The sequence below is a fragment of the Quercus suber genome, unplaced genomic scaffold, assembly GCF_002906115.3.
Source record: "Quercus suber isolate HL8 unplaced genomic scaffold, Cork oak 2.0 scaffold_273, whole genome shotgun sequence".
NCBI lineage: Eukaryota > Viridiplantae > Streptophyta > Magnoliopsida > Fagales > Fagaceae > Quercus > Quercus suber.
This window is the reverse complement of record NW_027069729.1, coordinates 800,256-944,434: the sequence shown is the minus strand read 5'-3', so window position 1 is coordinate 944,434 and position 144,179 is coordinate 800,256. Positions and strand designations below refer to the sequence as shown.

The 144,179-nt window shown below is 36.6% G+C and overlaps 11 protein-coding genes and 2 non-coding genes across 20 annotated transcripts; 10 read left to right on the top strand and 3 right to left on the bottom strand.

Annotated features, from left to right (window-relative positions):
- Positions 1-300: 300 nt before the first annotated feature.
- Positions 301-10,817, bottom strand: LOC111997428 (protein disulfide isomerase-like 1-6). Its single transcript, XM_024029517.2, has 12 exons — positions 10,061-10,817; positions 9,638-9,767; positions 6,374-6,539; positions 5,968-6,086; positions 3,668-3,748; positions 3,489-3,578; positions 3,296-3,367; positions 3,138-3,206; positions 2,333-2,413; positions 1,918-2,052; positions 844-897; positions 301-758 (listed from the first exon to the last, which is right to left on the bottom strand). The coding sequence occupies exons 1-12, from the start codon at positions 10,582-10,584 to the stop codon at positions 663-665; spliced, it is 1,617 nt and encodes a 538-aa protein (XP_023885285.1). The 5' UTR covers positions 10,585-10,817; the 3' UTR covers positions 301-662.
- Positions 10,818-37,004: 26,187 nt separating this feature from the next.
- LOC112010097 (furostanol glycoside 26-O-beta-glucosidase) lies at positions 37,005-40,989 on the top strand. 2 transcript variants are annotated; one of them, XM_024042439.2, is made up of 12 exons: positions 37,005-37,354; positions 37,625-37,735; positions 38,131-38,206; positions 38,452-38,529; positions 38,635-38,722; positions 38,826-39,045; positions 39,184-39,299; positions 39,387-39,607; positions 39,816-39,847; positions 40,039-40,144; positions 40,381-40,489; positions 40,671-40,989. In XM_024042439.2, exons 1-11 carry the CDS (start codon positions 37,061-37,063, stop codon positions 40,440-40,442), a joined length of 1,404 nt encoding a protein of 467 aa, XP_023898207.2. In that variant the 5' UTR covers positions 37,005-37,060; the 3' UTR covers positions 40,443-40,489; positions 40,671-40,989. The 2 variants fall into 2 exon arrangements, with proteins under 2 accessions (XP_023898207.2, XP_065637711.1); XM_065781639.1 differs by lacking the exons at positions 39,816-39,847; positions 40,381-40,489; positions 40,671-40,989 and having other exon boundaries at positions 40,039-40,124.
- A 350-nt stretch (positions 40,990-41,339) lies between these two features.
- LOC112035533 (O-fucosyltransferase 37) lies at positions 41,340-44,114 on the bottom strand. Its single transcript, XM_065781619.1, is given in 7 exon segments — positions 41,340-41,693; positions 42,126-42,384; positions 42,479-42,762; positions 42,857-42,946; positions 43,337-43,574; positions 43,777-43,962; positions 44,104-44,114. Coding segments are annotated over 7 exon segments (1,299 nt in total). The 3' UTR covers positions 41,340-41,462.
- Positions 44,115-46,962: 2,848 nt separating this feature from the next.
- Positions 46,963-55,946, top strand: LOC112022838 (probable aspartyl aminopeptidase). Of its 2 annotated transcripts, none has more exons than XM_065781634.1 (11): positions 46,963-47,095; positions 47,289-47,424; positions 50,519-50,597; positions 50,719-50,921; positions 51,063-51,132; positions 51,548-51,670; positions 51,921-52,076; positions 53,107-53,280; positions 55,087-55,161; positions 55,244-55,384; positions 55,582-55,946. In XM_065781634.1, the coding sequence occupies exons 1-11, from the start codon at positions 47,014-47,016 to the stop codon at positions 55,801-55,803; spliced, it is 1,461 nt and encodes a 486-aa protein (XP_065637706.1). In that variant the 5' UTR covers positions 46,963-47,013; the 3' UTR covers positions 55,804-55,946. The 2 variants fall into 2 exon arrangements, with proteins under 2 accessions (XP_065637706.1, XP_023911234.2); XM_024055466.2 differs by lacking the exons at positions 46,963-47,095; positions 47,289-47,424 and adding exons at positions 49,401-49,579; positions 49,808-49,943.
- A 1,040-nt stretch (positions 55,947-56,986) lies between these two features.
- On the top strand, positions 56,987-57,103 carry LOC112022839 (U5 spliceosomal RNA). The gene has a single exon (XR_002883978.1). It is a non-coding gene; the product is annotated as a U5 spliceosomal RNA (small nuclear RNA).
- Positions 57,104-59,041: 1,938 nt separating this feature from the next.
- Positions 59,042-59,158, top strand: LOC112022840 (U5 spliceosomal RNA). Its single transcript, XR_002883979.1, has one exon. It is a non-coding gene; the product is annotated as a U5 spliceosomal RNA (small nuclear RNA).
- Positions 59,159-68,950: 9,792 nt separating this feature from the next.
- On the top strand, positions 68,951-70,296 carry LOC112025907 (putative F-box protein At1g53370). Its single transcript, XM_024058585.2, has one exon. It carries the CDS (start codon positions 68,981-68,983, stop codon positions 70,208-70,210), a length of 1,230 nt encoding a protein of 409 aa, XP_023914353.2. The 5' UTR covers positions 68,951-68,980; the 3' UTR covers positions 70,211-70,296.
- A 5,409-nt stretch (positions 70,297-75,705) lies between these two features.
- LOC112025908 (uncharacterized) lies at positions 75,706-80,209 on the top strand. The gene is made up of 4 exons (XM_024058586.1): positions 75,706-76,722; positions 76,866-78,869; positions 78,966-79,131; positions 79,923-80,209. The coding sequence occupies exons 1-4, from the start codon at positions 75,706-75,708 to the stop codon at positions 80,207-80,209; spliced, it is 3,474 nt and encodes a 1,157-aa protein (XP_023914354.1).
- Positions 80,210-82,638: 2,429 nt separating this feature from the next.
- Positions 82,639-83,718, top strand: LOC112010078 (uncharacterized). The gene has a single exon (XM_024042419.1). It carries the CDS (start codon positions 82,639-82,641, stop codon positions 83,716-83,718), a length of 1,080 nt encoding a protein of 359 aa, XP_023898187.1.
- A 105-nt stretch (positions 83,719-83,823) lies between these two features.
- LOC112010077 (uncharacterized) lies at positions 83,824-84,483 on the top strand. Its single transcript, XM_024042418.1, has one exon. It carries the CDS (start codon positions 83,824-83,826, stop codon positions 84,481-84,483), a length of 660 nt encoding a protein of 219 aa, XP_023898186.1.
- Positions 84,484-89,983: 5,500 nt separating this feature from the next.
- LOC112010076 (putative F-box protein At5g15660) lies at positions 89,984-90,922 on the top strand. The gene has a single exon (XM_024042417.1). The coding sequence runs from the start codon at positions 89,984-89,986 to the stop codon at positions 90,920-90,922; it is 939 nt and encodes a 312-aa protein (XP_023898185.1).
- Positions 90,923-116,701: 25,779 nt separating this feature from the next.
- LOC112035549 (uncharacterized) lies at positions 116,702-120,906 on the bottom strand. 6 transcript variants are annotated; one of them, XR_010632234.1, is made up of 7 exons: positions 120,724-120,900; positions 120,430-120,467; positions 119,448-119,515; positions 119,235-119,362; positions 118,445-118,503; positions 118,201-118,280; positions 116,702-117,195 (listed from the first exon to the last, which is right to left on the bottom strand). XR_010632234.1 is itself a non-coding variant. In XM_065781632.1 (7 exons), the coding sequence occupies exons 2-6, from the start codon at positions 120,492-120,494 to the stop codon at positions 118,268-118,270; spliced, it is 342 nt and encodes a 113-aa protein (XP_065637704.1). In that variant the 5' UTR covers positions 120,724-120,906; the 3' UTR covers positions 116,702-117,195; positions 118,201-118,267. The 6 variants fall into 6 exon arrangements, 2 of the variants coding, with proteins under 2 accessions (XP_065637704.1, XP_065637705.1); XM_065781632.1 differs by having other exon boundaries at positions 118,445-118,512; positions 120,430-120,494; positions 120,724-120,906; XM_065781633.1 differs by having other exon boundaries at positions 120,430-120,494; positions 120,724-120,903.
- Positions 120,907-132,882: 11,976 nt separating this feature from the next.
- On the top strand, positions 132,883-136,371 carry LOC112000326 (D-amino-acid transaminase, chloroplastic). The gene is made up of 5 exons (XM_024032428.2): positions 132,883-133,211; positions 133,323-133,384; positions 134,489-134,664; positions 134,822-135,495; positions 135,706-136,371. The coding sequence occupies exons 1-5, from the start codon at positions 133,175-133,177 to the stop codon at positions 135,801-135,803; spliced, it is 1,047 nt and encodes a 348-aa protein (XP_023888196.1). The 5' UTR covers positions 132,883-133,174; the 3' UTR covers positions 135,804-136,371.
- The last annotated feature ends 7,808 nt before the right edge of the window (positions 136,372-144,179 follow it).

Sequence of the window (144,179 nt, the reverse complement as noted above, 5' to 3'; positions counted from 1 at the left end):
TGGTACCAGATCTAAAACCAAGAGTAAAATGGTCAGCATATAAACGTTACCATTTTGATCTTCATCCTTTTCTCCCATGCTATCTTAGTATTATACAGGAGAAAAAGAAGGCATTGGGAAGCAGTAGTTTCAATATAAAAATTTGTACTCCTATAGCTATTCAGGTGTTTTTATGCCCCAAAACGTTATTCAATGTTTACAAAGGCTGACAGGGGCTTCAAGGTGTCCTGTGTCCTGAGACACTTCAAGGCATTATATGTCCCTTTCAATATCCATTCGTCTATAAAATTTTCATATAAATTGCTTATCAAAGGTCTCTTTTGATACTTCAGTTATCCATTAACTTTCAATAGAGTTACATAATCAAATGAAATGAAACTTTAGCTAAACTAATCTCAGTCATCTTGACAATATCACTGTCACAAATAACAAAACAAAACCCCTTAACTTAGTGTCTACAGTCTACTTTGGTAGGAAGAAAGACATGTTTTTATATATATTTTGCTACTATGGAAGAACCTTGACCAACAATGCACATATTGATGCCAAAAGAATGTTTATTCTTCCTTGATTGAGTGCTATTTTTTTCTCTCGGGATTCTATTGGCTAAAACTAATCCTGTATCATTTTCTTTAGGGTTTATATTCAGTCGCTATATTTTTCTACAATTCATCTTTCTTGACATGATCATTGGCTTTCAAGTGTTTGTTGATAGATGCTGCCAACTCCTTCAAACCGGATTTTGTAGATAGCTTAATCTGCAAGCATAGTAAATTTTTCCATCAATTAGCTGGAATACAAAAGTCAAAATAAATATATACAGATATGCCATGAAATAATTACCGGATTTGCTTTATCATTTGCTGGGTATAAGAAGAGTGCTGGATATTCATCTACCTGCAATATCGAACAAAAAAAAAGGTACACTCATCAGATCATTATTCCATCTCACAACTTTAATAAAAGCTATAAGGCCAAAAGTGTTCCTCATTAATGAGCTTCCAACATTCTAAATTACAGGGAAACCTGAACTATGTTTATTCTAATCTTAATATGAATTTTTTTATTGGTAATTACAGATGCATATAATGGATTTTGAATTCAAGACCTCACCCTCCACCTTATTCTTATAAGAAAGGAAATGCCATCTCATTAACAATGATAAATACTCAGGGAGAGACAATCAAAACAGATTACAATGCTCAAACATATCTAAAAGAGAAAAACAAGGAGGAGAATGAAAGGCAAGAGAAAAAATAAAGGAACTCCTTTTTCCCCCCTGCAATGCATTTTAATGAGATCTATTACAATAATTCACTAATAATTCTTCCACTTGCACATGCAAAGGGAATTAGGTAAAGAGACTCCTTTCTTTCCATTTCTTTACCTCTTTTAGATTCCCTTCATTTTTTTATTTATTGTTTTTAAATTTTTTGTTGCGATAGTTTAGTTTTGCCCATCCTTGAACACTGACCAAGAAATCATCATGCTACCAGAAAGCTAAAAGGTCAGAACCTGATTCCTTTTAGATTACAGCCTAACAGGGCTTTAAATTAATTCCTTATGCTTTCAAACTGCTTGATTATGAGGGATGAATTCACACCTTCAAAAGATATGGGAAAGAAAATAAAAAACTAATCAAATTTCCTTTTAATATCACCCTTAATAGATATCCTTATGCTATCAAACTACTTGATTATGAGGGATGAATTCACACCTTCAGAAGATATGGGAAACAGAGCATAAAAAACTAATCAAATTTCCTTTTAATGTCATATCACCCCTAACAGGAATCTAGGTCCTTTTTATTCAACCAGTTGAAAAGCAAGGTTTCCCCACAAAGACTGACTTTTTGAAGGTAATGCATGCTCAACATAGTAACAAAATTGCAATGATGCAACTTTTCATAGCACTTACCTGCAGTTTTGGGTGTTCATTAGTGGAAGCATCTATCCTTGCAAAGACCAGATTATCCAAGCCTTTGAAGTGCTTAGCCAACTTTTCAACATGCTTGCTAGTGGTTTCACAGCTGATGCACCATGGTGTATGTACCTGTTTTCCAACAGTCAATATAAGGTCCTTTGAGGAGACAATTGAACTCTTTTTTTTTTTTTTTTTTTTTTGGATAGGTAAAAAAAATTAAAAAAATTAGTTCACAAAATTCTGAAACCATAGGGCTGCTAAAGGAACGATGGTTTGGTGTGTTGGGAATGTATTACCAAGAAAATGCTCACTATGATCACATATTTCATATTTCAACTTCCATCAACATAACAGTGCTTAGATGTCAGGAGCAAAGGTAAAATGGATGGAAGGCACAAAAGTATCAAACCTCCAGAAGAACATTCTTGGGACTGCTCAAAACCAAATCATCAAATGTCTTTCCTACAATGATTTGGATGCTTGCCTCTATCTGCAATTCTCGCAATAGAAAACATATTTAGAAGATTACAGTGATTTGTAAACATAAAATAAAAATTTGAAAGATTATAAACATAGAATAAAATAAAAAACAAACATTTTCTATATATTTTGGTTCATACTTGTCTTAGAAAATTAATCAAGTCCATCATATTATGCTTATGCATTGGACTGAAAATGAACCTATACACATTTGATAGCATTTTTATGAGTTTATGTTTGTGCATTTAACAACATATTATACAGTGAGAACTAAAGTATAAAACTAAATGTTCTAAGCTATTTTCTTAAGAACAGAATATTCCTCCATATCGGTTTAAAAGAAAGTTCCTCCAACCCTCTACCTAGCAGCTCAAATAAGTTGCAATGTGAACTTTTAATCACATGACCTATTGAATAGTCATGCAATTTGTTTAGATTATTTAATGAGTCATGTAATTAAAAGACGTGTAAATGGTCTTACGAACCACCATATAATGGGTTGGAGGAGATTCATCCGACTTGATTTGGAGGAAAACTTTATCCTTTTCTTAATTACTTTTAAGATGTCACCAAATTGCACTAATTGGCTGAGGAGCTATTATTCCTGAATTTTCTAACAAAGAAAAACTAAGAAGGATGCTCCAAGCTACAATCACAGTTGCAAAAAATCTTTTTTTTTTTTTTTAAACTCACATTATTCTTATCCAAAGTTAGGGGGGAAAAAAACCACTCACATTATCTGGTATTGGCTGTGACTTGAAATATGGAGAAAGAGTTCCATCCAGAAGCCTTGTGCAGAACTCCTACAAAAAGCCAATTCAGAAAATCATTATAGTTATTCAAGATATATGTCCAAAGGAAATTTTAAATTGGAAAAAGAAAGTTATATTACTTCTATGTTAATTGGGGTCAGGTCTGACTGTAACAAAAACTTTGAGCTGATTTTGTTATCAAATGCAGTCACCTATGGAACAAGAAGAAAACAATACCATCAGTTTATAGCTTCACCAAAATATTTTTCAAAAAAGAAAAGCTTATAGGAACAAAATAGCAGTAAATTTTAGTTTGCTAATTGGAAAACTGACCACAGTGTTCTTTGCTTCTTCAAGCCCAAATAAAGTTAAGAAAGGCTTTGCAAGGTTCTCATCTGTAATGTCTACATATAAGAACATCATCTGCATTCACAAGATTATGTTAGGATAATCACGCCAGCAGAAGATTCCTAATTGCTATAATGGCTTCAAATGTAGGTCAAAGAAGTTACTTTAGACTTGAACTTCCTTGCAACTTCTTGAAGAGGCTCAAGAAGATTCTTAAATTCATCAACCTCTGCAAAGACAATGACCTGGCCAATAATGAAAACAACTCATTAATAAATTTACCTTATAAGCAATTCTGGTGTAGTGGCATGTATAATTTGTAATTAGCATTAAGCTTCACCAAGGATATAATGCTTTACAGGAAAGAAATACAAACTACTGATATAAAAGGTAACAACTAATTGCATCTTGAAAAATAGAATAGTAGACATATATATGAGTGCAGGAGGAACCAGGTTCCATATATTCATTAAAAAGTTATGCATATAGGTTTTGATCAAGGGTCCAAACAATCATGCTTGCAGGCTCAAACTTGCATTAGAATATAGGCAAGTTGCTTTATAATTCAAGGTTCAGCAACTCAGAATTAAGAGAGATTAAAACAAACAATTTAGCGCAACAAATTTCCTATATTTGTTCTCCTGAATTCTTAAGTACATAAGAAACAATACTAAGAAAGGTCATATATATCCATTCCTTTTCCTAATATACATATATATAAAATCTAATAAGCATGCTTCCTGGAGCTAATTGACTTTTTAGTAAAACAGAGGTGAACTGTACATTTTACAGCATCAATGTTAGAAACTCTCCTGTAATTTAGGTCAGCAACAGAATTTTGTGATGCATCTGGCTGGGTATATTGAATTTTCAATCAAGATGAAAGAAATTAAAATGGAAGGAGCCCTGCCCCATCGAGACAAAGAATAGCCAAAGAGACAAAGAACTATGATGAAGCAGCAATGCGTGAATTATTGAAGGTGTAGAGCAAGAAGGCCTAATGAAACAATTAGAAAAGCATGACAGCATTCTGGCTCTACATAGAGCTTAATGGAAGAAATGGGTAGCCCATTGTTGGGATAAGGCCCATTTTGGTGCTAAATTAAAAACTTTGAAAAAGGATTGATGTAAATTGCATTTGGCTTCTGGGATCTACAACAGTAAAACATAATCCTTTTTTTTTTTTCTTGATAAGTTTTGCCCTGAGGGTGGGGGGGATGGGAGAGGGAAATTTAAACTAGTGACCCCCACTCCATGAGGTGTGGTCCCTAGCCAATTGTGCTACCCTTGAGGTTAAACATAAACCATTTGAGCCTACTTTATGACTTATTTTCTTTGCCACTTAGCTCCTGTAAATAAATAGATGGAATGATGGATGTCAAATTACATATCAGTCATTAGAAAATCAACTTTTAATTGGCAGGAAAAAGGGGTTAAAACAGTCCATAATTTAGAATGTCACATTTGAGCTGGCCCTTAAAAATCCTAAAAGTTAAATTAAGAGTTTAACCCAATTTTACTCAGTAGTTTTTTTTTTTTTTTCAAGTAAAATTTCAACAAGCACAATTTTACTCAGTACTTTATGACTGGTAAATATGCATGTTTACAAAATCAAGTCCACAATGCACCCTAACAAAGCAAGAAAAATTAGGAGGCATAGCTTCTAGCCAAGGCTGAAGCTATAACACACTAGATCTTTATCAAATTAAGAGTTTCATCTAATTTTACTCGGTAGTTTATGAATAGTAAATAGGAATTTTTACAAAATCAAGTCCACAATACACTCTAACAAAGGAATAAATATTGGGAGTCATGGCATCTAGCCAAGGCCTAAATTGCAACACAATAGATCTTTGTCAACACCTTCTAATAGGCATCCCAAAATTAATAGACAACTTTGAAAATTATAGATATCCAAAAGTAACCACCGCACACCCTTGGTGTGATGGTCACTCTACAAGTATAAGTACTTTTGGGGTGTGGGGGCAGAGGCCGGGGTTCAAGTCTTCAAAAAAGAGCTTTCACACACGTATACACTTAGATTAGATTAAAGTAGAATTTCTATCTTGTATCAAAAAAAGAAAAAAAAAAAAAAAAAAAAAAGATATCCAAAGGTACCACATTAGCTTAATTTCAGGAGAATCATTTCATCTTCTATAAGTTCTTTATTCCCCATTACATCATTATCAATAGCTTATTTTAGTAAGTGGCTATCATAGGTAAAATCCTCTATTCAGCCTTGTTAGGTGTGAGGTCTACAATACCTCTTCATAACAGTACTTTTATGCAGATTGGAAGAACAGTACATGCAGGGCTTTCCACCTCCATACATTACTCATAATCTTTTCAATATCACAATTATCAACCTCATAGTATTAAACTTAAAAGGAAATGGAGGAAATATATACAATATTGAAAACAAATCAAGAAACAGGGAAAGTTTAGTAAAGGAAATATCAGCAACCTGAAGTTGGACAGGACTGGAGTAAACTCTGGCAGAATTTAGCTCAGTCAGTTTGGTAACCAACGGCAACTTGTTGTAGTCCAAGAACTGTAATATTTTGTCCATTTTGAAGGTCCCTTCTGCAAATCCAAACAAATTCATCACTTATTCCCTCAGTAAATTATGGCCAACTTGTGTGATTTTCAGGAAACATGTAAGAACCAAAGCATTAGACAAATTTTAAGTGTCAGAGTACATCAAGAAATGTCAACCCCTATTGAATAATTGAAAGCTGAGCATCACAAAGGAGAAATTTCAAAATTAACATATACACATTTTTTTCTTTTATAAATAAAATGTCACTAATTAGTCTTTCTAGGAAAACAGCAGGAGTAGCAGATTTATTATCACCAAATCAGATACTCACCATATGGAGTGTATCTTTCTGGCTCACTTTTAACAATCCCAAGGAAATGGTTAGTATCTTTGATATCTGGGAAAAGAACTGTGGCAACATCAATGTTGCTTGTTTCAACAAACTGGATTTCGTTGTCAGATATTGCTGCTTTAACAAATTCATCATAATCAGGTCCCTGTGAATATCTCTTATTATGTCAGTCATGACTTATAAGAAAACTTATCCACAAAAATATAAATAAATAAATAAGAAAACCTTCTATTTCTTGTATTAATGAAACTTTGCATGCAATTACTAATAAATGAAAAAATTGTGATAATTTGATAAAATGTACTATATTCTACGACTCTTGATTTTTGATTTCTTACACTGTATCACTATTAACAAATTCTTGACTGTCTACAAAGCTCAATTCAACTCAATCCAACTAAGCTTAATTCCAATCAATTTAGGGTTATCTTTATGAATCCTTCTTCAACTAATCAATGTCAACTACACACATCCCTTTCCACCATCCTCTCTTTCTAAAATCATATTCTCTGTTACCTACCTAGTCCCTATATGAATCCTTTACTAGATCCACTTATGTTATTTTAGGCCTCCCCTACATTTTAGATTTTACTACTTCTCCTTGAATCAAATCACTCTTCCTCATGCAGCTAATCAGTATCCGTGCATTACTAAATTATCTTAAGTGGCTCTCACTCATCTTTTCCTTATGCCCCAAAGTTTCCACTTATTCACCCACAGTGCTTAGAAACTATTAGCAATAAGAAAATCTTGACTGCTACTCATATATGTATATATTTGATAGGTAATCAATTTAACTGCTATTGATATACCAATTGCTTGTTGATTAGGTGTGACCTAGCTGTTTGATCCTACCACCACAATTTTTTTTTTTTTTTTTGATAAGTAATAAAGATTTATTTATATCAAAAAAAAAAAAAAAAAGAGAGACACCCAAGTACACAAGGAGTATACAAGGGTGTAATGTATCAAATACAAAAATTACATAAATCAAGTAAATCCAAAATTGAAGAAAAAGGTTGGTTTCTCCTCACTGAGAACCAATCCAATAAGGTTTTGAAAAATAGAAGCTTGAGATCAGGCATAGAACGCTCATTGTCTTCAAAACACCTACTATTTCTTTCCTTCCAAATACACCACATCAAACAATGAGGAACAACCATCCATATATCTCCATTAAGATGGCGACCAAATCGACCTTGCCAACAAGCAAGAAGCTTAACAACAGACATTGGCATAACCCAACAAACTCCAAATAAACCAAAAACCATATCCCACAACTCCAGAGCAACCGAACAATCAAGGAATAGATGGTCAATAGTTTCACTATTACACTTGCACATATAACACCAATCCAAAATGCATACCTTCCTTCTCCTTAAATTGTCAATTGTCAAACATTTCCCCAAGGCAGCAGTCCATACAAAGAAAGTCACTCTAGAAGGAATCTTCCACTTCCAAATGCTTTTCCAATGGAAAAACTGCTCACTATGGCCAACTAGAAGATGGTAGTACGCACTAACCATAAACCCCTTACTCCTACAAGGTAGCCAACATCTCTTATCCTCCCCAATCCCCCTTACAGGAGTGCTATAAATGGTATTTATGAAGCTCCAGAAAGCTTCCAATTCCTGATTATGTACATCCCTACAAAAATGTATCTCCTAATGAAGGACTCCATTGGTGTACCTCATTAGATCAGCCACACTCGCCTCTTTGTTTTGACAAATCCTATAGATTTCAAGATAGCAATCTGCAAGAGATGTTCCACACCATCGATCTAGCCAAAACTGCACTTTTGATCCATCTCCAATTTCATACAAAATATACCGAGATAAAGAGGGCCATCCCCTTCTAATATTTTTCCACAAACTAACTCCATATGGACCAGAGAATGAGCTAGAACATCAACCAGCCCAATCACAACCATACTTCACCTCTATCACTTGTTGCCATAGAGCATCCCTTTCTTGCCCAAATCTCCATAACCACTTCCCTAATAAAGCTACATTAAAGGTTCTCAAGTTCCTAATCCCCAAACCACCTAAAGAAAGTGGAGTACAAACCGTAGTCCAATTAACAAGATGAAATTTGGGCTCATCACCTAGGCCACCCCATAGAAAGTCCCGTTGAAGTCTTGCAATTCGGTTGGCCACTGAAGCAGGAATAAACTCAAAAGAATGAAACAAGTGGTCCAGCAAACCAAGATGATTCTTGGTGAAATGCTAGGCAATGCCATAACTGCTCTGCCCCTAAAGCATTGTCAATCTTTCACGGAGGCCATGGTTGCATATGCTTATATGCTTACATTATTACACATACATATATTTAACTAAGCCATTCTGCACTATTTGTCTCTATAATTGGATTTTACATATTATGTACATAAAATAAAATCTTACTCCCCAACTCAATGCTGGTTAAAGACAATTTCAACTATAATATTTAAAGGTCAATTATGAATAATTTATTGAACTCAGTTCCTTTCCAATTCCCTGTTACAATGCCTGTACTTACATGAAAGTATATCAAATTCAAGAAACAAACTGCTAACCTAGTGAAGAGATACATTCATAATAAATGAAAGAACAATCAGACATATGAGACCTATTGAACAGGTTGCCATTGCTTTGAGCAGACAAAATAGGGGAAAAAAGAGAGAGTGATTTTGATGAAAGAGAGTTTGCAATTCTAATTGGTTCTTCTAGTCATGTAATAAATTTTCCTCAATGAGTTGTCACAATATATCAATTATTTTTCAGTTTATGCTTGCACATTCCATTGTAGTCACTGGTCATATCACTTCCAATCCCTAAGTTTCAATGGTTGTAGGAGATATTCAAAAGAAGACCTAGCTATTAGCGAACATAGTCTAAAGACAACAAGTGCTATTAACAAGTGAAAGGACTCAGAATCACCAAGTGTCATTTAACAAAAATAGATAAGAGAAAACCAGATCTCGGAGGTAGAGAACCAACTTGTTTTGAGCATTGCTTCTCAAGTTTCCAATAGTTTCATTCATGAACCATGAAATATAGTTAGACCATTATAGTAAAAAGATTGATACAAAACCTTTTTAACACACAGTAATGTTTCCCTTTTAACATGATACTGGTCACAAGAACATATATACCATCAAGGCAAGAACATGGCATAAATTATATAGATAATATATTCATGGTTTGATATTTTTATTTCATCATCTTTCTAGTAAAATTCTTAAAATGATTCAAATTCACATACCTCAAATTTCTCAAACAGGCCAATAACAAATGTGTGGTACTTTTTAAGAAATTCGTCTGCCTCTGCCACTGAGCTTATTCTAATAAGAGGTACACCAGTTTTTTTCCTTGCCCAAATCACTATTTCTTCCCTGAATAAAAATTAACCCCACAAACACATTAAAACATACATATGCTTTGACACGATACAAAAATTCATTCAAAACAAATTGTTAAACTATAGCATAGACCATTATGACAGCACCATCAAGGAAAAGCTATTTGATTTAAGTTGAATAGGTAAGACCACAAGAAACCAAATACAACATGAATGAATCATAAGTTTATAGAACAAACCATCCTATGCAGGACATAATAATGAATGAGAATTATGAAACTGTGTTGATCTAATAATTATAGTTTGACAAGGAGAGTAGCTACTCACGCTGAAAGTCCACCAGTGTACGCTTGAGAAGTACCATTGACAAACAGAAGTAAAGTAGGAAACCCTTTGATCCCAAGAGTGGAGGCCGCCTTCGTATGCCGGTCGGCATCAAGCTTAGCCATCAAAAGAGGACTCCCCAATTCCTTGAGTGAAGTTGCAGCCTCAGCAAACTGAGGCATAAGCTCAGCACTCCTTGCACACCAAGGTGCATAACCCAGAATCAGCACAAACTCATTCCCATCAATGGCTCTCTTAGTATTATCATTGTTAAGCTCAAGAACAATCCTCTGGGCTTTGGTCAAAACCTCAGCCTCAGATGACCTCACACTGTGTGACCCTTCTTCTTGTTCTTGTCTCTCTTCCTCTTCATCCAATGCTATTAGTTCCTCAAGACCCTCCAAATCTTCTTCATCGTTTGCATTTGGGGTGGGGTCAGAAGCCTTGATGGTGATGAGAAAACTCAGAAACAGGACAAGAATGAGGGTGAAAAAGATGAATCTTGAAGTGGGTTTTCTTGTAAACATGGTGATTGTGAAAGCTATATATGAATGTTGGGTTTTTTGAGATTTGAGGTGGGAATTCTGGATGAGATCTGTGTTAGGACATGAAGGTTTATTGAGAAGCTATATATGAATCTCAGGAAGATCTTACTGTTAGAAGAGATAGATAGGTTTGGTCAAGTAGGAAATAAGAACTGAGATAAACGTGCAGTCGTGCAGACAAAAGGGCTTGTTTTCTTTTTCATTTCGGTCCTCCTCTTCCTCCTCCTCTTTCTTTTTCTTTTTTCTTTTTTTATTATTATTATTTTTTTCCGTTCTAGGTTCTAGCAATGTTATCCCACTCGTACGCAACAAATTTTGTTTCATTTTTCACAATAATTTTATTTGCAAGCTTCCCCTAATTCTTAACTTTTTATTTGAAATCACCACTAATATTATTTTTTATTTATCATAAAGTAAATTTAGTAAACTGTAATAAATATTGTAATGGCAACCAGGAGCTTGGCTCAGCTGGTAAGAATCAAATACTTTGTCTAACCCACTTAAGTTTAAGTCTCACTGCTAACAAGAGTTTGACGGTGGACAACTACACAGATTGACCCATGGGTTTTAACCTTAGCACCCTGCCCGGGAGTTAACGTAATCTAACTAACCCTTATTTTTTTTGCTACCAAGAAAATAAATTAAAAACAAACATTGTAATGTAATAATTATTATAATGATTTTGCTATTCGTAGTTTGGTTACTTTTTTTATTACGGGAATAGTAATTCCAATAGCTATTCATTAAAATTACGAATACATATTCCTCTCTAAAAGTGTTGTAGCTTGTAATAGCTATATAATTGTAGTAACTTCTAAAATTAATATATTTATAAATAAACAAACTTTCTATATGTAAATAACAATTATGAAAATAAAAAATAACTAATATCTCTTTCAAATTTCACATATATATATATATATATGTTATTTTTAGAAAATATAATTGTATGAGTAAGATATTTCCTAAAATATATCTTAAATTTGATTCTAATGTTACAATTCACAACCAAATGTTTATAACATCAGTTTACAACTACAAAGGTTAGGCCTTCTTGAAATTGTACTTTAGTTAGTAATGTATTATAAATCTGGTTTAAAACACTAATATTACTATTTTCATGTTTATTCTAATAAGTATTAATATTTACTAAAAAGAAATAGGGATATTTATCTCACATTAATTATGTATGTCTAGTGTCCGCTGTTTATAACCCTAGTTATAACCCTAGTCTATAACTATAAATGTTAGACCCTTTTGTAACTATACTCTGGTTAGTAATGTATTATAAACCCAGTTTATAATACTAATATTACTATTTTTGTATTTGTTCTAATAAGTATTACTGTTTACTCCAAAAAAAAAAAAAAAAAAGGGATGTCTATCCCACATTGGTTGTGTGTGTCTAGTATCCGCTATTTATAACCCCAGTCTACAACTACAAAGGTTAGGTCATTTTATAGTTGCACTCTGATTAGTAATGTATTATAAACCCAGTTTAAAACATTAATATTACTGTTTTCGTGTGTGTTCAAATAAGTATTACTGTTTACTTAAAAAAAATAGAGATGTTTATCCCACATTGGTTGTATTTATCCCACATTAGTTGTGTATGTTCAGTGTCCGCTATTTATAACCTCAGTCTACAACTACAAAAGTTAGACCATTTTGTAGTTGTACTTATGGTTAGTAATGTATTATAAACCAGGTTTAAAACACTAATATTATTATTTTCGTACACGTTCTAATTAGTATTACTATTTACTAAAAAAAAAAAATAGGGATGTTTATCCCACATTGGTTGTATATGTCCAGTGTCCGCTATTTATAAACCTAGTCTGCAACTACAAAAGTTAGACCATTTTGCAGTTGTACTTCTGGTTAGTAATGTATTATAAACTTGGTTTAAAACACTAATATTATTATTTTCATACGCGTTCTAATTAGTATTACTATTTACTAAAAAAAAATAGGGATATTTATCCCACATTGGTTGTGTATGTCCAGTGTCCGCTATTTATAACCCCAGTCTATAACTATAAAAGTTAGACCTTTTTGTAGTTGTACTTCTGGTTAGTAATGTATTATAAACCCGGTTTAAAACACTAATATTATTATTTTCGTACGCATTCTAATTAGTATTACTATTTACTAAAAAAAAAAATGGGATGTTTATCCCACATTAGTTGTGTTTATCTCACACTGGTTGTGTATCCAGTGTCCGCTATTTATAACCCCAGTCTACAACTACAAAAGTTAAACCATTTTGTAGTTGTACTTATGGTTAGTGTAGGGTCTGTTTTCTTGTAGCCTAAGCCAAAAAGAGATTGGTTATAGGCCCAACGAATCCAGAACAATAAATTTGTAGAGAGTGGGTTGAAGGTTTAGGCGCCGACTGACGTCTTAGAAGCCTGATCATCTTTTTCTTTTATTGAAGAAACACTTGGAACAATTTACAACTAGGAGGTGCTGCTTGGCCCATGGCCGAGGAGGCTTTTTTCCTCTCTTTCTCAAAAAACCCCCCCTTCACTACATTTTGCTTGTCTCTCTTATATACTACTCTCTTCCTCTTCCTGTTGATCGTTCATTGGCCTCTCCTCTGGCCGCTTGTCCCATCAGAGGTCGTATCTGTGCTCAAGTGGTTCACCCTGATCGATGTAGCCCTGCCCGGGGGTTGCTTCCCCATTAATGCGGCTAGAAGGGTTAGGTGAACGTATTAAGTGCTGAGGTGACAACTGGCTCTAGGTCTGTCCCCCCTCCCCTATAGTTATCCTTAGTATGCCGAGGACGAGGAGATCCTCGGCGCGGATTCAAAGAAGGGTTTGCTCCCCAAATTGGCCTTGGGTAGTCATCCCTCCTCGGACTGGACCATTTGGGCCTGGCTTGGAGTGGACCATGGCTGTACGATTTCCTGGCCCCACAGTTAGTAATGTATTATAAACCCTGTTTAAAACACTAATATTATTATTTTCGTACGCGTTCTAATTAGTATTACTATTTACTAAAAAAAAAATAGGGATGTTTATCCTACATTGATTGTGTGTGTCTAGTATTCGCTGTTTATAATCCCAATTTACAACTACAAAAGTTATGCCATTGTTTACCAAAAAAAAAAAAAACGGATGTTTATCCCACATTGGTTGTGTGTGTCTAGTATCTGTTGTGTATAACCTCAGTCTACAACTACAAAGGTAGGCTATTTTGTAGTTGTACTCGGATTAATAATGTATTATAAACCGGTTTAAAACACTAATATTACTTCTTTCGTGTGTTTCGTGCGTGTTCTAATAAGTATTAAAATTTACTAAAAAAAAAAAAAATAGCGATGTTTATCCCACATTGGTTGTATGTGTCTAGTGTCCGCTGTTTATAATCTCAGTCTACAACTACAAAAGAGTCTAATGTATTATAAATTTGGTTAAAAACACTAATATTACTATTTTTGTGTGCGTTTTAATAAGTATTACTGTTTACTCAAAAAAAAAATTTACAACCAAATTTATGAATAGGTTTAATTATTCCATTACAACAAATTTTATTCATAGTAATAAAGATTACCACTCATGTCATAATCCTTATTCAGTGTATCAAACGTGTCCTAACAATATGCCACATCAACTGGGTGTGAAATTTTGTCAATTTGTGTGTGTGTGTGTGTGTGTAGACTTCCTCTTTTCTTTCAAGTTATTGTACTTATATTCCTTTACATATGCTAAGCATATAAATTTTGGGCAAGGCTTTTAAGTCCAATGCATTAGTGCATTGAACACAACACGATACTGGTCCATATTGTGTTAGGTCCACCTAAGCTTAACCCATAAAATTTTCCCAATCTTTTCAACATGGTTGAACTGGTAAATGTGTTTGAAATAATATCACTTTTATTTAAGTGATAATACTATCACTAACATTAATTTTATTAGCACAAATCATAAAATAATAATAAAATGACTCTGACAATGTTGTGAAAAAAATTTTAAAAAAAAATTGAGTTTTCACACTTATTTATTCAATTTTAGTTATTTTTTGTATTATTAATAATTTAGTAACACTTTAGTAATTACTAGTCAGTAATTATAATATAATATGATTTTAATTTCTCTTTATTTTTTGTCAAAGTATTAAATTTGATAATAATAATAATATTTATTAATAAGCGTTTATTATGATAGTATGTATATGAAATTCTATATATTAATATTATGTTTAACAAGAAAAAAAAAACCATATTTTAGGATTAGACATTTATTATGATTTTTTTTAGAAATAGACACACACACAAAGGAGAGGGAAAAGGCACACCACAAACTCCACTCAAAAGACATAGTAAGAGAGTGTATTGTATGGAGTATAACTTATTTCACATTCCCTTAAACGTTACCATGGTTTTTTTAGTGAAATTTGTTGTATGCTTTTGTATTAGAACCTCTCTCTCTCTCTCTCTCTCTCTCTCTCTCTCTCTCTCATGTGTCTGTGTTTGTTTCTCAAAAAAATAATGGGTGATTGCCCATTAAGGGATGGGCAATTTATCTATGGATACCCAGACCCAAAACTCGATTATCACTAATACTCAATTCTCACCCAAATTTCTTACCTATGAATAGCCATACCCGTAGGGATGACAATTTTTCTCCGCCCTGTTTAACTCGCCTCTCCCCGCTTTGCCCCGTGCGGGTTTTCCTCGCTCCGCGAAGATGGTGGGGTAGGGATGGGGCAAGATTATACCCTCGCACCACAGGGTGGGGCGAGGATAGGTTTAAACTTTTTAAACTCACCCCACCCTGCCTCACCCCTCCCTGTCCCTGCCCCACCCTGCATTGCTTAGGGTTATAATTGTAAATTTTTCATACCCTACTGTGGGGGGGAAAGGCCCAAAGCTACTCAATGGGCCTGGAACCCACTGATTAAGGGCCATAGTGTCTCCGAGAATTAATAGATGGTTGGGGCGGCCTACCTAAAGCAGGAAGCCCTGAAGCAGAGGGGGAGTGTCGTCCGAGGAGGCCACCATTTGTCTGAGGATGTCTTTCTCCTCGGCTATGATGAGCTTTGATCAAACGAATGTGTGAAAAGTCCGACTAACCTCCCCAATGATCCCAACGGTGATGATGGACTCTAGGTGGATCCGAAAATTATCAGAACTAGAAAATATCTGAAGGAAAGGCTAGTACCACCGCATTTAATACGCTGCAACAGCTTTTCTGACCGCATTTATGTGGAGAAGACCCCTGAACAGTGCAACCTCAGTTATCGCCACTCACAAAGAACTAAAGTAGACACACGACATGACATGCACTCGAGTGGACGCGTGGATGAAGAACAAGTGGACGATGGAGATTATAGGAAGGGATGTCATATAAAGAAGAAGGGTCCCTAATAATAAGGGGGAGAAAAGGAGAAAAAGGGAGAGAGAAAAGCTTTACTGTAGCTCTGAGCATTGTAATCACTGTTTATTCAATAAAACACCTCTTCGGACATTCATTCATGGAGTTATTCGATCTTTAGCTCACGTTAGCATTGTTGCATGTGACCTAGCTGACTGTTCTGTGCTTCATAACCAGCCCAGCTCTTTTGCCCACTCTCTACAAATTCATTGTTCTGGGTTCGTTGGGCCCGCAACCCATATCCTTTGGGCTTGGGTGACCGAAACTGACTCTACAATTGGCGCCGTCTATAGGAAGAGCTTGCGCAGGTGTGGAGACAACAGTAGGCGATGGCGGAACACGGAGAACAAGAAGCGGAGTCTAGGGCGCCTCAGCAGGAGGACCCTTTCCTTAACCTAGAGCAAAGGCAGGACCACGAGGGTAGCGTGCACACCGTACCCCTTGGTCAGAGCCAGTCACATGGCGAAAGCCACATGTCCCATGCAGAGAAGAACCGAGATTTGCAGCGGGAGGTTGAAAAACTAAAAAGGGAATTACGCTATGCAAAGAGGAAACGGGCTCCCTCGTATTCTGATGAGGACCCTGATGATGAGCCGGACGTCACTTATCAACCCAAATCCAAGACACCGGCCAGCGAGACCTATACCTACGAACAGGAATCTCCTTACAAGGGGCAACGCGGAAGTCCATCACGCGGAGACGTCGGAAGCGACGCCATGAGCAAGGCTCTAAACCAGATTTCCAGGTCACCCTTCACGTGCAGGATCGAAGAGGCTAGACTTCCTAGGCGCTTTAACCAACCAGCGTTCACCATCTACAATGGCAAAACAAACCCCGTGGAACGCGTGAGTCATTTTAACCAGAGGATGGCTGTCTACTCCAAGGACGAAGCGCTGATGTGTAAGGTTTTCCCCTTCAGCCTTGGGCTAGTCGCCATGAGGTGGTTCGATGGGCTAAGCCCAAATTCCATCAGCTCATTCAAAGAGCTCACCCAAGCATTTGGTTTGCGATTTGTTACATGCCGAAGAGTAGCCCGACCTCTGTCCTCTCTGCTGTCCTTGACCATGAAGGAAGGAGAATCTCTGAAGGTGTACTCGGATAGATATTGGGAAATGTTAAACGATATGGAGGGCAATTTTGACGCGATGGCCTTGGAAACGTTTAAGCTCGGCTTCCCTACCGACCACGGTTTAAGGACATCCCTGTCTGGTAAGCCCGTTACTAGCATTCGCCAGCTAATGGACCGTATTGAAAAGTACAAAATAGTTGAAGAAGACCAACAACAAGGGAAGGGCAAGGAGAAGGTTATCCCCTTGGAAAGGAGGGATTTCAGGTCAGATCGATACACCAGCAGCAAGCCGAGGAGAGACTTTCCTGTGCAGTCAAGAACAGCCAATCCCCAGACCGTCAACACCGTATTCAGAGACCCAGTCCACCAAGTTTTGGCAAAGGTCAAGAACGAGCCATTTTTCAAGTGGCCGAACAAGATGGCAGGGAATCCTGACAGACGTAACCGCAATCTCTACTGCTAATACCACCAGGATCATGGACACACAACTGAGGGCTGCAGGGATTTGTGGATTCATCTGGAACAACTAGTCAACGAGGGGAAATTGCGACATCTCCTGCATCATACTAGCGGCCGAGGAGGTCCGACGGGTGCGGACTCCTGGAGGGACGACACTCTGAAACCCTTTCTGGGAACTATCAACGTTATCTTTGCGGCCCCAGGGAGAACAGGATCCTGGCCGTCCAAGGTCCTGTCTGTGGATCGGTTACCAACGGGGGAATCTGGCCAGGGTCCGAAGAAATGCAAGCTTGATGAACAACTGGTTTTAGGCTTCTCGGACGCCGACAAAGTGGGTACTGTCCAGCCTCATGATGATGCGTTGGTCGTCACCCTTAGAATTGGGGGGTACGATGTGAAACGGGTGATGGTTGACCAACGAAGCGCTGCGGAGATAATGTACCCTGATCTCTATTGGGGGCTGAACCTTAAACCAAGTGACCTAACACCATATCATTCTTCGCTGATCAGTTTTGAAGGAAGAGTTGTTACCCCGAAGGGCCAAGTACGACTGCCTGTGCAGACTGGCTTAGAGGTGGTGGAGGTGGATTTCATAGTCGTAGACGTCTTCTCACCCTACACGGCGATTGTAGCCAGACCTTGGCTTCATGCGCTGGGGGCGGTTTCTTCCACCTTGCATCAAAAAATCAAGTATCCTTCTGAAGACCGAGTTTGCGAAGTCTGGGGGGATCAATCCGTAGCGAGACAATGCTTGGTGGCTGCCATTCAACACGAGCCTGGGGCTGGGTCATCAACTAGGGATTTATAGCAACCAAAGCACCGATCATCGCCCATTGAAGATCCGATCCATGCCGCGGGGTGCGAAGATTTGACGAAAGTCATCATTGGGGATGATCCCGAGAATGCAAGGATACCTAAGCCAAGCTAAGCGCTTGCAGTCAGAGTTCGAGTCTTTCAGCCTGTTGCACATTCCTAGGAGTGGCAATTCGCACGCCGACTCTTTAGCCACTCTAGCCACCTCTTCGGCACAAGATTTGTCGAGAGTTATCCTCGTCAAGGACCTGCATGAGCCTACCGAAACGGAAAAAGGAACGCTCTAAGTACATCAGGTCAGGGCTGGACCCAGTTGGATGGACCCGCTGGTTAAGTTTCTGAAGGAACACATCCTGCCCGAAGAGAAGGGAGAAGCCGATAAGATTCGGAGGAAGGCAGCCAGGTTCTGGTTGTCCGAGGATCAGAAGCTATACAAACGCTCCTACTCAGGGCCGTACTTGTTGTGCGTACATCCCGAAAGGGCCGAGCTGTTATTAGAGGAACTGCATGAAGGAATCTGTGGAAGCCACACCGGAGGAAGATCCTTGGCTCACCGAGCAATCACTCAGGGTTATTGGTGGCCGAACATGCAAAAGGAAGCCCTGGATTATGCCAAGAAATGCGACCAGTGTCAGCAGTTTGCTCCACATATACATCAACCAGGGGGGACTCTTAACCCGCTATCCAGCCCATGGCCTTTTGCCCAATGGGGCTTGGATATCGTGGGACCATTCCCTAAGGCTGCAGGAAACAAGAAATATCTGCTAGTCAGCACTGATTACTTCACCAAATGTGTCGAAGCAGAGCCTCTTGCGAATATCCGAGACGTAGACGTGCAAAAGTTTGTGTGGAAGAATATAGTTACTCGATTCGCATTCCCATATGCTCTTATCTCGGACAACGGCCTGCAGTTCGATAGCAAAGCATTTAGGAGCTATTGTAGCGAGCTGGGGATCATAAATAGGTACTCCACCCTCGCTTATCCCCAGGGTAATGGCCAGGCAGAAGCTATCAACAAGGTCATTGTGAATGGCTTAAAAAAGAGGTTGGACGACGCGAAGGGTAAATGGGTGGAAGAATTACCACATGTGCTTTGGGCTTACAGAACCACTCCACGCAGGTCTACCGGAGAGACCCCCTTCTCAATGACATACGGGGTCTGCAACTTGGCCTGTCTGAGCGGCCGCTTCTGGGGCATGGCTCTGGGATTCAGCCGGAATCTCCTCTTCGTCCAACCCCTGACCTTTGTCTTTGGCTGGCTCAACTGGCAGAAGAGCCTTTCCTGGCGCATTAGGGGCAGAAGGGGAAGCCCCACCGACTGGACTTGGCTCTGGGGCCTCCAACAGCTGGGGGGCAGAAGGAGAGTCAGCCTCTAGGAGTGCTCAGATATCTGGATGGTAGTATATGCTCCCAGGTGACCTCAAGGTAGAGTCCGAAGGGACCCCCGCGGCATCCAGTGCCTGAAGCTAGGTTACGTCGCAGTAGTCACGAGCAACCGAAGCAAATTGCTCCGTGAGCTCCTTTCCAGTCTCGTCCACTCCTAACTGATATGCCGCTTTTCTCTCGGCTTCGACTGACTCCTTGGCCAGTTGAACTGCCTGCTCAGCGGCTTGGGCGTCCTCCCTGGCTTTTTGAAGTTCAGCCCTAAGATCCTCCACCAGCTCCCTTGCGGTTGCCAGGTTGATTTTCGACGCACGCAGCTGCTTGCACTGCTCTTCGGCCTGGGTCTCGGCGGTTTGGAGGCCGGCCTTGTTGTTGTCCCTCTCACGGGTCACAGTCTTAAGCTGCTCGGACAGGCCAGCATAGTCATCCTTCAGCTGGCCGAGAACCCTCTCAACCTCGAACTGAGACTGGACTGCCACTTGGGCCTCGAGGTGGAACTTTATGTTCCACTCCTCAGCCACGTAGATTTGCTGGGTAATCTGCACGACGACATGTTTAACTCAAAGTAAGTGGGGGTCAGAGCGAACCAAAAACGAAACTCAAGTTAAGGGGGTAAGTTCATTTACCATGGCCATATCCCTCTTAAGGGACAAGAAGAGCTCCTGCTGATTGAAGCGCCTGTAGGACTCCATATCGTGGGACAGGAGGAGTGGCTGCTGCAGGGCCTCAGCTACATACCCAGCTCTTCCCCCAGCATAATTCCTAAGGGAAGTGTCCCAGAGAATGGGGGCACCATCCAGCTCAAGTCTCGGGCACCACGTGCGAGGTCCTCCTCGGCGTACATCGGCCCCGGGAACCTCGTCTCGGCTTTCAGTGGAAGCGGCCCTTTTTCCTCGGTCCCTCACCGTCCTCTGCTGCTTACTCACCTTTGAAGGCATCCCTACCTCCCTCTCTTCCAGCTCGTGGGGCTTCTTCCTCTGTGGGTCTGGTGTGGGCCTTGAGCTGTGTTCAGGAGCCTTGGGAGGCACTGGTGGCGGGACCTCTATTGGATGAGAGGTCCCCGGGCCTTTTTGCTCGGCCTTTCGGCCCTTATTCTTCATCATAAGCTTCAGGTCCACCATCTCCTCGTTCGAAGAGTCGTCGGGGAGTGCAGTTACTAAAAGCGGCTAGACACTGGAATGCCTGTCACCTCCTTCCTCGGCCTCCGAGACCTCTACCGCTTGATTTGCCCCTGAAGCTTCTACTCCAAAGTGGAACTTATCTATCTGCTCTTCTAGCGAGGAGGTGGAGGAACCAACCCTTTCGCCCTCAACCTCTGGTCCAAGTTGAGCTTGTTGTAGTGGCTGGACGAGATGGGGTACACCCTCAGGGTTCGGATGTGGTGCTGGTGGAAGGTCGTGTGGAGCCAAAGAGCCTCTGGATGAAACGTCGATGCGGTTAAGGCGTTCGTCTCCCTGGACTATCGCGTTGCCGACCGGTTGAAGGTCTTTTCGCTTCGCCGTGTACCCTAGGATGAGAGGAGCTGATCGAAGTTGTCCGTCCTCACTCACAAAGATCTCGGACTGCAGCAAATAGTTGAGCGCGGCGAAGTTGGTAAGACTGAGCCAAGGAGATATGTTTCTTCTATCTGTTACAAGTCGCAGCAAAACGTTGTTAGAAATTGAAAAGTGGCGATACAGGAAGAGTCAAAACTGTTAAAAAACGGCGATCCTGAGTCTATGGTTAGTGTGCCTAGGTCTAATGTGTCCCAGCTGGCTTCCCTGCTCTGGTCAGACAGTGAGGGCCATCATACCACGCGCCGGAGATGATCACGTAGTCGTCTTTCATCCCTTTGTTGGTTTTGGGAAGGCAAGAAATGAGCCTAACAATGTCGGACCGGGACTTCAAATAGTATCCCGCCCCTTGCTGGCTGTGGAACTCATACATATGCACCACGTCGTGCCAAGTGAGCCCCAGTCCTAGGAGGCGGTTGAGATCCTCAATGGCTCCTAAGATCCTAAACATGTTAGGCGCGCACTGCCAAGGGGTGATCCTATGGTTTATAAGATAATTAGTGGTGATAGGGCCCATAGGAATCGTCATCCCTCCTTCGAGGAATGCGATGAGAGGGATCACAACCTCCCCCGTTTCCCGATCGGTTAGTATTTTCTCTAGAGGGCAGTACTTCACGCCCACATTAGGAGGTATGCGGTACGTGGCCCTAAACTTCTCCAACTGGGCAGGGCTGTCTACCAAATACTCTAGTTTACCCATCGCTCAAACTGAAAAATGGACGGCCGAAGAGAAAGTCGAAGGATTGAGATTGCGAAAACTTACAGGAACTAAGCTAGGGATTGACCCCCGAGCTCGCAGAAGGATTCCTGAGGATTCTGAGAAGAGGCAAGATCAGCGGTTGGAAGAGCTCTGAGCATTTGTGTGCTTCTGGGCTGGTCTGAAAGTTGCAAAGTGAGAGGAAATGTCCACAGCCGAGCGAGGTCAAACGAAGAGGCAAAAGTTATTTCTCCCAAATCTCAATGAAAAACCCCGTCCGTTGGATCAATAGCCCACCGTTAGATGCGATGGACAGGGCGCCCCCTGTCGCACTTAACGCAGCGCTTCGGGAATCAGGAAAACAACGGCATTTATGATGGAACGCGCGCACCTATGCCCACACGCGTGCCAAGCTGAACTTTTGTCCATTTTCAAGTTTTTATCGCGTAGCAAATCAAAATCCCATTTTTTCCCTTCGGATGCGAAGGAAAAATTAAGATTTTTAGGGGCTATTGTGGGGGGGAAAGGCCCAAAGCTACTCAATGGGCCCAGAACCCACTGATTAAGGGCCATGGTGTCTCCGAGAATTAATAGATGGTTGGGGCGGCCCACCTAAAGCAGGAAGCCCTGAAGCATAGGGGGAGTGTCGTCCGAGGAGGCCACCATTTGTTCGAGGATGTCTTTCTCCTCGGCTATGATGAGCTTTGATCAAACGAATGTGTGAAAAGTCCAACTAACCTCCCCAACGATCCCAACGATGATGATGGACTCTGGGTGGATCCGAAAATGATCAGAACTAGAAAATATCTGAAGGAAAGGCTAGTACCACCACATTTAATACGCTGCAACAGCTTTTCTAGCCGCATTTATGTGGAGAAGACCCCTGAACAGTGCAACCTCAGCTACCACCACTCACAAAGAACTAAAGTAGACACATGACATGACATGCACTCGAGTGGATGCGTGGATGAAGAACAAGTGGACGATGGAGATTATAGGAAGGGATGCTATATAAAGAAGAAGGGTCCCTGATAATAAGGGGGAGAAAAGGAGAAAAAGGGAGAGAGAAAAGCTTTACTGTAGCTCTGAGCATTGTAATCACTGTTTATTCAATAAAACACCTCTTCGGACATTCATTCATGGAGTTATCCGATCTTTAGTTCACGTTATCATTGTTGCATGTGACCTAGCTGACTATTCTGTACTTCATAACCAGCCCAGCTCTTTCGCCCACTTTCTACAAATTCATTGTTCTGGGTTCGTTGGGCCCGCAACCCATATCCTTTGGGCTTGGGTGACCGAAACTGACCCTACACCTACTATTTAAACAAACATATCAATATTGGCTTATTTTATTTTACCCAATGTGGTTCTCTGCCTTTATTTTGTTATGTGTTATGTGTTATACTATGAGATTTTTTATTTTTTATTTTTTATTTTTATGTTTGTCTTGTTAAACACTTAGATATATTATTCAATTTTTTCTAAAAATTGATTTGATTTGATGGGATAAATTTAGTTGTAATTTCAAGTATATTTTTATTAATGAAATAGGTTTCATTAAAAAAATTGTACTAATTGTAGGGCAAATTAACAAAAAGTAGAGTTTTACGGGGTAGGGTGGGGCTTCGCGAGGCCCCAAGGGGTGAGGATGGGGTGGAAAGGCTTTCCCAGTCATGCGGGGCGGGGCGGGGATAAGGCAAGACAAAACCATGTGGGGTGAGGACGAAAACCCCATCCTTCGGCCCTGCCTCGCCCCGTTACCATCCCTACATACCCATACCCAACCCAAGCCCAATTTATTTATTTATTTTTTTGCACAACACTTAAAAAAATGAGGAAATACACAAACCACTTATCACTTCATTGTTTTTGGTTACTTTTTAATTATAAAAGTCTTCAACCCCATCTCTTGTCGAATAAAACACTCATGCTTTTTTGTTTTTGTTCTAATAATTAAAATATCAAATACATTTTTTTTAATCTCTAAGCTATAAACAACAATTCTAATTGAAGTGTCAAACAAACTAATTTAAACTTTCTAATTTTTTTTTTTTAAATTTTAGAAAGGGTGCTAGAATTTTATTTAATGAAAGGCCAATTCGGCTTGAATTACAGCGGAGAGGTGTGGAGGAACATCCTCCATCCACACCGATAACTCACTAACATGTCTCACATGTCTAGCAATATTGTGAGCTACACTATTACCCTCTCTTTTTACATGACTAAACTCCACGGATTCAAACTGGTTTGCTAACCTTTTTGCATTGTCTACCAAGTGTCAGTAGTATGCCAGCAATGATCCCTCACACTTTAGGGCATCTATAGTGTTCTTGGAATCCCTCTTGAGGACAATAGGTGAGAGACCGAAATCTAGAGCCAACTTGAGTGCTCTCTTAGCTACAATCACTTCCACAACAGTAACTGAGTAGGGCAAAGTGATTTTCTTATCCATGGATGTTACGACCTGACCCTTATCATTTCGGGTTACAACTCCCACAACCACAAAATTTTGTTCTCGCAAAATAGCACCATCAAAGTTCACCTTCAGGATCGGGCATTGAGGTGGTTTCCAGTCGGGGCGGGGCGGGGATGGGGCAAGACAAAATCATACGGGGTGAGGACGAAAACCCCATCCTTCGGCCCCGCCTCGCCCCATTACCATCCCTACATACCCATACCCAACCCAAGCCCAATTTATTTATTTATTTTTTTGCACAACACTTTAAAAAATGAGGAAATACACAAACCACTTATCACTTCATTGTTTTTAGTTACTTTTTAATTATAAAAGTCTTCAACCCCATCTCTTGTCGAATAAAACACTCATGCTTTTTTTGTTTTTGTTCTAATAATTAAAATATCAAATACATTTTTTTTAATCTCTAAGCTATAAACAACAATTCTAATTGAAGTGTCAAACAAACTAATTTAAACTTTCTAATTTTTTTTTTTAAATTTTAGAAAGGGTGCTATAATTTTATTTAATGAAAGGCCAATTCGGCTTGAATTACAGCGGAGAGGTGTGAAGGAACATCCTCCATCCACACCGATAACTCACTAACATGTCTCGCATGTCTAGCAATATTGTGAGCTACACTATTACCCTCTCTTTTTACATGACTAAACTCCACGGATTCAAACTGGTTTGCTAACCTCTTTGCATTGTCTACCAAGTGTCAGTAGTATGCCAGCAATGATCCCTCACACTTTAGGGCATCTATAGTGTTCTTGGAATCCCTCTTGAGGACAATAGGTGAGAGACCGAAATCTAGAGCCAACTTGAGTGCTCTCTTAGCTACAATCACTTCCACAACAGTAACTGAGTAGGGCAAAGTGATTTTCTTATCCATGGATGTTACGACCTGACCCTTATCATTTCGGGTTACAACTCCCACAACCACAAAATTTTGTTCTCGCAAAATAGCACCATCAAAGTTCACCTTCAGGATCGGGCATTGAGGTGGTTTCCAGATGGTGCGGTGTGAAGGCTGATTAGACTGATCCGGCTCATTACCCCTAATTGCTGTTGTTGAGAGTTTTTCCTTGTTTGGAATATTGATCGCATTAAATACTTGCCATTGGGATTGCTGGGAATTAGAGTTAATAGGAGCAATAATTGGTGAGTTGTCATGCATGGGTAATGTTGCTTCAATATCACTTATTTTTGTTGCCAACGTACCACTCTTTGCTGCATTTTATAGGAAGGTTGACATGCACATACAAAATCAATTAGTGACTAACAGGAGAATGATGTAATATGTTCTTATTTAACATATTCTCTCATAAATTCTTGAGAAATTTTTGTGAGCAAATTATGTAAATTTAGCATTTTATGGGAAGTAATGATACTAATGGCATCAATACTTTCCCTACAAGTGAAAGTCAAGATCATGATATAAGAGATTTGACTTTACAAAGAATGAATAAGTAGTAATAATACTTTCCATACATGTGAAAATCAAATTTATATTATAATCACAGACAAAAATTCAATTAAGCAAAAGATATCTATGTAAATATGTAACTAGTAAGACATAAATTTAATGAGTATTTTTTGGTTATTTAATTTATTAGAATGAGATGAAGGTCCATTAAAATTTCTCATGACATTTGACTCCGTCTTTTTAATTTCCAAATTATAGTTTTGGTAAAATAATAAATATTGATTTTATATTCTTTAAATCTTTTTATTTTTATTTTTATTTATCTTTCAATCACTACGTTTTTGCTGCACATTTATGTATGTATAAAGGCTACGAAAACATGTAATATAAATAATATTTAATGGTGTTTGAAATGTTATTAATTGATTTGTTTTCTTATTTATTTGACTATTAAATCAAATGGATAGTAAATAGTCTATAACAATAAGTATAGTTTAATTACGGTAACTGATTATAATATAATCATTAACCTAATAAAGGAATTTAAAAGTAATTATTGATAACATCTTTTATGGGAAGAGTTTTTATTTTTTATTTTTTTATTTTATTTATTTATTTTTTTTTAAGATTTTGGTTTCACTATAAGAGAGGGGAAACAAGTTTATTATTATTTATTTTTATTTTAAAAAAATTTTTTTTTTTTTTTTAAGATTTTGGTTTCACTATAAGAGAGGGGAAACAAGTTTATTATTATTTATTTTTATTTAAAAAAAAATGCAGGTTTAGTCAGGTAATACCCATACTCGATTCCAAAAAGTTTTGGTAAGAGAGGGATACCTATACCCAATACCCAATCCGCTACCCAATGAGTTTGATCATCCTTAATTGTCTTATATAAGGACTAAATTTGATTATTTAGCCCAATAGATGGATGGACTTAGGCCTAAAAAGCCCAAAATAATGAATTCATAGAGAATGGGTTGAAAAATTGGGCTTTAATGAATTAGTCAACAAATAAGGTAGATCTTGATGACAAGAGAATAAAGATAGACAAGTTTAAACTTAAGAAAATCGTCCTTGGCAAAGCTCGAGGAAATTGGTTCTTTTGTATTGATTCTCAAGTTGGATTACAAGTTTTGTTCTAGATTGCTACAGTGTTTTTCTATCTTTTTTCCGATCTCTCTTTCTTCAGGGGTTTCTTACATTATGTATCTCCCCTTGATTGATCTTGGCATTCTATTTGTTGATCATCCAAACTATTACTTGAGTGCTTGTCTCATTGGATACCCTTTCTGGTCCTTTGTGAGTTGGGGTAGCCAAGGCAGTACTATTCAGGGGTCTTCTCTACATAAATGCAGCCATAAAGTTAGTTGCAGAACATTCAATGCAGTGACAGCAGTTTTTCTTTAGATATTTCTGAGCTTCCATCCCCCTTGTACGTTCATAATGCATGTCCCTATCAATGGAATTTCTTGGAAGGTTATTTTGAATGATAGGATATACATTTGATCTGTGCTTTGTTTATCCAATGAGATACTCCTCCTCGGACCATCTTCCCCCACCTTTCCGTTTGCAACTTACTCACGGGACTCTAAGCTTAACACCTTTACAACTATTTATTCGTCCTCGGACCAATCAACGTCCTCAGCCAAGCCCAAGGCCCAATATTTTTGGGCCCTAATTCCTAAATCTTATATTGCTTAAAAGAATATGTTGTGTGTAGTATAACTTGCCCCACTCTCTCTTAAAAGTTACAGTAACTTTTAAATGGAGTTTGTGGTGTGTCTTTATTTTAGAACTTAGAACCCCTTTCCCTTTTCCTTATTTATGTGTGTTTGTTTCTAAAAAAGAGAATGGGTAATTGTTCCAAATTGTTTAAGGGAATGTATTTTGTGTAATATAAATATAACTTGTCCCACCCTCTTTTAAAAGTTATTATGATTTTTTTATATGGAATTATATATTTTAGCATTTGAAGAAAATATGATTTACCAAAGATTATAACACAATATAATATGAATTTTTTTACCAATTTATTTTACTGTAAAAATATTAAATATGATAAATATAATCTATATATATATATATATTGTGGGGCCAGGAAATCGTATAGCCACGACCCACTCCAAGCCAGGCCCAAATGGCCCAGTCCGAGGAGGGATGACTATCCAAGGCCAATTTGGGGAGCAAACCCTTCTTTGGATCCGCGCCGAGGATCCCCTCGTCCTCGGCATACTAAGGATAACTATAGGGGAGGGGGGACAGACCCAGAGCCAGTTGTCACCTCAGCACTTTATACGTTCACCTAACCCTTCTGGCCGCATTAATGGGGATGCAACCCTCGGGCAGGGCTACATCGATCAGGGTGAACCACTTGAGCACAGATACGACCTCTGATGGGACAGGCGGCCAGAGGAGAGGCCAATGAACGATCAACAGGAAGAGGAAGAAAGTAGTATATAAGAGAGACAAGCAAAATGTAGTGAAGGGGGGTTTTTTTGAGAAAGAGAGGAAAAAAGCCTCCTCGGCCATGGACCGAGCAGCACCTCCTAGTTGTAAATTGTTCCAAGTGTTTCTTCAATAAAAGAAAAAGATGATCAGGCTTCTAAGACGCCGGTCGGCGCCTAAACCTTCAACCCACTCTCTACAAATTTATTGTTCTGGGTTCGTTGGGCCTATAACCAATCTCTTTTGGGCTTAGGCTACAAGAAAACAGACCCTACACTTGGCGCTGTCTGTGGGGAGGATTAGTGCGCCAGCCGGCACAACAGGCGATGGTTTTAAATAATCATTCTATGGAAGATTGATGGTGATCGAAAAAAAAAAAAATTCGAGACAGATGATTCAACAGCAAAGAAAGAGAGCTCGATATTATTTCATAAAAAAGAAAAGTTACAGATTACAATCAGAGGCTCAGGCAGGCGTGTTTCACAACTATTCCTACCAGCTAGTTCTACAATCAGAGGCTTAGGTGGACCCTACAATTTCCTAAAACTAGCTAGAGGGAAGTGTCAACCCTGCTTTTATTGGCATCAAGAGAATGGGAGAACTTGACACTAAAAGCAGGGAAGGGGGAGGGCCAGCTTGTTTCAAGGCTACCAACAACTCCTTTCTAGGAGCGGCGGAGCTTGAACAAAGTGAGGAGCAGATGCAGGCGCACCGGGACACCCTCCCTCATGATGTTCCCTCCATTCTCTCTAGCCCTCACGAGCGTTGGCCGTTGGAGACGGCAACACTCGGGCACCGGCCATGACGTGAATTCACACATCCCCTCCGTCGGGGGTGCGCTCCGAGGAGAGACATTAGATACTCTAACGACACTTCGCCGAGCCACCATGCATGGCACCATCGGGGTTACGCCTAAACTCTGCTGCACCGGGAGCCTAGTGGGGGCTGCAGCCACAACGGCTCTTGGCACGGATGTCCTCACACCCGCCCAAAGCCACCCCATATCTACTGACTCCAGTCACAATTCCGGCGAGGTTATTGAAGGGGCTGGGGGAGTTGAAGAGGTGTGTTCTTTCTATTTGTGTTGGGGGGTTCATGGTGTGTGAAGAAACCTTCCCCCCGAAGAGTCTTATATAGGGGATGAATATTGGTGAGAATTAATTCACGCAGAATTCAAAAAGAGAGTTGTCAACAGTGCTAGTTATGAGGCCACCAAATTCCAAGGGGACCGTAGATCGTTGGATTCGTGTTAATTCACGAGAACATTAATGAGGGCGCGTCTTGCGCACCGAAAAGTCAAGTGCGGAACACGAACGGCCAAGGGACGCTTCGTAAGTAAGGGAAATGGGGGCTCGAGCTGGAGGCGAGATCAACGCCACGTGTAAGATCAAAATCCGGCTCAAGGAAGAATCATCTCCAGTAGAGCGATCCGAAGACAAACCCCTGCTTACAGAGAAATGAAAGCGTTAGACAGAACCAAGGCACTGCATGGTCCTCGGACTCAGGCCTATGGGGAAACTACTCGCTCCTCTATGCCTGGGTACTAGACAGAACCAAGGTATTGCATGGTCCTCGGACTCAAACCTATGGGGAAACTAGATACTTATAGAGAAATGAAAGCGTTAGACAGAACCAAGGCATTGCATGGTCCTCGGACTCAGGCCTATGGTTAAACTACTCGCTCCTCTACACCTGAGTACTAGACAGAACCAAGGTATTGCATGGTCCTCGGACTCAAACCTGTGGGGAAACTAGATACTTACAGATAAATGAAAGCGTTAGACAGAACCAAGGCACTGCATGGTCCTCGAACTCAGGCCTATGGGGAAACTACTCGCTCCTCTACACCTGGGTACTAGACAGAACCAAGGTATTGCATGGTCCTCGGACTCAAACCTATGGGGAAACTAGATACTTACAGAGAAATGAAAGCGTTAGACAGAACCAAGGCACTGCATGGTCCTCGGACTCAGGCCTATGGGGAAACTACTCGCTCCTCTATACCTGGGTACTAGACAGAACCAAGGTATTGCATGGTCCTCGGACTCAAACCTATGGGGAAACTAGATACTTACAGAGAAATGAAAGCGTTAGACAGAACCAAGGCACTGCATGGTCCTCGGACTCAGGCCTATGGGGAAACTACTCGCTCCTCTATACCTGGGTACTAGACAGAACCAAGGTATTGCATGGTCCTCGGACTCAAACCTATGGGGAAACTAGATACTTACAGAGAAATGAAAGCGTTAGACAGAACCAAGGCACTGCATGGTCCTCGGACTCAGGCCTATGGGGAAACTACTCGCTCCTCTATACCTGGGTACTAGACAGAACCAAGGTATTGCATGGTCCTCGGACTCAAACCTATGGGGAAACTAGATACTTACAGAGAAATGAAAGCGTTAGACAGAACCAAGGCACTGCATGGTCCTCGGACTCAGGCCTATGGGGAAACTACTCGCTCCTCTATACCTGGGTACTAGACAGAACCAAGGTATTGCATGGTCCTCGGACTCAAACCTATGGGGAAACTAGATACTTACAGAGAAATGAAAGCGTTAGACAGAACCAAGGCACTGCATGGTCCTCGGACTCAGGCCTATGGGGAAACTACTCGCTCCTCTATACCTGGGTACTAGACAGAACCAAGGTATTGCATGGTCCTCGGACTCAAACCTATGGGGAAACTAGATACTTACAGAGAAATGAAAGCGTTAGACAGAACCAAGGCACTGCATGGTCCTCGGACTCAGGCCTATGGGGAAATTACTCGCTCCTCTATACTTGGGTACTAGACAGAACCAAGGTATTGCATGGTCCTCGGACTCAAACCTATGGGGAAACTAGATACTTATAGAGAAATGAAAGCGTTAGACAAAACCAAGGCACTGCATGGTCCTCGGACTCAGGCCTATGGGGAAACTACTCGCTCCTCTATACCTGGGTACTAGACAGAACCAAGATATTGCATGGTCCTCGGACTTAAACCTATGGGGAAACTAGATACTTACAGAGAAATCAAAGTGTTAGACAGAACCAAGGCACTGCATGGTCCTCAGACTCAGGCCTATGGGGAAACTAACCGCTCAATCAGACCATTGCGCCGAACAGAACAAGGGCGTCGCATGGCCTTCGAACTCAGGCCTACAGGGAGACCAACTACAAAACATCCCAAGTTAGGAGAGGACCAAGCCCCATAGGGCCCTTGGGGCGCGAGAGAGGTGCCCATGCATACGTTCTCTCTCCTTATCATTGTTACTAGCGCAACTGACCAACATGCAATTCCAGCTAAAGTCATACAGATCTAAGGAAGAAAGGAAAAGCAGGCAGCGTGTACACAAATGAGCAATTCAAGTAAAGGGAAATCATATTCGCATTACAACGATGAGTTCGTAAAAATTGCATAGCAGGGGCCACAGTACATAAAAGAGAAGTAGAACAAAATAAAATAACAACATGAAAGCAGGACGAGCCGAAACGCCAGGGAGCTTACTCCTCTTGCTCCGGTTGGACAGAGGCATCCCCTGACCCCTCCGAGCCCTGGCCTGAGGGGATAGTCTGCGGGGGTACGACGAGAGCAGCTACTTCCTCAGTGGTGGGGGCTGGATCATCGGAAGGGATCTCCACTATCTCTAGGGGTACCTCCTCACTCGAATGCTCCCTCAGTTCAGCTGCCCGCACTTCTTCAGTAATCTCCCCAACCTCAGGGTCCTCAGGGGCGGTCTCACGAATGGCAGGGGGATAATACACGTTCTTCGCCTTCCACAGGTCGGACGCAGCCTCCACCCCAGCTTGTTTGAGGGCCTCAGCCCAGACCTGGGAACAATATCGCCTACACACTCCCGGGACTTGAGCCTTGTAGTCGGCCTCTACTGCAGCCACCCCATCAGCGTAGGCTACGGCTTCGGCCTCTTCCTTGGCACGCTCGGCCATCTCCTTGCCATGATCAGCCTCGTCTTTGGCTCGCAGGGCCTGGTCCCTGGCCCACTCCGCTGCCCTCTGATTCCCCTCGGCCTTAGCCACGTCAGCCCGCAGGTCAGTAATCAGATCCCTCGCGATCCGCAATTGCTCCTCCGCCTCACGTAGGCACGTCGTCTGCTCCGTGGCCTGGGTCTGGGTGCCCTTAAGACCAGACAGCGCATTATTCTGCTCACTGGTCACCTCCTTCAGAGCCTGTCGAGCCTTGACGATGTCAGCTTCGGAATTTTTCAAAGTATTGGTGGCCTGGTATCGCCAGTCGCGCTTATTTTTAAGGACCTCCTTCTGGTCGTTTGCCGCCCCCTCCAACGCAAAGATAGCTTGGACGGCCTATCAAAATGACCAATGTGCGATGAGCCCCATAAAAGGAAAAGAGCGGGAAAAGAATCGAGTTTATAGCCCTTACCATCCCCACATATCGCTTAAGGCTGAGGAAGACCTGCTGGCTCGTCAATGAGTCAAGCTCAGCCATGTCCGCTGGAAGCAGCAAGCTCTTCTCCAATGCGTCTGCCATGTGCGTACCCTCACCCTCGTTGAAATCCCTAAGAGAGGCGTTATCCCTCAAGGCTCCCTGCGAAGCATCGGGGCTGGGAGCCAGGCGTCAGCCCCGGACGAGGTGGTGTCGGCGACCTGCCTATCCGGACTCCTTCCGCCTATCTTAAGCTGCTTGGATGGCCGCAGAGCAGTGTCCTCCTCCTGTGAGGACACCGTCCTATCCCCCACGATCCTTTTACCCTTATCCTTCTTCTTCTTAGGACCAGCAGGCACAGACCTAGAGGGCGAGCGCGTCTGAGAAGGAGAAGGAGGAAGCTTTTGCCGAGCAGAAGTCGACTTAGCCTTCGAAGGAGGAGTATGAGTTTTCTGTTAGGACTCCCCCGGCTGGCCCTCAAGCAGGTCCAACAACTTGGTGGTGGGTTTCCTCTTGTAACCCATTGACGGCCGAGGAGGGGTTTCTGAAACAAGGAGGTCTGCTTCACTCAAATTGGGATCACCCAAGTCCCCGGGAGGATCCTCGAACTGATCAAGATGAGTGAAAACTTCAAACACGTCCCCTTACCCCTCTGGAGCTCCCTCGGCAGCCTCAGCAAACAGTTGGGAAGAGGAGGGGACGACTAATGTGACAGTTTCTTGGTCGGAGGGCCCCTCGGGGAATGAAAATCCATCCTCGGTCACAGTAATCCTCTGGAGCTGAGGATCGTTGGCGAGGATGACGTGCTTCGGAACCGGGAACGATTTCTGGGTAGGTGTATAACCCAAAATTATGTGGGCGGCCCTAACCTGGTTGTCGTCCTCGTTTATGTACACCGGTGCCCTCAACATCTTTTGCAAGTCTTCCCGGTTGATCAGATGATAGTGACGCTGGAAGGCATGCGGGTCTGCAAACGGAAAGTACCAGGACGTTAGTAAAAAAGAAAGGGGGGTGAAGAAAAGAGACGAGAGCTTGAAACCCTATCTGTCTCCCACTGCCCCACCTGGTGTGCCCTCTGTTGTTGGTCAGTGAAGGCCATCATGCCACTCCCCCGACACAATGAGGAAATCCTCATAGAACCCCTTGCTGGACTCGGGGAGGCACTGAATGAGCCGCACCCTGTCATCCCTCGTTTTCAGGTAATACGAATGGCCCTTAAGAAGCTGAAGATTGTAACACCAGTTCACGTCATGGTGGGTCAACCTCAGCCCCATCTTCTCGTTCAGGGCGTCCACACAGTCTAGAATCCTAAAGACATTTATCCCACACTGGGTGGGGGCCAGCCGAAAGTGCATGAGGTAATCCCTCATCACCGGCTCCATGGGGATCGTCATCCCCCCTTCAAGGAAGGCGACTACGGGAATTACCACCTCGCCTTCCTGCCTGTATATGCACCACTCCCTATCCTCACAATGTCTCAGATTCACATTGCCGGGAATTTTATAGTCGGTGATGAATTTCTTCATCGCCTCCTCAGTATCAACGTATTTCTTAAACCTACCCATCCCAGTAGACGCCTAAAAGAACTAAGAAAGAACAGGCGAAGCAGAAAAAAGGGTAACGAGAAAGAGGGGCCAAAGAGAGAGTGACTTACAGGAAAGAGAAAGGGCTCCTCGGACAGGCTTTTGTGCTGGAGGTGCTAGTAAGGGGGTGTCTGAACTCGGGAAGGGCGCACAAATATCCTCGATTACAAATGAGGAACAGGAAGAAGCGGTTCGTACGGGTATTTATACCCCAGATCGAGGAGCCATGCGGGTTTTCCCGCTCATGAATGCCAGACGAATCTCCACCGTTGGATGGATAACTCCTCCTTGGACGTGGGGAGCACAGAGCCGCCTGGATTTAATGATGAACACGTTACGTGCTCCGAAGCGTCAGCGACGTGCCCTTGGCAGGTGAATGGGCCCCAGCACTAACGAGGGGTGGGGGGGGAATGAGGCCGAGGATGTCAAAATCCTCCTCCCCGCCCAAGGATGCGTGCAGCAAGATTTTGAGGGGCTATTGTAGGGTCAGGAAATCGTACAGCCACGGCCCACTCCAAGCCAGGCCCAAATGGCCCAGTCCGAGGAGGGATGACTACCCAAGGCCAATTTGGGGAGCAAACCCTTCTTTGGATCCGCGCCGAGGATCCCCTTGTCCTTGGCATACTAAGGATAACTATAGGGGAGGGGGGATAGACCCAGAGCCAGTTGTCACCTCAGCACTTAATACGTTCACCTAACCATTCTGACCGCATTAATGGGGATGCAACCCCCGGGCAGGGCTACATCGATCAGGGTGAACCACTTGAGCACGGATACGACCTCTGATGGGATAGGCGGCCAGAGGAGAGGCCAATGAACGATCAACAGGAAGAGGAAGAGAGTAGTATATAAGAGAGACAAGCAAAATGTAGTAGGGGGGGTCTTTTTGAGTGAAAGGGGGAAAAAAGCCTCCTCGGCCATGGGCCGAGGAGCATCCCCTAGTTAGAAATTGTTCCAAGTGTTTCTTTAATAAGAAAAGGAGGATGTTCATGCTTCTAAGACGCCGGTTAGCGCCTAAACCTTCAACTCACTCTCTACAAATTTATTGTTCTGGGTTCGTTGGGCCTATAGCCAATCTCTTTTGGGCTTAGGCTACAAGAAAACAGACCCTACACTAGTTAATCTCCCTCTCTCTCTCTTTGTGCAAATAGAACTTAATTAAAAAAAAAAAATGTTTAATCTAAGTTTAGAGAAAAATTTAGTCTGGCTGGTGATCAAATGCTCTAAGCTCATGGATTTCAAGTTATTTTAAGACTATAACCTTTATTATGCCATTTTTTACAACTATTTTATATGGTAGATTGTAACTAATTATTTATCACTTTTTTATGAATCCATCATTCATAATCAGCTATATTAAATAATTATAAAAATAAGTGGGAAATAGAGGCTCACTTTCTGTGGATCTCACTTCAATGCAAGAAAAAAGGTAAGTTATGTTGGGCTCCAATCTCCATGTTGTACATATATAGTCTTACAGACAATATAATTGAACCATGGAAGGTGGTGAAGCTTTAAAAAATTAACATTTTTCGCAACATATGATTCTTTCTAATATTTCCTGCCTGCAGGCTGCAGAGAATAAATGATAACAGATAAACTCAAAATCTTTTAAATCTTTTTCTATTTCCATCAGTTTGAAAGCGTACGCTATTGACTGACTCAGAATCTTATCTATCTCTTTTTTTAGTGGATATTATCTGATCTCATTTTCAGTGCATTATCGTTTTGTGTTCATTAAGAAAATGACACAGAATCCCTTGCAGTTTGTTTGTAATATAACTAAACTATTCAACCAAAGAGAAAAGGAAAGGAACACCAAGAAAATCATGCCATTTATGAGGATGAGGCCAGAAATAGTAATTGGCCATGTTGGTAAAATGGTTTGAAGTACATTATACTTATATTGACCAAGGACCAGTGGAAATATTGCATGCTGAAATTGATCAATGACTATAGTGAAATTGCAAAGCCACATGGGTGTTCCAATATGTCTCAATTAAGCCGTGAATATCATTAAAAAAAAAATCAAAAATCATAGTAAAACTTTAGGAAGTCATAAATAATCAAAACATGTATCTCTTATTTTGCAACAAAAAACTTTATCAATTGAGTTAAGTGAAGTCAAGGGAATCAATTTCTTACCAACCATTTCAGTTTGACTAGTAGAACAAAATATTTTGGTACCAATATACCGTTTCAAAGTAATTGCTATTTGTATAACTTCCATACATAATAAATACTATATATTTGAATTTATCAACTTATAATTTAAAATCCACATATTTTATAAGCCTAATATATATTAGCCTAAGTTCTAATGTATTATTAGTTTAAATAACATTTTTTTTTGTTCCGGCCTGATCGATGCCAGTATTGTGTTGACTTCCTTGACTGAAATCACATATTTCGTCTCGTGCCACTAAACTTACACCTCATATACTTTTGTCTTAGACTTAACCTAAAACGTATAAATTCGAAAGCATCTCTTTAAATTTCTAATTTGGTGCTAACTCTAGTTTTAACAAACTAGTGTAGCGTGGTGCCTGTATTCAAGCCACGTTTCAACAGATTATAATTGTATGATTATTTTTTCTAGTTGTATGTTGCCGACTTAGGATAGGGGTCACCTGGGCGGTGCAGACATTAAATAATCACGAAAGCTCTCTCTCTGAAAATACATTAATAGTCATGCACTTCACTATAAATAGTGACCACTTCAGGTCTAAGTTATATAAACTAGCATTTGTATCTCTCTATAGCTCTTTTCATTTGTGACCATCTTTGCAAGCCATCATATGGCTCTTCTTGATCATGTTTCTCTTAGAAGTGTATCATGTCCTCAGTCCTTTCACTTCACTAGTGAAAACAATGTCTTTGTCACATTGCCAGTTAGAGTGCCTTCTTTTAGGAAGGGCTACCACCATTCCACTGTGAAGTGCTTGAAGGGAGAGATCAAGCTTCCTACTCCTTTAAAGGATAAACAAAATGGTCATGATTGCAAACCTTCAACCATTTCAGGACCCCAAGTTGTGAAAAGAATAGATTTCCCTTTTGATTTCACGATTGGAGCCTCCACTTCTGCTCTTCAGGTCTCTCTCTCCCTAGCTCTATGCATACAAGCATGCATCATACATGCATATAAATATATTAATGTGTGTTTATATGTGCATGTGCATGTATAAATATACGTGACAATAAATGTGATTAACGTCATATCAACAAGATATATAATAAATAAATTTCTTTTTAAGTACTTATTTGTGTAGTGTTAAAACCTATGTAATAAACTTTATAGTAATCCTGTAATGTATAAATATTATAATTCTCTCTTTTTAAGGGTATGGTTTGCTTTGGTGCAGACTGAAGGAGCAGGTGATGAAGGAGGTAGAGGGCCAAGCACTTGGGATCGGTTTATACAAGATGGAGTTGGAGAAAGGGACATAGCTGTGGATTCATACAACCGATACAAAGTATGTGTATAAGCCACAGTAGTTGCAATCACTAGCAAAAGTACTATTCAAGAGATTGGAGTGAAAATTATTTTGAAACGATTTGAAGTGTTAGATCAACTGCAAGTCTGTAACACAATATCCAAGGGTAACTTCATTTATACATGTAACTGATAAGTATAAAAAGATGTAGGATGTATAATGTGATAGACCACTCTTCTAATAGTTGTTCAGTCTAAAAAATTATGGCACTATATATACCACCAAATTGGATCTAATTAAGAATAAACTAGTTTTGCATACTTCAATTGCCAATTGTGGCACCACTGGATTGTCATCTGTCACATTCAAAGTTTGTAACTATGGGATGGATTAATTTACTAGGCAAGATTATAGATGGCTGTTCTTTTCTATAGGAAGATGTGCAGCTGCTGAAGAAAATGGGTGTGGATGCCTACAGATTCTCCATTGCTTGGCTAAGGATTCTACCTAGTAATGTTCTTTAATTATGCTCTATCTGGTCTCTGAGAACCCTTACATTCCAATTTTTCAATCAACCCCATTTGCTTTTGAAATATCAATTGGCTTGGAAGTTAGTCCCAACATATATTCAATAATAATAGAGACAAGGAGTTAGTAAATAACTGTAATTATAATGATAATTTGAATCCAATATGCAAAAGATCAGTAAATCATCTTATTATTAATCAGTTTATTCTTCATCAAAAAATTTGCAGAGGGTACTGTGAGTGGGGGAGTTAACCAGGAGGGCATTGATTTCTACAACAATTTTATCAATGAACTACTCCAAAATGGTATGGACACATTTTATATTTATTTTCAATGCCACTTATACTATATCATGAAGGCTATCGCTCTCAATTTGTACTTATTTCATGTTTTAATTTTAATTTGTGAAGGCATAACCCCTTTTGTGACATTGTTCCACTTTGACTTACCACAAGCTCTTCAAGATGAGTATGACGGCTTCTTAAATCGCCGGATTGTGTAAGCAATTTTTTTTTACACACTTGAAATATGTATAAATACTAATTTTGCTTAATGATCAGTTGAGTTTGAACTGTTACATCATTTTGTGTATACAATGTAGTGATGATTTTAAAAACTATGCCGACCTTTGTTTCCAAACCTTTGGAGATCGTGTTAAACATTGGACAACCATCAATGAGCCACAAGTTTTTGGTCAATATGGATATAAGATGGGAAGTTCAAATCCAAATCCTAACCCTACTACAGATCCCTACCTTGCTACTCACCACATCATACTAGCCCATGCTGCTGCTGCAAAGCTATACAAGAAAAAGTACCAGGTAATTATTAATCAGAAAGTCACTTGTCTTGTAATTTTTGGTTTTATTTTGTGTTACTAACATTTTTTACAGGCTACACAGAAAGTCACTTGTCTTGTAATTTTTGGTTTTATTTTGTGTTACTAACATTTTTTACAGGCTACACAAGGTGGTGAAATTGGAATTTCACTGGTGTGCCAATGGTTTGAGCCAGAAACACGATATCATTATGATAAAGATGCTGCAGATAGAGCTGTGGACTTTTTGATGGGATGGTTAGTTGAACTTTAATCATAATTAACTTGTTAATGGTAACTCATATCCATTTTTTAACTTAAGGAAGTTTATGTTCTGCTAATTAGGTATATGGATCCATTAGTTTATGGAGACTATCCATTTGTAATGAAGGTTTTGGTTAGAAATGCGCTTCCAAAATTCTCAGAAGAAGAAAAAGAATTAGTTAAAGGTGCCTACGATTTTATCGGTGTCAATTATTATACCTTGCGTTATGCAAGTACTCTTCCAATTGATGCAGATGACTCACCTCAAAGCATTGACCAGTACCAATACGTTGATCTCAAAGGTACATGCTCCACAACAATATATATTGAAGATTATTATGGCTGCTTTTTGCTTCATATGTGCAGGGACAGAAAACATCCTAGACAACCCAGGCTGGCCATTACATGTTACTAAATTAAATTCTCTGGTCTAATTAGAAAACCATGATCCTTAAATTCATATACTAGATGGATCTTATGATGTTGTACTTATGTAGTTTTTTATCCCAGTGGACAGGAATGGAAAACCAATTGGAGAGTTGGTAAGAACATAATATTTGCAATGACTAATTAATATCATCAAAACGCAGATATGCTTGATTGAATTAATTATATTATGAATCAGTTGTTGTAAAAGTGAATGAATATAATAAAATTAAAGAATAAAAAATAGGATTATCAGTATTATAAAAAAGGCAATTCTGTCTTCAATTTTCTGTTCTACCTCTTATAGGCTGAAGGGAGCGATGCCATTTACATTTATCCAGAAGGGCTGAAGGAAATCCTTGTTCATCTTAAGAAGGACTATCAAAACCCCAAAATCTATATAACTGAAAACGGTAAGTTGGTCAATTAGATTAATATCACACAAACACAGGTCTCCTTGTTTGTCTGATTTTCCATGTTGTACCTTAGTTTTTTTTTTTTTTTTTTTTTTTTTTTTTTTTTTTTTTTTTTTTTTTTTTTTTTTTTTTAAAAAAAAAAAAAAAAAACTTTTTTTTTTTTCTTTTTTTTTTTTTTTGTATATGTTTGTTTACATTTCCAGCCTGTGAATTAATGAACCTTATTTGAACAGGGGTTCCTTCAAAAAGGGATGACACCATACCAGTGGAGAAAGCATTTGAAGATGATTACTGAATTGAGCACATTCTTGGACATCTTTATGCTGTCAGGGAAGGCATGAAGTAAGCACCAAACATTTCTTTATAAGCCTTACAAACTTCTTTTAAAATGACAGACATAACCAAAGAAGCATGTTTGCATAGATTAAGTTATATGAAGTATGGTATCGTTATAGAGACTGAAAAAATGGCATACTACATATATCTACATATGAAAATCACTTTGCATGGTGGGTTGGTGCAGGAAGGGAGCCAATGTGAAAGGATTCTTCATATGGGCATTGATGGACAACATCGAAAGGGGATCAGGCTACAATGTTCGATTTGGGCTTAACTATGTGGATTACTTGGACAACCTAAATCGCCATCCTAAGAAGTCTGCAAAATGGCTCCGTTCTTTCTTGAAAGAATGACAGTTGGAAGGACTCAATTGTGATCTTAGTGATCTGACTTTTAGCTTTTTGCTTTCCTTGATGAGTTTGGTTGTTATCTTTTGCATGGTTCATTGCTTGTGGTGTTTCAAGAATAATTATTGAGGATATGTCATCCTCTCTTTCAGCCAACAGTTAATTTTCTACATTTGATTTATGTTTTAGTTTTGGTGTACACAGGTTTTATGTGTTATAGAGACCCATTTTCATTTAGAAATCATTTACTCCAGCCTTGCAGGATGTAGGAGGTTTTCAAAAAAACAAAAATGAAAATCATTTTATTTGGCAAAAACGCAGAGGTAATGGTTGTCTTATTGTTCAAGAAAGCTTTGGGTAGCCTCATCATAGCACATAGTATTCCTGTAAGTTGCATCTATGCTTGTATAATGCAAAGAAGAAATACCAACCTCAAGGCTGTAAGTGAAAGAGGTTATGGACTTTCAGCAGAAGACCAAACATCATAGTTATAAACATAATGCTAGTAGTGATCTGATTGAACAAAAAGCTTACAAATTCGTATGAAATGACTTACAAACTTACAAATGAGTATACTCATTGAGATTCATACCAAAAGAAAAGGGAAAAAATTTTCTCATTGAGATGCTTCAAAATATGCCTGTACTGTGTCTGCACATGCACTCAGGTATGGGGTGTGCAATCACATCTCTATCCCTCCTGTTAGCTCTCATCTCAGGCCGCATCTGAGATTTTCTGTGGAGTTTCCTCATGATGCTTCCAAATTCTGCATCAGAAATGGAGGTATCATCGAAAAAAGAAAGCACGCCTCGCTTGTTTGGCTTTATATATTTCCTATGCCCAATATAGGCACGATGACCCTGTTAAGTCAACAATACAAAGCACACGGACTGAGATAAACTAGCACAGATATAGCAGTTGTACCACAGACATAAATATGATTTTGACATCATGTCAAAGAACTATGACTTCTAGTTTCCACTAATCAGGTGGCTCTTGTCCGGTTTATATCCAAAATGCCCATGCAGATTGATGATTTGTAGGATGAAATTACATAACAACAATATATAATGGAAACTTTCCATTTAGGAAATATCACTTCAATAAAACTAGATTGTACCATCTTTAGCAATTATCAATTCCATCAAACTATACTTAACCATCTTTGTGTTTTCTGCAATAAGGGGCTAAATTTAAAATTGGTAGCCACTATCTAAGCAGGGTTGCCATGAACTGATGTCATTTGGAGTTCCTCATGGAAGTAGCTATTTTAGAAGTCCCAAGCACTTAACTTGCATTGCTGATCCCATCTTTCCACCGTGGGAAGGTAAAAAGACATCGCTGCTCAGGGAGACAATGAAGTCAATGGCAGCCAGAGCTGATGACATGTTAATGTACTGTGTGAGTTCTCCATTTTGTGCCAACTTCTGCTTGGTCACAACATTTGGAAATTCTGCCACAAGTGGCTGCAAAGCCTTGTTTCTCCCAAATGGCTCACCTCCTGCAATGTATACCCGTGCACTTCTGGGTGCTCCTAGAGCCTTTAGGAACCTGCAATAACACCACATTTAAAATTCTCTCCAGTTATAGTCTTAAAAATGGTTATCAAGGATTATATATATTTAGTTCTGAGTTTCTGATATACCTTGCCATTTCTAATGCATTCAGAGGGCATAGTCCAGCAAGTCTTCGTTGAATGTAGGTCATGTTTAACCTTCCTGTCAGGTATTCAGGTTGAGACTCTCGAACCTTGGTGATGATGTCATCATATTCTGTGCCTAAACCAGTGAGACATCCAGTTCTGACCCACACATCCTTCTCTAGCTGGAGATGGAAAGCAATGAAAGGGCCTTCAATCCACATTCTCCTTGCAAGCCGATTTCCAAGCTCCGTAATTGGTGCTGCATATCTTAATGCATGAAAGGCTACCTGCAATATGAAGATGAAATGGGAAATAATTAGGCTATAGAACTACACTGATGATTGTTTGATATGAAGATAATGGAGATTGATGCCAATGTACCTTACATAGAAGCTTCTGCAGATCAGAAGGAAGATTCTTTGAAAGTTTAGAATCTAAACCTTTCAACACCAGAACACCATCTTCATTCAGCTGCATGAACCATCAATTTTGAGAAGTATGAGGAGAAAATGATTTCTCTGTGTGAGATTCAAATGTATTTGAAGACAAACTCAAATATGTATGACTTTTAGAGCCACTAGAACAATTGGCACACATGCACTCACACATATCTAATAGACTGTTCTTTAAGATAAAGAAAATATCATAATGAGTGCATCTTGAATCCTGAATTTCGCATTCTACCAACAAAAACTTCGTTGGTGAAATTTCTTTAAATTAATACAATGTTAAAAAGTTTTAAGTGTAGACTATATGCCAATATTCTTTTTTTTAAATGCTTTCCAGCACTAACCTCACCTTAGCAGCTAAATCATAATAAAATGCAGCAGATGGAATTTCCATCAACAAAGAATTCCTTACTTGTCTAAAGAATCTGGTTCGAATCCAGAGTGGAGAAAGATCATAAGGAATTTTGGTTTCAATGGTTTTCCTTGACATCAAATGTGTGGAAGGCGGAGATGATACAACGCGTACATCAGCTAGTAAAGTTCTCTTGAAATGTTTTACATCAAATATATCTGAAAACTCACTGCAGTTATTACGAAAACAAATTGACTAATTGATTTCCATACATAACTTCCTTCAATACAGGACACTTCTAACAATTAAATGGAAAAATTGTATAGAAACCATGTTGGCCTGGCTCAAATGTGTGATAGATGCTAGAAACATTAAGAGGTGACCAATACTTTATCCACTCATGACTACTATTCATATGTCACAATATGAGCTGGAAATATATACATTTAAAGGACTAAAGTACTAAAAACATCAAATTTAGTCACATCCTTCTCTTTCACCTTTCATCTCCCCAGATCAGATTAACCTGCAAGACTGGCACAACCAATGCAGCCTCAAGAATTCTTGCAATAATAACAACATCAACAATCTGATTTCTCTGCTGATTTAGTCCTCCAAAGGCCACCACCACCAAGAACCTCCTCTTCTCCTTTGAAATCTTCGGAGATGCTTTCCTAAAATCAATACTAAATAAAGCATAAATTACAGAGCTTACCCTTGAAATCTTCCAACAATTCAAAACTTGGAGCAATTCTACAGTGTAGTGGCTAAGAACACAATTTTTTCACGACTTGCTATTGTTTTAAGCAATGATTTGAGCAACATACCACTTTTGCATTGGCTCACCATTTACGTTATTACTATTATGGATTAAGTATAGTACTAGGTAGCTGTGAAAAAAAAAATGTAAAAAATTTTATGTCCCCTAATTTATTGAACACACTTCTAATAACTTTTTTTTTTGATACCAAGTGAAGGCCTAAGGCCTTGACATAGCAACTTTGAAAAGTATTATAGGTCCTATATAGTTTATGTTTCAACAGTTTGTACCAATTTAAAAATATGCCAAGGGGAGTACAACAAACATCTATTAGACAAAATAATACCTTACATGAAACCTAAGTCCAATATATATATATATATATATATAGAATAAAAAATAAAGAAGCTTGTTCTACAAATTCTCTCATGTCTTTGATAGGGAGAACCCTCAAAGATAACAATATAGCAGTAGTCTTCCTATGCACTTTTCAACTTTGACAGCCCATGAACATATTGGAACTTCTTCAAATTCTTACACTGAAATGAAACACCAATCCATTTGCCTTTCTAAGACTTTGAAGCTTCCGTGACGACCATGATTTGCTTGAGAATAGGAAAATTTTTCATCTGTTTCAATGTTGTTGTAGACTCTGTTCTTAGCATTTCTCTCCTTCCAAAAGCACCTTTCTGGCAGAAAGGTGTTTTTTGTATTGCATGAACATGGCAGTGATCACTTGGACTTCTTCTTTCTAGAGCCGCTAGGTACTGATTCGTCAGATGGAGCCAATGACGCCAAAGCTAATTCGTCATATCAGCATAGTTGATTCCATCATTGTCTAGTTTCGCTTCTAATAACTAAAAAGGTTGATTAATTTCTAAACATTTTAAATACTTTTTGCTAAAAAGTTTACTCTTCCTAAAAAAACCATGTGAATGCAAAATTCAAAAGTTTTTAATACTTGATAAAATGTTTTAAGCTGATCATGGAAGTTTACATGTTTCACATTTTTTTTTTTTTTTTATGAATAGTTTACATGTTTCACATCATATCCAAAATATGTATTAAAGTTTACGTATAAAAGTACATAAACAGTCGGTTTTTTTTAATTATTATTATACTTTCTTATTAAAATTTATGTCTAAATGTTATATATATATATATATATATTGATAATTAATAATTGTGGAGCAGGAAATTTGAACCTTAGACTTATCCATCACAAACATCAAGATCTGCTAGTTGAACTTCAAACCTAGGAAATGGGAGAAAATATAATAAATAGTCGACACATATAAGTTACTAATTGGTTTTTTCTAGTCATGTATGAAAAAACAAACCATACTAATATGTAGTAGCTAGTTTTCATGAAGTTCACAACCAATTAAACCTGCTTGTAAGTCACCAAAACTTGAACTAGGTACATGTTGTCTACTTGTGAACTTCTAGCATATTTCTCATTTTGATTAATCCATGTGAGTAAGAACAAAATTTTTGCCATAATGGCTGTTCTCATAATCTTATTACTAATAGAACCATTATTGGGTGATCCAAATGTTATGTCAAACCGTAGCGAGTCCTTCTAGAAATATAGCAACAATTCATAATAATTTCGAATTATTTTTTATTTATTTGTTTTAAAGGATATTTCCAAATTATTTTATAACTTCACACATTGACCATTAAAATAATTTAAATATAAATTATGGCGGACCATGTGTAAGATAGTAGAGGTTTTTTTTTTTTTTTCTAAGTGATATGAATTTTTATTGCGTTGATATCTTTATTGAAACCTTATTATAAGATTAGAAGAACCTATGTAATATAGGAAAAGCCATATTATAAATAAAAAATGTTAAAAAAACTCAATGCTGTTTCCTTATTTATTACACTTAGAACATTTTCATAGGAGAATGCAAAAAATATGCATTTTGCCTCCTTTATAAACACCATTTTCCCTTTCAAAAAATATATACATTCCAACTTAATAATACACTCTTCATTCAGAAACTTTACACTTTTTAGAGAATTTCTATTCGTTGATTTAGGAATAATTTGGGGAAAAGAAGAAGAAGAAGGAATAATATAAAATACCTATGGGAAGAAAAGAATTACCCTGTGACAAAAGTCACAAAAAGCATTTAAAGAATAGAGCCAGGCATAACTTCTTATATCACCAAGACAAGAATCAGTATTTTTAAACTAGAGGAGTCTCATCACTGTTCCTAAAAGAGTTGCACCATATTAAAGATGCGCTTTACATTATGCTTTAACTTTCAACTTTCAAGTAGATTAATATATCAACAAGTCTACTAAATTTTATTTTATTTAATAATTCGATAGATACAATAGGTGATGAGAGATTTAGATCCTAAAATATCTCTGTTGAAAACTCTAGGAAGTGCCAACAAGTTAAATTACAAGGTTCTTTGCAAGTCTACCAATTAATTATATGTTCCTTACATACTTATGATGTGCATTGAATTTCATATCAATTAGATGTTATATATTATCTAATTCAAAACTTCTTTATTTTACACCATAAAAAAGGTTAAGGAAACTATATTTGATTAATCGAACTCATACTCTAACCTACAAGAAAAAAACATAACTACAATTTTTTTTTACTACAAAATAAAACCCATAATTTCAACAACAACAAAAAAGTTATAATACTTAATCTACAATTATATCTTAATTAATATCCTCACAAACATGATAAGCCATAAGCATTCATGATTCAACTATAAGATCCAATAAAATATATAAAAATCAATTTTCCTTCCTTGTACATAAAACTCATCAAAATGGACCATAGTTTATGGGCCCATAGCCCAAAGAACTTATTCTTTCTTTCATAGCCATTTCTGTCTGCGAGTAAATTCCACGCAAAGCCCATAAACACAAGAGAGAGAGAGAGAGAGAGAGTCAGTATTTAAACAAAGAGACAGAGTAGGCTTTGAAGTTCGTGGAAGCCATGGCTAAAGAAGAATCAAGCTCAGTCGTCTCTGATCTCATCAACTTCTTAAACTCTTCCCCAACTGCTTTCCACGCCGTTGGTAATTACTCTCATTCTCTCTTTTCCATTTTACTTTCCGTTTGTTTCTTGGGAAAATCTCCAACAAGAAAACAAAAAATATTATATTTAAAAAAAAAAAAAAAACACTTTCCACCGTTCATTTCTTGTTATTTTGTTTGGATTTCAAATGGGGTTCCTTTATTTTTTTAGTTAATAATCCATTGATGTTTCAGAGGAGGCAAAGAAGCTGTTGAGAAGCGTGGGGTATGAGCAAGTTTCAGAGAGAGAGGATTGGAAATTGGAAGCTGGGAAGAGATACTTTTTCACGAGGAATCACTCTACGATTGTTGCTTTTGCAATTGGTAAAAAGTATGGTTCTTATTTTGGTCTGTTTTGGTTATTGGGATTTTAGCTCCGTTTGGTTGCTGAGAAAGTGTAGGAAAAGTTTAAGCAGTGGAAAGTTTTGATCTTTATGCTTGTATCCGTTAATATGACTTAATTTGATGTGGGTTTAGTTTCATTATTAAATTTACTATTTCCTAATAGGCATAGTTTTGGGAACAATTGCTAATTTATCTTTTAACCATTAGTCTAGCAATCTTATATATATATATATTGAGAATTAATAATTGTGGAGGAGGAAGTTTGAACCTTAGACTTATCCATCACAAACATGAAGATCTGCTAGTTGAACTACAAACCTAGAAAATGGGAGAAAATATAATAAATAGTCAACGCATATAAGTTACTAATTGGTTTTTTCTAGTCATGTGTGAAAAAGCAAATCATACTAATATGTAGTAGCTAGTTTTCATGAAGTTTACAACCAATTAAACCTGCTTGTAAGTCACCAAAACTTGAACTAGGTACATGTTGTCTACTTGTGAACTTCTAGCATATTTCTCATTTTGATTAATCCATGTGAGTAAGAACAAAATTTTTACCATAATGGCTGTTCTCATAATCTCATTACCAATAGAACCATTATTGGGTGATCCAAATGTTATGTCAAACCGTAACGAGTCCTTCTAGAAATATAGCAACAATTCATAATAATTTCAAATTAATTTTTTTTCTTTTTTTAAAAGGATGTTTCCAAATTATTTTATAACTTCACACATTGACCATTAAAATAATTTAAATATAAATTATGGTGGACCATGTGTAAGATAGTAGGGTTTATTTTTTATTTTTTATTATTTTTTTAAGATGATTTGCTAATTTAGAAATATTATGAAATTAAAATAATTTTTATTGCATTGATATCTTTATTGAAACCTTATTATAAGACTAGAAGAACCTATGTAATATAGGAAAAGCTATATTATAAATAAACAATGTTAAAAAAACTCAATGCTCTTTCCTTCTTTATTACACTTAGAACATTTTCATAGGAGAATGCAAAAAATATGCATTTTCCCTCCTTTATAAACACCATTTTCCCGTTCAAAAAAAATATATACATTCCAACTTAATAATACACTCTTCATTCATAAACTTTACACTTTTTAGAGAATTCCTATTCTTTGATTCAGGAATAATAATATAAAGTACCTATGGGAAGAAAAGAATTACCCTGTGACAAAAGTCACAAAAAGCATTTAAAGAATAGAACCACGCATAACGTCTTTATATCACCAAGAATCAGTATTTTTAAACTAGAGGAGTCTCATCATTGTTCCTCAAAGAGTTGTACCGCATTAAAGATGCGCTTGATGAAAATTTTTGTGATGTTACGTTATGCTTTAACTTTCAACTTTCAAGTAGATTAATATATCAACAAGTCTACTAAATTTTATTTTATTTGATAATTCGACAGATACAAGACATTTAGATTCTAAAATATCTCTATTAAAATCTCTAGGAAGTGCCAACAAGTTGAACTACAAGGTTCTTTGCAAGTCTACCAATTAATTATATGTTCTTTACATACTTATGATGTGCATTGAATTTCTCAATTTCACATCAATTAGATGTTATATATTATCTAATTCAAAACTTCTTTATTTTATACTATAAAAAGGTTAAGGAAACTATATTTGATTAATCGAACTCATACTCTATCCCACAAGAAAAGAACATAACTACAATTTTTTTTACTACAAAATAAACCCATAATTTCAACAACAACAAAAAAGTAAAAATACTTAATCTACAATTATATCTTAATTAATATCTCACAAACATGATAAGCCATAGGCATTCATGATTCAACTATAAGATCCAATAAAATATATAAAAATCAATTTTCCTTCCTTGTACATAAAACTCATCAAAATGGGCCATAGTTTATGGGCCCATAGCCTAAAGAACTTATTCTTTCTTTCATAGCCATTTCTGTCTGCGAGTAAATTTCACGCAGAGCCCATAAACACAGAGAGAGAGAGAGAGACTCAGTATTTAAACAAAGAGACAGAGTAGGCTTTGAAGTTCGTGGAAGCCATGGCTAAAGAAGAAGCAAGCTCAGTCGTCTCTGATCTCATCAACTTCTTAAACTCTTCACCAACTGCTTTCCACGCCGTTGGTAATTACTCTCATTCTCTCTTTCCATTTTACTTTCCGTTTGTTTCTTGAGAAAATCTCCAACAAGAAAACAAAAAATATTATATTTAAAAAAAAAAAAAAAAACACTTTCCACCGTTCATTTAAAAAAAAAAAAAAAACACTTTCCACCGTTCATTTCTTGTTATTTTGTTTGGATTTCAAATGGGGTTCCTTTATTTTTTTAGTTAATAATCCATTGATGTTTCAGAGGAGGCAAAGAAGCTGTTGAGAAGCGTGGGGTATGAGCAAGTTTCAGAGAGAGAGGATTGGAAATTGGAAGCTGGGAAGAGATACTTTTTCACGAGGAATCACTCTACGATTGTTGCTTTTGCAATTGGTAAAAAGTATGGTTCTTATTTTGGTCTGTTTTGGTTATTGGGATTTTAGCTCCGTTTGGTTGCTGAGAAAGTGTAGGAAAAGTTTAAGCAGTGGAAAGTTTTGATCTTTATGCTTGTATCCGTTAATATGACTTAATTTGATGTGGGTTTAGTTTCATTATTAAATTTACTATTTCCTAATAGGCATAGTTTTGGGAACAATTGCTAATTTATCTTTTAACCATTAGTCTAGCAATCGCCTCACGTGTGGAAGCCTAGCACACGAGATTTTTAACCTTTTAAATGAGAAGTAGAGTGAAGAAATTGTTTGAACTCAGGACCATTTGCTTTAATACCATGATAAATTAACACTTGTCCCAAATGCTTAAGCTATTAGAAAATGGTTAAATGATTATAACCATCATTCTAGACTAATAGTTCTAGAATGATAGAGCGGAAGCATGTTGCTGAGATGGGATTCCATATAGTTGGTGCTCATACTGCTTATGTCCATTATTGGAAAATTTTTTACTGATTATAATATGACTTATTCGATATGGTTTTAGTTTCTTTGTCACCAATATTGTGGAACTTGTGCTTAGGTATGTTGCTGGAAATGGATTCCATATAGTTGGTGCTCATACTGATAGTCCTTGTCTGAAACTGAAGCCTGTTACCAAGGTGCTCTCTTAATTTCATCACTATTAACTAGATTGAGATATTAATTGTATGATGTTGTATAATTGGGTGGTTTATGGGGACTTCTAAAATTTTTGTTTTGAAATATGGGTGAGGTGTGCAGGTAAGTAAAGCTGGGTTTTTGGAGGTTGGTGTCCAGACATATGGGGGTGGCTTGTGGCATACTTGGTTTGATCGTGACTTAACAATTGCGGGAAGGGTGATAATTAGAGAAGAAAAAGATGGTTCTGCTTCCTACTTGCACCGTCTGGTTAGAATTGAGGAGCCCATAATGCGGATCCCAACCCTGGCAATTCACTTAGAAAGGTTTTCTTTTCTGTGACAGGATTATTTTAGGTGTTTGGTTGTTGTGTGTTCATAATTGCGATTGAAATATTTGTTAGTTATCTTGGGGTTACCTTTTTTTATGTGATTGTGCTCTTTCCTTCTGTTGTGTTCTGTGAATAGGGGTGTCAATGATGGATTTAAGGTGAATACGCAGACTCATCTTCTTCCCGTCTTGGCAACATCTATTAAGGTAATCCTGGGATTACGCACTCTTATATGTTATTTATTATATGCTTTTGCTCATCTTTATTGTGAATCGTTATGGATACATGTGTTTGGTCTTTAGTTACATTTTCTCCTTTAATGATTACTCTATGGGGAACATGATTATGAGGAAGTGAGACGTTTTCAATGATTACACCTTATTGGAATCGCAATTCATATGATGGATTTGACATTAGGTAGAGTTGTTGTAATTAGACGTTCATTTTGTTGTTTATGTATACTAGTATGGGATGTCAAACCATGATTACATGTATCCATTATCTCTTGAAAAAGGGATAACTTAAAGTTAGATAGTCATACCTTGTTTAAGATTTTGGTGAATATGTCTTCCTTTTGTTTCAAGATTTTCTCTTCTTTATCCAATGAACTAAATTTTACAGGCAGAGCTCAATAAAGAGGTTGCTGAAAATGGTCCAGTTGAAATTGAAGTTCAGACTGACGAAAAGAAAACAAAGGAGAAACCTACCACTAAAAACTCAAAGCATCACTCACTCCTATTACAGGTTAGTAAAATCTGAAACTGCACGTGGCTTCTTTCTTCTTTTTCTTTTTGTTCTCTTTTTATTTTTGAGGTTGGGGAGAAGAGGGGAGGGGAGGGGAGGGGCATCAATTTACTTTCATTAGTGATCAGAGCATGCATGTATTAGAGGTATGAACACATGTAGTTCAACTTTTAGGAGTATCTCAGCTTGATGATTCTGGGTATGCTTGTTAGTGATTGTGTTGTTTTTCTTTCATTTTTTTTTTTCCTAGCTTCTTGCAAGTCAGGTTGGCTGTCAACCAGTTGATATATGTGATTTTGAATTACAAGCATGTGATACTCAACCAAGTATTGTAGCTGGTGCCATGAAAGAATTCATTTTCTCTGGGCGACTTGACAATCTTTGCATGTCATTTTGCTCTTTAAAGGTATGTATACAGCATTTTTTGTTTTTGTTTTTTTTGTTGAGATGCAAATAAGAGGTGCATACTTGAGTCTATTTTTTACCATACCAATTTCTTGATTTTGCAATGTGATAAAGACTGTACTCCACTTGTTTCTCATGTCAAATTAGGAAGACTTTTGAGTTCTCCATGCCTGATAAAAATTATAAGCCATGATATCTTGTTGATTAACATTAATAAATATGTAAATCAAGTATGCCTCACCTGAAGGAAATGATTTGTATATTGAATTTTCTCTTCTCATCATATATGAGATTGCCTTGATAATGGTCTTTTGTGATGTCATTGGGTTGGTTCTGTCATCAAATACAATTAACATATTTGTTTTAAGCTTATAGTCCCATGGCCAAGTAGAGATTGTGTTGTGCTGTGTTGTGTTCTTATCAACGTCTGATCTATTATTATCTCATAAGGTACAAAGAGTGAAGTAAATTATTGTAGTTTGCTTCTTCCTCTCTTGTGCTAAATTCCATTGGGTAACACTAATATACTTGTTTGGTATTAGTCTAATCACAATTTCGTATCAGGACCTATCATTTGGACGTAAGGCTTGGCCATTTTTTCAGTAATGTGCTTAGCATCTCTCTGGGGTAACATGCTGGTTGATTCCTTGTGGATAAACTACTACATTATAAACTTAATTGAAAAAATTTGGGAAGTTATCACAATGGAACTAACACGACAACATTTTCTTGAACTGCCAAGAACTAGGGAAAGTTTACTTATGTGAAGTGCTTGTTTGAGCTCAAGGGGAAAAAATTTTAAAATACAAAAGAAAGAAAGTAAAAAAGTAATTACTTTTCTGAGCTGTAACTCACACAGACATCCTACTGCATGTTTTGCAGCTGATACATACCACCTGTGATATATTCTACCCACCTCAGTATATAGTACCATTATTACTTTCTTTCTCATTGAATTTTATTCGTACTCTTCTTCGTTGTTTCAGTTCAAAACAATAGATTGGTCATATACTTTTTGTTTTTAATATCAGGGATTGATCGATGCTACATCTTCTGAAAGCAGCCTTGAGGATGAGACTGCTGTTAGCATGGTGGCCTTGTTTGATCATGAGGAGGTTGGGTCTGACTCAGCCCAAGGAGCTGGGTCTCCTGTCATGCTAAATGCTTTATCACGAATTACCAATTCCTTTGGTTCAGATCCTAAGGTGATAGTCGCTCCATGTTCTTTTGATGATTCTAAATTTTGATAAAAAAGAAAAAATGCATCTTAAAAAGAAAAGGGAAAAAGAAATGTTCATTGCTATCATCAGAATGGTCTTGTGCCTTTAAAAATCTAAATACATGTATATGCTTATTTTGCCACTTACATCTGTACTTGGTTAATTTTGCTAATAAACTTGTAATATATGATGCTTCAGAACTTGTTACCCAAAATTCAAGCTACCACAGTTTGAGCCTATTATCTTAAGCTAGTATTATAGTCATATTCCCTTACATTGTCAGTTAGATTCACTGGATTGCCACATACGTGGCATCAATAGGAATGTGTGAATGGCATAATCACATCAATTTTTTCTAAACTTCTTTAGGTTTTGTTTGGATGAAGATTTAGATAAGTTCTTAGAATTTTCAAAATGATAGAATTTAAATTGATGAGAGTGCCAACTCATCAATTACAATTTCCATGCTTTGGATGAGTATATACAAAAATTAAGAAATTTGAGTACTCCCTCCATCCCATTTTGTTTGTCTAATTCCATTTTTTGTTGCCCTAAAATGCTTGTCCAGTTTTAAAAGGAAATAGTCATTAATTTACTCACATGCCAATATATCTCTACTATGTATTGTATTCATTTTTAAATTCTTGAAAGTTTATGAGGGTAATCTTGAAAACTTCTTTTAAAAGTTTTTCTATAAGAGACAAAGCATTAAATGACGCTCTCTTAAAAAGTTAGATTCTTTAAAATGGACAAATAAATGTATTAAGATTACAATGATGATGGTAATAACGATGATAAATACTTGGTGTATAGTATTGTGGTGGTGGTAAAGGCGAGGGTGGTGGTGGTGGCAGGTTTGATGTCAGTCATGGAGGTGGGGGTGGTGACAGCCAGAGTGTTGGTAGCAACAATGATTGTGGTGATGTCAACAGCAATAGGCTATTGTGGTGATAGAGGTGGTAACAATAATAGTGGTGGAAATATGAAGAGTAATGGCGATAGCGGTATAAGAATGGTAATGTTAGTAGAATTTGTATAAAGACATCTTCGTCAAGTTGTATTTGGATGAGAGAATTTTAGGTAGGATTTTGCTTAAAGTTATAATTTGGAATTTTCTAATGTTAATTTTTTCTAGATTAAAAAAGAGTCGTTTCATAAATTCTGTAGATTTTTGAACTTGGGATTTTCAAGCATCCAAATTCTAAATTCAAATTCTATTGGGGAAGGTGTCATTGCACAAATTCTACAACCATGACCAATCTCATTCTACAACCGTTATCCTTCGCACTGCCCACATTGCGTCCACCATTGCCACTCCATCACTACCAACATTACCAATATCATTGTAACTTATTAACTGCTATAATAATATAAATTAATAAAAAACAAATTAATGGGACTAAAATTGCAATCAACTTAAATATAGTCATTTTGAAAATTTTCAAATTTCTCATTGAAACACAACTTTTTGGAATTTTAACTATGGATTTGAATGCATGAAATCTTTAAATTGATGGGATAATAGTTGTATTTTAAATTCCATCATTTTGAAAATCTTGAGAATTTTTCATCTAAACACAGCTGTCTAGAATTTTAACTCTAGATTTGAATGCATGAACAATACTAAGTTCAAAGTTCCATGGAATTTTGGAAACAACTCTCTTATTAACTCAAATAAGGAAAATCAACTAGAAAATTCCAAAATCCCTCATTCAAACACAACACATTGATCAATGATTATGTTGTCATCTAGAAACTTATTTGTTTTAATTGCCTTTGATTTCTCTCCAGTTAATTGAGAAAGCGATCCAGAGGAGTTTTCTAGTATCTGCTGACATGGCGCATGCATTGCACCCTAATTATATGGTGAGTTGGCAACAGTGCTTAGCTTACCATCTTTGACACTATTTGGTTTGTTTCTCCATATTGATTTAAGGTTCCTCCTTAGGACAAACATGAAGATAATCATCAGCCTAAGTTGCATGGAGGGCTTGTCATTAAACACAATGCAAATCAACGCTATGCAACCAATGCAGTCACTTCCTTCTTATTCAGAGAGATAGCAACAAAGCATAACCTTCCTGTTCAGGTCAGTTTCTCCTGACATTGAGTTGTGAAAAGTTCTAGTGTACTCAATTTCTATAGCAGGAATCATTCCTCAAACTGAAAATGTGATAGGAACTTTATCTTTCAAGGAGGATAACAAACTGACTAGATGAAACTATGGTGTAAGAATTTTTTTTGGTATAATAAGTGATTATAGCAGAGGAATTACTTATAATGCAGGATTTTGTGGTCCGCAATGACATGGCATGTGGTTCAACCATTGGTCCTATCCTTGCAAGTGGTGTGGGGATCCGTACAGTTGATGTAGGTGCACCACAGCTATCAATGCACAGTATAAGAGAAATGTGTGCTGTAGATGACGTGAAGCATTCATATGAGCATTTCAAGGCCTATTTCAAAGAATTCTCTCATCTTGATGCAAAGATTACGGTTGACATATAGGTCTCTGATCATCTTTAGAACATATTCAGAACAATGTTGTGATTTAATACGTGAAACAATGTTAGATCAAATAGAATGTTGTGTATTTGGAAAGTACTCAGCAGATTTCAAATAAAGTTCCAGCAATGATGCTACTTAAATCATTTTGCTAGAAAATGATATCCTTTTGTGGTTCATTTCCAGTAATTATTTTTTGCCGACACTTTAATGTGTCCAGAGTTCAAGTTGCCCCAATACAAGATCTGCAGTACTATAGAAAATATCTCAACTTATAATTAAGGTCCCAGTGGTTGCTCATCTGTTTTTGAAAGGAAAAGAAAATGACTTCATGCTACATGTTAATCAAACCAAGTTAAGAATAACACTCTTTTTGATCATTCAATTGCTACAAGTGGGGGTGGGGGTGTTTGGGAAGGAATTCGAACTCTAATTCTCCTTGTTAGAGAGACTAGGCAATGTCATTGAGTTACAATACTCTTAGCAAGTTGAGAATAGCTCTCAAATGCTGGTTGAATGGAACTATTTCAAAAAGAAAAAAGAAGAAGACATGCTCTTGGCAGCTTGTAAATAATACTTAAAGTTGGTTAAATGGAACTGTTTAAAAAAGAAGAAGAGAATGCGCTTAGCAACTTGAAAATAGTACTTAAAAGTTGGTTAGAAGAAGCTGCATAATATTGTTGATTATGTAGTGTTGTTATTGAGAATTCTTTTTTACAAAACATACAAATATTGTAGAAATTCTACCGAAAAAATTGAGCTAAACAGCATGGTTAGAAGAAAAGTTTATTATGGAAGGATGAAATATTGAGCAACACATTGATGGAATAGTCCAGATCTACAATAGTTATCCGATTGATAGAGCACCAAGTCTGATTGGAAGTGAAGGTTGACACATATAGCCACTCTTTTTTAATGTGGGTTGGACTTCATCTCTTTCGCGTGGAACACTGTTGAATTTTCACAAAGGGATTAGCACTCACTCCCATCTCCTTTGGGGTTCATTTTTGAACTTTTTTATTATCTCAAGAAGACCAAAGTTTGAAGTCTTGCTCAAATAGTCTTATGTACGTGTGAAGTGCTTTCAATTTTCAAATTCGCTAGATGTCCCATATCGAATAGATACAATAACGTGGTCTAAGATAGCTCTTATAAAATGGCAGCTCATTTTACCTTCAAATTACGCAGCCACGCGGTGAGCACAGAGCGAACTATTCTTTCGCCTTTTACTAAAGAATACCGTGTGCGCGCCGCAAATAGTGGCATACGCCTATTTTTGGAGGGGTTTCCTTAAGGGGAAGCTCCCACAATGCTAGTTAAACGTTTCTTAAGCTTTACCTGTGTGATGAGTATTGTATTGACTTAAAGAAGAGCTGCAATAATGAGCTCAGGGAAAACAATTTGTTGTTCAGGGGATCATTTCAGATAGAGATTAAATGGGAAAATTGTTCAGGAATCATCTTAAGAAAGAAAACAATTAATGTTTAGTGAATCTTATTTTTTTTTTTTGATAGATGTAAGGAATAATTTTTATAAAATGATTTAATGGGAAAAGAAAACAATTCATGTTTTAACAGTTTGAAATGGTTTATTAACAATTGCTCAAGAACATGTTAATATGACCTGTGACTAAAACTAAGTAACAATTGCTTGGGAACCGGTAATAATTGCTTAAGAACCTATTAACATGACCCGTAATTTAAATTAGGTTAATATGACTCAATGTTTCTTAAACTAGGCATAAAACCCAATGTTATATGACATTCTTAAACTAGGCATGTAAATTTATTTGGAAAATGTTGTGTAATTTGTTGTTTTTCTTGTGAAATTGTTGTCTTCTTGTGTCCAACATTTTCTCCTATCTATTTTATTTTATCTTAAGAAATAAACCTGTGAAGTAAGGGTACCTGTGAAGTAAGGGTATTGCTTAATGCTTACAAGTGATTTGGGTTGGGTAAGAGAATTCGCAGCCCATTATGCCCAAAAAAAAAAAAAAAAATCCCCAAAACCCATTTTATTTATTTTACATTATCATTTTAACAATACATCCTACGTCACATTCTTTATTTTACAATTCATCTCATTAAAATAAACTTTTACTTTACAATTCATTTCATTAAAATAAACTTATTTTATCAAAAAATAAAATAGAAAAATGTCTTTCAAAAAAAAAAAAAAAAACCTATGATGTATGGGTATTGATAAATGCTTACACGAGATTTGGGTTGGGTAACGATTTTACGAGATTTAGAACCCATGGAAATTCTTCATATTTGGGGTGAAACTTTGACTATCTTGAGTCTTGACTACAACACTAACCATCGTCAGGTAGCACTACCACTGGTTCCTAAGCAATCTCTTTTTAACAGAACAACTGTTCAAGTCAGCCAATGCTATTTTGGCAAAAACTACAGAGCAAAAATGAATGTGATGTAGTGTATTGAAACACTAGAATAATACCTATTTGAATGTGATGCTGTGTATCAAAACTATCAAATTGCTAAGCTGTAATGAAACCCACTGGTTTATAAGGGAAATGAATGAGAATAAATTAAAACTGACTTTTACTTGAAGCTAGTCTTTTTCCAAGAAGAGAAAATTTATGAGAGAAAAGTGAAAAATTGTGTCTTATATTTATTCAATGATCAAAATGCCATGGAAGTTCAAAGTAACCCACTTAACAACTTTGAACTAATTTAGCTCCATTTCAAAGGCTTTTTCCTGCCATCTAAACTAACTAGGCTCCCCTTCTTACAATCTTGCAATTAATCTTTTGCATTTTTTGGAAACTACTTACTAAGATGTTTTGTTGGATTAAGAAGAAAACTCCGGAAAAATAAAATCTTTCATCTATATATAATTTAATAGAAAATCATGGTCACAACTCAAAAGCAAACACTGCTTACCAAATGATGAGAAAATCATTATTCCAGGTTTCAGTAGTCCCTGAAGATTTGTCAATCCTTATTTCACCTGATTATTACCTTTGATTCAGGTTCAATTTCAAAACTCATTATGCTCTCAGCCATGCTTGCTTGAGGAGGGCATTTCCCTTTTTATTTTTTATTTTTATTTTTTTATTATTAGAGGCATTTCCCATTTACTTAAAAAGGAGTTGTTTTGGTTTGGACTTCAGACTTTGGAGAATTATTATTGCGTCTGTCCACATTGAAGAAACATGAGACAGTAGTTGAAGAGACCGAATATAAAATTGGGGCTTCACTGTCGGTTAAATTCACGGAGCTGTGCGGTGAGCACAGAGCGAACTATTCTTTCGCCTTTTACTAAAGAATAACGTGTGCACGCCGCAAAAAGCAGCATACGCCTATTTTTGGAGGGGATTCTTCTTTTGGAGAAGCCCCTAAAATTATTTACAAAATGATTTCATATATACTTACTGTTTACAACACTATTTTTTTTCCCTCAAATGTCACCTACAAATTGTTTTGTTCATTTAATTCTAACAGATTATTAGGTATGTAAATCATAATCTGAATAAATTCAAATTGTATTACTAAAAAAAATGTTATTGTTCTTCTCAAAAAAAGAAAAGAAAAGAACAGATATTGTTATCTAGGAGAATGCTATTTTAGATGTTACTGTTATCTAGAAGAACTGACCAAAACGCAAAAAAAATTTCAGTTCATATTTTTTTAAATTTTCAGTTCTTATTTTTTCAACAAATATATTTTAGCAACAGGACACTTAAATCTCTCCATGGCAAAAAAAAAAAAAAAAAAATTTAGTTATTAAATTAGAACCCATATATTGGGTTAGACTTTACGGACTTTGTCCTTTATATCATTTACTTCCACATTTTAGAAATAAAAATTTCCCCTTCTCTCCCATTCCCCTCTCACCACCAAACATGGGTAAAAGTCATGGGCTTTGAAAACTTAATGTAAGTAGGTCTTTGGAGCCTCGGGCTTTCCCTTCAAATGTGAAGAGGAGGCTTTCAATACTAATAAATAAGAGCCATCTTTACATTTAAGAAATATGCAAGTCCTGGTTGCAAAATATGCACTATAATGGCTTACACATTTTAGGCCATCTTATTTCTCAGAAGAGCAAGTTTTCATCAGGTGTGGCTGTCCCACGATGGGTATGAAGAATAGTGAAATTTATAAAAAAAAAAAAAAAAAATTTAGTTATTAAATTAGAACCCATATATTGGGTTAGACTTTACGGACTTTGTCCTTTATATCATTTACTTCCACATTTTAGAAATAAAAATTTCCCCTTCTCTCCCATTCCCCTCTCACCACCAAACATGGGTAAAAGTCATGGGCTTTGAAAACTTAATGTAAGTAGGTCTTTGGAGCCTCGGGCTTTCCCTTCAAATGTGAAGAGGAGGCTTTCAATACTAATAAATAAGAGCCATCTTTACATTTAAGAAATATGCAAGTCCTGGTTGCAAAATATGCACTATAATGGCTTACACATTTTAGGCCATCTTATTTCTCAGAAGAGCAAGTTTTCATCAGGTGTGGCTGTCCCACGATGGGTATGAAGAATAGTGAAATTTATCTGCTTAGATATGCCACTTTCTTGAGGGGTTTCTCCCAGAGGTAAAAAGACTCCAACTCTCCCAGTGAAAGTTAAGCTTATTGAAATGTGATAGGGGCCTATTAAAGGAAAATCTTAAGCTCTATATTTTTAGTGATAAAAAAGTGGATGAGGTTGGTGATATCATTGGGTTTGAGATAGGAGAATGGCATTATGAACTGAAACAAGATTCAAAGATATTGCCCAACTTTCACCAGGTCGGGTTGAAGTTTTTCCTGTATCCCTTTATTGCAATGACACAATTTGCTTAACCAAAAAACATGTCAATGACATGAGTACATATTTCATAAAGAATAAGTTTCCATTCCTTGACAATTGGTGTGCTCATTAGTCAGTGATTCCTTAGATATCCTCAATCCTCTTTGTTTGATCTATTTTTCTTGCATATTCTTCTTCTCATTGGTCAGTGTTAGATTCACAAAACTATTGGGTCTTAAATAATATTATCACAAATATTAGCAATTCAAAATAGCAATCACACACAAGAACACAAATATTTACGTGGAAAACTCTTGAAGGGAAAAAACTACGGGACAAATTCTGAATAATTTCACTATTATCAAATCAATTACAATAATTTTTGTGTATGTCTCACAGCTAAAGAAAAATCTCTCTTATTTTTCTTTTGCTCGCACACACACTAATTAACTATTTCAAAAGCAGCAACACTTTACTCTCTCCTCCTTAACTATCTTCTCGAAGGCGGCAACGCTTTACTCTCTCCTCACTGGCTATCTTCTTGAAGGCGGCAATACCTTGCTCTCTCATTCCTCTTGCGTTTCTCCTAAGCGAAAATCCCTATTTTCTCTCTCTACTCTATTTTCCCTCTCCCCATAGGGAGGACTCTTGGGTCAAACCATCAAATTATTTGTAGTATTGTCTATTTATAAGATTTTTTTGCTATTCCCTCTTTAACAATGAATAGACTTCCTTCTACACCAAAGAATAGTCTTTCCTTCTATAACAAGAAAACTCAAATTAATTTTTCATTCTTCAACTAGAAAACTTAATTGACTTTCCAAGTCACAATTGGAATTTAAGGCAATTTCCCAACAAAAACTATATTGAATGGAAATTAGAAATATTTGTTTTTATAGCATTATTTGAAGGTGCTGTTGAGATCTCGTCAGGTTTAGTGATAATCCCACTAATTTGATAATATCATCCGTCGGATTGGCCTTGTCAAATTTTGAAGGAGGAAATCCACTGTCAACGGCTGTCGTCTTTGAATTGGCTAATTTCCAATTTAGGTCTGATACGATCCGTTGGGTGGGTTAGTTAGCCTAGGTTGTGAACACAACCTAGGGCTCGTTAGATAAGAGAGTTTATGTATTAATTTTTAAAATGATGTGAACTGTGAAAATGATGAATAAGCATTAAGCCTTAACTGACTTAATTATGACGGGATACTATTCTTTACTTGTGTAGGACTGATTTAATTGTGGCAAGATCTAATGGTAAAGCATATAAATATATATATATATATATATATATTATTTTTTTTTTTGCGGTTATTTGGCAAGATCTAATGGTAAAGCATATAAATATATATATATATATATATATATTATTTTTTTTTTTGCGGTTATTGTCAATTATTGGATCAGTGCCGCAATATTAGGATAGGGTTCTCCATTCTCTTGTAAATTGTGTTCTCTGTGCATGTGATTGCTTAAATATGGCTGAGTTTCAGATTAAAGAAAAAAGAAAGAGTGATATGAAAAGGACTATTTATGAAACTGGATTTGGGTATTCTTCTTTGACAAAGCAATATTATAAAGTGATTATTATCTTTCAAGATTTTTGTGAAAAATAATCCGTTTCTAAATTCAAGGTTGCAGTAATAACCGTGGGAAGCTCTTCGAATTCATGGATAATCATTGATGATTTCCCGCAGCGGAAAAGAAACAGTATATTTGAATGGCACCATATACTTGTTGGATTTCTGCAAACATCATACGCACCTTGTTAAAGGTTTTGGCATTTGATGTGGCTAAAGGCTAATGATACAGCCCAAAAAATCACTCCACCTCCAGAAATTTATGATAAAACTTTGCCCAACTTGTCCGAACATGAAAGGAAATTGTGTTTAATTGACTTCAACTTTGATGAAATCTTTTGAAATATATATGATGGTAGAGGATCATCAATGGGATTTTCGATATACATTCTTTTCCAAGAATTTCAAACTAAATTGTGATTATTCCCTATGTTCTACCCAATAATATATCCATGCATGGGAAATTAATATTATGGTGGTCAGAGTTGATTGATGGATGGCTTTTTATTTTATATATCAAAAGCAAAACCTACGAAACTATTGAAGTTGGTGATAATTCAAATTTTAGTATAAGCCTTTTTCCTTATAAGAAAGTCTATCCTATATATGTAGTATGAATGATATTCTCTAGTTGAACACTGCCAATTGCCTAAAAGTTGAAGCTATTGTGCCCTGATTGCTTGGAGGCTAGAGTTGTTGTGCTTAATGCGAGTTCTTCTACAAGAAAGTTTGCTATTTTCAACGGTTGAAAACATTGAAAAAAGTATTAGAAACCATCGAAAAAAGTATTTTCGAGTGACCGTTGAGAACCGCCAATAAAAATTATGTCGAAATTTTTTTTTCTACACCTTATGTGACCGTTGAAAAATGTGATTCATCTTTATCAACAATTATTAAACGTCGAAATATTATTGAAAACTGTTGAAATATATGTTGTCTTGAGATAAATTTCAACAGTTTAAAACCGTTGAAAAAAGTATTTTTTTTTTAAAAAAAAAAAAAACTAATTTGGATGCAGTCCTTCACTTGATCCAAATTTAATAACTTGATTCAAAATATAAACATAAACACAATTGTGCAATTCCAAATTAAACTCCATTCTCATATAAAAACTAAAGCACCAACCTAATTTTTAAGTATTCAAATAGTTCTAAGTTTTCAAAATGGCTAATTAAAAGAAAAAATAAATAAAAAACCATTGTGCTCCATCAATTATCCTCAAGTAACAGATTTATGGAGAAGTGCCACTTCCCAACAAGAAGGTCATGCCCATGACAAAAGCTAGTATCATTGAAAAAAAGGTGATGCATCCTTTCTTCATGTACTTCCCCGTAGAGGACACCCCATCCCTCCAATATTTTCCTTACTCATAAAGCACATACATCCACTTTAACAAGTGCATATCCACCCAAGGACAACCTGTAAATCACATAAAATTGGGTAAAGACTTAAGTGAGGAGCTACCCAAATTTTATTAATTGTGTGGATCAAAAAGTCAAGGCCCAAAGGTAAAAAATTGAAATTAAGAGTATAGACAGACTAAACACCAATAATATCATAACTTGGCCAAAAGATAAAAACATAAAAAATGAAGAATTGAAACATCCATCTTTAACATAACTGTCAAGTCCAAGTTAAAAATTGCAACACTTACATAAATGGCATGAACAACTTTTCTTTCTAAATTTATCAAGAAAAAAAAAGTGCTTCTAACTATGATATAAACTCACTTAATCCCTGCCATTGATCATAAACTCTAATGTGTTTTTTTTTTTTTTTGATATATAACTAAACATCATGACAAGAACATAGTTTTATATATTTATAATTTGATAGTTGGAAAAAGGGGGATTTGAACCCTGGCAGTTAATACATAAGAAATTTTGCTATTAAAACCTTGTACTCAACTGCCAAGTGGAGATTCAAAAGTAGCACATTCTGCTTAATTACTATGTTCCATAAACTATTAGTATATCAAATCCAACAAAATAAACAAGTAAATGCAATAACATATACTAAACTGACAGATATAGAACCATCACATATCCCCAAAACCATTTCTCTTTACCCTTTCTTAACAAAAAATTGGCAGCTTGAAATGTAAACAGAAAAGTGTCAAACAAACCCAACCATCTAAAGATTACACCAAAAAGAAAAAGGTAACAAACCCTTTACTTAAAAGAACAAGTAAAGTTAACAAACTATCCTGATTGGTAAAGTTAGGAAGAACAATCAGATTGAGCTAGCTTAAATGGGGCCATGTTTTTGAGTACTTGTGCTAGCAAACTCTCAACCCGATTAACTTGTGCCTTCAAGAGTTGTAGATTAGCGGCACTCTCCTTGCTGTGTTCCTCAGATTCTTTCAATTTCCTTAGAAGGTTAGCATCATTCTCCTTGCTTCTTTCCTCAGATTTTTTCAATTGCCTCAAAATGTATCATTCTCCTTACGTCTTTCCTCAGATTCTTTCAATTGCATTTGGAGGTCACAAATAGTAGATGAAGAGGAACCCCACAACTCTGTAGGACTAATATAATCACCATAACCATGAACACGACCATGATGTTTAGGTCCAAATACCTCTACAAACATTTCATTGCCGGACATTTGCAAAGACCCTTCAGCCACTTCAGTAGTAAGTCTCTTAAATTTCATCTGCATTAAAAGAACATTTATAATTTTATACTACATTTTCTAAAAGCACATAAAAAAAAATGCATTTTCTAGCAGCATATAAAAATAAATCTTAATAACAAGTTTTACAAGCATTTTTAGGAATTTCCATACCAATGCTTCCTGTGCAGTTTCATTTGCAACTTGCCCATTTGTGTGATCTCAAATAACTGAAGTCGGCTAGGATCTTCTCTAGTTTTCTCCCTCTATCATTAAACAACACAAAGCATAGACATTCCATTAAATGTCTATCATTTAAAGTATAGACATTCCATAAAATGTCAAGCACCATAAATAACTATGCAACAATATTTTATCTTGAAAAAATTAAGTTTCAAAGATTGAGAAAATGATATATACAAACCTCTTCTTCACTTCGTTGTTGGAAGCTTTTTGATCCAGTAATGTGAATGATAAAGTTTTTGGAATGACTATACTTGTTTTTATCACACATTGTCTACATTCAAAAACATACATTAGATTAAAAAATATTTTTAATTCTCTATAAAATTTCACAAGATAATAATTTCCATATGTAGTAGTACCTTCCAGTTGCTCCATAAATTCACAAGATAGTTCCAATCATCATCCGCCATGTTAGGTGGCAAAATTTCTAGTGCCTCCTCAAGATCCTCCTCATATGGCTTAAACCATTTTTTCTTCAAGGAGCTTCGCTAATTTTCATATGACCTATTCATTTGCCGCCAAACAAGAGCCTCTTGACCCTCAACAATGAAGCGTTCCTAAAAAATGAAAACTAATAAGGATTACATTTGTGCATTATAAAGAAAACTTTTATTTCAAAACACTTTTATATAACGCACCAATATATAATCAAATAGCTTTCTTTTGTTTTGATAAGGCACCTCTCTCCAATCTTTGACTTATAAAGGTACTATACTAATCCGTCTAATAAGGGCAGTACACTCCGATTTGAATACTGTAGAGTATTTCCCTACTGATCTTCCCTTTTTTCCATATGATTGGGAACCTTTCCTTTGTTGTTTTCATATAGAATAGGAAAAAGCTTTGAAGAGTTTTTGTACCTGATGGGATGACAAAAAGGTAAGGAAGATCAGTTCAGACATCAAAGTGAGTACTAAGGTTGTAAACCCATGATTCAATTAATTCTTATGGCTTGCACCACTAGATACAACTCATACAAGTAATTTTTTTTTAATAAGTATTTCACTAGAAAAAGAATAACATCTTTAGTCCTTAACCAAAACAGAACCAAAAAATTGGAAATTAGCAACCATCTATATCACAATGTGCATACTAAAATTTACAATTGAGCACATCTAATCAATTACAACTACACATAATCACATAATTCTTATAAACCCTCCTGGTAAAACAACCAACAAATGTAAACAACAACAATTAAATTTATGAAGAACCTGCAACTCACTCACTTACTCACCAACTAACGTTCTTGCTTTCAATCCCACAGATAGTGAAATTTGAACTCTCCTTAACCATTCATTAAGCTGAAATACCAATGCAAATGCATTGAACCGACGAAAGTATATGGTAAATTTTTAATGAGTGAAATACCCACTTCTCTCTCATTTTTTTGATGAAATTTTTATTTTTCTTGCATCTCTACCTTAGATTGATGAATATTATTGACTAATTCATATGTTTTCCTTGATGCAAATATTTTTTTTTTTTTATCATTTTATTTACAACACTAAATACTTTTAATGAATGGTGTTTGTTGTTGATCTTATTTGGGGAATATAATATTATAATATGTCAAATTTTGTGTTGTTTTTAGGTTTTAATTTATTTGAGAAACAACAAAATAGTCTGGACAAGTTGATGAAGAAAAGTTAGTGCAGTTGAAGACAATGGTTTTTGTGCAGTTTACTTTCACTGTTTGTAAATATTTTGTTTAACAAAATTAGTAGTAAATTGTTATGTCTTTATTATATGACGTTCTTAGATGCTTGAGTAATTGCTTTAAACGTTTATGAATATTTTATATTGTTCTTCATCTTCCTTATCTTATTAGTGTTTAAAATTGTAGGGTTAGAATTTGTGGCCCAAGCCCAAAAACAATAAATTTGTAGAGCGTGGGTGATAGAGCTAGGTTAACTATGGAGCTTACAACAGTTGGTCACAACATACCAGTATAAACCAGCATAAAAGTACACGTAAAGACTAAGTAAATTCAAGTCCGAAGAGACTTATGATAAATTGAATACAGGTTACAGTTCTTAGGGTTACAATTTCCCCCCTTCTCGTTAGGAACCCTTCTTCTTTATATAGCCTCCTCCACTACCATCCTCATCGTCCACTTGTTCTTCATCCAGCTCCCTACTTGAGTGCATGTCATGTTATGTATCTCCCTTAGCTTTTGTGAATGACGGTAGCTGAAGTTGTACTGTTCAGGAGTCTTCTCCACATAAATGCGACTAGAAAAGTTGCGGCAGTGCATTTAATACGGTGGTGGCAACTTTTCTTTTTAGATATTTCTCCGTTCCTCTTATCTCCAGGCGTGTCTAAAGTTTATCCAAATTGCTGAAGTCACTAGTAAACTCATTTGAACCCCCTAGATATTTACATGGCCCAAAAATCCTTTCATCCGAGGATAATCATCTCTTCGGGACACTGATGCTCTCTTCGGACGGAGTTTCTTCGTCCCCATGTATCCTTCTTTCACGCGAAATACCCCTCGACAATTTTAACCTCCTCGAACATACACTAATCTTCACCTTGGGTTTTAGGCCCACTACGTATGGCTGGGCTTTACCCCCCCCCCCCCCCCCCCCCCCCCCCCCCCTTATTACGGCACTAATCCTGTGATTTCTTTTTTTTTTTTTTTTTTTTTTTATGGGAACTAATCCTGTGATTTCTAATGCGAGGGGGATGCGTAATTTGTTAAGAAAAACGCTACAGTTACATACTATAAAAAATGGTGTCATGTCACATCATTATTTCATTAGTCACATGCACAATGACACTAGCAGACATTAATAGAAGGATTAGCTAACAATGATCATTTGTTGAACTTCAAGAACCATTAAAGCTTATTTGAAACTTCAGAACCAAAAATGCACACTTAGTAAACTTCAAGAACTATTTTCGCTAAAAATTAATATCAGTGGTGGACTAATTTTGCCGAAAATTGATGGACAGAATAAAATAAATAAAAATTTACCATATGCTTTCATAGTGTAAAGAAGATTCATATTATATAAATGTTGCTCTAATTACAACTTACTCCATGGAAACGCGAAGAACTTGCAGTCTATCATCTCTATTTTCCAACTTTTCCTAACTATATTGATTCCTAATTTTATCTTTTTTTAGAGACAAACATACATACAAGGGAGAGGAAAAGGAGTTCTAACACAAAGGCACACCACAATTTCACTCAAAAGTCATAGTAACTTTTAAGAGAAAATGGGATAAGTTATACTACACACAACACGCCCTTTTAAGCAATATGAGACAATTACCCATTCTTTTTTTTATTTTGAGAAACAAACACACACACAAGGGAGAGGGAAAATGATTCTAACACATTAGATGTCCTACTCATTAGGATTATAATAATGAAGTAACTAATATATTAGACTTAAAATTTGAGAATGTAGCACATTGGATGCTTATTAGTATTACATTAGACGTAAAATTCATGTTTTTCTGGGTGTCCTACTTATTAGGATTATAATCATGGAGTTAACTGATATATTAGACGTAAAATTTGAGAATGCAGCACATTGGATGCATATTAGTGAGAGAGAGTTCTGAGAAATTGGCCAAGTAATTTGTCCTTCGTTTCTTTTTTAGAAACAAACACGTTGAATATAATATATATATATATATATATATCGTATTGTTATTTAATTGGTAGCTTAAATTTGAGGTGCATCAACTTGTGCCACATAGGATCCTTGCCTTGGATGTTTTATTCCTTCCCAAGTTATACTTTGTGTTGGACACGTAATAAAAATTAAAAAGTACTCGAATTGAATAATTATCAAGCCTTTAACCTACTTATTAAGAATACTATTCCTTATTCGTGTAGGACTTGTACTACGGCAAGACCTAAAGCATATATATATATATATATAACACAGTTGCCGCAATATTTGAATAGGCTTCTCTATGATCTCGTAAATTTTGTTCTTTGTGTGATTGCTTACATAAACATGGCTGAGTTTCAAGTCAAAGAAAAAAGAAAAGCAGCTATGGAAACAGGCAGAAGTTTTTTTGATTCCATCCCACATCAAATCATCCTCAATATTTTCTTAAAGCTTCAACTGCGTTGCGTCCTCAGATTGAAGTCCGTGTGTAAGGCCTGGTATGTATTAATCCATAATGACTTCACAGACTTATACTTTAAGCTTTCAAGGGAAAACTCTTTTGGGATTGGTATTGTGATTAGTACTGGTCCGCATGCCCGCGACTATGATTCTAAAACTATGATTCCTTATGAAATATCTTCTTTGCAAATAGGGGGTGGGATAAAGACTCTGATGATAAAAAACATATCTGCCATCGGTGGATGTTTGAGTGTTAGATATTCAATTAATGGTTTGATCTTCCTATCCGATGATGATGATGATTTTTATGTTTGTAATCCAAGCACTGGAGAGTTTGTTACCCTCCCCAGATTTATTCATCATCCTTGTCCTGATACTGTTACTTTTATGAAAAGGAGTATTTATGAAACTGGATTTGGATATTCTCCTTTGACAGACCAATATAAAGTGATCATTATCTTTCAAGATTTTTGTGAAAAAAAACCAGTTTCTAAAGTCAAAGTTGCCGTGGGAATTTCTTCAAATTCATGGAGGATCATCGATGATTTCCCGCAATATAAATATCTTGGCGGACGAGGAACAGTATGTTTGAATGGCACTATATACCTGATGGGTTTCTGCGATCATCGTACGCATCTTGTTGAGGTTTTGGCATTTGATGTGGCCGATGAAACAGTCCGAAAAATCACTCCACCACCGGAAATTTATGATAAAACTTTGCCCAAGTTGTCGGAACTTGAAGGGAAATTGTGTTTAATTGACTTCAACGACCTTGACCCTGATGAGAAATCTTTTGAGATATATATGATGGTAGAGGATCATCAATGGGAGTCTCGATATACATTCTTTTCTAAGGATTTCAAACTAGATTTTGATTATTTCCTATGTTGTACCCAATATCAATGCCTCAGACATGGGAAATTAATAATATGGTCAGAGTTGATTGATGGATGGCTTTTTTTTGATATCAAAAGCAAAACCTACGAAACTATTGAAGTTGCTGATTCAAATTTCAGTATAAGCCTTTTTCCTTATGAAGAAAGTCTAGCCTCTATATGTAGTATGAATGATATTCTAACTGCCAATTGCCTAGAGGTTGAAGCTAATGCGCCCTGATTGCCTGGCGGCTGTTGTGCTTGATGTGAGGTCCTCTCACTGCCAATTTATTTTCTTTTATTGTGGGGCTAATTTTAAACTCTCAATTAGATATTGAAACCATTTCTTTTTATTTTTTTGGTAATATCCTTTCCAATTAGATATTGAAACCATTTCTTTTTATTTTTTTGGTAATATCCTTTCCAGTTTTTTCTTTCCATTATATTTATTTTTCCTAAATAATTACTCAAATTAGTTATTTGATGAGTATATGTCATGCCAATGAAAGACACATGGAACGCATATTGGACTTATTTGTTTTATAAACTTTAACACAGTAACACAGCCTCTGATACATTTCAGAGTGACATTTTTTAAGTTTGTATTGGTAAGTTGCACACACACCTTGTGGGTCTTGAATAATGACCTCATCCTCCAACCCATTATTATGAAGGAAAAGTGTCATATGAGCTATAGCTCATTGGCTTCAAAACTTTTTGATGAAGGTTGTTGAAGCAGCCCTCAGGTCATACAAAGTAGGTAGCAAGAGCAGCTTCAAATCATACAAAGTTTTTCTTTAAACTAATTTGGAAAGAACCACTTCAAACTCTTCTTATATCTTTTTATTGTATATGAATTTTGACAAATTCATCATTAGATTGCATTTTTTTTGTTATATCCTTCGTGCTTGCAAAATTTAAGTAGATCAAAGGTCAATACTTATGTCACCAATCAAAGGTTTAACTTTCAAGTTTTTGTAATATTAAATTGTGCAAGAAAAATAAGTTTATGGAGTGAATAATAAATAACATCTTATTTGAACAAAATTTAATATGCATAAGAACATAAAGAACATGCAATTCAATAATTAGATTTTCAAAATATGTAACTATGTTAATTTTTTATTAAGAGTTTGGAGTGTTTCTTTTCAAAGTAATTTGGAGAGAATCTTTGTCTGTAACGACCCCGCCCCAATTGTGTAGATATTGTCCGCTTTGAGACCCATACCCCTCACGGTTTTGTTCTCTCCCAAAGCATATAGCAGTGAAAGAAAAGGCCTCTACACATTAAAAGGAGGTCATTCCTTATAAGCACATCCACATGTGCTTCCCTAAGCGATGTGGGATTTCATAAAATGCAAGACCCCCTTTTGGATCACTACAATCCACCCCCCCCCCCCTCCCCCCCCGGTTACGGGCACGCGCGTCCTCGCGTGTGGGGCCCACACACTTCCGGCTAGGGCATGGCTCTGATACCATCTGTAACAACCCCGCCTCAACTGTGTAGATATTGTCCGCTTTGGGGCCCATACTCCTCACGGTTTTGTTCTCTTCCAAAGCACATAGCAGTGGGAGAAAAGGCTTTTACACATTAAAGAGAGGTCATTCCTTATAAGCACATCCACACGTGCTTTCCTAGGCGATGTGAGATTCCATGAAATGTAAGACCCCCTTTTAGGACTACAACCTCCTTTACATCCCTTTTCTTAAGGATGGCTTCTTAGAAACATGAAGGTGCACTCCCTTGCTAAGGAGTTTCCTTTTTGGATTCTCAATAATATACTCCCTTACTAAGGAGCTATCAAATATGCACTGTCCCCTTTTCTAGGACCATCCCTTGCTCAGGACTAGCTGCAGTATAATGGTCCCTTGCTAAGGACTAAATACAATACTGAGCTTTTAATCACGACTTGCCATAGGTTTTCAAAACATATTCAATATGCTCACAAAAATAATTCATTCATAATTCTCAAAAATATAAAGATATATTCACACTTACATGTTTAAATAAATTTAGGTTGTTCCACAAGTTTTTCATAAGACGAATAGTCAATGTGCACATCAAACATTTGTAAAATATCAATTTATATATAGAATATCAACATATTTCTTTGATATATAATAGTTTAACGGCCCCGCCCCAATTATGTAGATATTGTCTGCTTTGGGGCCCATGCCCCTCACAGTTTTGTTCTCCCTCAAAGTACATAGCAGTGGGGGAAAATGCCTCTACACATTAAAGGGAGACAATTCCTTATAAATACATCCACATGTGCTTTCCTAGGCGATGTGGGATTCCATGAAATACAAGACCCCCTTTTGGGTCACTACATTGTCCCTTCAGATCTGTTAAGAGTCATTGGTTTTAATACTCAAAATTATGTGGGCAAAGCTTGGGACATGCAATACCTTATCCAGGTATAAATCCTAAATATCATTTGTGCACACACGTAAATGACTGTACCTTCCATACAGACGCATTACTAAAAAAATGTTTTTTTTTTGGCCATATATACATCATCTAAAACAACATAAAGAAAAAAATAAAAATTATTTACATCTCAACTAATCTAGATTTTTTTTGTTTTGATTACATGATGCCTTACCAAAATTGGTTTTTTGACCTAAAACAATTTATCACTCTTCTGCTATAAAGACATGAAAAGAGAGTATTAGTCATGTAATTTCCATTAAAGCCCTGTGGTTTCAAAAAGATAAATGATAAAAGGGTTTGGAATTTGAAAGCTTATAAGGTTCGGGTGATTCAAGCAGTCCTCCAATGTGTGAGATCAAGACCTGTATTCCGAACCACTTTCCTCATTAACTAATCAGTAACTTATAATAATAAATCTAGAGACGATTTTTTACGACTTTTTTCACAACCACTAATTTGACATTATATAATTAGTGCATAATAAAAGTTGTGTCTATAATAGGCCCATATTATATAGATATTGCTCCAATTGCAACTTCCTATCTTAGCAAAGTTGTGAAAAATTGTGTTTCTATATAGTTCCTGTTGAGTTATATATCTGCATTGATATCAAGATTGTAGCATTACATGGTCAGGTGCTACTGGCTCGACAAGCAAGTGTATGAAAAGTTTTGAGTTTTAGACTAGCCCAGTTAAAAAGATTTGGGTTGGGCTTTTGATCCTAGAAATAGCGAAAGATCATTCCCATGGTAATGATTTTCCCCTCTTGGCCTCTTTGTGTGTGTGAATTGTGATAATTAAGTTGAAGATGATAATGATAAACTAACCTCGTTGCAACCATTTGCTTAAAAGCTTTATATGTATATCATTCATTTAATATTTTAAGGGAAAATTTTATACATAATTCCTTAAATCTTTCAATTGAAATTAACTTCATGGTTGAATTGACTAATACAATAAAGATAATATTATCTTTTTTAAGAATAATTTAATTCTACCGTATGTTTGATTGGTGAATGCAACCACATGATAAAATTTAGTTAAGAATCCTAACTCCTAAGGTGCAACACCTAATTAAGAACTTTTCCACACGTTTAAATGTGGAAAAGTTTTGAAAAAATTCAGTAGTCATATATATATATATATATACATATTAAAAAATCTAAATTATTAACAACTACAAACATGAAAAATGAATTATTTAGTTAGAAATATTGATTTTTTTTTTTTCCAGTTTGATTATTTGCTCTCCTTTTTGTTTACCAATTTAGCTGTTGACCTTTGTCAAACTAATTTTTTCGTTCTTAATTTGTGTTTTTGGGAGATCAATTTGAATTAAAACATAGGGCTCCCCACAACCACAATTATTGTAAGAGAAACTATTTTAGTTAATATGGGAAGTTTGGTTGGTCAGATCATGTCCACCAGTGAAGTTTGGCCAAATTCTTTTAGAGGAAAAAGAAAGAGCCGTAATATTATGAGATGTGGCAGCCAAATGAGATTGTAATAAAGAACAAAGAGAGTGCTTGAGCACATGTGGCATGGAAAAAAAGCATGGGTGTTATTAAAAAGGCATAGATAATGAAAAACACTCTCAGAATGAGCTCTCAACCTCTCCCTCCCTCCAGCGAAGAAGAGGACGCCCTTCACCGCAGCACCAAAAAGATTAAGGATGGGCACACCCCTCCATTACCTAACACCCCATTCCCTGTTCCCAGCTATAAGGCAAAGCTTGTCGAACAGCTGCCTGGTGCATATGAAACGGCATTTAGTCTTGTAGATCAAATGCAAGAGGATGCAGAATCGGACACTGAGGCAGAGAATGTTGATGATGGAGATGTTGTTCTAACACTAACTAAAGAAGATAAAATCCGCATCAGATCTCAATGGTCCAAAGCTCTTATTATCAAAACCTTTGGCAGGACGGTTGGCTATCACTTCCTTTCTCAAAGAGTCCGAGAACTTTGGGGCCCAGCAAGAAGATTAGACTTGGTTGATCTTGGCCATGACTACTTCCTTGCTCGTTTTGAACTTGGGGAAGACTTAGACCATGTGCTCAAAAATGGGCCTTGGTTCATAGGCCAACACTTCCTGGCCATTAAATCTTGGGAACCCGAGTTTAAAGCCTCCTCGGCCAACCTTTCTCAAGTTGCTATATGGATTCGCCTCCCTGAACTCCCCATTGAATACTATGACCCGATTATTCTCAAAAAGATTGGCTCCAAGATTGGACCAGTCTTGCGAATTGATGGGAACACTGCCTCTAATGCCCGTGGCCGTTTTGCCCGTCTCTGCGTTCAAGTCAGCCTCGATAAACCGCTCGCTAAGAATGTAATCATTGGTAAATTCCGCCAACCTATTACTTATGAAGGCATCCACTCCCTCTGCTTCTCATGTGGTCGTCTTGGACACAGGAAGGATGCTTGTCCTCATACCATTTCAGTGCCCACTAAACCCGTCAGCCTTGAATGTGAAAATCACGCTGCCCAGGTGCCTAATCCTAATCTCACTTCCTCTCCTAGTACGTCTGAACCATCTTCATCCTTGGACATAGGGGATTCTCAGAAGGCTGAAGTGCCGGATGCTTTTGGGCCTTGGTTTCTGGTCTCCAGGAAAAAGCCGCATCCCAAAGTTAAGACTGACACTTCTAGCAGGTCACCTCAGTCACCAACTCAGGCTGCCTTTCTGCCTACACGGCACAGTCCCATCCCTCATTATGTCCCTATTCCCAATTTGGTTAAAGGAACTGAAACGGGGACCAACAAAGGTAAAAGGAAACTAGCTTCTCCAACTATCCTTACCCCGAAACTTAACACTAAAGCCAAGCCAAAGGCCCTGAGCCTAACCAAGCAATCTAAGGCCCATACTACTACCCGAAAAGAAAGCCAGCCCAATTCCCACTCCTCTTGCCCTGCTCCTTGGCCTGGTCAGGCTTCTACCAGCCTTAATACTATATCTGACCCCTCCTTACACACTGCACTTTCACCTTTCTCCTTCTCAGCACAATCTTCAGCCGCTTCTCCAACCACTGTTTCTTCCCACCATGCCTTGGGCAATTTGGCACAAGAACAAGATCATCGAACTGGGGGACAGAATGATCAATACCATTCGTTGGGACCCGCTGACAATTCTAGGCTGGACGGACAAAGATCTGATGGAAGCTTGGAGCTTCATATTTCCTCTAACGGACAAGAGCAGGGTGGACGGTTGCCTACCTCTGACAGACCCGGCTTGGCACTACACCCCCCAACCCATGGTGGCGGTTCACGCTGGATCGTCCGCCGTTGCTGCCTCCGGGGCAGATGACTTCCAACACCTCAAGCATTCTCTTGGAGTCAAACCTCTCCGAAGCATCTCTCGACCTGATGGAGAGAGAGTTAGTTCCATTGGAGATTTGTCAGCGGAAGTTTCTCACCGGGGAAGCCACCGGAGTTCTCATCCAAGGCACCCTTCCTCAACTGAAGCTCATCCAAACCATTACGGCAACAGCGAGTTTCACGCTAGGGACAATGACCAAACAAACGCAGTTGAGTCTGTTGGAGCACTCCATCACCCTGATGTTGGGAACCCATGTTCTGAAGGAGGACCTACGGCAGGTGGGATGGAGCTGGATGACTTCCAGGAGGGCATTTGCCCTAGAATGTGAGTCTTTCAAACCCCACATCTCCCCAAAAATGAATATACTTGTTTGGAATTGCAGGGGGGCCATGAAACCCTCCTTTAGAAGCTCTATCTGTGATCTAACTAATTACCATTCTCTTGGAATTGTTGTCATCACTGAGACCCGTATTAGCGGCTCTAGAGCTGGTGATATTCTTCGAGCCTTGCCCTATGATGGCATTCACACCACTGATTCCATTGGGTATGCGGGTGGTATATGGCTTCTATGGCGTAGGGACATGGTCGACTTGGAAGTCCTGGCTGCTACTGAGCAGGAAATCCAAGCCATTGTCAAGGTAAACTGTTCTGACTCACTCTGGTTGCTATCTTCTATTTATGGTAGTCCTAGATTTGCTGAGCATTTAATCCTTTGGGACAATCTCCGTGCTGTTTCCATGCTTCATAATCTCCCTTGGGCGATTGTTGGAGATTTTAATGAAGTTCTTAATGACTCTGAGAAGAAGGGTGGGAACAGGGTCAATATGACAAGAGCCTTAACTTATAGTGACTGCATGAATTTTTGTAATATGGTGGACCTCGGGTTTTCTGGGCCTATCTTCACTTGGACCAACCGCAGAGACTTGAATGGGCTCATTCAAACTAGAATTGACAGGTGCTGGGCCAATCCGAGTTGGACCCTGGCGTATCTTGAGGCCAATGTTACCCATCTTCCTCGTATTAGCTCAGACCACTGCCCTTTACTTCTTAGCCTCTCTAGAACGACTCTTTGCAGAGCTGACAGGCCCTTTAGGTTTAAAAAATGTGGCTTAGCCATCCTGGTTTTCCACTCATTGTTGAAAAGGCTTGGGATGAGAACTCCATGCTTGATCAAGCTATCTCATCATTTATTAATTCTGCCACTATTTGGAACAAAGAGGTTTTTGGGAATATTTTTGTCCGAAAAAGGAAAATTCTGGCTCGCCTTAATGGTGCCCAAAAAGCCATTGCTTCTAGACCATCGGCCTCCCTCATTGCCCTGGAAAAAGATCTTTCTCTTGAATATACCACAATCCTTAACCAGGAAGAGGATTTTTGGGCTCTTAAAGCTCACATGAACTGGCAGCTTCAGGGTGACAGGAATACCACTTTTTTTCATGTGAAAACCCTTAACAGAAGAAAAGCCAATAGAATCGATCGCTTAAAAAATCGTGCTGGGGACTGGTTGGATTCTGAGCAGCAAATTGTTGACCATGTTTTGGGTGGTTACCAGGAGCTTTATAAATCCCAACACTCTACTTCGATTGATTGTTCTGACTTTGAAGTGGATTGGGCCACTTCCTTGAATGAGGCTGAGTCTAGACTCTTATCTGTTGTTGTCACTCCTCTTGAAATACATAATGCCCTCCTCTCTCTTAAACCTTATAAGGCCCCTGGGCCGGATGGGCTGCACGCGGGCTTCTTTCAACATTTTTGGCACATTCTTGGGAACTCTGTCATCGAGGAAGTCCTAAGAATTTTTGATACACAAAAAATGCCCACTTACCTTAACCAGACCCTTGTTGTCCTTATTCCAAAAAGAACTGGGCCTGAATTGTTAGGGCACTTTAGGCCTATCAGCCTGTGCACTACAGTCTATAAAATTGTCTCTAAAGTCATTGTGAATAGAATTAGACCCTTCATGCAGCACCTTGTCTCCCCTCTCCAAGCAGCCTTTATACCTGGTAGAAAAGGCCTGGATAATATGATTATTACTCAGGAGATCCTTCACTCTATGGAAAGGAAAAAAGGCTGCACTGGTGTAATGGCTTTGAAAATTGACTTGGAGAAAGCTTTTGATAGGTTCGAATGGAGTTTTGTGCGTGAGGTGCTCTTTCATTTCAACTTTCCTCCAAATCTGATTACACTCATTATGGATTGCATTTCATCCTCTACTGTCTCCATCCTCTTCAATAGAGGCAAGCTTGAACCCTTCAACCCCTCTCGCGGAATTAGGCAAAGGGATCCAATCTCTCCTTACATTTTTATCCTCTGCCTTGAGTACCTCGGATTGCTCATCCATGAAAAGACATCTTGCAAGGCTTGGAAAGCAGTTAAAGCTTCTAGATCTGGTCCCGCCTTTTCCCACTTGTTTTTTGCTGATGACATTATCCTATTTGGACAAGCTACTTCATCCACGGCACATGCTATTGATGATGTGCTTAATCATTTTTGCCAACTATCGGGTCAAAAAATAAGTAATGAGAAGTCACGTATTCTCTTTTCCAAAAACACCTCTGATTCACTTAGGACCAGTATCTGTTCCTCTCTTGGTTTCTTGGAAACTAAAAAGTTTGACAAATATCTTGGGTTTCCCCTAAAATTCTCCAATCGGGGTAGTAAGGACTTTGACTTCATTATTCAAAATATTCAAGGTAAACTTGCTGGTTGGCAAGCCAACCTTCTCTCTCTGGCTGGAAGGCGTATTTTAATCCAATCTTCTTCTAGTGCTATTGCTGATTATGTTATGCAAGGTGCTTTACTTCCTAGTCGGGTTTGCCAAGAAATTGACCGAGCTAATCGCAACTTCCTTTGGGGCTCCACGCCTGAAAAAAAGAAAATGCACATGATAAACTGGAACACTGTCACATTGCCTACTGATCAAGGGGGGCTTGGTATTCATGCCGCTCGTCCTAGAAACCTTGCACTGCTTGCTAAACTAGTCTGGAATCTCTCCACTGGGGAAAACATGCCTTGGGCAAAAGTGTTGAGAGGAAAATACATGTCTAGTCGCTCCAGCTGCTCTCCATGGCTCTCTAAAGGTACTTGTTCAAGAACTTGGGCAGCTTGTAAGGCCGCTAGGCCCACTCTTGATTCAGGTCTGAGGAAAGTGATTTCTTCGGGCAACTCCACCTCGTTTTGGAATGATGCTTGGACCTCTTTTGGTACTCTCAGGTCTGTCATATCTGGCCCCCTTAACTTTTAGGAAGATCAGAGGTTGGTTGCTCACTTTCTTGATAGCAATGGGACTTGGTCATGGGAAAACCTCTCCTTCATTCTTCCCCAACCCCTCTTGGCTGCCATTAATGCAACCCCTATTAACACCAGCCTTCCTAGTGAAGACTTAATTGCTTGGGCTCCGTCGAAAGATGGTAATTTTTCTCTCAAATCTGCCTATATGTTGGCTAAAGGGTTAAATGTTTTGAACCCCCACACCTTTTCTGCTAACTGGATTTGGAAGCTTATTGCTCCACATAAAATCCTCATTTTCCTTTGGCTATGTTCATACAATAGCATTCCAGTTAGAGAAGTGTTGGGTTCAAGAGGTTTTACTATTAACCAATCTTGCCCGTTATGCAATAACCATCCCGAGTCCATTGTTCATCTTTTAAGAGAATGCCAAAGCTCGGTTAGCTTCTAGAATAAACTTGGGTTGCACTCTAAAGTCATTCAATCCTTTGGGCTGCCACTTATGGATTGGCTTCATTTCAATTGTATCTGTAGTTTTCCTTCTAAACACCTTGGTATCCCTTGGAAAGTCATTTTCATTTTTGGGTTATGGACTCTCTGGCTAAATAGAAACTCTATGGCTTTCCGTGGGAAACAACAAAGCCTTGATATCGTGCAGTCATGTATTGCTAAAGCTGCTGAGTTCCATTTCCTCGTCCAAGGCTCTCGCTCCCATAGCCAGAAAATTCAGCGTTCTGCTACTTGGTCTAAGCCGTGTGTGGGATGGTTTAAATTGAACACTGATGCATCAGTTCTTCATTCTTCAAGTCGTGCTGGTGGGGGGGTCTTCTTAGGGACTCTAATGGTGCTTGGGTTCAGGGCTTCTCTAGACATATTGGCTCCTCTAGTGTTCTTCTTGCTGAGTTGTGGGCCTTAAGGGATGGAATAGCTATGGCTTTAAACCTTAACATTGACAAACTTATTATTAATGTAGATGCATCTGAAGTCATCAATCTTTTCTCAAAACCAAGCAATACTAACCGGTTAGCTCAACCTATTGTGCATGAATACAGGAGCATGCTCCAAGCTTTCCTGGAATATCACATGCAGCACTGCTACAGGGAGACCAATAGAGTTGCTGACATGCTTGCAAACATTGGGCGCTGCCAAGAGGATTCCTTTGTTTCTTATGTAAATCCTCCTTTTGTTGTTATGGAGGCTTTGAACTATGATTCTAATGCTGTAACCCGTACTATTCGGACTCCTATAATTCTTGTTTAATAGTATAATTCCTCCGCATTTTACCAAAAAAATAAAATAAAATAAAGAACAGAGTGTTCAACTTATTTTACATCCAATACCTTTATCATCATTTGTATAATTACAGTCCAATATAATAGATACACTTTTATAAATAAATCTTATTAAAAAAAAAACTTTTATAAATAAATAAAATGAATGAATACACATCAGTATTTATGTTGAATACACAATACTTATACGTCTCTAAAATTTTCTTACTTTAATCATGCATCATTTTCATTCATATGATTACATGATTGACTAATGTGATTTTATTACAATCACATCAATTTATCTGTTGAAATATACAATGATGCATTTTGATTGGTATTATGTTCTAGGCATAACCTCCACTAGCATCTCTTTTTTTTTCTCATATTTTTATGTCTATTTCTAGATTTGAGTAAGAGACACGTGCAATTACTCGATGCATCTAATGTAGCATTTATTTCATATTACAGTTTTTTTTTTTTTTTTTTTTTTTTTGAGGAGGTATTCTATCAGTTGATTTCATTGCTAGAACCCATTGACATAATGTATTGAATGTCCAAAAATTTCTCAAAAATAAAAAACAAAACATTTTTACTATTAAAATTAAGGGTAAATTGTAAATTACACCCTTAAAATTTAGAGATCCTTAAATTTTACACCTTGAAGTTTCAAAATTTGAATTTTACCCTATGAAATTTAGGGTGTTTGAATTTTACAACCTTAAGTTTCAGAATTTAAATCTTACACTCTAAACTTCTGAAATTTTAGGATGTAAAATTCAAGCAGCCCTAAATTTTAGGAAGTAAAATTCAAACACTCTTAAAATTTAAAGCGTAAATTCCAAATTCTAAAACATCAGGATGTAAAATCCAAACACCCTCAAATTTCATAGGGTAAAATCTATATTTTGTAACTCCATTGCAGCTCTACCACTACAAGTTCCATGCTTCTCCCATTGGTCTTTCCAGAATGTCATATCTGTTAAGATGTTCAATAAAAGTGGAGATTATATTTTAAGGTTTGAACTGCTAAGTGGAAAAGGGCCGGCTCTGACCTTATTGAAAAATTATTAGTTTCTTTCAATATCTCACTACCCGTTGGACACTTCTCTGCAAAGCAATATTTAATTTTTGTTTTTTTTATAGCTTTAATCTCAATTGAATTGGTTTTTTTTATACTAATACTACCATGATCATGTCAAAATCATGAAATATTAACTATGTTAAATGCATTTCATGCAAAATATGACTACATTTCTATAAATATGACTACATTTGATTGGTGTCTGTGGGGCTAGGAAGTCAGACAGCCCCAGCCCACTTCGAACCAGGCCCAAAAGCCCACGCCGAGGAGGCACGTAGGGTCCGAGGATAAAAGTAAGAAGCCCAATGCCCAAGAAACTGGTCCGAGGATGATTCTGTCCTCAGACATCCTAGACCATCAAGTAAACATTCACCCCACCATCAAGGGGGGTCTTCCTGAATACTCAAAGAGGAAAGAGCAAGAACCACACATCAGCAATGGAAGCATGGTGGAGGAGCAAGTCTAGGACGAGCTGTCACCTCCACATTAAATGCCCACAACTAACATCCTAGCCGCATTAATGTGGAAAGGACTCCAGAACAGTGCTGCCTTGGCTGCTGCAACTCACAGGAGGAATAGGAAGGTGGTTGATGGGACAGGCACTCAAGTAGTGGCCTGGTTGCTCAACAAATGTAGGGCTAAGATCAGTTGAGAAAGGGGTATATAGTGTAAGGAATCCCTCTTGGAAAAAGGGGAGAAAAGAAGAAAAAGAAAAAAGAAGGAGAAAGAAAGGAGAAGGAGGAAGACGGTAGCAAGCGGTATTCTACCAGAAGCAATTGTAACCAATCACCAAAAGAATAATAAGAGCAACAAGCCCTCAATAGAAGGGCTGAGGAGCATTGTTGTTCATCTTTATCCACGTTCACACTATTGGAATTCATGAATAACCATGCATGGTCGTTGTACCCCTTATTAGGGCCTAGTTCTTGATCCCGCTCTCTATAAATTCATTGAAGGGCTAGCTGGGCTTGGGTCCACTCTCTCGACACGTGGGAAGACTTGAACCTGGACCCTATAATTGGCATCATCTGTGGGGAGAACTCGTGCACTAATAAGGACAACAGCCAGACATGGCAGGATCAGGCCTTCACCAAGGGAGTTCCCATTGGCATGAACCGGCGAAATCCCAGCGTTAGAATAACTATGGTGACACCGGGCACGGCCAAAACGAGGAGAACGGACGATTTCGAGAGGTAAGCGTGCATACCTCGCAAACTAGCGAAAGCCACACCCGTAGGAGCGGCCACGTACCCCAGAGGCACGATAATGGCCAGGCCACGCGGTCACAAGAGGTTAAGAGCCACGCGTCCCAAAGACAGGACGATAAGGTGGCCATGCAGCGAGAGATAGATGATCTGAAGAGAAAGCTGCGCCATGCACAGCGAAGGCAATCCGAACCTAGCCCTGACTTACCCTCTGACGACGAAAATGACGACGACTACAGGCAAAGGTCGAGAACACCCCCGAGCGAAACTTTCTCCCACGAGGATGAGCGCTACCAGAGGCGTAAACGCGGCAGCCCAACCCCTAGGGGCTTAGGAAGTGACGCCATGAGCAGGGCGCTGGACCGACTCTCCAGATCACCCTTTACGCGTCGTATAGAAGAGGCGGCACTCCCTCGGCGGTTTCAGCAACCAACCTTCACCGTTTACAATGGCAAAACGGACCCCGTGGAGCACGTGAGCCAATTCAACCAGAGAATGGCTGTTCACTCTAAGAATGAGGCGCTGATGTGCAAAGTCTTCCCATCCAGCTTGGGACCGGTGGCAATGAGGTGGTTCAACGGCTTGAAGACGAATTTCGTAGACTTGTACAGACAGCTGACCCAGGCATTTGGTTCCCGTTTTGTTATGAACAGCAGACCCCCTCGGCCCATGAGCGTGCTACTGTCCCTGACCATGCACGACGGGGAGACTCTCAAGGCTTACTCGGACAAGTACTGGAAGATTTACAATGAGCTGGATGGCAAGTACGACGATGTCACCATCAATACATTCAAGAACGGACTGCCAATGGGGCACAGCCTGAAGAAGTCCTTAACTGATAAGCCCGCCACCAGCGTGCGGCAGCTGATGGATCGGATCAATAAATACAAGCGGGTAGAGGAAGACTTGCTACAGGGCAAGGGGAAGGAGAAAGTTATCCCTCAGGAGATGAGGGATTCCAGGTCGGACCTATATAACAACGCCCGTCCGAGGAGAGATTTCATGGGACAATCTGGGGCGACAAATGCCCAGACTGTCGGCGCCGTGTTTCGGGAACCAGTACACAGGGTGCTTGAAAGGATTAGGAACGAACCATACTTCAAGTGGCCGAATAAGATGTTGGGAGATCCTGATAGGCACAATCAGGACCGATACTGCCAGTACCACCAGGACCACAGACATGCCACAGAGGACTGTAGGAACCTCTAGGATTACCTGGACCGGCTAGTCCAGGAGGGAAAGCTGAAGCACCTCCTACATCATTCAAGCGGACATCAGGGTCAGACCTACTAGGAGCCACAGAGAGACACCACCATGAGGCAACCCGCCGACATGATTAATGTGATCCTGGCTGCACCTGGGAGAACGGGCACGCGCCCCTCGCGAGTGCTGTCTGTGATCCAGGCGACTGCCGAGGAATCCCAGTCAGGGCCGAGGAGGGCCAGGGGAGGCTTTCACTCGACCCTAAGCTTTTCCGAGGAAGACAAGGACGGGACCACCCAGCCCCACGATGATGCGTTGGTGATCACCCTCAAAATCGGCGAGTACGATGTGAAAAGAGTGATGGTGGACGGTGGTAGTGGAGCCGAGATTATGTACCTCGACCTATATAAGGGGTTGGGATTAAGGCTCGAGGATTTAACACCTTACAGCTCCCCTTTAATGAGCTTCGATAGGAAGCTCGTCACTCCAAGGGGCATGATTAGGTTGCCCATCCAAACCGGCCCAAAGGTCGTGGAGGTGAACTTTATCGTGGTGGACACCTACTCCCAGTACACAGCCATCGTGGGCAAGCCCTGGCTCCACACCCTAGAGGCTGTCGCCTCCTCGCTGCATCAAAAGATAAAATTCTCGTCAGGGGGCCGAGTCCTCGAAGTTCGGGGTTGCCAGTCCACGGCAAGGCGTTGTATGGTGGTAGCCATCTCGCATCAGCACAACACAGAGTCCTCGGCTGCCGCAGCCGAAAGCTTATAGCAATCAAGGACCTCGGGGGCACCAACTGATGCGGCCGCCGAGGAGGCAAAATGTGAAAACCTAGAAAAATTGGCTGTCGACGACGACCCAAAGAGGTTTTTTTAGGTCGGAGCCCAGCTGCCTCCCCAGGAGAAAAATGAGTTGCTTGAGTTCCTCAAGAAGAACATCGACATGTTCGCATGGGATCCCTGCGAGGCCCCAGGGATTGATCCCTCCTTCATCTGTCACCACCTTAACATCAACCCAGCTGTGATTCCCAAGAAGCAACCATCTTGGCGCCCGTCAAAAGAGCACGCCGATGCAATTAGGGAAGAAGTCAATAAGCTTAAGCGCGCAGGGGCTATCAAAGAAGTTTTTTACTCCGAGTGGTTGGCTAACACTGTGGTGGTCAAAAAGAAGAGTGGGAAATGGAGGGTTTGTGTAGACTTCACGGACCTAAATAAAGCATGCTCAAAGGACCCATTCCCAATGCCACGAATAGACCAGTTGGCAGATGCGACCGCAGGCCATCCTCAGATGAGCTTCTTAGATGCCTTTCAGGGCTATCATCAAATCCCACTAGCCTTGGAGGACCAAGAGAAGACTGTTTTCGTGACATCTATTGGAAACTACCACTACAAGGTAATGCCCTTTGGCTTGAAAAACGCTGGATCTACTTATTAGAGGATGATGACGAGAATGTTCGAGCCATTATTGGGCAAAAATATCGAGGTCTATGTTGACGACATGGTGGTGAAGAGCAAACTGGTGTCCGAGCATTTGGGGGACCTCGGCTGCATATTCGACGTCCTGAGAAAGCATAGGCTACGCCTAAATGCTTCCAAGTGCATGTTTGGCGTGGGATCCAGCAAGTTCTTAGGCTACATCATTACTCACTGGGGGCTCGAGGTTGACCCCGACCAAATCAAGGCTATCCATAATTTAAAGCCTCCACGAAACCCTAAGGAAATCCAGAGGCTCGCAAGAATGATTGCGGCTCTGAATCGATTCATTTCCAGGTCGGCCGACCGATGCAGGCCCTTCTATCTCCTGATTAACAAGTGGAAGGGATTCGAGAGGTCCGAGGAGTGTGTCAGGGCCTTCCAGCAACTCAAGGAGTACCTAGCCCAACCACCTATCATGTCTAATCCGGAGGCCGATGAGGTCCTATACGCGTACATTGCCGTGGCGCTCCACGCTGTTAGCTTGGTGCTGATACAAGATGATGGTGGCGTTCAGAAGCCAGTCTATTGCGTTAGTAAGTCACTACACGAAGCCGAGGTCAAGTACTTACCCTTGGAAAAAGCCATACTTGCCGTGGTTCACGCTACGCGAAAGCTGTCCTATTACTTCCAGGTTCACACGGTAGTCGTTTTAACCCAATTGCCTCTAAAGTCGGTACTTCGGGTTGCCGATTATACGGGAAGAATCGCCAAATGGAACACGATTCTGGGGGCTTTTGATATTAAGTACATGCCACAGACCTCCGTCAAGGGGCAGGTCCTGGTTGATTTAATGGCTGAATTTACCGAACCGATCGCGGAAGAGGTAGACAAGAAGAGAGACAAGGATGGAAAATTGGTTGGAGTAATCTCTGCCCCCGGGTCCCTGTGCTGGAGGGTGTACGTTGATGGCGCTGCAAACCAAAGAGGGTCCGGAGTGGGGCTAGTCCTATTGTCCCCCGAAAGGTCCGTCATAGAGAAATCCCTGAGGCTCGGATTCTCGGCTACGAACATGAAGCTGAATATGAAGCGTTACTTCAAGGGATGATCATGGTGCAGAAGTTAGGAGGGAAAGAGATAGAAGCATTTTCGGACCATAAATAACTATGCAACAATATTTTATCTTGAAAAAATTAAGTTTCAAAGATTGAGAAAATGATATATACAAGCCTCTTCTTCACTTCGTTGTTGGAAGCTTTTTGATCCAGTAATGTGAATGATAAAGTTTTTGGAATGACTATACTTGTTTTTATCACACATTGTCTACATTCAAAAACATACATTAGATTAAAAAATATTTTTAATTCTCTATAAAATTTCACAAGATAATAATTTCCATATGTAGTAGTACCTTCCAGTTGCTCCATAAATTCACAAGATAGTTCCAATCATCATCCGCCATGTTAGGTGGCAAAATTTCTAGTGCCTCCTCAGGATCCTCCTCATATGGCTTAAACCATTTTTTCTTCAAGGAGCTTTGGTAATTTTCGTATGACCTATTCATTTGCCGCCAAACAAGAGCCTCTTGACCCTCAACAATGAAGCGTTCCTTAAAAATGAAAACTAATAAGGATTACATTTGTGCATTATAAAGAAAACTTTTATTTCAAAACACTTTTATATAACACACCAATATATAATCAAATAGCTTTCTTTTGTTTTGATAAGGCACCTCTCTCCAATCTTTGACTTATAAAGGTATACTAATCTGTCGAATAAGGGCAGTACACTCCGATTTGAATACTGTAGAGTATTTCCCTACTGGTCTTCCCTTTTTTCCATATGATTGGGAACCTTTCTTTTGTTGTTTTCATATAGAATAGGAAAAAGCTTTGAAGAGTTTTTGTACCTGATGGGATGACAAAAAGGTAAGGAAGATCAGTTCAGACTTCAAAGTGAGTACTAAGGTTGTAAACCCATGATTCAATTAATTCTTATGATTTGCACCACTAGATACAACTCATACAAGTAAATTTTTTTTAATAAGTATTTCACTAGAAAAAGAATAACATCTTTAGTCCTTAACCAAAACAGAACCAAAAAATTGGAAATTAGCAACCAACTATATCACAATGTGCATACTAAAATTTACAATTGAGCACATCTAATCAATTACAACTACACATAATCATTTAATTCTCAGAAACCCTCCTGGTAAAACAACCAACAAATGTAAACAACATCAATTAAATTTATGAAGAACCTGCAACTCACTCACTTACTCACCAACTAACGTTCTTGCTTTCAATCCCACAGATAGTGAAATTTGAACTCTCCTTGACCATTCATTAAGCTGAAATACCAATGCAAATGCATTGAACCGACGAAAGTATATGGTAAATTTTTAATGAGTGAAATACCCACTTCTCTCTCATTTTTTTGATGAAATTTTTATTTTTCTTGCATCTCTACCTTAGATTGATGAATATTATTGACTAATTCATATGTTTTCCTTGATGCAAATATTTTTTTTTATCATTTTATTTACAACACTAAATACTTTTAATGAATGGTGTTTGTTGTTGATCTTATTTGGGGAATATAATATTATAATATGTCAAATTTTGTGTTGTTTTTAGGTTTTAATTTATTTGAGAAACAACAAAATAGTCTAGACAAGCTGATGAAGAAAAGTTAGTGCAGTTGAAGACAATGGTTTTTGTGCAGTTTACTTTCACTGTTTGTAAATATTTTGTTTAACAAAATTAGTAGTAAATTGTTATGTCTTTATTATATGATGTTCTTAGATGCTTGAGTAATTGCTTTAAACGTTTATGAATATTTTATATTGTTCTTCATCTTCCTTATCTTATTAGTGTTTAAAATTGTAGGGTTAGAATTTGTGGCCCAAGCCCAAAAACAATAAATTTGTAGAGCGTGGGTGATAGAGCTAAGTTAACTATGGAGGTTACAACGGTTGATTACAACATACCAGTATAAACCAACATAAAAGTACACGTAAAGACTAAGTAAGTTCAAGTCCGAAGAGACTTACGATAAATTGAATACAGGTTACAGTTCTTAGGGTTACAATTTGCCCCCTTCTCATTAGGAACCCTTCTTCTTTATATAGCCTCCTCCACTACCATCCCCAACGTCCACTTGTTCTTCATCCAACTCCCTACTTGAGTGCATGTCATGTCATGTATCTCCCTTAGCTTTTGTGAATGACGGTAGTTGAAGTTGTACTGTTCAGGGGTCTTCTCCACATAAATACGGTGGTGGCATCTTTTCATTTTAGATATTTCTCCGTTCCTCTTATCTCCAGGCATGTCTAAAGTTTATCCAAATTGCTGAAGTCACTAGTAAACTCATTTGAACCCCCTAGATATTTACGTGGCCCAAAAATCCTTTCATCCGAGGATAATCATCTCTTCGGAACACTGATGCTCTCTTCGGACAGAGTTTCTTTGTCCTTATGTATCCTTCTTTCACGCGAAATACCCCTCGACAATTTTAGCCTCCTCGGACATACACTAATCTTCACCTTGGGTTTTAGGCCCACTACGTATGGCTAGGCTTTACCCATCCACAAAAATTATTTATTTATCTATTCATTTTTCACATGTTGGATTAGATGTAACATTAGATTATGACAACATTAACACAATACTTTTTATTTTTCAAGAACAATTTTCTACTTTTTTTTTTCTCTTTTGAAATTGTACCCTTGGTTTTTTTAAAAAGGAAAATGAGTTAAAAACAATTTTTCCCTTTCTATTTTTTATTTTTAATTGTAGTTTTGCTAAGCTTTATTAATTTTTTTTTAGATATGTTTCTTGGTGTTTTTGATTCTATGGTAGAAAAAATTAAGTTTGAAAAAGTTGTTTAAAACTAAAAGAATAATTTCCAAATTATATATACTTTTTAATGATATATAAAATATTATAAATAAATTGTATTAAAATATTAATATTTTGACTAACTTACCTTTGAATTCTTGAGAGAAAATGTATTGTTTTTTTTTTTAGGAGAAACAAACACACACACACAAGAGAGAGGGAAAGGGGTTCTAACAAAAAAACACACCACAACTCCACTCAAAAGCCATGGTAGAAAATGTATTGTTTTGATTTTGGTACAACAGATATTATATACATTACATTTTGACTGTTATTATAATAAATAAAAATATGATTATGAATTACAATACTATTTACCAGATATTATATACATCACATTTTGTAATAGTTATTATAATAAATAAAAATATGATTATGAATTACAATACTATTTATTAAATTAGTACAAATTGAAAAGAAAAAAAAAATAATGAGACCGTCCTAAAAAATTAACCTACTTAGTGTAGGACTAGTACTGCGGCAAGACATAAAGCTTTTTTTTTTTTTTTTTGAGAAAAAGACATAAAGCTTATATATAATACGGTTACTGTCAATTAGATTAGTGCCGCAATAGTAGAATAGGTTTCTCTATTCTCTCGTATTGCTTACATAAATATGGCCGAGTTTTAGGTTAAAGAAAAAAGAAGAGCAGCGATGGAAGGAGGCAGCAGAAGTTTTTTTGATTCCATCCCACATCAAATCATCCTCAATATTTTCTTAAAGCTTCAACTGCGTTGCGTCCTCAGATTGAAGTCCGTGTGTAAGGCCTGGTATGTATTAATCCATAATGACTTCGCAGACTTATACTTTAAGCTTTCAAGGGAAAACTCTTTTGGGATTGGTGTTGGGATTAGTACTGATCCTCATGCCCGCGACTATGATTCTAAAACTATGATTCCTTATGAAATATCTTCTTTACAAATAGGGATTGGGATAAAAACTTTGATGACAAAAAACATGTCTGCCACCGGTAGATATTTGAAAGTTACATATTCAATTAATGGTTTGATCTTCCTAACCGATGAAGATGATTTTCATGTGTGTAATCCAACCACTGGAGAGTTTGTTACTCTCTCCAGGCTTATTCATTATCCCTGTTCTGATAGTGTTATGAAAAGGAGTATTTATGATGCTGGATTTGGATATTCTCCCTTGACAAACCAATATAAAGTGATTATTATCTTTCAAGATTTTCAAGATTTTTGTGAAACAATACCAATTTCTGAAGTCAAGGTTGCAGTGATAACAGTGGGAAGTCCTTCGAATTCGTGGAGGATCATTGATGATTTCCCGCAATATAAATATCGTGGCGGACAAGGAACAGTATGTTTGAATGGCACTATATACTTGTTGGGTTTCTGTGATCATTATACGCACGTTGTTAAGGTTTTGGCATTTGACGTGGCTGATGAAACAGTCCAAAAAATCACTCCACCTCCAGAAATTTATGATAAAACTTTGCCCTACTTATCCGAACTTGAAGGGAAATTGTGTTTAATTGACTTCAAAGATTTTTCTAAGAAATGTTTTGAGATATATATGATGATAGAGGATCATCAATGGGAGTCTCGGTATACATTCTTTTCCAAAGAATTCAAACTAGATTGTGATTATTCCCTATGTGTTACCCAATATCAATGCCTCAGGAATGGGAAATTAATAATATGGTCAAAGTGGATGGATGTTGATGATGAAGATTCGACTAATGGATGGCTTTTTTTTGATATCAAAAGCAAAACCTACGAAACTATTGAAGTTGTTAATTCAGATATTTATACAAGGTTTTTTCCTTATGAAGAAAGTGTAACCTCTATATGTTGTATGAATGATATTCTCGCAAGTTGCCCACTGCCAACCACTGCCAATTGTCCAGAAGTTGAAGCTATTTTGCCTTGATTGGCTGGAGCTGGAGGTTGGAGTTGTTGCGCTTGATGTGAGTTCCTCAGACTGCCAATATATTCTCTTTTATTTTGTGGCTAATTTTAAACTCTCAATTAGATATTGAAAACATTTTTTTTTATTGGTAATATCCTTTCAAATCTTTTCTTTCTATTATCTTTATTTTCCGTAAAGAATTACTCAAATTGTTGCATTTCAGCTTGACATTTTCTTAAGTTTGTATTGGTAAGTTGCACACGCATTTTGTGAGTCTTGAATCATGACCTTACCCCCCAACCCATTATGGACATATTTATATTCTTGGGAGACCAAATTCTCATACATATTTCAATCTAAGAATATGGATATTCAGGTGGTTTTTTGTTGTGTGTCAAGAGTAGCCGAGTAGGGCTGGGTCAAAGACATGCCAAGTGACCAACCCAAGTTATATATGAGGGCTTTAAATTATTGAAAATAACCTTCAATTCTCAATATGTATTCTAAGTTTCTAACCCTTTGTTTTTTGGGCTGATTTCAAAAATTATGGGGAGGAATGATATCTCACGTGGATGGCCGGCCAATAGGCAATATATATATATATACCCCATAACGCTATCATAAGCTATACCATCATGAAAGATATACTAATATATGTACAAATTATATATATTACATAACTTTTATAAATTGATATTGCAGTTGGAGCAATATCTATAGATACTAATTGCTCATGGTTTTGATTTTCAAATTTTAGGTTTTTTATTTTTTATTTTTGGTCCCTTCGTTAATAGTTCTGTTGTGTACGTACTTGTGGCCAATAGCAGCTTGTTCTGGTGCAGCTTGGGTTTGAAACTTTGTTTCTGAGGTTTGATTATTGTATTTTGGTTCTTTTTTAAATTATTATCGTTTATTTATCTATAGAAGAAGGTATACCGTAGATGACATGACACATGCATATTTTAATCACGTCACAAACCCCCAAAAAATATGTAGTTTTATAACACCACATTTACATCTAAAACAACATATAGAAAGAAAAAATCTTCACATCTCAATTACTTTTCTCTATGGAGAGTAAGTTACAAAAAAATATTTTGTATCAAATGATATCATGTCATCCATATCAAAACTCAATAAATGAGACATTTGTATAAAAATAACTATTCACTGGCACATTTTTTCATTTGTTAGTGAGATAGTTATTTTTTGCTTACATGTCTTACACTTAATGGATTTTGATACCGCTAATATAGTATCATTTAATATGAAATATCTTCTCGATAAGTTACATACACACACATGCACCCGTTAAAAATTGGAGTTTTGCTCTAAAACCAGCAAAAACCCAAAACCACCAATAGATCGAAATCCCACAAACCCACTAGATTGGACTACCTACAAATCACCGGATCAACCACCCACTACCATCCATCAGATCGAACCACCCACTGCTAAACCACCAGAGAGAGAAGAGAGGAGAGATTGAGGTGAAGGTGAAGATGAGAGCATCGGCCAAAGAAGAGAGAGAGAGACAAAGACAGAGAGAATGTATAATAATGAAAGAAATGAACTCACCGAATAATTAATAAAAAAAAAAAAACTTTGTTGTACAATAGCACCATTGATATAGCTTAGTTATTGTTGTTTGTGGTGCTAAAAATAGCTATTAGGCTTTTTAGCACCACCAATATTAATTCTCTTAGGTGTCAAAATAAAATACTATTTTGGATCATACAAAAGAGGCCAAATAATGCTAACAGATTTGTTCTCTTTAATTACAACTACTGATCAGTAAATGAAAAGCCATTGAGAGAGAGAGAGAGATTTGCATAACAAAACCATGCAATCATCACATACTAGTAGAAAGACCAACTCACACTTACGAGAGAGAACTTTTTCTTTTGGAGAGAGAAGTGAGAAACTTTAGAGACAAGGACATGGCAGAATAAAGGGCGATTCAACCATTAGACCATTTAGTCATTTAAAATTCATATTTTACTATTTTCATAGTGAAATTCTTTAAAAAAAATTATGTTCAATATAAATGATCAAATTGTATACCAAAGTGAGTAAAAAATATTTCAATTGAACTAATAAAATTTTCAAAAACATGAATGATCCAAAACTTTGAGGAACAAGTTTGACTCCAAACATATTTCAAGTTATCTCGTTCTAACCCGTTATGTGGCTACTAAAGAGATATTTCGTATGTAATTTTAGTCACAAGATCAATGATTTGTTTAATTGTCACATAATGGGTTGAAAAAGATAGATCCAAACATGTTTGGTTTTAAACTTTATAAAAAATTTGATAGATATAAGTGTGGGGGTAAAGGCCCAAATATAGATAGTGGGCCTTAGGCCTTGTCCGAGGACTGACTATGTCTGAGGAGGAGTAAATGGCTTTTTAAAGACTTCAATGTCACTAGCTACGTGGGGAATGAATGGAAAAGTATTGTCCGAGGAGTACCCCCTCATTGGATGCGACAAACCTCGATCAAGCTTGCAGTTGGACAAGGTAAGAAACCCTTCATGAAACTTTGATGATAAGGATGGACCTTCGGCACATCCTAAGAAGATAAGAATGAAGAAATATCTTGAAGAAAAACTGCTATCACCGCATTAATTGTATTGCAGCAACTTTTCTGGCTGCATTTATTTGGAGAAGACCCCTGAACAGTACAGTCTCAACTACCACCCTTCACAGAGAGCCAAAGAAGATGTCTGATGGGACATGTACTCGAACGAAGGCTTAGATGATTAACAAGTGTACAATCCGGATAGCCGGAAAGGAACTATATAATGTAAATGACCTCCCATAAGATAGGCACGGAAAAAAGAGGAAAAAGAAAGAGAAAAAGAATTACTATAGCACAAAAACTGTGTTAGCTTTTAGAATTATTGGTTCAATTCATAATTCATCTCCTCGGACAATCATTTCAGTGAGTTTTAAGCGTGATTGCGTGCTTGTTCGTCTTTTAAATCTTTATTGGCCATTGTCTAATTCGCAAAAAACTCAGCTCTTTCACCCACTCTCTACAAATTTATTGTATTGGGCTCACTAGGCCTATATCCCACATCCTTAAGATTTGGGCTACAAATCGTGACCCTACAATAAGAATACAATTTAATTTAAAAGCATTATTGGGTTAACTCAAAAAAAAAAAAAAATTAGGGGGGTGGGGGGGGACTCTTATTTTTGTAGGCTAAGTTTTCAAAATGTTAAGAAATTTTCTAAATTTTATGGGGCCATGTGTGTAGCTCTACCCCTACCAAAAACAATTTAAAAAAAAAAAAGTAAGGCCTCATACTTATAATTATTTTCCAAAATTTAATAAATAAAAATTATCTTTAAAATATTATACTCTTTTTATATGGTTAACATTTTATTAATATGTTTTACTATGTTTGGGGTAGTTTAAGAGTATAGAATTTTCATTCTCCCAAAAAATCTACTCTTCCTTTCTCTCTTTCTATCAAAATAAAAATTATAATTAATAGTTTTAGTGATAAATTTATTACTAAAATCTATTTTTCAATAACTAAAGTCCAACATTGCCAAGAGAGACAGCAGTGGCGGCTCCACTTGTATGTGAGCGTGTTCATAGGAACACCCTCACTTGCCTTTTTTTTTTTTTTTTTTTAATACTTAGCCAAAAAAAATATATAAAAATAATGAGTTAAATTATTTGTTTTTCATAGGAACACCCTCACTTGCCTTTTTTTTTTTTTTTTTTTAATACTTAGCCAAAAAAAATATATAAAAATAATGAGTTAAATTATTTGTTCAATGACCACTTTGACTTAAGAAAAAAAAAGTATATATATACTAACAAAAAAAATATTATATACTATATTAAATTATTTTGACTACCCTAATAAAAATGTTAAACAAGATAACTTGAGAATCACAAGAATTTGAATTCAACAAAAATAATATTAATGCTACATCCACAATATTTTCACAATAAATCTTATGTGGTAAGCTATTACTAATTCTAATTTGAGCTCAATATTGGCATGTTTTACCCACCAATAATAACTTATTGCATAAGATTTGTTATGAAATTGTTGTGGTCACTTTATTATTCTCATATCAGCATTTTCAATTTTCACTTTATCTCTTATTAGTCTTTTTTTTTTTTTCCTTTGCTAGTACAAAAAATTGTAATATTTTATGTATTTGCATGTTTTTTTTTTTTTTTGTGACATTGATATATTCAAGTTGTCTCTTTATTAAATTTTGTATAATTTAAGTTTCTTAGTGACCACCCTAAAAAAAATTCCTAGAGCTGCCATTGAGAGACAGTGATCATCTAAAATATGATATTTGTTTTGATATTGATTATTTTAATATTTTTAGAATTAAAAGTTTGAAATATGTTTTTATAAATATATGAAAATAGTATTGTAGGGATGAAGGGCCCAGATATAGGTATTGGGCCGTGCTCGAGGAAATCAGATAGCCCGAGGACAGGTAAATACTAACGAAGGCATACAGATTAATGGGCCGTGGAAGAAGTCCGGTCATAAGGAGCTAGGGACGTTGTTCGAGCAGAAACACCTCCTCTGCTAAGCAAAGTAGAGGCCAAATGGTCCAACCATCCATCAAGGGCAGAGCAATGGGCAATCGTGCTTGAAAGGATAAACACCAAAGAGGGATGAGACAAAAGAGAGTTAGAAAATATCTAAAAAGAAATCTGCTACCACTGCATTGAATGCTCTGCATCTAACCCCCTGGCCGTATTAATGTGGAGGTGATACCTGAACAGTAACCTTCAGCCTTACAACTACCCCCAAAGACTTTAAGAATATGCTAATGGGACAAGTATCAAAGCTAGCAATCTGATTTCCATGTGGAGGGCTGAGATGAAAGAAGGAAGGAGAATATAAAGGAGAAAAACCCCATTACAAGGGGATCTTCAGAAAATCTAAGGGAAAATCATTGTATACTCAAAAATTGTAATTTTGTATAAGTCTGAGAGAAATATAGAACAAACCATCCTCGGACTTGACCAAGGAGAACTTTTCTTGTTCAAAACTGTTTGTTTTATTCTTTCCAACAATAACTAACCTATTGTGACTACTATCCACTTAACTCATTGAAAATTCATCTTCAAGTCTATTCTTCAACAAATTCATTGTTTGGGCTCTTTGGGTCATTGACCTTTCATTTGGGTTTTAGGAGCAAATCTTGTCCTTACAAGTATGATTAATGTATTAAATTATATAAAAATGTTGATTTTTTTTTTCTAATTTTTGTTTCATTTATAAAATATTAAGTAATAATACAATATTCATCTATGTCTAGCCCAAAAAATGTGTTGAGTCTGCCCACACTAGGCCCAATTTTTGCGAACTGTGAATTTCAATGAGGTTTGCAAATAATATGTTTGAAACTGAATTGAGGTATTCAATAAAAGTAATACCATTTAAAATTTACAAAATTTTAAAACTATTTATTTTAAATTTAAAATACTCTACGCATATAAATACTTCATAGCAATGTGATCATATTTTGCATGAAATAACATGCCAATATAATAGTTAATATTTCATGATTTTGGCATGATTGTACTTGTATTAGTACAAAGAAACCAAATCATTAAAGGCTAAAGTTGTTTTTTAAAAAAAACAAATATCAAATTGATGGTTTTGCAAAGAAGTGTTCAACGAATACCACTTTCGAATATTGGAAGAAACTGTATATTTTTAGACCCCTTAAAACACAAGTTGTTTAACCTAGTTATTTAGCCAAGTGATTACTTAGATAAATTATTCAGATCTAGGTTAACACAAGAAAATCATATCATGTAAATAATGCGGAAATATAAAGAACACACGATATAATAACCTAGGAAAACCAAACTAGTAAAAAACTTAGGGAAGATTTAACCTAGCTATTCTCAAGGTAAAACAAATCCACTATGAAAGAATTGAAGTTTGTATAATAATACTTAGACCACTAACATCCTATTGCTATCTCGAGTAGAAAACTTACTACCACGACCACGTGATAGCTTCGAGTCCACGAACTACTTCTTTCTTTGATCCACTACAACCACAAGTTCTCCTACTTATGACTTTGAGATTCCACTCAAAGGTTTCAGATCTTCTTTAAGTTCTTTATGTAGCAACTAAAGCGATTACTAAGTTCTTGATATAAATCTTGATTTTGATAACCCTAAGTGTATATGAAGGTAAACACCTCTAGATGTTACAAGAGATTCAGCATACTACACATCAAAAGACTTTTAAAACATAGCTAGGGTTTTTCCTTCTTTTATCTGCTTATGTTAACTAAAATTTTGGTCAACTCACTTTTCTAAATACAAGGTTTTTCTCATCTTTGGTGTGAATAAAACATCTTCAAGTTCTAATCTTGATTATTCAGCCAAAGAAAAAAGTTAATTCTTTTAAGTTCTAATCTCTCTTTCTGTATATTTCCTTCCCTCTGTTTGTCTAATTCACCTTTCTGGGTATCATGGATCCCTATATCTCTTAATGTAAAGTGAGAGAAAATATATTTATCACTACAGAGCTTTGGTAATGTAGGAAAATTATTAAATACTTCGAGAGTACTATAAATGCGCACTCTTCCCTCTCACATGAATTGTGGGCCCTACCCTAAATTTAATTAGTGTGACTCACAGTTATGTTAGAGTGTAGAGTATGCATTTATAGTATTCCGAGAGTACCAATAATTACCCAGTAATGTATGCCCAATGTATCATCATGAATGTATGATTAGTGGAGAGTGACAGTTTTGTATTAGTGGTTGGCACCTCCCTCTCCCTGACAGTAACAGAAGCCTTTTTTACTTACCTAAAGTTAGCAGTAGCACAATCTTATTTTAGGAGAAATTATTCAGTTCTCATGGAGGACCACGTCAATAATACCCAGTGGTCCTCCACTCCAAGAATAAAATGTCATTTGTCCACATTAATTGAGTCAAATCCTAATCACATTATCAAAAATAAATAAATAAAAACAAAAAACAACTCCACTTTTCTACATTGCACAGGTAAACTAAACAAAGCAAGTAAAATCCAAACCCAAACCCAAACAAAGCATTTTTCTCTGCCATTCACTTCTAAAAATCACCAAGAATTGAAAAGGTAGTAATGAAAAGCATTTTTATTCCTCCACTGAAATGTAACAATCAATAATTTAGAATCTTTAGATAAGAGAACTAAAAAAAATAAATCTAGATTACATTTCGTTATGCTCTAATATTTTCTAAACCCTTCATCTTCTTTCTCAAAAAGCAAACAGAGGCAGCAAGAACGGCATCGACAATCCTACACATATAGATCAACAAAGTGCAAGATGGTAGATTATTTTTTTGGTGTGACTAGGATTGGGTTTGGCTTTTTGCTGTATTTTTATGGAAAACACAGAGGATTTGCCAACTTTTTTCTAAACCCTTCATCTTCTTTCTGATTTTTTTTTTTAAATGATCTGATTAGGATTTGACTCAATTAATGTGCACAAATGAAACTTTATTATTGGAGTAGAGGACCACTAGATATTGCTGATGCAGTCCTAGCTCTATCAGGACTGAATAATTTCTCCTGTTTTACATAGATGGGTTGAAATATAATTTAAATCCAATAATTTAGAAACTTTCTACTTTTGCTATAAAAAAAACTTTCTAATAAAATTATAGGGTTTAATTTTTTACACTATAGGATTTAAAATATAACAAGGACATGTGCCACTACTATTTGTATAGTCCCATTATATTTTTATTCGTGGCTAAAATAATATTTACATCCTTACATGAAATATGTTTCTTGTCCCTAAATTTTGAAAGTTCTACCTGATACCTAAATAATCATCTTCACCTTTAAAAATTATAGTTGACTTTGATTTTAACCCTTTCTGCCCCTCTTTTTTTTTTATCTCTTAACTTCTTACAACCCATATAAAACAAATAGAAAAGTTAACAAATATCCTAAGGGCATATGTTAGTAAACTATTTTAAGAAAATTTTTTACAGAAAAAGAAAATTAATATTTTGGCAACTTTTCCTATTTTCTATAAAAAAAATAGTATGAAAGCTTTCATAAAACAGTTTGTTAACATTTGTCCTAAGGGAACCCATTAACATGACCCTAAAAACAAAAAACAAAAAAAATTATTTTTGTGTTGTATGAGTAATTTGAAAATGATAAAATATTATTTTAGAAACTTTGACTTAATCCACAAGTTATATTAATTTGGAAATCTCCAAATTGTTTTGGATAATACCTTCGTCCCACTACATTGTGATTGATAAAATCATTCACGTGTATTTTAATTATATGACCTATTTAATGAGTCATATGACTTGTTTAAATAAGGAAAAAGTTTACTTACAAACTTGATTGTAGCCAATGTTACTATGTTGTTTCATATCTATGCTATATTTTAGTTATTTTGCTTTATTGATTCAATTTGAAATAATAACGAAAATTTGTTTGTTAAAAAATTATTTTGATTATATACTTTATGTTATCAAAGATTTTGATAATGGTAGAATAAATATCCCTAAAAAGAGATAATTACAGATTACCTATCTGTGGTTTAACCTGAATTTAACTTTTTCATCCGTGGTTTCATTTTTGACACTTTACCCACTTGTGTTTCCCTCCGTTACTACTCCCTAACCCACCTCCATTTCAGACATTACTCTAACACATTTTTTTATCAAAAACAAAATGCAAAACAGATCAAACACTCCTCTTTCTCCCAAAGTTAAATAGTTTAGGCTTATGTGGCTAAAACTAGACATGAGAATTTGGAGTTTGGATGAGCCAAAGCAGTTTAGAGTTAGACGAGGATGTTGTTTGTCTCATCAACTTGTAAAGGCCAATCAGGCTCTCACTCTCTCACCTCCATTCTATGGCTGCAACAGTTTCACTCTCTTTCTCCTTAGATTCACAACCACAACACCATTACTTTTCCCACTTCAAACCCTACCAAACTCTTCCTTTCACTTCCTTACCTCATTTCCCCAAATACCCACTTCTTACTATTGCCCACAAACACATCCGCTATGCTTTCAAATACTCTTCTTCTTCCTCCCACTCCACTCCTTCAACAACAGCAACAACAAGCTCTTCTTTTCTTGAAGACCCATTTTGAACATGTCGGTTATTAAGCAATGAAGAGCTTGAAAAGCTCAAACTCCTCGAGGATTTTAGGTATTATCAGGAACTGGAATTTGGGTCATTGTGGATTTGGGTGATGAGGGCAGAGGAAATGGACATCAAAGTTGCTTTGCTCTGTTTGTTTGATTTAGAGATTGAGTTTCTTTTGGTTGTTGGGGTTTGAAAAATGGGATTTGAGGCATGGTTACTGATGGATCCATGGGTTTGGATGTGTGTGGGTGTGTTGATGTTTGTATTTTGACTTGGGTTTTGGGGTTGTATTTTGATAGATTTGTGGTTTGTACTTTGATGGTATTACTTGATTTGATTTGTATTAGTTTCCTGGGTGTATGTTCTTCATGTTTAGGGATAATTACAGTAAACCCACCTGAGGTTAGGCCCGTTTTCACTTTGCCTACCCGTGGTTCAAAACTTATCACTTTACCCACCTGAGGTCCCTTCCGTTATCACTTTACCCACCTGAAGTCCCTTCCGTTAGAGATCTGTTACCCACATTTCCCTTTGCCGTTAAAAGAACACATTTTTAGAGAAAAACAAACATAACACAAATCAAAAAGTTAGGGTTTGAATTTTTTTGAAAGAGCTTGGAGGGTTTTTAGAGTTAGTTCAAGAGTATGGTTCTGTGTAATGATCTCTGTTGTGAAATAAATGGCCAAACCAAAATTAAAAAAAAAAAAGAGGTATGAACACTCTTCACTCTTCAAACAACAACCCAACCCAAAACACATGGGTGGTTCATAATCGTTTTTCCCCTTCAACGACCCAACCCAGAACACTCTTCACTCATCAACATGATCTTCCCCTTCAACATGATCTTCAAACAACGACCCAACCCAAAACACCAACGGCCAAACGGCCAAACAACCAAACAGCAACAACGACCCAACCCATAACACATGATCAAAAAATTTTCAAACCCAGAACAGGGGCTTCTTGACGATATGATCGGGGCTTCTCGCACCCATCCCGTTGAGAGTTCTTGGACATCCAGTGGCTGGAAAAGCCTTGGCGGCTTGTAGTAACTCCGACGCGGTGGTTCTCGGCTCTGTTAAGGTGGGTTTCTCGTTAGGCTCAGTCTCCGATGCCGAGGTTACTCATAGACGAGGCTATTGTGACTCTAGGTCCACTGGTGTTATGGTGGGTAGCTCGACGATGGCGAAGATTGAGGCTTCGAGTCTGACAGTGGTGTCGCCGATCCTTGGTCGGTATCCATGGGTGGTTCATAATCGTTTTTCTCCTCTCTCAGACCTGGGTGATTGGGTTGTTGATGAGTTTGTGGAAGGGGAAGATCATGTTGAAGTACAAAAGAGCCACTACCGGTGTAATACTTGTTTTAATTTCAAACAATTTGATTTGTAGTTGTTTGGAATTTTATTTCTTACATTCATATACATTTTTTTTTAATATCAAACCCTAACTTTTTGATTCGTGTTATGTTTAGAACAGGGGCTTCTTGACGATATGATCGGGGCTTCTCGCACCCATCCCGTTGAGAGTTCTTGGACATCCAGTGGCTGGAAAAGCCTTGGCGGCTTGTAGTAACTCCGACGCGGTGGTTCTCGGCTCTGTTAAGGTGGGTTTCTCGTTAGGCTCAGTCTCCGATGCCGAGGTTACTCATAGACGAGGCTATTGTGACTCTAGGTCCACTGGTGTTATGGTGGGTAGCTCGACGATGGCGAAGATTGAGGCTTCGAGTCTGACAGTGGTGTCGCCGATCCTTGGTCGGTATCCATGGGTGGTTCATAATCGTTTTTCTCCTCTCTCAGACCTGGGTGATTGGGTTGTTGATGAGTTTGTGGAAGGGGAAGATCATGTTGAAGTACAAAAGAGCCACTACCGGTGTAATACTTGTTTTAATTTCAAACAATTTGATTTGTAGTTGTTTGGAATTTTATTTCTTACATTCATATACATTTTTTTTTAATATCAAACCCTAACTTTTTGATTCGTGTTATGTTAGTTTTTCTCTAAAAATGTGTTCTTCTAACGGCAAAGGGAGAGGTGGGTAACAGATCTCTAACGGAAGGGACTTCAGGTGGGTAAAGTGATAAGTTTTGAACCACGGGTAGGCAAAGTGAAAACGGGCCTAACCTCAGGTGGGTTTACTGTAATTATCCCTCATGTTTATGTATGTTCTTCATGTTTGTAAATTGTGAGAAACCAATACCATATTTTAATCTTGTTTTCGTTTTTCCTTTTTTTTTTTTTTAGGAGAAAAGAGATATAAAATGGGTGTAAAAAGACTTATTTACCCTTTTTTTTTTTTTTAACAGAGGTGGGTAATAGAGACTAAACGAAAGTAACCTCATGTAGCTAAAGTGTCAAAAATAAAATCACGGGTGGGTAAGTTAAATTCGGGCTAAACCACTAGTGGGTAATCTGTAATTATTCTCTATAAAAATATACCTAAAAAATAAATAAACTATACCTATCTATTAATTAATTAATTATTTGTTTTATTAACATATTTTACGTGGCAAGTCAGAGAATGAGCTCTCTCTTCTCTTGGTTTTCTGCCTCTATTCCTTGATTTCCTTCTCTATTTGGTTTGTGTGGGTGTTTATTCATTTTCTATTTTCATTTCCTATTCTCATTTTCGTGTACTCAAATTTCATACTCATTTTTTGTATTCATTTCATTTTTTTGTTTGGCATCAATTTTCAGCTATTTTCTTCCATGACCTTTTTTTTCTCTCAAACCCAACGGATACACAGAGGAAGTTGTAGTTATACCACCCGCTAAAAACCTCTTCACTCCTACAAACTAGCCCAAGTCAAAGAAAATACGTCTAAAAACAAACACCACACAACCATGGATCCACCATTAGATTTTAGCAAATTCACCCTCTAAACAAATTTCAACAAACTCATTATTAAACACCTCAAATCCAAGCAAACAACCACACAAACAAACCCCAAAGCAAGCACCACACCCAAAAGGAATCTGCTAGCGGTGAACATCAGCCATGGGTCATTCTCACCGATCGACCACCACAGAAAGCCATTGATTGAGAGAGAGACGAACAGAGTGAGAGACCAAGAGACGAAACTAATGGCTTGTTTGGAAGTTTAGAGAGGGAGGAGAGTAGAGGAGAGTAGAGGGGAGGGGAGTAGTGGGGAGGAGAGTAGAGGAGAATGATTCACCTCCACCTTATTTGGATGTTTTTAAAATTAGTAAGGGGGAAGGGAGTAATTAGCCCTTCTCCTTGTGTAATTTTGTTAATATAATAAGAGTAAATTGGGTAATTTACTTGGTCAATAGTTTATGTACTCTACTCTCCCTCCAAATCTTTCCAATTTGGGGGAATTAAAATTGGGGGGCTAGAGGGAGTCCAAACCCCTCCAAACTCCTCCAAACCCCTCCCCCTCATTCTTTAAAAAACTTCCAAACAAGGTAATTGCATTACTCTCCCTCCCTCTACTCTACTCCTCCTCCTTTTTTAAACATCCAAACATGTCATAAGAGAGTGAGAGATCGGCCCCACCACCGCCACCCCTTGTCAGTCGGCCATCGCCGCGACTCTCGCCGATTAGCCCCTTTCACATGCCGATCTGTTAGAGAGAGAGAGAGAGAGAGAGAGAGAGAGAGAGAGAGAGAGAGAGAGAGAGAGAGAGAGAGAGAGAGAGAGAGAAATTGAGAACAAAATTATGGTGACTAGAGAATAGCAAAGAGTTTGGAGACCGAGAGATAGAAAGAGAGAATTTTTTTGATTGCACAAGTCAATGTTAGTGGACCAATAAATTTTTTTTGATTGCACAAGTCAATGTTAGTCTACAAATTATTTTACAAATGTTGAAAAATCAGTCTGGTTTTTATTTAAACTCATCATTAATATCATTTTATTTACTAATAATCACTCACTACATCAGTAATTTATAAAATAATTTGTATTGAAATAGACTAAAAAGTTGTTTTCATTTTTTTATTCAAATTCACTTTTTTTGGATTCTAGAATTGAAAACTGAACAAATGTGCAAAACAAACCAAATTTTTGCGGTGGGTTCTACCAAAAACTGAAAATAAATACTGAATGTTGCACCCTTTTTTTGATTAATCAAACAGGCAATATTTAGTTATTTACAATCCGTTTTCACTTCCCGACAATGATTTATATTTTGCTTGGACGCATGCTCCTATTGAAATGGTCAAAGATTTTGAAAGGGTTCCTCTATGAGTATACTGAACACGAATTTACAAATCGAGAAATTTCAAAATCAGAAGGTCAATTGAATAGGGCTTAAGCGACTAACAGAAGAAATTTATTTAATGGTTTTGTACCCATCAAAGTAAGGCCATACCATCATGGTTCTTAGTTTTAAAAAATCACTTCCGAGTTTTAATTACAATTTATCTTATTATTAAATGATAGAACGTCAAAGTTATTATAAATTCTATAACATCATCTTTACAAATCAATATGATTGGTGGATTTAATAAATAAATAAGGAAAATGGTAGAGTTCAAATTATTTAAAACATTTTTAAAACTATTGATTGGTGAGTAGTTAGTGGTAAAAAAAAAAAAAAAAAGAATATTAGTGGTGGATCCAAATAAGAACAAATGAAAATTTGTCACATCAACAACTTATAAAATATTGTAAAATAGTTTGTGATTGTAACATTATTCAATAAATAAATAACTATCGGAAAATATATATATATATATATATATATATTATTGGTAATTGATGACACAATTTATAAAGGTTATTTCGTAAAAATTATAGTATTTCTAGCATTACTCTTAAATGATTGAGGCTGAAATGATATTTACAATAACATCTAGTGCCACAAAAAAAATTTCAACTATTGAACTAACGAATTATTAATGTTGATTTTTTTTGAAAAAGTAATATTAAACTAATTACAATACACCATCTTAGTAGTTGTAAAAATTATTGTGTATGTAACATTGCAAGTGCTACCTATTCACTCATACAAAAACAATGTTCTGTGCACATGAAAATGTACATTTTCACCCCCTTCTCCCATACCGAGTCATCCAATCTTTCCGTGAGGGAAGAAGAGGAACCCTCAAAAATAATGGTTTTCCAAAAATGGGCGATCCATTTATTGGAACTCTTCAAATGAACCATGCACTCTGTTATCATTTCCAGTTGGATAATCCAATTCTTTCCCATCTCTTACATAAAGTTAACTTTTCCATCTTTTCACCTGAGTATTGTATTCAAGTAATTATTACAACAAATTCACACAAAAGAAGTAGCAATTGGGTTTACAAGATTATAAACACAATATAACTGGAAGTATGGCATTGGTATAGTATTTTTGGATTTTTTTTGGTTGTAAGTCTTTTCTCCCAACTTGCCAAGTATCAACTTAAGGAGGTAAGACTGATATATATAAAGAAGGGGAGGTTCAATTCTTGCCGAATATTGATGGAGTGAGGTTTAAAGTGTTTACTTTTTCAATTTTTATTTTTATTTTTATTTTTATTTTTATAATTATTATGTTATCGTTGATTGGATGGTTGGGAAACAAATGAGTCACAGAGTACACACAGAAATAAACAACATAAATATGAAGCTACAGCTTTGAGATTATATATATATATATATATATAGATAATATAAATTAGAGAATAGGGTGCAGTGATAATTTGACTTATAATTTGGAAAAATACCATAATGAAATATTGGACAGGAGTTACCAAGGCAATTTTGAAGGGGTCATTTTTGCATCAAAAGATAACCGTGTGTGTACATATGGTCGCACTTTTTCTTTTTTTGATAAACATATGGTCACACTTACTTGAGAAAGGTATGCATATTTTATAAATTAAATGGATAAATACACCATTTTATTGTTGTAATTAAAGCTACCATGTATAATTGTAGATTATGAAAGATGAAAGAATAATGATTAATGATACAAACATAACATTTTTCATAATAATTGATCAGTTAGTATGATTTACTAGTTTTTATTTGGACTCACCATTAATGTTGTGTTTTTACCTACTATAATAATTTTCTATCTTAACTATTGTAAACAAAATTTAAGATTTTTTTTTGTTTTTTATTTTTATTTTTATCTTTGGAGTTTTATTTATTTATTTTAAGTCAGCGCTTGTATCTCCAGACTTATTAAGGATGAAATGTGATATAAAATTTAGGGTAGACTACATATTTGGTTTTTATCCTTTATACTATATTTCAATTTTGTCTCTAACTTTTCAATTGTGTCAATTTGGCCCTTAACCTTTTAGTATTGTGTCACGTCAACGGAAACTAGTTTATTGCTACATCAACGGAAACTAATTTTTTATTTTGGTTGTTAGTCACGTCAGCAATTTCCATCTAAAGAAAAATAGCAGAGACTAAATTGACACAATACTAAAAGGTTAGGGACTAAATTGACACAATTGAAAGGTTATAAACTAAATTGAAATATGGTATAAAGAATAGAGACCAAATATGTAGTTTACCCTAAAATTTACTACTTGGATACAAAAACTACTATTTGCTGGTTTATTTCATTGAGTCTCATTAACTAAAAATTAAGTTTAACTTTAATACAACTCATGAGGCACGTACGTGTGACTAAGTACTAACACCCAAAAGTGAGTTCCAGTTAACTCGACTAGTAAAGTCTTTAATGGTTAAATAAGAGATCTGGGGTTTAACCCCCACCTATACCAAAAACCAATTGGTGTCTTAGTCTAATGATAAATAGCTATTATCAAAAGCGCCATAGGTTGAATCTCTTTAAAAAAAAAAAGTACAAACCCAAAATAATCAGGAGGTTTTTGTTGTGTCAGGACTAACCGAGTCATCCTAAGTGACCAACCCAAGTTATATATGAGGGCTGTTCATTATTGAAAATAATTCTAAGTTTTTAACCCTTTGCTCTTTATTTTTTGGCCCTATCATCATATCATGTAGTACTAAAATTCTTTTGTATATAGGTATTCTAGAATATCTATCAAATTTCACTGAAATTAATGATTGTATAATTTTTCATGTTGGCTCCTGATTAAACTATCAAATCTCACACATGCATGCCCCACCTAATTTTTCATTTGGTTTCTCCGCTAGTTTCAAGTTTCAACTATTTCTACTCCAAAGTCCAATAAAAAATTGAAACATGTTTTTTGATTGCTAATGGAACCCTAACAATCTGTCTATACCGCTATTTATTTTGTGGGTAAAATAAACCATAGCTCTCATCACAGTTGGACAAATTGTTAATTAATATCATTAGCAATGTCACTATTTATTTATAATTAATTTGTTCATCATAATATTAAATAAATTAACTTATTGATTTTAAACATTCATCTATTTTAATTTAGAAAAAACTCATTACACTTTTCTCTTTCCTCATTACTCATACTCAATTCGTTGCATCTCCCTTTCGCAACAATATATGGCCACGACAACCAGATAGAAGAACGAAATAGGCTATAAATGGTTACTTTGGCAATATGGGGTGCTCGAAATATGTTGATATATAATCTCCACACAACTTTATTTGTACCATAATTTATGACCTGGCTGAAGCTGTTGATCATACCACAAACAAAACAATTTTGCATGCAAACCGAAACTTTAATGGAAAAATATTATAGTATTTTCAATGCTTTGTAATGACTACTAAAAAACTGAAAAATTGCATACCAAATTCTTTAAAAAAAAATCTTTACTCTGACGCTATATTTTCCATCCTTTATACAATAAATCAATAAATTTATGTCACTTGCTTCCAAAAAAAAATTGAACGTCTTTTTTTTGTTGTTGATATAAGATAGAATTTCTACTCTAACCTAATCTAAGTGTATATGTGTGTAAAACTCCCTCTTGGAGACTTGAACCCAAGCCTTACCTCCCACACCCTACAAGCACTTATACTTGTGGAGTGACCACTGTACCAAGGGGCACCAAGGGTGCGCGATGGTTTTGAACATCTAAATTTGCTTGTATCTAAATTAATGTTTAGGATTGTTACAGATGCATGCCTTTAAATTCGATCCACTTCAGTTCATTAGGGTCCAATTTGGTCCATTATATATATTCGGTCCACTTTGTCATTTCGGTCCATTTGATCCACTTAAGTCCTTACAATCCATTTTGGTCCAATTAAGTTCATTCGGTCCATTTTAGTCATTTTCGGTCTAGTTTGGTCTAAGATGACAAAAAGTAATATTATTATCTTCTTCTTTTTTGCTAGGGTAATATTATTGTCTTTTATTGTTCAATTTAATGATTTGTGGTATAATATTTCTTTATTTTTTTAGTATTTTAGGTTTTGAGTGTGTGGGGGGGGGAAAGGGCCCAGTCTAACATAGTGGGCCGAGAGCCCATATGAGGACCACTGTGCGACCGAGAAGAAAGAGATTGTAAGGGCAAGGCCCATCTGGAAGAGGGACCCACAGAGGGAAAAGTGATTACAATCCGAAGAGGTCGCCTTCTGTCCGAAGAGGTCACACTCTTCTGATGCGAATAGTAAGGATCAATTGAACGTATAAAAGGTCAAGATGATCTTCCGAGGACTCCTTCTGATCAAGATAAGCTCTGAGTACACTATGAGACGATAAGGATGAAGAAATATCTAAAGGGAAAGCTGCTACCACCGTATTTAATGCTCTGAAGCAAATTTTCTGACCGCATTTATGTGGAGAAAACCCCTGAACAGTGTATCCTCACCTACCACCACTCACACAAAGTTAAAGGAGATGCTTGACATTACATATACTCAAGTAGACTCACGGATGAGGAACAAGTGGACGATGGAGATGAAGAGAAGGGAGGTTATATAAAGGCAAGAAGCTCCTAACAAAGGGGGGGGGGGGGACTTGGCTGTACCCCTAAGATTTGTATTCACCAGATAATCAATAGAGTTCTTCGGATATCCATTCTTTACGTGCAAATTCATGTTGGCTTGTGCTTAAGGGTTGTGATTCATTGTTGTTGAGCCCATACTTAACCTAGCTCTTGAGCCCATACTCTACAAATTCATTGTTTTGGACTTGGGCCACAAATCCTAACCCTACAGAGTAAATTATAAAATTTTGGTGTTTTTATATTATATAATTTGAATTTGAAGAACAATTTTGGTGTTTTGAAATTCCTTTATAAATAACTTTATTTTTTTTCCATTCTCTAACAAGAATGATCATATATAAAAGTACAAGAACTCAAAATATTTAATATGACAAAACAAGGTCACATAAAACAAATTCTATGTGTATATATATATATTATTGACACAAAAATTTGTAATTGACCCATGCATTGCATGGACTTACAACTAGATAATATTATGCTCTTGCACCATACGATTTTATTCAAAATTATATGTAAACAAATCGAAATTATATTAATAATTTGTTAGTTTAACATTGTTTAAATAACTCATACAAGTCAAATCAGTTTGAAATAATGTGTTATTTTTATTATAGGTAAAATAATTAAATAATAGGATACAGTTAGTTATTTTAAAACCTTAACTAATTTGATTAGTTGCATTGCATGACACCACTTAAGTTTTTAAAGTTAAAATAAAATAATCATCAATTTCACAAAATTTTTCTGAAAATTTGTAAAATTTTCGTTAATTTTCTTGCAAAAAGTTTTTTTTATTTATTTTATTTTTAAAATGATTTATTTTATTAATGAATTTCCTAAGACATTTTGTTAGTAAAACACACACACACACACACACACACACACACACACAAAAAAAAAGTGGGTCCCACATATTGAATGAAACTTATTGGTGCGAATTGAAGAATACTTGGGTCGAGTTTAGTGAAATATTGGCTAACGCCTAACGGATCCAAGCTTGTGTGTGTGTGTGTGTGTGTGTGTGTGTGTGTTTGACATTGAGGAGGATGAGCACAAAATAGTAATACAAAAACACAAAAAGTAATACAATAGTTTCACTTTTAATAATAAGTACAATATTGTTCTATATAAATAAATAAAAAAAGTACAATAATAAAGCATTATCCATTATTAAATGCATGGTCCAACTGTTTAAAGTAGTTATTACATATTAGCATTATCTATTACGTATTATATAATTGTAGATTTTTTAAGGATTTCATACCTTCAATGAATGCAGTAAAATGGGAATTATCGTGCTTTTTTTTTATTATTATTATTTAAATTAAAGCTCTCATAAACTCACAGCTGCATTTGGAAATTTTTCCCCCAAAAAAAAAAAAAAAAAAATCCTTGAATTAGCACATTTTGAAATGGATAATTTCCTTCCAGAGAGTCAATTGACTTTGGAGGTGAGGAAAGTAGAAATCATATTGAAAAATGCTAATATTACTATAAATTTTAGTATATAAAAAATACAAATTAATGTGACAATAAATATGATTTAACGTAGTAATCGATGTAATTGGTAGTTCCAACTACTTAATAATGAATGTTTAAATTTTTTTAGTGATTAGTGATGACACAAAAAATTATAATATCTCTAACATTGTTTTACAATTTTGGGTATTTTTATAATAAAATAGGGCATTTTTTAAGGAATTTTTTTAAAAAAAATTGGGGGCATAGACTAGCCTAACTTAGATTACCGTAATATTTAAAAAAATTAAATGAACCAAACATAATAAACGTTAAATACATTTACATTTTGTGTAATATGCATCACATTATTAATAGGGCAAACCAAATTGCCCCCTAACTAATTAATTTGATTCCTTTGGCTTTAGATTACCTGACATTGTTAGGATTGAATTTTGGAAACTTAGTAAAAGTTCGTACGACAGAAGATACGGTCATGCAAGGTTCAAAAATAAAAATACGTGGGTCCCACATAATTGAATGAATGAGGAATTGAATTTCGAATATTGTAAAAGGTGATTTCAAATTAAACATAAAAGTTTCAAATGAAATTATATGCTAATAAAAGTATGTTTCAATTAAACCATAAATTTGTTAGTTGTTACAGTTAAATTGATATTTGAAAATATTGAAAAAAGAAAAAAACAATATCTTGTAGTTTAAAGTGAAATTTCAATCTTACTTAGTTCTCTGGTTTATGTCTATTGCTCACTGTTGTACGGAATAAGCTTATAAAATATGTTTCAATTAATTAAACCAAAAATTGCGATATGTGGTGTTTGTGAAGGCTTGTTTAGGGTCTTTAGGCATTGGAAAATTCAAAAACCAATTTCAAACTGTCACTTCTAGAAGATTATCCTATCAAATTAGATTTAGTGAAATTGATAGTGACGACTCTTAAAATTTAAAATGTCTCACACTTTTTTCTTTTTTCTTTTTTCTTTTTTTTTTGAGAAGAAGGCTATAAAATGTTACTCAAGTATTGCTCATTTAATACAAAAGAGCAATGTCATGTAAATTAAAATATGTCATGTGTCATGAGTCTTGTAGGTCAATTGGTTGAACATTTTTCAATATTTCCAACAAATACTTCTAAAGTTTAAATCCTCTCACCCTCAATTATTAATGTATAAATAATAATAATAATAATAATATGTCATGTGTCCAATGTAATATTAAAAATGCGTAAATGCACTTTTATTCCCTATATTTTGATTTTTTTCCATTTTAATTTTACCATTTTTAGTCCCTAAACCAATTAACGCGTGTTATTTTCATCATTTCTGTCAGTCAACTGACGAAAATAGCTGAGGTGGCTGCCAGAGGAATTAAAATATCATAAAAATGTCACATCACCCCTGACACATCAGCATATAAATTTAAAAAATTAATTTATTAATTTTAACTAAATAATAGAAATAAAAACAGAATTAAAAATGAATTAAGATTGTTCTTCATGTTCTTCAAATTGTTCTTCATTTTACAACTTGTTCTTCATATTCTTCCCAATTCAAACCCAGCAACCAAGAACTCAAACCCATCACAAGAACACAAACCCAGCAATCCAAGAACTCAAACCCAAATCACTAGGACATAAATGAAAACAAGAAGAAAAAACCCAAATTCAACACCTCAGAGATCATCAAACCCAGCACACTATTCTCTAATCTCAACCAACCCAAACAAAAATTTATCATTAGATCATTTTAGTTTTAAGTGTATTTACTTTTCTTTAAGTGAGTTAGTCAAAAGCATCAAACGAATTTTTTTATTATTATTATTAGACCTTTTTAAACCATGATCTGATTTTAGAGAGAGCTCTACCCAAAAAAAAAAGAGTTTAGAGAGAGAAAGGGAGAGAATGAGATGAGGCCGGCGGTTTGGAGCAGATCTAGAGGAAGGGGGCTAGCGTTGGGTTAAAGAGAATGGAACTCCAATAATGGCAATCACAGGCACAGGCACAGCTCTCCGAGACCTACCTCAAATACACAGATTCCCACAAACCAAATACATCGATGCTGTCCGCTGGCTCCCTCAGCTCTCCGCTTTCGACCGCTTCGCCATCTTCTCTCTCTTCAACTTCGACTCCAACACCCCCTCTCTCAAAATTCACTCCCTCAATCCCCAATCCCAAACCTTAACCCTAACCCCTCAATCCACATTTTCTCCGCCTTCCCGAATCTCCTCCCTCAAGACCTCCCAGACCCCAACCATCGCCACCTCCACCTTCTCCGACTCCCTCCACCTCCTCTTCGCCAACGCCGTTGACGCCTCGCTCGAGTCTAAATGCTCGGTCCCCATGAAGGAGCTGCACATTGGGGCTGTGTCTTATGTCGATGTGAAAGACGGTGGGGCTGAGTGCATGACAGTGGAGGGGCTGAGGTCGGCGGTGGTTTACCTCCAATCTCTCACAGATCAGTGGGTCTCTATTAGATCGGTGGGTTTAAAATTTCTAGGTTTGTTCACGGGTTTCTCGAATTTGGGTCTGAAATTTATGGGTTTGTTTTTGGGTTTGATGTTTGTATGGAGGGTTTGATTTTTCATGTGATGTTCTGGGTTTGCTAGAGATTGAGGGTTGGGTTTGGGTTTGTGTTCTTTGTGCTTTGAATCTTTGAAGGTCTTTGTATTTTGTAGATCTGTGCCCTTTGATTTTATGTGTTCCATGATGGCATGTTCTTGATTTTTTTAATTTCCTCGGCAACCAAACATATTATTTGAGGAAGAACATGTTCTTCATGATGACTAGGAAGAACATAATGTAAAGAATTTTTTTTAATTTAATTTCTTTTTTAAATGATTTGTTTTTATTTTTTTTTTATTTAGTTAAAATTAATAAATAATTTTTTTTTTTAATTTATAAGCTGACGTGGCATTTTTAATAGTAAAATAAAATTTTATTATTATTATTTTAATAGTTCTGTCTGCCACCTAAGCAATTTCCGATAGTGGGCTAAAGGAAAAGACCAAAATGGAATGCGTTAATTGATTTAGGGACTAAAAGTGGTAAAATTAAAATATATGGACTAAAATGGAAAAAAAAAAATCAAAATGTAGGGACTAAAAATGCATTTATGCCTATTAAAAATGATGTAAAAATATTTCAGTCATTTTATCCTCTACTCTCTTTTGCCTTTATTTCCTCTATTTTACTTCCTTACAAATATATTCTAAGAGCTGCCCAATGTCATTTGAGAGGGAGAGGGGATCTCCCAATCAAATTTAGACATTTGTCACTTATATTAATTTCTAACAAAATAAATAAAACTACTGATGATTATTCACAAGTGCAAGTCTTAGTAAAAATTTTAGAACTTTTAAATTTGATCAAAATAAACTTTTTTTTTAGAGAATGACCAAAATAAACTATACTTCATTAATGGCTACCAAAAGAGAATATTTCACTAAACCAAAGTCTATGTATAAAAAGAGTGAATAGGGGATTTTTTTTTTTTTTTTTGAATTCTTTGTCCTAATTTTATATATATATATATATATGTATGTTTGTATATTTACAAAAAATAATTCTCTCTCTCTCTCTCTCTCTCTCTCTCTCTCTCTCATTTAAAAATTATATTCTCTTAAATTTTTATTTTTAAAAATAATTAAACATGGAACCATGTGGGCTCCACAAGCCCGGCAGTTACAATTCAAATTTTTTCTTAATGCATATAAACACATGCAATACATGCATAATTAGAAGCAACACATTCAGCCCAAAAAAAATTTGCAGAGGCAACACACAAGAAAGAAAAACAAGAAAACGAAGAAAGAAAACAAAGAAGCTTCAGATACAACCATGGCCGAACCACTTCAACCCCAACCCGAACTTCAACCCCAACTTCCCCAACCCCAACTTCTTCAACCCCAACCCCAAGTTCTGCCCCAACACTTATACTTCCTTCTCCTCCACAGTAAAGGGTTCACAATTTTTGTATCTCCCAATTTCACCGAGGAAGTCCAACCCTCAGTTGAAGTGTTACAAAAATTGTTAAAAGGGGTTGCTAATCAACAAGAGGAGGAAATGTTGCATAACCATGTTGATGTTCATTCCATGGTACAGTCGGCAGTTGCGGCTTCTTCTTTTCAACCTCATAAAGAAATGAAAGGTATTATGTTTTAATGTTTTTCATATAATAATATATATGGGTATTTGTTCCCAAATCTTAGGTTAAGTATGGGTTTGTATTTGTTATAGGTTTGTATAACGGGGTAGTAAACCTCTTTATTTTGTAGTTTAAATAATGGGGTAGTGGGTCTTTGTTTGAGTATGTATTAAGTGGATGTGGGTCTTTTGCTTTCTTTTTCTTTGGAGTGCAGAGGGGGCTTCTGAGTCTTTGTGTGTGTGTGTGTTTTTTTTTTTTGGGTAAATGGTTTCTGGAGGCTACACTGTTTTAGTACCTCGTTCATGTATATTGTGTTGTGGTTGAAATATTCTTATCAATAAAGGTTTCTATCGTTTGTTTTCAAAAATATATATATATATATAAAGTATGTTTCAATGTTTTAATATCATAATATATATGTGGGTTTTTGTTCAATAGGCATGGTTTGCATATGTGAAAAGTATTTAATAGGAAGCATGTTTTAATGTTTTAATATAATAATATATACGGGTTTTGTTCAATAAGTTAAATATGGATCCGAATATGTGAAAAGTATTTTATAGGAAGTAATTGTTGATTTACTTTTGGTGATCAAATAAAATATCCAAGCTTCATGTTAATTTTAGGTTTATTAGCTCTTAATTGTAAGAACCTCCTAGTTCACTAAGTTCATGCATTTTTTTTCTCTTATTGATGTAGCTATACGGGATTTGGAGAACTTCTTTGGTGAGCACCAAGAGTTTGGTGGCCACCTATTTGCGGTTCAGGACAAAAGAATCCGAAATATTTGGATGAAGGTTAGGGAAGCGCCTCAGATGATGAGGTTTGAGGAAGCGCCTCAAATGCACTTTGAGGAAAGAGCAAAGATGTTGATAAAAGCGGTTCACCTAAGACTGGCAGATTTTTTAGAGTTCTTCTTAGATCCTCACCTTGTAAGTAGTTAACCTTTTTAAAAGCGATCTATATGTGTGATAGTTGTGTGATAGTTCTTTTAAGCACTAACTTCTATTGTTATTGTGCAATTTAGGGGCCACTGTTGATGCCAGCCCCAGAACCTCTTGTGCAGGAAGAATAGCAAGCCGCTAGAGAGGAGGTGGAGATAAAGAAAACTGGTCTTGGGACTCCAGAACTGAGGAAAATTCCCTACACTCCATGTATCTACAAGGTACATAGTGTTGGTGTTGGTGTAATGGCAAACGATTAAGCCAGTGATTGGATGTAAGGGTGAGTGAGTGGCAATTGAAGAGTGATTGGATGTAATAGTGGTATTAGTGTTGTGAGTGTACAGCTGGAGAGGGAGCGTTAGTTAGTAGTTAAAAGTTAGTTAGAGAGTGGGAAAGGGGTATAAAGGAAGAATATGGTTATGTACAGAATCAAGTAATGAGCAAAGCATATTTCAGTCTTATTCTTCTTTTCTATCTTCTCTGTCTCCATTCTTCTTTGTATGTACAGAATCAAGTAATGAGCAAAGCATATTTCAGTCTTATTCTTCTTTTCTATCTTCTATATCTCCATTCTTCACTACAAGAAATTTGATTATTTTCAACGGTTGAAACTGTTGAAAAAAAGTACTAAAAACCGTTGAAAATACTATTTTTGACAGTTAAAGTAACCGTCGAGAACCGCCATTAAAAAATAAAAACTATGTCAAAAAAACTTTTCTACGGCCTACGCAACCATCGAAAAAAATGTTACACTTTTATCAACGGTTAATAAACACCGAAGTATTATTAAAAGCCATTAAAACATAAACACATAAAGATGCCTATTACTTTTTTCTACATGTACTCAACCATCGATAAAAGGTATCTTAAGATAAATTTCAATAGTTCGTAAACGTTGAAATAAGTTTTTTTTTTTTAAATAAATAAATTTGGATGCACTTTTTACATTGATCAAAATTTAATAACCTAATTCAAAATATAATGTAAACACAATTGTGCAATTCCTAATTAAATTTACAACCAATCAACCACTCTTTTAACACAATAAAAAAAACTGTACAAATACAATGGATAATTAGAGCTAAAAATACCTTTTTTTATTAGTAATTTGAACCGAAAATATAAAAGTCAACCTTTCGAAACCCATGCCCGTATCAACATGCTTAGCAGGCAGGGGCTTTAAAGAACCATCAATTTCCCTATTAAACTGCCAAAAAAATCAAAATCAAACAAGAGTAAATAATAAATCAAATTCATTCTTAGGCCACATAGAAGAAGAATAATAATAATATAAATAAATACAATAAGGAGTCTTTTGAAGAAGAAGTACACAAATTATATCAAGAATGCTAAATGGAAATCCACAAGACATGGTGGCAAAAGTTATACTTGAATAAAGACAAGGTTCCAAATCTCAAGGCACGTAGGATCATCATTGTTAACCAATGATGCAGCATCTTGATTACCAATGCTATCATAATAATATCTTAAGAATAATCCGAGTTAACACTCACAAAATCTGAATCAAGGTGTCCCTTAAGTTTTTAAAAATACGCGATAATTGCAATTTTCATCAATCTTCTCCTTCAAGAAAAAGGGGGGAAAAAACACCACTTGGAGGGATACGAAAGTTTAGCTTGCAGTAACTTCAAATGGAGGCAAACCCCAGTCATCTGGGTTGAAATCCAACAGTGAGCTCAAAACTTGGTCTGCAGTGGCATGATAAGAGCTATCCAGCCTTGGATCTGGAACCATAACCACAGACCTGTATGGGAAATGTAATGAAAGATGACCAATCATGAACAAGAAGAAAATATGCAGTTTAATATGGTGACAATTACAGAGGACCATTAATTAAAAACCAAGCACTAGATGTTTAATCAACATAGGAAGATTTGCAGGTTTTCATATTTAAGGATTTCAGCGGTCTATCAAGAATTTTCTAACACGAACTTTAAGGAAGAGGCCTTAATCAACAAGATTTCTTATAAGAACCTAAAAAAAATATTAATCAATGAAAATAATGAAGTGCAGTAAGGAGATCTCCCTAAAAAAGAAAAAAGAATATTAAGAAACAGGGTTGATAACAGCAAAGCAAGTGACAAAACAAAATGTAAAACCTCTTAATAGTAGTATGGTTCCTAATTTTGCAAACATGTCAGCCTCCAATCAGCTCTTCTAGGGAGGAAACAAAAAAGAACCATAATCAATGTTCATATAAATGGTGTTTCTCCAAGCACCAGGAACTAATTTTAAATCCAATAATGGCAAATATCCCAAAAATGAAATATATTGTATGCCTGTTCCTTACAGAGAACTTGTGTGAATAATTTTATAAATTATAGGAACTCTTCTTTTAGACTCTGAATGCACAGCCCACTAAAACCTAACCTTTTTATTTATGTAGATCAGTTCTTTTTTAGTATTTTTTTTTTTTTTAGGTTATAGCGTGACATTATTTTTCATCCACCTGTTTACATACTGATAAGCTGGAAAGTAAGTTTTAACCATTAGATTGTTCCATTAAACATTGCCAAGCCACTGACATCAAATCAACGTAACATTGGAACATATAGCAGTAACATGTCAACAATTAAGCAATTTTTTTCATTGTAACACTACCTTTAGTAGTACATAAGAATTTTACCCACCAATCAAATTCAGCCATTATACTGAATTTCAGCATGTGTTGTGGACAAAATAAAATGTGCTTTAGCATAATCATCAATAATTTTCACTAGTGAAAAGAAATGTCAATAAATAAACTTACATCCCCGCATTCTTAGCAGCATTAACTCCAGATGGTGCATCTTCAAATACAAGAAATTTATGTGAATCTACAGGGCCACCCTGTTGACCAACAAATTTGTCATGAGCTATCACATTGTCATTCTTAAGCCAAAATTAAAAGAATTACAATGAGAGGAAACAATGTACAGAGCAAACAGAAGTTTCCATCAGACAATACTGTCAACAATCAAAGTCGGAAAGGAACATCTACGAGATGGTTATACCTCAAATCTCTTGGAAGCAGCAAGGAATATATCTGGTGATGGCTTGCCTTGTTTAACTTCTGGATAATCTCCAAGAACAACATGATGCATCAATGAAAAGAGTTCACCATATTTGTAAATACCATAGGATTTAATTCAAATAAGCAAAAAACAAATCATCAAAATTGGGGAATGTCTTATTGCAATTACAAATTATTGACTTGGCCATGTAAAGGATTTGCAAACAAAATCAGCATTAACAAAAGAAGATTAGCTTAAGCCAAAGGCTCAACAAAGATATCAAAATCTGATAACGCTTTAATTTAAATTAAGCTGGCATTCAGAAGGCCTCATATTATAAGAGCCAATTGAACAGATCTTAATCGCACTTCGAACATTCATTATTTCATTTTCTATGATACATAACTTGGAGCTCAATATATTATTTACAACAACATAAGCCTTTCTGAATTCACATGTCATGGCTGGCCATTTAACAAATCAGCTAACAAAATTGGCAGGAACTAAAGAGGATAAGCATAAGCTTAAGTCAACGGCTTAATGAAGACATCAAATTCTGATAATGCTTTAATTTAAATTAAACTGGCATATTCAGAAGGCCTCACGTTAAAAGACCTAAAGCCAGAAAAACCTTGTTGACCAGATAAACGGATCTTTAACCACACTTCTAGCATTCACCACTTCATTTCATTGATAGATAACTTCAAGCTTTCAATATATTTGTTAAAATTAGAAAATCCTTTTGAATTTCACATGCACTTGTATTCAAACAAACAAGAAAAAGACTAACCTGTGTATAATTTAGAGGATTCTTCTGCAACTCAGTTATGGATATATCAATGTGCTTCCTGGAGTCACATATGAATTGAGCCTTTGCCTTTTCACCCACGACGACATATTTCGTTTCTTTGTCAGGACCTATGACAGTAGAGAAATATTTTATTTGTGGATAACAACCAATACAGGAATTTTCTCAGTTTGTCCTAGAAAATCAACAACATACTTTGAAATTGATAATCATTCACATTGAGTTGTTCAAAGGTGCATCTAAACCAAGTGCCAATATCATCACTGAAGTTAATTCATGGAGAAATTGATTTTAGACCCCAAAAAAAAAAAAAAAAAAAAAAACTACGTAATTAGCACAAATTAAGATAGAGAAAAAGAGTCATCAGCTTAAATATCATCCATTTATATATTCAAATAAAGAATAAAACAAAATTACTTAAGTTAGATAGTGAAAATTAAAAATAACATAACTATCAGACATTGAATATATCAAAAACCTGAATTTCATGCAAAATCAGAGGTTTTAAATAGAAATAGTACTGAAGCATCAGTGCATCAAAATCAGTTGAAATCATCCAAAATTTTAAGGATAACAATTCAAATAAACATCCATAACAGAAAACATATATTTATATAGCAAAAAGAAAAAAAGATAATGAGAATTCAGCAGTGGATTCAAGTATCTAAACCTTCTCCAGAATTTGGAAGAAACCCATTTTGGGGAATCTTCATGCTGATGATAGATATGAACCAATCAAGCTCTGATATGAACCAATCAAGTTCTGAATAAGAAAATCAATAACCAGTTGTGTGTTCCACAACACATAAACACTTTCTAGCTGAAACCCATTTGCCCAATTACAAACAAGGGCTTTAAGAATTGGGTTCAAGTAGATGCTCCAATACAAAGTCAGTCAAACAGCCAGCCTATTCACATTTAATCCAAGCAACTATTTAAAACACTACCAGCTATGTCCTAGAGCGGTTAATTATGAAGCTTCACCAACTAATAAAGCAAAACCTTTGCTAGAGAGAGCTCAAAGTCAAAGATTCAAAAGCTTAAAAGCTCAAAGCTTAGTGACAAACCAACAACAACACCACCATTCATCCCATAAACTACGCCATAACACACTCTCACTAATCAAATTCAAATTTCACACAAACCACACACACATTCGCGTACAGAAAAATCTTACAATAGGTTTGGAAATCCTCCACCGTTTAGGAGACAAAGCTGGGGATGCAATATCATCATCATCATCTACAGGAGCAACAAAACAACACCAAAAAAAAAAAAAAAAAAAAAAAAAAAGCTAGAAAACTCGTTTGAAAATAGAGAATTTAAACTTCAAATATCACGGTTCGATTTGCTTCAATTTAATCCTCCTGAACAGTATAGAAAAATATAAAGAATTTCATTGTCCTGGTAAAAAATCCTAAAATTTTCCCAGCAACCAAACAGAGGGTAAGAGTTGAGAGTGATAAAATACCGTCGAGGGACACGAAATTGAGAGGCTGAACTCAGAGTAATCGAACAATGGCTCGAAATCTTCAGTGGAATCCGGCTGAAACCAAAAATAAATAAAAATCAAATCACAGAGAGAGAGACAGAGAGACTGATAGAGAGATCGACATAGATAGAGAGAGTGAGCTATATTTATCCGACTGTTGATATAACATTTCGGATTTTATTAAAAAATAATTATAAATTTCAAACTATATTATTAGCAAGACAAGATTTGAAACATATTTGGTTTATAATAATTCGACTTTTCTGAAGTCGATTTCGCCCTTTGAAAATTTACTGAAAAATCGAGTCTGAGAAAGTCGATTTCCAAACTTGAGTGTCTCACACTCGATTTCCCAGTAGATTTTCAAAGGCCGAATTCAACTCCAGAAAAATCAAATTGTTATAAACTAAATATGTTTCAATCCTTGCCTTACTAATACAATAATTTGAAGGATTTAGTTATTTTTTAATAAAATCCTAACTTTTCCCTATTTATTCATTTTTTTTTAACACCTATTTCAACATTTATGCCAACTGTGGATTTTTTTTTTAACACATATTTCCACAGTTATACCAACTGTAGAAATAAATATGTGAATTTCTTTACTTTACCCCATAGTTGTGTATAACTGTAGAAGTTTAAGGTTTTTATTAAAAAATTTTAATGACCGTAGATAAAAATATGTTGAAAAAACTCAAGTTTGTTGTAGAGCTTCTTTGTATCCCAAATCAATAAATAAGAGGCATCAACTGCACTTCACCCCACCCCACCCACCCCCGACATAAATAAATTAATTAATTAATTAAAAAAAATTAAAAAAACCAGAATGGGAATAAGAAATCATTTTGTTTATTTTCCCCAAGACCAGAAGGGGTTTTGCTAAATTTCACGATAGCTAAAGAAATGAATAATCCTATTTCTAAATTTATAAGTTAAAGGGTGGTGGGTTCAACCAAACTTACACAAATTGGTTAAACTCGAAAGTTGCATTCACAACTTGCAATCAAGATGAAGTCACAATATTGGTTAATTTAAATGAAAATACTTCATAAAGGATTGAATTGTCAAAGCTGGAAATAAATATCTATGCCGAGATTCATACCTTTTTTTTATTAAAAAAAAAAACCATAATTTCATATGGTTATTGACTTTGACAATGTTCAGTGAGCGATATTAACCAAAAATGCAATATTCATTCATCTCAAATTACTAGACTACAAGGAAACTAGGAAAGTAATTGAAATAGAAAAGATTTCAAATGAAAGCAGTAAATTATGTAAATTGCTTCTCATTGATGGGTAGTTATGAGCTTTTGATAACAAATTGACATATAATTATAACCCATTATAGTTTCATAATGATTTTAAAAATAATAATAAACCTAGTTGTAAAAAAAAAAAAAAAAATCTTAAATGACAATTTGTTAGTGACGTTTACTAATAGACAAAAAATTAAGTAATTTCAGTGGTTGATAAAAATTAGAAATAATAACAACTTAAAGCCTATAATTTTTTATGAAAATGTTGTAGACATAACATTTTTCTTATTTATTAGAGTATTTGCATCAAATAGTACAAATTAGCTTGAGGCAAAAAAAATTCCCAAACAAGCCTAAAAAATCATCCCCATCAGCTTATTAGGCAAAATTGTACAAAACTCATCCAAATCTATAGTAATTATATAAATTTGCACTAGCACGCTTCATTTGTTTTTTTTTTAATATCTTGAAGATGAAGATAGTAGATGACAGCTATGTTGTCTGAATTGTGAAGAGAGAGAAACAATTTTTAAAAATAAAGAAAAATTAAAATTTAAAGAAATTAAGTTTAAAATAGATAATTTAATATGAGTATTTTTGAAAAGTGGTTAGGTAAAATAGAAATAGTAGGTTCTTATTCTAAAACAAATATAAATTTTTACATGAACATATGTGAGGACTATTTGGTTAGGATTATTGTTATTATTATTATTATTATAGGTAAATAAAGGAAAATATGATTAAAGGGGCTCAAAGAGAGAGGAGGCATTTTAGGGGAACCCACCCATCATCCTCCTTACACAAACTCAAGGAGAATATATTATAGAATCAATAATTGGAAAGTTAACATAAAAAATAAAAATAAAATAAAAAAACACACTTATGTAGCACAAACTCTACCATAACAAGAATTTAAAATTTATTTTGTAACAAAAGGCTTGCCTTAATCAATACAAATTTTCCTTAATTTGTGTTTACACCTCTTAAGTAAAACACAATCCCAATTATATAATTAATTAAAAACAATAATAATTTTACATCTGAAGATTTATCATACTTAGACACCATGTGCTTCCTCATGGCTACCATGATAATTTGAGAGTCAAAATCATTACATGAAAAGAAAATCGAAATAAGGTCAAACAACATAAATAAGGCAAATTTGTTGCCGTTGCTTTTAGATCCTTTCACTTCTTTGAGAATTATATATTTTACAGACAAAATTGGGAAATGCCCCGTTTGGGTAAAAATAGCAGCATAATGCCATTTTCTCCAAACTATATAAGGAAATGCCCCTCTTTTGTAACTCGATTTTCTCAAAATCGAGTTAGGCCCTATAGCGGCGTTTTTTAGGAGCCTATAGTGACATTTTTATGACCTATAGTGGCGTTTTTTAACTCGATTTATAAGAAATCGAGTTATAGGTAAAAAAAAATTAAAAAAATTGCCTATAACTTGATTTTATGGAAATCGACTTACAAAACGTCACTATAGATCTTGAAAATGTCACTATAGGTCCTTAAAAACGCCGCTATAGGGCTCTAGAATTTTTTTTTTTTATAACTCAATTTTGAGAAAATCGAGTTACAAAAGAGGGGCATTTCCCTATATAGTTTGGAGAAAATGGCATTATGCTACTATTTTTACCCAAACGGGACATTTCCCAATTTTGTCCTATATTTTACTCTAATATCCATTAAAAAATAAGCATTCATCATCATTTATTAATTTTCTGGAAACTTATGAATATATCCAGTAGCTTTCGCAGCATATCAACTTTTGTCCTAGAAATAAAAGTAAAATAAAAGCATAAACGAATAATTTAAATAATAAACGTGCTATTCTCTTGACTTCAATAAAGTAAATAAAGATATCATGTCAAAAACTATTAAATAATCATCCAAAAAACTACCTAATTATCAAACTATTAACAATATAATATATATGAAAGGAAAAGAAACCACATGATGAGGAAAATATTATATGGTGGTGTCTTAATATTATCAAGTAATCTTCTCTTCCAAAATATAAGTTAGGGTTATCAACAACATAACATGTAACATTATCACATGCTCCACATACACACCTACCAAATCACCATATGTGAAAAGTATTTAATAGGAAAACCTGTTAAGATTAATGTTAATTTTATGCTTATTATCTTTTAATTCATCTCTCAATCCAGTAACCCTCATAATTAATGAAAGAACCTCCAAGTTCACTGAGGCAAAGTTCATGCATTCAGTGGTATCGTGAAAACATATTGATACATTAATGATGTCCTTGAAAGCAAACTTCAGATGCATGGTTCTAATTACCCAGGATTATTAGGTTCCCCTGCAAGCTTCAGATGGATTATAATAATTAATGGTGTGATTTGCTAGCGCAAATTAATTTGCCTTTAATTTGGACACTTCTTCAGTGAAAAGCACTGAGAAATAAGGTGCCAATAAAAGGAGTCATCCAATCAACACAAAACATCGAAGTCTCCTACGTAGTTCATGTTCATGGAGACCATAAAAAATATATAAAGCCCACAACATTATCATCCAATTCATAGGGCAACACTCTAATTAACAAATGCCAATTCATAGAGCAAGTATTTTTAAAAGATAAACAGAGGGGAAAAGTCTGATGGATTCATCATTATTAGATTGTGTCAAAGTCCTCTTTATATCGCGTCCGAATTGAATTTATTCTCTTCATTATATAATAATTATTAACATTCCTCCAATCAAATTAAACAAGGGAGCAGTATCAAGAGCCTTATATTGATTTTAAAATAATAATAATAATTGAAAAAATAAATAAATAAATAAACAACAACAACAACAACAACAGAATGCCAGCGAAATGCTTTTGAGCCAATTGATCAAAAATCTAAAGTTAAGGTGTTTAGATTTTATTTATTTTCATTATCTTATTTGTATAGTGTTTATAAAAAAATATAGTAGTTTGTAATAATTTTTATATTAAATATGTTGTAAAAGTTAAAAGCTAATTTATTTAAAAATAAACTAAAAGTTAGATTATTTGCACACACAATATAATAATAATAATAATAATAATAAACAAATCCCAAAGGCACCAAGTGTCAAACACAAGCACACCTGGATCGGTTTACCCCTATTTCACCAACTCCAATTAAAACAAAGATTTTCAATGAGTTATTTTGGAACCATAAACTCTGTCACAACTATTTTATGCAGCAGATTGTGACTAGTTTATTGTCACTTTTACATAAATTCACTATTTTATTTTTCACTACTAATAGTCAGTCATATAAAATAATTGTGGCAAAATGTGTAACTAATAAGCTTAGAATAATTTTTAAATACGTCTGAAATATAATGACATAGTACTAATTCTTCTCGTATTTATAGTGAATTCCACTAATTTAATTAATAATAGGACTTTTCATAGATATAAGATGATGAAACATCTTATCAAAAAAAAAAAAAAAAAAGATGATGAAACATCATGTCACTCTACACATAATATACCTAATAATTTTGCTAAGTTTGTGCTCCTAGATTTATTGGTCTTCTAAAAAAAATTAGAAAGAAAAATATTTATTGATCTTCTATTTACACGCGTTAGCACGTACCTCAGTCCTATTCTCACACGTGTACAGCATATGAAATTATGGATGAACCGATGAACCATGCATGCATGCATGACCGTAACGCGCGTATTGGTTTCGCACAAAGACAGCTCTCATTGTTTCACGCTCTGTCCGAACTATGACTCACTCCCATGCATCTATGCATGGGACTTCACATTTACATGTTTGTTCGTTTGTTTGTTTCTTCAAGAAATAAAAATAGGTAATTGTACTTGCACAAGAGAGAGGTTATGTGGTATAATTTGTCAGAATCAATCTGCTACACCTTCCCTTAAAAGTTATTATAATTTTTAAATGAAGTTTATGACTTGTAGTGTACATTTGTATTAAAATAATTTACCTCTCTTTCAAGGGCGGTGTTAAGTGTTGTTCAAGGGGTTCAAATGAACCCCCTGACTTGATAATAAAAATATTATATATATATATATATATATAAATTTATTAGTTTATTTACTTTAAAAAATATTTTTAAACACTCTGACTTAAATTTTGCACACCCTAATCATAGATAAGTCCAACTCAAAACTAAACAATAACTTAGGTCAATCCAGTCCAAAACTAAAACAACATAGATCAGTCCATCCTAAAACCAAACAACAACATAGGTAATATAGATCTCTCTCTCATGAATCTCATCTCATTTCAGTTAATTATCTGACTATCTTGATTTCTTCAACTCTAAGAATAAAGAGTGAATATTTGTGAGTTGCAAGTGTCTATTTTATTATAAATTTATATTATATGTGTGGATGTGTTTAATACTGATTAAGAACATTTTTTTTTAATAATTTTTTTTGTGTGAATTGTGATGTGTGCAAATGTGTGCATGTATAATATAAACATGATATAACTTTATATAATTTAATTTTTAGGAAATACAGAGGGTTTGTAATGATTCAAAATATGAAAACTTGTAAAAAGAAATCGTAAAACTTTATGCATTTGCATATTTTTTTGTTGATAACTCGATATAGTCAAGTTTTATTTTAATTAAATTTTGTTTTAACTTATATTTCTTAATGAACCATATGGATAAAATTCCTAGAGCCACCACTACTCTCTTTTATGTATATGTATTTTTTATTTAATCTACATTTATTTAGGTGGGAGACACACATCTTTTTATTTTATTTTTTTTCATAAATTGTATTTTGAATTCTAAAACTTTTTTTTGAATGGTAAATCCTTAACTTAAGTAATATAATGTAAATCAACGAATTTAATCATTTAAGGTTTATAAAAAAATATATATAACGAGTTATATCCTATTATTTCACCCAAACAAAAAACCATATTATTTAAAAGTAACAATTTAAACGCTACTATTTCAAAAATAATTTAAATAATTTATATATATATATATATATATATTTATATATTAAACCCCAAACACAATGTTGTTTTAACTAAATGTATTTATGAGTTTTATTTTTTTATTTTTATTTTTTTACATTTTAAAATATCAAGGTTTAATTTGTTAATTTTGAAATTATATACTTTAATATGATATTTCTAAAAGAGTTGATTGCAGTTTACCTAGGGCCATTTTAATATTACAAACCCGTGATTTGAAAAGTATCATTTAACTCATCTAAGTTAGCCTCCATTAGACAGTTGTAACCTACCTCACCATTTTCGTTAGAAAAATACATTTGAGACATAAAACATAAATAAAATTTAAAAAAAAAAAAAAAGTAACTCAAAAAAACCTTGTTTCACCATTCTTGTGGGATTCATTAACACAAGATTTAGGCCAAACCAGACACTTTCAAGAAACCAAAACTCATCTCTATCCACCCTATACAAAGATAGATGAGGAAATGAGGGATATAATTTAAAATATATATATATCACACCAGAAAAACAAATTTTTTTTTTTTTTTTTTTTTGGTTTATATACTAAAGATGCCAACTAGCATTTCAAAATTTAAAATTACAAAATCCGTGGATTCTCCCAGTAATGATGAATATATAACAGACACCACAAGCCTCTTCTTTAACAAACTCCACCCCGTTCTTGATTTAATATTTATCCACCACCAAAACACAATATATAACAGAACACAACTATTCCCATCTATGAATATATATATATATATTGTGGGGCCTATGGACTTGATAACCTCGGCCCACTTTACATCTGGCCCAATGCCCATGCCGAGGAAGGAGTATTATACGAGGACGATGTATGAAGGCCCAAGCTCTTAGGATCCCCGCCGAGGATACCCCTGTCCTTGGCAGACCGTGATTAACCCCCAGTGGTGGAGGGGGACGAGCCCAGGACAGGTTGTCACCTCCACAATAAATGCGCTCCCCTAATCCCCTGGCCACATTAATGAAGACCGAAGTAGGAGGCGGTCTAGATTCTTGTATTTTATCTTGTTGTACATTTGCTTTGGTTGATTGATCATAGGAGTTTTGTTTCTCCTTCTGCAGATCCGCACGCCTTCGCGCGTCATTTTCATTTGGTCAACAAAGAGGACTTGGAAACCGTTCTTAGGGCGGAACTTTTTCTGAACGAGGCCGACAACCAAGTTAGGGCTGCCCACAAGATCCTCGGATGTGATCCAGCCCAGAAGTCGTTCCCAGTCCCAAAGCACGTTATCAGGGCTCGTGACCCTCGGCTCAGGCAAATCACTGTGGTAGAGGACGGTTTTGCATTTCCCGAAGGATCCCCCATTCCGGAAGGCATTCCGTTGGCAGGTTCTTCCTCGTCCCGTAAAGCGGTAGAGACCGAGAAAGGGAGCTCGGAGATAGGTGACGAAGTGGTTGAACTAAGTTCGTCTGAGGACAAATTCAGTGTATTTGACCGAGTTGAACAACCCGAGGATCCTCCCAGTGATCTAGGGGACCCTCACTTGTCCGAAGCCGATCTTCAGCCCCCAAGATTTGGTACCCAAATAGAGATCGGTCTTAAGAGACAACCTCAAACCAGTCTTCTTGATCTACTTGAGGGTAAGTCTGAGAAAAGTGTGCCAAAGGAGTTGCAGCCCAAGCCCCTTCTCCCAGGACTTAAGCCTTCATCTGCACAGACTAGGTCGTCCTCTGTCCCTCCAATTTCAGACTCTCAGCCTAAATCCTCCAACCCGAAAAGGAAGAGATTCTCTAAGGGTAAGGATCCCATGGATGGGGGCAGATCCCATTCTTCTCCAGGGGAAGACGAAGCACGCCGACCTTTTAAACAACTGAGAATTGGTAGACAGCACAAAAGAAAAGAGATTGCTCAACAATCCGAGCCCCAGGCCTGGCTGCTTGCTGCCATGCTCCATGAAAAACCTTTGATGGATGACGCTACGATCCGGGAATCCCGAGGAAGTGAGGGGGCTCACGTAGTCGATGCACTGGAGAGATCCTTCCTTTTCCCCGTCGACATGGCTGAACTAGGGAGCATGAATGGGCCAAAAGTTGCCTACAACCTCAAGAGATACCTGGGCATGGTAAGACCTCTGATAGTTGTTTATTCTATTTGAACTTTATTGCCTAACATCACCCCTCTCCTTTACAGCGCATTTATTTCGGTTGGCACGCCATCCAGGCTGTTTTCAGGTTGGACGAAGAGGTCGACGGCCAAAGTAACGCTCTGGCGCAGAAGCGCAACAAGTTCTTGAAGGCTACAAGTACCCTTAAGAGATTTGAGGCAGATCTCGAGAAGGCGATCGGAAGTCTGGAGGAGATGACAAAGGATAAAGATAGAGCGGCCTTTGACCTAGCTGCAGCTATGAAGCAAGCCGAGGATCAGACAAAGCGCTTGCAGGATGCCAAGGGCCAGTTGCGGGCTGCTAAAGAGGACATCGCCGATCTGAAGAAAAAGTTGGCCGAGGCAGTTGGGGCAAAGGGTATTGCCGAGTATGCCAGGGATGAGGCCGTGAGGGCCAAAAAAGAGGTTGTATTTGCAAGAATACAAGCTGAGCATTCCTTAGAACAGGCGGAGGAGGAGGCCTTTGCTGAGGGGGTCGCTAAGACTGAAGCTACCTTCAAGGCTCAGATCCCTGAAGTATGCAGACGCTTTTGTTCCCAGACTTGGAATGAAGCCCTCGACCAAGCGGGAATTGATGCCTTGTCTGACCTTAGGAGGGTAGAGAGAATATATTATCCTCCGCAATTTGCGAGGTTACCTCCATTACTTCTGAGGAGGAGCCTGCATTACCCGCGGTAAGTGAAAGTCAGACCAAGACCGCCGAGGACACATCTTCAGCTGACAGACCTTCTGAGGAGGCTGAGCCCCATGAAGCGTTGGAGGGGGCTGGAACCGACGGTCAAGAGGTGCCCCAAGGTGGGGTGAGGCCTCCTGCTGACCCCGAGCCACCCTCATTGTCCCTCAGATTTCTCCTACCGTGGAAGGGTCCTCTGAAGTAGCCCTTCCGGATCAGGATCCCTAAGTATTTGAACAGGCTCCTCTAGACAAACTGCCTACCGAGTTGGGGGAGTAAGCCCTCTTGTTGGATCACCCCGCTTTGATGGCGTAGGACACTTTTATTTGTTTTCTTTTTCATTTCATTTTGCTTTATGGCTTGGCGACATTGTTACGAGACTACATACTTTCTATTTAAAATATATATATTCAGTAGCTTACTTTTAGTTTCTTGATTAATGCTTCCTCTTACTTGTTATACTCTAATGTTTTGCTCAATACCCTGGTTCTGTTCTGGACTTAGTCTCGTGAGGCAATCAGCTGTCCCTGAAGCGTGAATCCGAGGACGGTACCACCACTTAGTTCTATCTAATGCTTTTGTTCTTCCGCAAATAGCTAGCTTTCCCATAGGCTTGAGCCGAGGACCATGCAAGGCCTTGGTTCTGTCTAACACTTCTGCTCTTCTATAAGTAGCTAGTTTCCCCATAGGTTTGAGTCTGAGGACCATGCAAGAACTTGGTTCTGTCTAGTACTCAGGTATATTTGAGTGGTTATTTTTCTTAGGTTTGGGTTCGAGGACCATGCAAGACCTTGGTTCTGTCTAACACTTCTGTTCTTTTGTAAGTAGCTAGTTTTCCCATAGGTTTGAGTCCGTGGACCATGCAAGACCTTGGTTCTGTCTAGTACTCAGGTATATTTGAGTGGTTAGTTTTCCCATAGGTTTGGGTCCGAGGACCATGCAAGACCTTGGTTCTGTCTAACACTTCTGGTCTTCTGTAAGTAGCTAGTTTCCCTATAGGTTTAAGTCCGAGGACCATGCAAGACCTTGGTTCTGTCTAGTACTCAGGTATATGCCCTGCTTCGTCGGAAGTGGGCCATCCTGTGGACTTGACCCTTGACCTCTCAATGCCCTGGGCAAGGGTGGTTTGGAATTCTAATCTTACGCATGGCAGTAATCCCACCCTTAATTCAAGTTTCAGCCCTCTTCAGTTACAAGGCGTCTCTTGACTATTCACGTTCCCCGCTAGACGTTTCAATGCACGAGGTGTGCTCTCATTAATATTTTCGTAGATTGATGCAGATCCAATGGTCAATAGCCACATTGGAATTTGGTCGCGATTAATGTCGCCGATAATTCTTCTCTCGAGTTTTGCGTAGATCAATTCTCACCAACTTCCACTCTCTATATAAGGCTATCAAGAGGGAAACGTCCTTCTGCACTTCATGAACCTTCTAACAAAACAGGAAACATGTCCTCCCAACTTTCCGAGCTCCTTTAATAACCCTGTCAGAATTGTGATAAGAGTTTGGAGAAATGGGGCAGCCCTGGATGGGAGAGTGGGCGCACAGGCTAAAGGCCCTCCTTCCTCGACCGAGAGTCGTTGTGGCTATAGTCCGCGTCAGCTTTCCGGCGTGGCAAAATTTGGGCGTCATCGTGATAGTGCCGTGCATGGCTGCTAGGAGGGAGGTCCCTAAAGTACATAACGCTCTTCTCCGGAGCGCATTCCTGCCGGAGGAGACGCGCAAGATTATGTCATGTTTGGTGCCCGGGTGTTGCCGTTTCCAACGGCCAACCGCGGTGGGGCTGGGAGAGAATCAGGGGAACGTCACGAGGAGGGGTTGCCAGGTGCCCATGCGTCTGCTCCTCTCTTGTCGCCGGCACCACCGCTCCGGCCCAGGAGTTGTTGGTAGCCTTGAAACAGGCTTGCCTCAGCCCCATTCCCTCTAGTTAGCTTTAGGACAGGCCCGTCTAGGCCTCTGTTTGTAGTCTTAGCTTTAAAACACGCCTGTCTGAGCCTCTGTTTGTATCTTGTATTTCTTTTTCATTTAATAAAATAATGCGATGCTTCATCTCTTTTCCTTTGAATCTTCTACTTTTCTGCAAAAGTTTATTTATTCATTTATTTTTTTTATTTTTATTTTTTTGTGGCACATCCTTGTTAACCTTCCGTAAACTAGCTATTTAGGAACGATTGTCCGTTGCGCCTGTTAGTGCACAAATTCTTCCCACAAACGGCGCCAATTGTAGGGACTTAATTTGGATTGGACCCAGAAAAGGGATGAGTTTCTAGCCCAACAAGCCCAAACAATAAATTTTTAGAGATTGGGATGAAGAATTAGGCTCTAATAGGCAGGCAACTCTAAAAATAGAAATTCCCACCATTGGAGGTCGAGGCATCTGGGCTGCTCCTTAAGGCCGCTCCTCGGCACTCATCCGAGGAGCTTCCTCCCTTCCCCTTTTTCTCCCTTTCACTTTTTCTGTTTGGTTCTTCTTATATAGTCCCCTCCCTTTCTTCTCTTTCTTCCATCTGTTGATCATCCATGCGCTTTCTTTCTGACTGTCCGTCCCATCCGCTATACTATCAGTACTCACGTGATTTACAGTGACCAAGGTTATTCAATCCAGGAGTCACATCTTCATTAATGTGGCCAGGGGATTAGNAAAAAAAAAAAAAAAAAAAAAAAATTAAGACCATATAAATTGGTACAATTTGTGCCACAACTGTCCATAGCCGTAAATAGTGAAGAAAAAATAGTAGATCTATATAAAAGTGACATGTAATAATCACAATTTAACACCTTAAATAGTTATGGCAATTTATGTGATACTAGTGCTACTCATTAATAAAAAAGTTAATATTTTATAGAGAAGATGGTGGAATTTAGCCAAAGAAAAACAGGACAGGACAGGCAACCCCCTTGGCTTTTGACCATAGGCATTATACAGGCCACGACCATATCACCAAATCTAATCTATAATGCTATGAACAAATTATAACATTTTATTTATTTATTTAATGCGCTAAATTCTTATTGGTTATTATTTATTCACGCTACTTCACCACGTTAAGCCGTATGTAAAATAGTAGGAGTACGTATCTTTAGCATTTTCATAACCAGAAAGCAGAAGGAACAAAAGACAAAAGTCAGTAACCGAATCAATCGCCGTGTACGTTTTTCAACTCCTGTTCTGCAAAACAAACTGCAACCGGCTATGCAAAACAAAACAAGTGCATCCTCCTCAGTCTTCACATTGCGACATACTTCTCTAATTTATAAAATATTACTTTATTTCCCAAATAACCAATCAACACATTTCATCTTTTAGTCTCATTGATTATCTCACTCCCTGCATCCCCACAAACTCATCCTCCTCACTCCTTACTCTGAGTTATTTTTGTTTAAGCTTGAAGTCATGGAAAACAGTAGCTCTTATTCTGATCAGAAATCAGGTACTTTTTCATTCTCTTCTTGTTTTCTTCTTTTGTGGGTAATTTCTGATTTGTATGATTATGGTAACCCTTATAGATTTGTGTTGCTTTTTTGTCATTTTTGTTGTGAAGATTCATTGGAGGCTGGAAATGGCAGTGGATTTAAAGTTCATGTGTTCTCATCATCATCTGAGGTGAGAATTTTCATCACTTGATACTATACACTATTATCTTTTTTCTGGGGTTTTTAATGCTTCTGCTCTTTATTTATTATTATTTCGATGTCAATCTTTTAAATTTATTCATTTCTAGCACAAAAATATTATCTTGCATGGTTTTAGGATAATGATAAAATACTCCCACATTTATACATATATATATATATAGTGTGTTTCAGTAATTGGGAGTTTATAAAAGAAGGAAAGAAAAAGAAATAAACATGTAGTTTTATTATTATAAAATGATAAATCTCATTTTTCCCCTCCCTACTGATCTGCTAGGATTAGTGGTTATAAATTGTTAATGGGTTCAAAAGGCTGAATTATAAAAACTGCGGAATAAGAGAATATATTGGCATTGGTAATTGATCGAATAAAAGAATCTCTATTTTAGACATAAAAACTCTTCATGTACAATTGAGGCGAGTGAAAATGGGTGTGACTATATACATCGAAGCTTTAATTTGGATAAATACTATATTTTTGGGTGGTAAATACTAATTTTGGGTCCTGACAATGTATAAGATTCCGCACATGTGAAGGCAGAAATTGCACTAGTCTACATCTAGTATATGGGTGTGACTATATACATCGAAGCTTTAATTTGGATAAATACTATATTTTTGGGTGGTAAATACTAATTTTGGGTCCTGACAATGTATAAGATTCCGCACATGTGAAGGCAGAAATTGCACTAGTCTACATCTAGTATATGGGATAGTTGCTCTGTAAGGGAGGAGGTGTATTTGTAGCTAAATAATTTTGACTATAGTGTTTAAAAAAAGGGATGTTTTTTATAATTTTTTTTTTTGGAGAATTAAAAAGATATTCTCACTAGTAGTGGCTTAACAATTGTAAATTTTGGTCATGTAGCAGAATTTTGAGGATGTTACCTTTGTCCCAACTGGTGTGGTTTTCTCTAGAAATTTTATATATCTAATTTTAAGTTGGGAGTGCAGTTTTTCTGGTTCCAAAAGTATTCACCATGGTGAAACTAGCGCTAGATTCAACTTCATTCCCAACGATTACCAGTTTATTGGAAATGTTTCTCAACTATTTATTTGTCACGTCCTGAATCAGTTGCTTGAAAAGCTGCATGAGAAGTGGAGTTCAGTGAAAAAGCAACCATATCCAGCAATGTATTCCAGCACATTTGGAGGAATTATTCTTGATCCAGCCATAATGGTAATTCCAATTGATGATCACATGGTTCATCGGGGGCATGGTGTGTTTGACACAGCTATTATATTAAATGGGTAAGCATGATGTAGTTCTATTTGACATTTCTATTGACACATCTCTTTTGAGTTCTTAGTCTAATGCAATCCTAAGCTTCTCTGTAAACCGTCGTTTTCTCTTGTCACATTCGAGTACAGTCAGAGCCGTAATTATTGATTATTTTGATTCCTGCAGATACCTCTATGAGCTGGATGCACACTTGGACCGTTTCCTCAGATCGGCTTCAAATGCAAGGATTTCGTCTCCCTTTCCTCGGTCAGCTCTTCGAAGCATTCTTGTGCAGCTGAGTGCAGCATCTCAGTGCAAGAAAGGAACTCTGAGGTACTGGTTAAGTGCTGGTCCTGGAGATTTCTTGCTTTCACCTGCTGGATGCCCAACATCTGCATTCTACGCTGTAGTCATAGATGACGACTTTTCTCAGTGCAAAGAAGGGGTGAAAGTGGTGACATCCACTGTCCCCATGAAGGCACCTCAATTTGCAACAATGAAGAATGTAAACTACCTCCCTAATGTCCTTTCAAAGATGGAAGCCGAGGAGAAGGGAGCATTTGCTTCTATTTGGGTTGATGAGGAAGGTTATATTGCTGAAGGCCCAAATGTAAATGTTGCTTTTATCAACCATGATCAGGAGCTTCTCTTGCCTTTGTTTGATAAGATCCTCAGTGGGTGCACTGCGAAAAGGCTTCTTGAACTTGCATCCAAGTTGGTCCAGCAGGGACGTCTAAAAGCTGTGAGAAATACAAATTTAACTGTGGAGGAAGCAAAAGGTGCTGCTGAAATGATGTTTGTAGGAAGCACGCTACCTGTATTGCCAATCATCAGTTGGGATGAACAACCCATTGGAGATGGTAAGATTTATCCTCTTTGCCATTCATAGAATAGATGCATTTCGGATTCTTGCTACTAGAGATCATTCAAGGAACACCCCCTCCCTCTACTGAATTTTCTTGTATAATATGATACATGGTATATAAAAAAAACTGTATAGTTTCTGTTTATAGGAGTAGCCAATGGGCATTTGTTGTCTAAGGACTTTTATATTTGTCATATTCTTACAGGGAAAGTGGGAGAATTAACAATGGCACTCTCGGATCTGCTTTGGGATGATATGGTAGCTGGACCTGAAGTACAGAGGATACCAGTTCCCTACGTGTAGTCAAACCCAAGTAAATCAAATTATAGAGGCTGAACTGAAAGAGTGGTTCCATCTTGTGCTCATTATCTTGTTGTTGCATGTTTTAGCAAAGGCATTCTTCATATCTGCCTTTAAAAAAAAAGAAGTGTTTGTTTTCTGTATAAAATGTGAAGAAGTCTTGAATAAAACACTGGATTAGGCACCTTTGCCTTCTTGGAAATGACAATGGGAAGCAATTATCAAGGGGACGGAGGAGATTTCATATAAAGAGACCCCGGAATTAAGTGTCATTGTAGAAACAAATGTAAAACTAAGATGGATTTTTTTTTCAATAAAAAAAAAGCTTTATAAAATACTCGGAATTCGACATGTAAAAGTCTTTTACAAGAAAGTTTTTCTTGTTGCTTGCTTGCTAAGGAATTTAGTGATTTCCTTCTATAATTATGGCTTGCTCCCAGGTAATTGAGCTCTTGTAGATTACCTGTTATTTTCTTTTAAACTTATATTTTCTAAGTTGACACTTCAACGTTGTTGTGGTGCAAACTAGAGAGAAGTGATATATCCAGAAATTTGTTTTTAGCAAGCTTAATTTATTTTTATTAATTCTGCTATTATATAACCAGTTTTGCTGTAACAGGCTTTGTGATGAGAAGTAACACACATTGATATTCAGCTGGTAAGCATTACATTGCGTTTCTAGTTTCTAGCCAGCTGAAAAGTTAGTATCAGCATTTAAAGGGCTGTCCACGGGTCGGGCAGGTCGAGTTTGTGCTCAACCCATCGGCCGACCCGACCTGATATGGTGGAGTCTACATCAACCCGCCGCCGACCGAGAAACTGATCGGATCGAGCGGATAAGACATCCAATTGGTTTCGGGAGGGTCGGTTGGAGTCAAGATCTGAGATTCCGGCGAGAAAACGGCGAAAAGTCAGTGAGATTTTGCCAGATCTGGAAGAAATCTCACCTGATTCGATGAGTTTTACTAGATTTGGACAAAATATCACTAGATCTACTTGATAAGTCGCCGAAAGATGAAAATTTGTTGCTAGAATCTGAAAATTTAAAGTCGGAATCTGGAAATTTGAGGCCAGAATCTGGAAAATCTCATCGGAATCTGTGAAAAACTCGCCAGAATCTGGAAATATCTGCCGAAAACTGGAAAGTTTGGTTGGAAATTCTTAAACATCGGTCGGATCGGATTTTTCAGGTTTTGGGATAGGAAAACCGAGACCGACCCGCCGAAGTCGGTTTTTGGGACAAATGACCCACCTCTGATCGGTGACTTGATCGGGTCGGCCGGTTTCGGATCGGTCGCCGATCGGGTCCTCCGGGGAGGTCGGTTCTCGGATGGGTCTGGATAGGCCTGCATTTTAATCAACAGGTGACAAGTTCTTTTTGAACCAAGGGGTAGGGGGGATGACATAAATTAAAGAAATTTAGAATTCAAGAATAAAAAATATGCTAAAATTGAAGATTAAGTATACCATAAAAAATAAAACTAGTAGCCATTCAATGTTAACAAAATATTAATAAAATAAAATACCTCAAAATATTTGCTTCTTTATACATTCTAAATCAACATTTACCAAATTTGAATTTGATGTTCTTTTAAATTATGAAAACAATCTATGTTGTTTCTACACTAAATTTTGAAGTAATTTCTTTCAATGTACAAAGTCAAATAGTCCTTTAGAAAATCATGTTTTATTTTTATCCCAAAGTCTAATTTTGATATTATTTAGGATTTAAAGTTCTAAATGTCGTGGTTGCAGTAGATAAATAAGAAGAGTAACAACATACAAGTGTTTTGGAAATGTGCATGCACAAACACACTTATATAAGGCGAGAAACTAATTTAAAATATAAATAAAGAGTAATCTTGCTTAAATAATAGTTTTTTTCTTTTTTCTTTTTTCTTTTGGTTTGCCCTTAATTTTTTGTTGATTAAGAAAATATATTATTTTCCCTAAAGGATCATAGCTAGCTACTTAAAATACCAAGAAGTGTAGAAAATAATTTTTTTAAAATGTTTTATTTTTAAAAAGTCTTCATTTAGAGGAGGGTTACAAGTTATAGACTAACTTACTGTACTTTTTCTCAGAGCCTTTTTGAACTAATTGAATTTTTGAGAAGATAAATTTAAAATATCTTAGTGTTTCCAATTGATATATTTAAAGTTCAAACTCTTCCTCCCCCAATTATCAAAATATCAATATATATATATATATATAGATATATATGTTGTAAGGAACAGATTTGAGTCCCTAGCCCAAAAGGTGGATGGACTTAGGCCCAAAAAACTCAAAACAATGAATTTGTAGAGAGTGGGTTGAAAAACTAGGTCTTAATGAATCAGACAACCACTAAAGTAGATTCAGATGACAAGAGAATGAAGATACACAAGTGTGTGCTGAAGAAAATCGTCCTGGGCAAAGTCCAATGAGATCTATTCTTATATATTTATCTCAAGTTTGGTTACAAATGAAATTCTTGATTGCTACAATCTTTTTCTCTTAATTTCTTGATCCTCTCATCCTTAGGAGTTTTTTACATTATATATCTCCCTTTCAATGATCTTGACCCTCCATTTGTTGATCATTCAGGCCACTTCTTAAGTGCTTGTCCCATCGGACACCCCATCTAGCCCTCTGTGAGTTGAGATAGTCTAGGCAGCACTGTTTAGAAGTATTCTCCACATAAATGCAACCAAAAAGTTAGCTGCTTTTCCTTAGATATTTCCTCACTCCCATTCTTCCAGTACGTTCATAATGCACATCCCTATTAGTAGAATTTCCTAAAATGTCACTTTGAACGATAGGATATACATTTGATCAGTGCTTTGTTTATCCGAGGAGACACTCCTCCTCGGACCACCTTTCCCAACCTTTCCATTTGCATCTTACTTATGGGACTCTGAGCTTAATACCCTCATTACTGTTTATTTGCAAGGTTTTCAAATCTGGATCGTTTATTAAACCGTAAAAGGGAGAGGTTCAAGGTTTTTGAGGTCGAACCGTGGTCGAACCGTGATGACGTTATAATTAATTTAATAATTAATTAAAGCCTAAATATTGATATTAAATTTATAAAACTAGCAAAATTGACTAATATATCTATCTATGTAAGGGAAATTTAATGATTTTTAAGCATATATTTAATAATTAAATAAGAAAGTTAACAAAATAAAATAATAACTATGAAAACATTAAAATTTATAATTAATTTTTGAAGTAAAGTTGAATATCTTTGAAGGATTTTAATTCTAATTTTTTTTTTTTAATTCCTTGTAAGAGATGGATAATTTAATTAAGTAGAATAAAATTGTGTTAAGTTGTTTTTATTAAAAAATAATAATAAAAAAATTACTAAGGGGTTGGACCGCACGGTTCTCACCGGTTCGTGCGATCTAACCCCGGTTTTAGGGGTTCACAGAATTAACAAAAAAATCCAGTTCTTTATGCTTAAAAAATCGGTTTTCATCCCGGTTCTCGGTTCTTACGGTTCGACCTTCCGGTCCGGTTCGGTTCTAAGAACCATGTTTATTTGTCTTCGAACCAACCAACATCCTCAGCCAAGGCCCAAGGCCCAATATACAATTTTGGGCCCTTATCCCTATATATATATATATATATTGATTGAAATTTTTTTATTTTGGAATTATATATTATTCAGAGTTATAGAGAGTAATTTTTTAGAACTCATAGAAATATGGAAGTGGTACTCTTTAATAAAGAGTCTTTATCACTCTTGGACTGGGAGAAACATTCTATGTCAGAATAACCCTATCCTACATCAAGGTAAATGTTTAGTAGGTTTTGGAAAAGATATACCTATCAATCACAAAAAAAAATTCATATATCCAATTGTTGGCAGCCCAACCTGGTAAGGAATCTATATGAACAAGCTGCTTGTGAGGAAATCTTTCAAATTCCCTTACCTAAAACCTATGTTATATGGACACGGCAATTTTGGCTAATGAGTACTTGTAAGACACGCCTAAAATTCATACTCGAGGTGTATCCTCTTTTTCTTTTTCTTTTTTTAAATCTAGGTACATCGTCGACACAGTCGTGACATGCCAAAACGTCCTAACCACAGCAAAACTTTATAAAAATAAAAATAATAATAAGAGAGAGAGAGAGAGAGAGAGAGAGAGAGAGAGAACATGATTTGGACCATCGCCTCTCTCTTTCCCTCGATTCTCTAATCTGATTTGTGTGGTGTGTCTTCTTGGCAACAACTAAATCCCTTTGCCCTCCTGTGACCCTAAGGGTCCGTTTGGTTGGAGGAGTAGAAAAGTGGGAGGATAGAAAATTGTGGGAGAATGGAAAAGTAGGAGGATAGAAAATATTTGGTTTTCTCTCTTGTGTGTTTGGTTGGAGGGGTGGAAAAGTGGGAGGGTGGAAACTCTTTTGTTTGGCTAGAGAAAAAAAGGGAAAGATGGAAAATGTAATTTATATAAATTGACTATTATACCCTTGTTACATAATATGTAAGAAATAGATTTATTTGTACTCATTAAATAATATAAAGTTTACCACATCATACATATAAATTTATATTTATATTTTTATTATTATAATGTAAAAATTACAATAGTGTATATATAAATTTAATTGGGAAAAAATGTGGTCATACAAATTTATAGTGTACATACAATAGTGTTTTTTTTCCCCCCCTCAATTATTATAAGGTCCCTTTTAGCTAAGGCAATTTAAAAAAAAAAAAAAAAAAAGTTTACGTTTTTCCGAAGGACATCTACATAATACATGAGAGAGAGAGAGAGAGAGAGAGAGAGAGAGAGAGAAGAGAACCTGGATGTTGGTGTGTTGTGAAAGTAAGGATGAGAATAGGCAAAAGTCAAGTCATCAAGTCATGAATACGGGGTAGGTGAGGGGTATTTGTGTAAACGTGCTTTCACAACACTTTTCTCTCCACATTTTTCTCCCGGTTTGGGAGGATTAAAAAAGTGGGCCTAGGGGAGAAAACTTTCTTCCCTGTTTTTAGTCTCTCCTATTTTTCTTTCCCAACCAAATAGTGAAAAACAACATTTTCCACCCTATTTTCCTCTCCCTATTTTTCATCCTCTATGTTTTCATCACAACCAAACACACTCTAAAGCCTCCCTCTACTGTTTCTCTCTTTGATCTGATCTGTGTGGTGTGCCTTCTCAGAGTAGATCAGCAACAACCGAACCCCCTCTAGCCTCCAGTGACCACAAACCTCCTTCTTTCTTCTTCTGTCATTTCTCTCTATGCAGGTTTTGAGTTCTTTGTGAAAGTAAGGATGAGAATAGGCAAAAGTCAAGTCATCAAGTCATGAATACGGGGTAGGTGAGGGGTATTTGTGTAAACGTGCTTTCACAACACTTTTCTCTCCACATTTTTCTCCCGGTTTGGGAGGATTAAAAAAGTGGGCCTAGGGGAGAAAACTTTCTTCCCTGTTTTTAGTCTCTCCTATTTTTCTTTCCCAACCAAATAGTGAAAAACAACATTTTCCACCCTATTTTCCTCTCCCTATTTTTCATCCTCTATGTTTTCATCACAACCAAACACACTCTAAAGCCTCCCTCTACTGTTTCTCTCTTTGATCTGATCTGTGTGGTGTGCCTTCTCAGAGTAGATCAGCAACAACCGAACCCCCTCTAGCCTCCAGTGACCACAAACCTCCTTCTTTCTTCTTCTGTCATTTCTCTCTATGCAGGTTTTGAGTTCTCTATCTTTTGGTCCTTCAACTCTTTTTTCCTCAGTATTTTTTTTAATAGTTTGGATTTACTTATAGAGAAATGTTGTGTCCATGGTATTTTCACAATAAATTCTAAGTGGTGAGTTATTATGGGTTGGCAAAAAAGTAATTTAAGTAGTAAATTCAAATTAGAACAAATAACAACTTACCATTAATGATTTGTTATAAAAATATTGTGAACGTAGCACTCCTCTTACTTATACGCATGTTATTTTTTGGGTTTACTTATTTACATGTGTTATTTATGAATTTTATAGGTTTTTTTCTTTTCTTTTTTTGGTTTTATGTTTTTCTCCTTATGAGTGCTTTGGGTTTAGTTTTTTTTTTTTTTTGGGTTTTATCTATCTTATGGGTTTAGTAATGGAACAAAAATTGTATTTTAGAAAACATTTTCCTGGTATTATTGTACTTATTTGCTGTTATTACTTAATTTAAATCCTAAAATAAACATATTTGTCTAAAAATATTTAAAAATATACCTAAATATATTAACTAATTGCCGTACTCCGTCGTGTCGTACCCTTATTTTTCAAAAATTGCCATACCCCTATACCCATGTCGTGCAACATAGCCTAAAACAGCGGGTGGAAAGGATAGGTTATTGTGGAATTGTACTCTAGCTCGGGAGAGTATCAAGTGAAAAAAGCTTATGAGCTACTGTCATCAGGAAAGCAATTTACAACAGATGAGACATCTAAATTTTCCAAAACAAATTTGGTCTCTAACCAGCAAAATCAAACTCCCTTTGAAAATTCTTAGTTCTATATATGGAGACTTCTTCAAGACTGCCTTCTTGTGCTCTCAAATCTTAGCAGTAAAGGCATCTCAGTCCCTCATATATATATATATATATATGCCCCATGTGTAGTGAAAGTAGTGAAAGTTCGTCACACCTCTTTCTCTATTACCCTATGGCTAGGGCTGTGTGGCTTCGGTCTGTTCTTCCTATCAGAACTACGTACAGAGCTCAATCATATCGAGAGCTGGAAGTGATTATTTGAGCATAAAATATAACATAGTTTCTTAACTAGTTTTTTAAATATATTTTTACACAATTTTCCAATGCATTATTTGCCATGTTCCACCAATGCTGGGGTTCATATGCCTTTTTGGTACCTCCTTGTTCAAAGCAAGGCAGGATAACTACCCTACAAAATGCTCCGGCTGCTGAGCTTTATATGCCCATCAGTTTTCAGTTTCTTCATTTTCCAATCATTCATGATACCATTTGCGTAATACCATTTGCATCTCTCAGTGATTAACATGAATAGTGACCAGGTAACTAACATGAACCCTTTGGCAGACGCATTTTCCGTATCAAACGTTGTACAGTTCCAAAATGAAGTCTGCTTGACTCCCCATCAGGATCCACCCACAATTAAGACAACAATAACAACCAAGTCTTGTTCCCAAAATTCTGGGGTAATCTCTGGATCCTCAAAAGTCTAGTTAGGTCGGACATCACATATTCTTTTCCCGGGGCCCGGACCCGCCCCTGCCGGGCCCCACGGGCCCCGCGGGCCCCGTTTAGGCCAACCAGATTTGGGCCCAACCAAAAAAAAAAAAAAAAAAAAAAGGCAGAAGAAGAAGAGAATCAAAGCCTAAACAGAGTAACGAAAATCTAATCATACTTTCCTCTTTATTCCTCCTGAAAATGCAATATATCAAATCTCACAATTGGACTGCTTCATACAATAGGAAAGTCGATCTTAAAAGTGCAGAGATAGTACAAAATTAACAAAACTAAAATCACAAACACAGAAATCACAAAATCACAAACACAGAAATCATTGAATATACATGTTTAAATGAAAGATCCAAGATCCCAAAACCACAAGATCTAAATCATTGAATATACATGTTTAAATAAAAGATTGAAGATCCCAAAATCACAAGATCTAAATCATTGAATATACATGTTCAAATCCCAAAATCACAAACACAGAATCTCGGCTACTTTCTTGCCATCCAAACAGATCCAAGATCTAACAAACTTACAAACCAACCCATTTTCTCAGCTTCTTTTCTCGGTAATTGCAGAAACAGTACAGCGGTTCGCACAGATGTTCTTCAACAGCAAGTTGTTTGGGGGTTTGGTGGCTTCGAATTCGCTGAGGAACAGTGGAGGTTTCGATCAAAGGGTGAAGGAAATCTTGAGTGCGAAATTTCCGTCAGATGAACGGGTTTTCTGGGCATCGTTTGGGCTATCGTGGTGAGAAGAGAGGAGACTGAGTGAGGCTTGGACGCTTGGTTGTGGCTGTGATGGTCAGAGGAAAGGAGAGTGAGTGAGTGAGAGTGGGAGAGGAAAGTGAGGCAGTGAGGATTGAGGGAGGCGTGAGCTGTTGTTGAGAGGGGAAATGAGGGTTTTAGGGTTAGATTATAACTATATATATATAGGGGGTATTTTTATAATTTTAGGGAAACCGGGTTTTATTCGGGTCGGGTTTCGGGTCGGGTTTCGGATTTTTTTATAAAACCCAGACCCGACCCGGACCCGCTTCGGGTTTTTTTTTTTAAACCCATACCCGACCCTATTTCTAATCGGACCGAATAAAATCCGGCCCATTAGGGTCGGACCGGACCGGGTACCCGCGGGTCGGGCAAAAATTGCCATCCCTAGCACAGACCTTGAGGGATGAGAGAGGGGCGGA

Bases quoted from the DNA above. Each gene is read 5' to 3' on its own strand.
- LOC112022838 (XM_065781634.1), top strand. From the start codon at position 47,014: ATGGCTAAAGAAGAATCAAGCTCAGTCGTCTCTGATCTCATCAACTTC. The intron at 50,598-50,718 runs GTGCTCTCTTAA...TGAGGTGTGCAG, and splicing joins AACTGAAGCCTGTTACCAAG to GTAAGTAAAGCTGGGTTTTT. The intron at 55,385-55,581 runs GTCAGTTTCTCC...CTTATAATGCAG, and splicing joins AGCATAACCTTCCTGTTCAG to GATTTTGTGGTCCGCAATGA.
- LOC112025907 (XM_024058585.2), top strand. From the start codon at position 68,981: ATGGCTGAGTTTCAAGTCAAAGAAAAAAGAAAAGCAGCTATGGAAACA.
- LOC112025908 (XM_024058586.1), top strand. From the start codon at position 75,706: ATGACTTCCAACACCTCAAGCATTCTCTTGGAGTCAAACCTCTCCGAA. The intron at 76,723-76,865 runs GTTACCCATCTT...ATTGTTGAAAAG, and splicing joins TGGCGTATCTTGAGGCCAAT to GCTTGGGATGAGAACTCCAT. The intron at 78,870-78,965 runs GTGATTTCTTCG...CTTAACTTTTAG, and splicing joins TTGATTCAGGTCTGAGGAAA to GAAGATCAGAGGTTGGTTGC.
- LOC112000326 (XM_024032428.2), top strand. From the start codon at position 133,175: ATGGAAAACAGTAGCTCTTATTCTGATCAGAAATCAG. The intron at 133,212-133,322 runs GTACTTTTTCAT...TTTGTTGTGAAG, and splicing joins TTATTCTGATCAGAAATCAG to ATTCATTGGAGGCTGGAAAT. The intron at 134,665-134,821 runs GTAAGCATGATG...TGATTCCTGCAG, and splicing joins ACAGCTATTATATTAAATGG to ATACCTCTATGAGCTGGATG.
- LOC112010097 (XM_024042439.2), top strand. From the start codon at position 37,061: ATGGCTCTTCTTGATCATGTTTCTCTTAGAAGTGTATCATGTCCTCAG. The intron at 37,355-37,624 runs GTCTCTCTCTCC...GCTTTGGTGCAG, and splicing joins CCTCCACTTCTGCTCTTCAG to ACTGAAGGAGCAGGTGATGA. The intron at 39,300-39,386 runs GTTAGTTGAACT...TCTGCTAATTAG, and splicing joins GTGGACTTTTTGATGGGATG to GTATATGGATCCATTAGTTT.
- LOC112010076 (XM_024042417.1), top strand. From the start codon at position 89,984: ATGTCTGCCACCGGTAGATATTTGAAAGTTACATATTCAATTAATGGT.
- LOC112035549 (XM_065781632.1), bottom strand. From the start codon at position 120,494: ATGATGATGATGATATTGCATCCCCAGCTTTGTCTCCTAAACGGTGGA. The intron at 119,516-120,429 runs GTAAGATTTTTC...AATTAACTTCAG, and splicing joins GGAGGATTTCCAAACCTATT to TGATGATATTGGCACTTGGT. The intron at 119,363-119,447 runs GTATGTTGTTGA...CTACTGTCATAG, and splicing joins GAATGATTATCAATTTCAAA to GTCCTGACAAAGAAACGAAA.
- LOC112010077 (XM_024042418.1), top strand. From the start codon at position 83,824: ATGAGGCAACCCGCCGACATGATTAATGTGATCCTGGCTGCACCTGGG.
- LOC112010078 (XM_024042419.1), top strand. From the start codon at position 82,639: ATGCAGCGAGAGATAGATGATCTGAAGAGAAAGCTGCGCCATGCACAG.
- LOC111997428 (XM_024029517.2), bottom strand. From the start codon at position 10,584: ATGTTTACAAGAAAACCCACTTCAAGATTCATCTTTTTCACCCTCATT. The intron at 3,579-3,667 runs GTAACTTCTTTG...TTGTGAATGCAG, and splicing joins CAAGGAAGTTCAAGTCTAAA to ATGATGTTCTTATATGTAGA. The intron at 2,414-3,137 runs GTGAGTGGTTTT...CGAGAATTGCAG, and splicing joins CACAGCCAATACCAGATAAT to ATAGAGGCAAGCATCCAAAT.